General features: G+C 40.3%; 3 protein-coding genes across 3 annotated transcripts; all 3 read right to left on the bottom strand.

Moving 5' to 3' along the window:
• Window positions 1-81,996: 81,996 nt before the first annotated feature.
• Window positions 81,997-97,896, bottom strand: LOC149287360 (histone deacetylase 3). The gene is made up of 15 exons (XM_089492958.1): window positions 97,842-97,896; window positions 96,625-96,707; window positions 95,801-95,943; window positions 94,224-94,305; window positions 91,269-91,325; window positions 91,101-91,156; window positions 90,469-90,602; window positions 89,319-89,399; window positions 87,892-87,965; window positions 87,716-87,780; window positions 87,048-87,137; window positions 84,370-84,428; window positions 83,929-84,008; window positions 82,818-82,975; window positions 81,997-82,066 (listed from the first exon to the last, which is right to left on the bottom strand). The coding sequence occupies exons 1-15, from the start codon at window positions 97,894-97,896 to the stop codon at window positions 81,997-81,999; spliced, it is 1,287 nt and encodes a 428-aa protein (XP_089349084.1).
• Window positions 97,897-105,363: 7,467 nt separating this feature from the next.
• Window positions 105,364-113,918, bottom strand: LOC149287359 (protocadherin gamma-A10-like). The gene is made up of 4 exons (XM_089493042.1): window positions 113,874-113,918; window positions 110,421-110,476; window positions 109,874-109,962; window positions 105,364-105,584 (listed from the first exon to the last, which is right to left on the bottom strand). Exons 1-4 carry the CDS (start codon window positions 113,916-113,918, stop codon window positions 105,364-105,366), a joined length of 411 nt encoding a protein of 136 aa, XP_089349168.1.
• An 8,292-nt stretch (window positions 113,919-122,210) lies between these two features.
• On the bottom strand, window positions 122,211-124,715 carry LOC149287358 (protocadherin gamma-C5-like). Its single transcript, XM_089493041.1, has one exon. The coding sequence runs from the start codon at window positions 124,713-124,715 to the stop codon at window positions 122,211-122,213; it is 2,505 nt and encodes an 834-aa protein (XP_089349167.1).
• Window positions 124,716-144,179: the final 19,464 nt, after the last annotated feature.

The raw sequence follows: 144,179 nt of genomic DNA, 5'->3' as shown, positions 1-144,179 counted from the left end.
TAGGATAGCCCAATACAATGATAGGACTCCTGTCTGGACTACTGAGACATGTGCTATGTTGGAAAGACTGATATGTGTCTTGGTTGGATTCAAGGTCAATATGTGGCCAGGTATGAAGAACATATGGTGCAGAGTTGACTCTTGCTCGAGTAAGTTGTGATTCTTGTGATAAATACTTTTCATGAAAGGCATACTTTTAAAGATTCTAGCTATTAACACACAGTCCACTGAATAATTGAATCAAATATCGGTCTATAACAACCACTAGGTTGGCTATATAGCCTGTTTTAGCTCAATTTCATTGTTTATGCCAAGTGTTCCAGTGGGAGCAATTAAAGACCAGGCCAATTGACTTTTACTATTTAATCACTATTTTTCAGTAGATAAATGGTTATATGTTTATAAGAGGCAGTATTTTAAATAATGACTTAGTCTTATTCAACCTTTCTAGTGTTTAGTGCATCAGACCTATACTTAATTCTAATTTTATTAAAAAGAATACAATAATTTTAGTAGTCTAAGTGAAAAGTGCGCTTTTGGATATGTAATATAAAGTTTTCATTCAGTTAGAATAATTTCACTCAAACAATGCAACTCCAGCTTCCCGTTCTTCTACAGAGCACAAAGAATAAATAGAATTCTGGGGATTTTCTGAAAAGAATTTTAGTTTGATAAACCATCTCTGGTGCCTACCCGTGGGAAGATTCAATAACAAAAGTTCCTTAACTATGCCATTTCTGAGAATTGAGTAGTTTGCTGCATATATGAGCAGACCCTTGGCGTGTTCTGTCATTTACCATATATCTAAGAACACTTTCTCCTTTGGGAGCAATGTCACTATCTCTGCAATATGCCAATAGACTTTAAATTCAGAACCACCCAACACTGGAAGCTGGAGACGTGACAGGAAATATTTATACAATGTCCCACAGTAAAAGAAAAATAGGAGGAAAAAAAATCAAGTTAAAATTCATGAACAACCTTCATTCGATCATAGTAATGTTACTGAGATGGTATTGTAATGAAACCACACAGTAAACCTAGCCGTTTATACTACCACCTGGAGATCCAATGCATTGTTAAAGAAAGATTTTATGTACAAGGGATGAAATACAGGAAAATAATATTTTACATTGTATATAAACATTCAAAATACTCGAGTTATGTAGGTATTTGTCCCTTACATTCCCTAGCCTGAGTTATTGGTTTTTGCCAAAATTAATCTTACACTGATGCAATTGGATTTAGTATGCAGAATTCGTAAGAGGTATTTAGAGGGCACAGTGGATGTTCGTTACAGTAATTACTAAAAGCTTTTCCCTTTTTGTCTTTAAAATCTTTCAGACACTGTAGAGGGCAGAAAATATTAAATTCACTTAAAAATGTAGCAAAGGGAAATTAAAGATGACAGAGTCCATTAATCAGTGGCTTCAGGCAGACATATTAGGCTCCTTGATATTTGAAAAAGAACTATAGATAGCTCCAGTAAATATGAAATGGTCTTACAACCTTCAGTGTTGTCCTTCAGTGTTCTCATCTGTTGGGAAAATGAAGAAGAGGTCCAAATCATTTTATTGTCACAAAAAAGAAGGCTACCCCAGAACATGCCCACCTTGGCTCAATAGTCCACTTAAAGTAATTAAATAGGTTGAGTAACAAGGAGTAACAATCCATTTGATAATTTTACGACTGACACAACTTACATTATACACTTTAACACCTGATTTTTCAAAATTGTACCATTGCTACTCCAAACTGTTTTTATACCAATTGTTTCAATACAATGGACTAAATTCTCAAACTTACACAGCTTTCTCTGTTAAACAGAACATTTCTCTTTGTTTAGGATAGGAAAGCATGGGCCTTTCTTATTATTCGCACCCAGCTGGTGACCTACGTTATCTTGGAAAGATTTATGCCTGATTTTATACAAGGTCAATGTATGGCAAGGTATACAAGTTATTTAGTATAGAATGAATTTAGTACCCTGCTTGAATGTAATTATCCCAGCTAAGAATATCTAGCGATAATAAGATGATGAGCTAAACTTGGCTTAAAGTTGGATCTTGGAAGAAAATCCCAGCATCCTTCTGAAACGCGCCTCTTATCCTGTAAGTGTGCAGATATCATGGCAATTACAGTTACAGTGTTAATGATTTTGTCTCAGAGCCTGTGTGGAAGACATCTTCTTTTATAGCTCCATATTGGCATTCCGTCATTCAGATCATTCATTCCTTTTTCCGTACTACTATCTAACCATCCTTAAAGGTGGCCATATAAGACATGATTACGAAAGGCTATAGCCCCGCCACCAGGAGGCCGATTTTACAATTTTTCTTATGGTAGTGAAATGTCTCATTGCCAGGAACTGGAAATCGTTTATCCCAACAACCATGCTTCTACTAAAGGATGAGTTGATCTATGGAATGCATGACTTGCGTGGAAGACAAAACTGAACTTCATGGCATGGTATGGGAGCCTTGGACGATATACACCCTTCTATGTTTGACTTCCTTACTACAGGATTAGTTGGCACTACAAACTACCACTCCTGTGCCTTCCAGTTTCTCATCCACAAATTGAGATTATCATGTTTCATAACCAAATGTACCCTGCTTCTCTTGAGAAATTGTTGGCAGAAAATATCTCCATTGAGCCGGGTATATGATGCCGCCAACAGGGACATAGTGTCTCTTTCCGATAAGTTTTAATTGAACACTAAAGATTTACCCCTGCTAGAATTGCAACTACTTCATCATATGTTTCGAATGCTAGTTTTACCAGTGCCAATTGGATTCTCAGCATTACATGTTCACTTACCTGTGATACTTATGTTAGTCCTCTGTTTTTCTTTGTGCGTCATGAGTTACATTTGAGTTGTTACTCTATTGTATGCAGTGTTGCTGTAATGCTGATTTCTTTTTACATATGTCAAGTAAATGTTCAGTCGATGGGATTGGGTGGTAGTTAAGTGTTAGCATAAAGTAAAAATCACAAAAAAATCTAGTTCCTTAAATCTTGTTTTTTTTTGGAGAGGAATAGTATCTATTTTAGTTGGGGGAATAGGGAGATGGTTTTGTGGGTTTATTGTTAGGTTTGTTGCCCAAAATAGTTGGAAATCATCTGGAAATGCAGGTTGAAGGTTTTATTCTGCTGTTACGTACAAGTGAAACAATATATACCATATATTCACGATTGTACACATCTGGATATAGTACACATGCTAAGTGCTGGGTGTCCTACAAGAAGGGAGGAAAGGTTTTTTTATGTGTGTGATGTGGGTCTGTCACTTGCAGGGTATATGAACAAAGGTACATGCAGAGTATATAAAACTTTAGTGTTAAGCCAATGCACACTTAGCTAATCTAATGCAAGGCTGAACTTGATGAGAAAAAAATACATTATCCTTCAAACGTGGTCTGTGAAGAGAAACCTAGGGTTATTTTCGCAAACAGCTCAGGCTTTTTTAATCTGTCTTTTACCTTGGTCCGAAAAGTTTTCTCAGAGACCAATGCAGGAGCAATCTCCAAAAAAAAAGCAATTATATATAACATTGATGGAACAAGTACAGACTACCAAATCTAATTCTCTTTTCAGAACTTTGCCACGCGAATCACTCGTAAAGAACTGTTCTTTGGATGAAAGCACAATGAAGCACATTACGGATTAGGAGTGTGTGAACGTGTGGATTTCAGTTCTAAGGAATGAACGCTTTTTTGGGTTTAAGGAAGCTGTGAGGGAAAAAAAAAGAAAACATATTAACTATGAATGTATAAAGTGGAAGTAGAAATGACCGGATATTTATGTGTGTCAACAAAGCACTTCCCATACTGAGACGTAGCAGGGTTCTTGGGGGTTGACTGTTAGATAAGGATTCTAATGATATGCACTGTCGGGGATTCGAGGTGAGGAACCCGGAATGCAGGATACCTCAAGCGGTGAGGATAGATGGCAATTCAGAAAGTCCAGGAATAAATAGCCAAAGGTCAGGAACGGAGAAATCAGCATAAACGGTATTTAGTAGCCAAGGGTCAGGAACATAGAAGTCAGCATAAACGGTGTACAAATAGCCAAGGGTCAGGAACGTAGAAGTTAGCATAAACGGTGTACAAATAGCCAAGGGTCAGCAACAGGAATCAATAGAAATAATCAGCAATTCTATAGAGCTCCGTTAGGCACAATAACTGAGCACTGAGTGATACTCAGTGCTGGTTTTTAAAGCTACCACTAGGGGTCGCACCGCCTCCGTGCGTAATGCCGTTGACGCGCGTTCCCCGCCTTCTCCATTCAGGAATCCACAAAGAGAGGCGGGGGCGCGCACGCGCGCTTCTATACTCAGACAGAGAAGCAGCCGACGGAGTAGCAGTGAGGACGGCAGCGGCATGGGAACTGGTGCCCGCCATTGGCGGGTACTCGGGTGAGTCGCTTCGTTGGGGTCCTTGCTGAGTACCCTGACAGTACCCCCTCCTTAGGGGAGGCCTTCCTACTCTAGCAGGTCTAGGGCGGTCAGGATGGTGATGGTGAAAAGCAGAAACTAGATCAGGAGCGTGAACCTCTTTAGCTGGTTGCCAAGAAGTCCATGGTTTAAGGAGGGAGATATGAAATACAGGATGGATGGACATGGTACTGGGTAGCTCGAGCTCTACGGCCAAAGGGGATATGAGGCGAGAGATGCGAAAAGGTCCTATGTATCTTGGACCCAGCTTCTTTGTAGGACAATCAAGACGGAGGTGTCTGGTTGACAACCAAAACTTACCACCCGGGTGGTATGCTGGAGCATCGGAACGACGTTGGTCGGCAAAGAATTTGTGTTGTAGCTGGGTCTTTCTTAGCGTCTCCCTCAGCATATCGTACGTCTTGGTAAGCTTGATGATGTGTTCCAAAACTGAAAGGACAACATATGGTATGGGGGAGCCTGGGAGCATGGAAGGGTGATATCCGTAGTTAGCATAAAAAGGAGACATGTTGATGGAGCGATGGATGTGGTTATTGTAGCCGAATTCAGCCAAAGGTAGGTATTAATCCCAGTCATCCTGTAAATAAGTGGTGAAGCAGCGTAAGTATTGCTCTAATGTTTGGTTGGTACGCTCGGTCTGACCATTGCTCTGAGGGTGGAATGCCGTGGAAAGAGACCGTTGTATATGCAGCTGTTCACAGAATGCCTTCCAGAACCGAGAGGTGAATTGGGAGCCACGATCAGATACAATATCAGTGGGCAGACCATGTAAGCGAAAGACCTCTCGAATGAACAGAGAGGCTGTCTCTGTGATTGATAGGGGTAAAATGTGCCATCTTGGTGAAGCGATCTACTACCACCATTATTGTAGACTGGTTGTGTGAAGGAGGCAAGTCTGTGATGAAATCTACAGTGATGTTGGTCCATGGTTTTGAGGGAATCGGTAGCGGTTGTAGAAGACCGGCGGGTCTCTTGTGCATCTCCTTGGAGCGGGCACAGGGAACACAGGAGGATACGAATGATGCTACATCTTCCTTTACTTCAGGCCACCAGAAGGACCGTTGTATCAAATCGAGGGTCTGTTTGGTACCTCCATGACCTGCTGCAGGGGTGTCGTGGAACGACTGTAGGATCCGCACACGGTCCTCGGGTGGAACGTAGACAAGGCTGTTATGATAGTAATAACCGTGTTGGTATCGCAACCCGGGAATCTCAGAAGGGTTAATGTCTCTTGAATGTTGACGCACAGAATCCCATACTGAATGGGTAACAGCTAGGAAATGATTAGGGGAGAGGATTGTGTCCTGATCTGAGGATGACGAGGGTTAGTCATACATTCGGGATAGGGCATCCGCCTTGACGTTGCGAGACCCTGGACGATAGGTGATATGCAGTGGAAACTGGGTAAAAAATAGTGACCATCTTGCTAGTCGAGGTTGTAGACGTCTAGCCGAACGTAGATACTCCAAATTTCTATGATCCGTCAAGACGGTGATGGGGTGAAGGGTACCTTCGAGAAGATGTCGCCACTCCTCCAGTGCTAGTTTTATGGCCAACAGTTCACGTTCGCCTATACAGTAATTTCTCTCGGCAGGTGACAGCGTTTTGGAGAAGAAGGCTACAGGATGAAGTTGCCCATCGGAGTCTTGTCTTTGGGAGAGGACAACACCTACAGCGGTGTCAGAAGCATCGACCTCGAGTGTGTAAGTTCTCTGTGGAACAGGTAGTTGAAGGATAGGAGCCGAGGCAAATTTCTCCTTCAAGTAGTCAAAGGCCTTTTGGGCCGCCTCGGTCCATATAAATCTTTGTTTTTTAGAAGAAAGGATCGTGATAGGTTGTATAGTTCGTGAAAAATTACGAATGAATTTGCGATAAAAAACGAACCGTTGTATTCCTTTACGGTCTGTAGGAGCTGGCCAGTTGAGAATTGCCGTAACCTTTTTGGGATCCATCTCTATACTGGTCGGAGACAAGATATATCCCAGGAACTCTATTCTCTGTACCTCGAACATGCATTTCTCCAATTTGACATATAGTCCGTGTGTCCTCAGGCGGGCCAGAACTTGGCACACATGTACACGATGCTTTTCCAAGGACGGTGAGAATACTAATATGTCATCCAGATATACAATAACAAAATGGTCTAGAATATCATGGAATACATAATTTATGAAATGCTGGAAGGTGGCTGGAGCATTGCACAGGCCGAATGGCATAACGAGATACTCAAAATGTCCATAACGACACAGAAAAGCTGTTTTCCACTCGTCATCTTTGTGTATCCTCACCAGATTATAAGCCCCGCGTAGATCAAGTTTGGTAAAATATTTAGCAGATCTTACGTGTTCAAGTAGTTCTGGGATGAGTGGCAAAGGATAGCGGTTCTTTATTGTGACGTTGTTTAGCTGCCGGTAGTCTATACATGGACGCAAGCCCCCATCTTTTTTATGTACAAAGAAGATCCCGGCTCCAGCAGGGGAAGTAGAGGGTCTTATGAAGCCTTTCGCAAGATTTTCTTCAATATAGTCTTTCAGTGTAGCGAGTTCTGGTTCTGAGAGCGGATAAATACGGCCGAAGGGTATAGTAGCACCAGGTAGGAGGTCAATGGGACAATCATATGGTCTTGAAGGAGGTAATTTGTCAGCACTTTTCTTCTCAAATACGTCTTTAAATTGTTGATAGGGAAGGGGAATCTCTTGGAGAGAAACGGTCTGTGTGAGACAAATGGATGAAGTCTTTAGACAGCGACTGGTACAGTACAAGGAGGAGAACTGAAGTACACCAGTCTCCCAGTTTATGAGGGGGTTATGTCTCCTGAGCCAAGGGAGACCTAAAATGAGAGGAGACACTGGAGAGGGTACGACATCGAACTGGATGGTTTCGGTATGACCATTCCCTATATGAAGGGTCAAAGGTACAGTCTCTCTGACGATGGGACCGGTTTTGAGGGGACTACCGTCCACAAGCTGGATAGCCACCGGGTTCCTCTTGAGACGTGTAGGGATAGTCAAAGTCTGGAGTGTCTCGACGTCGATAAAATTTCCGCTGGCTCCTGAGTCCACCATGGCTGTGAGCCGGGCTGTACCTTTAGTCCACTGCAAAGACACGGAGATAGACAGATGAGGCGATAGGTAAGGACGTCTATTGGAACTGGTATGAAGCAAAACGATCGGCTCCTTACCCTTGGTATGGCGGGCACGGAGTCTGCAATCTTTGAATAGATGGCCTGGTTTGCCAAAATACATGCAGAGGTTCAAGGCTCTACGATGCTCCCTCTCCTCGGTCGAAAGGGGGCCTCGAACAATACCTATTTGCATAGGCTCTTCCGTAGGACAAGAAGGGACCCCGGGATGATCCCGTGCCGGTGTCCAACTGGAACTGGTGGCCTGGCGTTCAGCTCGTCTCTCTCGTAGTCTCCTGTCAATCTGGGTAGCCAGGCGTACGAATTCTTCTAAGGATGGGGGGATAGAGGCGCGTGCAAGTTCATCTTTGATAGCCTCCGACAAACCCCAGCGAATCTGGTCATGTAGTGCAGGTTCGTTTCAGTTAGATTCTAGAGCTATGGGGTCTGAACTCCGAGATGTATTCCTCCACCGGCCGACGACCCTGCTTAATGCTCGCAATGTAGTTGTAGCAGAGGAGGCCCTGTAGGGATCATCATAGAGGGAATCCAAAGCCTCCCGAAAGGAACGCCAAGAGTCCAATATTGAACTATTGCTGTGCAATAGGTGATGCGCCCAAAGTTGAGGTTCACCGGATAACAGGGATATGACCGTGTGTACCTTGATGTAGTCTGTAGGATAGGTCCGGGGTTTCAGGCGAAAGAGGATCTCACACGAAGTCACAAAAGCACGATATATACTCCGATCTCCCGAAAATCGTTCTGGTAGAGGAATCTGTGGAATCTCAAGAGCAGTGGCACCTTCAACAACTGGAGGTGCTGTAGCCGGTGGATTAGCAGGAGCTTGTTCGGGAGGTGCATTTTGTTGTACCTGAAGGTGTACCTGAAGGTGAAGGTATCTTAGGTGGCGCTGGTCGGCTTGAATCTCCTGGAGCGTCTGTTGGAAGTTGGCTAATTGTTGTGTGAGGGGCGGTAAGCGTGTCCGGAAATCCTGGGGGTTCCATGTTGGCTCAGTTATTATGTCGGGGATTCGAGGTGAGGAACCCGGAATGCAGGATACCTCACAGCGGTGAGGATAGATGGCAATTCAGCAAGTCCAGGAATAAATAGCCAAAGGTCAGGAACGGAGAAATCAGCATAAACGGTGTACAAATAGCCAAGGGTCAGGAACGTAGAAGTCAGCATAAACGGTGTACAAATAGCCAAGGGTCAGCAACAGGAATCAATAGAAATAATCAGCAATTCTACAGAGCTCCGTTAGGCACAATAACTGAGCACTGAGTGATACTCAGTGCTGGTTTTTAAAGCTACCACCAGGGGTCGCCCCGCCTCCGTGCGTAATGCCGTTGACGCGCGTTCCCCGCCTTCTCCATTCAGGAATCCACAAAGAGAGGTGGGGCGCGCGCGCGTCTATACTCAGACGGAGAAGCAGCCGGCGGAGTAGCAGTGAGGACGGCAGCGGCGTGGGAACTGGTGCCCGCCATTGGTCCTTGCTGAGGACCCTGACATGCACATTAATTATATTTGTCCCACTATAAATTATTTTAAAAAAAAACATAAAGAACAGAAAGGAAATACAATTTAAATGACAAAAGAAACCAGTCCTTTTAGAGCAAGGTAATTATCCACTGCTTGCATATTTTAAATGAAGTTTGATTATTAAATTGTGCGTTACCATGGTGCTGGCTTCAATATGTTCCTACCAGGCAGAGGGCAGAAAACATTAAATAAATAATAAAAAATGAAATGAAGTGAAATTAAACAGGATAGAGTCCATTAATCAGAAGCTTCAGGCAAAAAAAAAAAAAGCATAAGAGCTTCTCTGATGTTCTATCCATTCTAGATCTTTAGAATTTGACTACAAAACCAGACTGCTTTTCCAGAATTATACAAACCCAGAGGCGTATCTACTGAAAATAGCACCTATGGCAAGCACTGAAATTGCGCCCCTGTCCAAATAAAAACCCATTTACTAGCCCCTGCTGCATATATATATATATTAGTCCCTGCTGCCGATAGCGGGTATAGATCAACACGCAAACCCAGATCAATTGAAATTCACTTGTGATCTCAGCACTGACGGTATATATCAAATAAACAGAATCAGACATACAAGTCCTGTATTTGCAGGTATACAATAATAATATATGAAACGTAGCATCGCAGGTATAGATCAACTGAATAAGACATATTAACCCTGTATTTGCAGGTACACATAAATAATGTATGGAAACATAGCATAGCAGATATGGATCTACAGCATAACACAAAAACCCAGCTTTGCAGGTAAAGATCAATTGGAATTCACATAAAAACACGGCATTAAAGGTATATTTAAAACCCCCTAAATTACAGGCATAGATCACAGGTTGCACCGCAAAGCCAGCCCTGGCGTCCACACTGCCGACATAGAACCTGACCAGCACCCAGATTACACACGTATGATTTGCCATCTTTGTCCCCAAATAGCCCACCACAAGTCAACTTTGTCCCCAAACAGTCCGGCCAGTGCCATCTTTGTCCCATATACACCCTGCCTGTGCCATCTCGGTCCCCAAGGCTCAAACCTCCTGCTAGTGCCATCTTTGCCCTTCCACAATTATACATCTATGATACACACAAACACTTTTACAGTCACTCACTAATTCGCACTTTAATTCAGAGAACTCATCCACACATTAACTCATGCTCTCCCTCATTCACTCAATGCATCCACACATTAACTCATGCTCTCTCTCATTCACTCAATGCATCCACACATTAATGCACACTCTTTACTTATATCTACCCCCCTCCCTCCCTCCCTCATCACTTTTTAACCCCCTCCCTTCCTTCCCACTTTTTAACCCCCTCCCTCCCTTACCACTTTTTAACCCCCTCCCTCCCTTCCTCACCACTTTTTAACCCCCTCACCACTTTTTAACCCCCTCCCTCCCTCCCCACTTTTTAACCCCCTCCCTCCCCACTTTTTAACCCCCTCCCTCCCTCCCTCCCCACTTTTTAACCCCCTCCCTTACCACTTTTTAACTCCCTCCCTCACCACTTTTTAACCCCCTCCCTCCCTCCCTCCCCACTTTTTAACCCCCCCTCACCACTTTTTAACCCCCCCTCACCACTTTTTAACCCCCTCCCTCACCACTTTTTAACCCCCTCCCTCACCACTTTTTAACCCCCCCCTCACCTTGAAGTCCAGCGACAGGAGCACGATGTTGCCGTCTTCCTGCACCGCTCGCTGGTGCCCGCTGCTTCACTGCTGAGCGCCGTAATATGACGTCATATTTCGGCGCCCAGCAGTGAAGCAGCGGGCACCAGTGAGCGGCTTTTAAACACTGATGCGGAGGAGATAGAGGGGCGCCTAGCAACCGCTCGGCGCCCCTCTATCTCCTCCGCATCAGTGTTTAAAAGCCGCTCGCTGGTGCCGGCATTTCATGCAGAGCGCCGCAATATGCCGGCATATTGCGGCGCTCTGCATGAAATGCCGGCACCGGGATGGGGGTAGAGGGCTCGTGGAGGAGAATGAGGGGCGCTGAGCGGTTGCTAGACGCCCCTCTCTCTCCTCCGCATCAAAAAAAAATTAAAAAAACTCCGGTGAGCGGCATTTAAAAGCCGCTCACCGGTGCCCCCCTTGAGATGGCGCCCATGGCACGTGCCATGGCTGCCATACCCTATATACGCCTCTGTACAAATCTTAACGTTATCTGGTGCTGTCTCATTTCTGGGTGATGCAAAACTTACTGCACTGAGTTTGAAACAATTGCCCATTGGGAAATTAAAAATTATTGTATCCAAAGTAGAGAAGGAATACATTTTGTGTTAAGTAATCATAACTATTAGCAGTTGTTACATTTGCAATTTTACCTCCCCCCCATGCCTCTGAGCAGGTGATGGGGTTGAGGGTGGATTTCTTGGGGCTATACATCCAGATCCAGCACGCAAAGGATGGGGAAAATCACTGTTCCCCAGTTTGGTTAATTATTTTTATAATGTTTGTGGCAAATGGTGGGCACACAAGTCGCTTGCAACCCCATGGGAATGTAAGGTAAAGTGTGCAAGTTGGAACTTTTAATTTGACTTTCTTTCACCTGAGTGTGTGCTACATATAAGTGATTTTTTTTAGTCAGCTGGCTTTAGTGAGTTTACGAGCTGGGATAAACTTGGATTTTTATCCAACGCACATGCACTCACTACTTAGTGAATAAGCTTCAGCAAGGTTAGGAAGAAAAATACTGCTGCAAGAGGCACAACGATATTGGTTGCAAGTATGGTTGCCACTTTTTACAGGGTGAAATGAGACTAAAAAGAAGAGATAAAAGGAGAAATGACAGAATAAAGAAAAGGAATGCAGGAGAGAAGAACAAAATAAAAGAAGAGAGAACCGGGAGTTCTCGGTTCCGGCAACCCGGAGCCTTCCCTTGCAGGACACGGCCAGGACTTCGCACTGACGTCAGCGGGCGGTCCCGCTGATGTGGGTGGGCGTTCCCGCTGACGTCGGTGGGCGCCCCCCCATTTCTAGGAAAAAATTAGCGGGGCGTGTCAAGACCCCGCTCCTGCGACACAGAGGATTCGGGTCTTGACCCGGAGGAGCAGCGCTCACCCGGCAATCTCTGCGTCAAACCCGGAGAGTTCCCAGGTATGCACATTATCTAAGAGGACTGTGGGTCATCTCCACAGTTCTCATATCTTCAGCACGTGCCTTGACACAAAAGCAAGCGCAGCACATGAGCTCACCCCCCACATGCTTACCTGTACAGGTGTTACAAGATACCGCTAAATGTGGCGATCCATCACTTTCACTTGTCCAAAGGCTGCCTTGTCCCTTGAAACCTAAAACCTGAATAGTTGGCAACATCATAGAATTCTGTGTGCAGTAAAAGTTTATCGCTTTAGGGTACTTGCAATAACAGTTACTTTATTTCAATGAAGAACTCAATAGTGGATAATTCTTGTGGAGCATAGGCATTTTCCTGTAGGTAATGTGTTTTAAAAGGGGATGTTAAGTCTTAGACTGAAATTGTGGTTTTTTTTCCCTTCTTTTTATAATTATCATTTTTCTATCCACTGTATTATGCCTTTCATGGCTTTGATTAGTAGGCCGAGGTGAACGCTTTGTCGGATTTGCAATCCCAGCTTCTTTTTCTTAGTCAGTGAGAGAACAAAGAAAGCAATAAAAGCTTCAACAATACAGAAGCAAAATCCACAAGTTCTGACTGTGAATTAAATGTATGCACACGTTTTAACCCACTGCTCCCCGTGGCTGAAACAAATTGTTGGACCTGTCCAGCAGTACAAGCTGTGCTTATTAGCAATTTTAAATGCTTTACGGGCCAAGTGATGCCTTTTTTTAAAGGAACACTACAGCCATCATAAGCTCTTTAATGCATACAACAGCTAAATAGTCCCTTTAGGTTTTCATGTGGTCTCCATTGCAAATACATGAGGAATTGGCTGAACACATTGCCCAACATGTGGTATACTTAGCATTAGTCAGATCAAGCTCTGGCTTGGCAAAGTGTTTTAAGGTGGTCTAAAGAGACATCGGCGGAAAACTGTCCTATTGATTCCAATCAATGTTGCTAAACATCAGGCCACTGAGAAGGTGAGGCACTGCAGCTTCTCCATAAGGTAAATTATTTTTAGTAAATTAAAGTACTTAAAATTAAGCCACTGTGGACATGAAACATGTCAAGTGTTTCTCCCCCATCTGCGCAATTTGTGATGTCTAAAACTAAATGGTTCAAATTATTTATGTCTATACCATGAATTTACTTCTACTGACAATGGACTTCCTGGTTAGGGAGAGGAGGCTCATGTTTGTGCTCCGGACTTTTTCCTCTGTAGAACCTGCAGATCCTGCAACGTCTGTGATCTGACATTTTTTACCTCCAATTGGCTCCTTGAAGCAACCAATCAATGGCAGAAAAGTGATATATTCAATCTTTTTAGTATTGGGCTGTACATCACATTGAAGGCACTGGCCATTGGATGGTGGGTAATTTTTCATAGTACATTATGTTTTATTCAAACGTTTCAGTTATTATTAAAAAAGAAGCAATCTTCCAACCGAAGAATGTGCAGAAAACATTTTCTTTGTAGATTTGTTCTTTTTCTATTTGCAATGACTAACCCAACTATTTAAAGGGTTAAGGTAAGTTTGATATACCATTTGTTTTACAGAAGAGAAAGTCCTTGAACATCCTTTTGACTCAATAGGGTTAAGGTGCTTAATAGATTACTTAAATTGCAATATAATATATAAAGAAATGCATTATTGAAATAAATTACAATGAAATTGTTGTGGTATTCTTTATCTAATGTGCATGCCTCCTATTTTGGATGGAAATATTTAATACACTGACCTCAATTTTTAATAATTATTATAATTTGGTTTTCCAGAGTAGACATAAATTCGGAAATGTACATTTGGTAGAAAACCAATTTAGAGAATTTAGAGAAGCCGACTGCAAACAGAGAGAAATAATTTGGCCTGAGCTTTGAGTGCAGGGGAGACACCAGAAAGCTTTCTGACATATAGCTAGTCTTCTAATTACATCCCAGTCACAACTTCAATTATCCCCTATCAGCCTGGAGCCTGGAGGTCACTCTATCAGCCCCATCGTGCTTGGGAATGAAATTTCCAGGGTGAGGCCACCCGACAGCTCGACCACAGCACTATCTCTTCTCACGCTGACAGCTAAATTATTTTTTTAAATTGAAAAAGTAAACATTTGGGCTCCATTCTGCTGATAAGGGTCAAAAATGCTGAGCTGTCAAACTAATAAACATTGCTGCTTACTCTCAAAGCAAAGAAAATATAAATACGGGTTGGTAGTAGTGGGCAGGTAGGAGGAGGAGGCGAACGATGGTTGGGAGGAGAAGGTGTCCTAGACAGGACAACATTTTAATACTGTTTAGCCTGCACTAGATGCTAGAGCACTTTGCAGTATATGGGCAAAAGTTCTGGGCTAAAGTTCTAGGCAGATGTGAAAAACAGGTACTAACGATCATCAATTTAATATCTAGGTTAAAATAGATGCATTTACTGAAACAGAAAAGGTGTAGGAAGTGGAGGAATAAATGAGTGAGGAACACCCAAACACACTAACAATGAGAGGTTGCTGAAGACAGCTTAATGTCAAAAGTCATACACCATGGTAGAACTGAGTACAGCAACGAGACACAAGGTAGTTATGCTGCATCACAAGGTCTTTCCCAGGCAGGAATTTTAAAGCAGACAGGGGTTTCAAGATCTTCTGTTCAAGAAGAAGCACAAAGAAATGGGTAATGTTGAGGACCATGGAGGCAGGGGTTCGGCCAAGAAAATATAATTCAGCAGATCGCATCATGCTTACTTCTCTTTGCAAACAGAAGATGTCCAGCAGTACCATCAGCTCAGCATTGACAGAAAGCAGACGTCCGCCATACCTCTGACGTGAAAAGAAAGGCAAGAGACTCAATTATTAATGAAAACAAAGGAACTAAAGTGCAGAAAAGTGGCAGAAGGTACTATTGGCTGATGAGTCAAAATTTTAAACAGTTGGCTGTAGCAGACGCCATTTTGTTTGCCAAAGGGCCGGAGAGTGGTACAAGAATGAGGCTGCCTAAATCAACAAAAAACTGTGGTAAGTCCCCCAAGATGTTTGGAACAACCTAGCTGCCTAGTTCCTTAAAAAAACTTTGTGCAAGTACACCTAGAAGAATTGCTGTTTTGAAGGCAAAGGGTGGTCACGCCAAATACTGATTTGATTTAGATTTTTCTTCTGTTCACTCACTTTGCATTTTGCTAAATGATAAAAATAAACTATTAGCATGTCTATTTTTGAAAGTATTCTTACTTTCCAGCATTTTTTCACACATGCATAATGTGTGCCTTTGTTCAAATCTCCAAAAACGAGGAGGGACCCCAACAAAAAAAATAAAAAAAGAAACGTCTGGTCAAAAATTGACAGGTGGGAGTGAATTGTAGAAGCTGTACGACTACTAATAGTTCATTTTATTGTCCTGCTGCAGCATAAGGCTTTTTTCAATTTATTTTATTTAAGGTTTGTTTATTTTAGGACCCTTTTAATTATAATTTTGTAGAGCATAAAATAACTAAATATTGTGCACAAATCCACAGTCCCAGGTCAAGGCAGGGGAATATGTACATGCCGTGTATTATTTCTTGAAATACTGTTTCTGGATTGTGTTTCAGTAATAGAATTATACTACCAGTAAAGCCTCATAACTTTGTAGAGCACAAAATATATAACATGTTTAGAAATTAGAGAGGCAGGCCAAGGTAGGGGACTGCACACACACACACACACACACACACGTGTCATTTCTTGTAATACGATCCCTGGATTGTGTTTCAGTAATACACTAAAGTCTCATTTTGTAGAGCACAAAATAAATGTGTGCCCTTAATGGTTTGGCAGACCAAAGCAGGTGGTTATGCATGTGCGGTGTGTCTAAGTAGTTCTTTCATTGTACGTTGATCTCCACCAAAGAAGCCAGTTTTGTATTGTTTCTCAGATGTGTTGACGATCAAAGCCAATTATCTTTGGATCCTCGACCAGCACCGTGTTCTTCACAGTGTTCAAGACGTGACCAAGAATTTAAGCCAAAACACTGCCACCTATGATAGTGGTCCTTCAATCCAGAATCTAGTCTGGATCTCTTACAAAGCCCTACAATGATGCTGCAGTAAATGAAATATGAGTCTGGAAAGTTGCAGGGTTCTCCCTCCTTGAAAATATTGCTCCAGTGTTTGTTTTGAAATTGAATACTTGTTACAATTTTGTCCAAACCAAAAGGTCAGGAAACAAAATCTGCTGTCCAGAAATGAATACAGAACAGAGTAAACTAGATATTTATCTGAATCGATTTTGCTTGTCATACACATATGTACCAGGAAGAGTGCTGTCTAACAAAGCCTACCAGTTACAGTTGAAGTTCATGTAGCAACTATTTGGAATTTTCAAATTCTTAGGAATATATTAAACCATTTTTGTTTCCATGTATATAGATATATATTACTTTATGTACTGTGAAATTTATGTTTTGTCAAAGTGCGACGCTGGTGCCTTAATCTGCACTTTTTGCTTGTTATTTTGTGTTCATTAACATAAATGAGAACTAAACTACAGCTACCAATCTTACACCAATATTGAACCACTTTGTGAATTTGACATATGATGTGCAGCAATCTTGTGTATGGTTTTCGAGGGCAATTATTTCTCATTCAACCTACATAATGAAGTACATTGCAGGCATGCATTCATGAGGTTACATTATATCACATTACACTGTATTACTAGCGCAGCAGAACTGGCTGCCAGAGGAACTAGAAATAGGCACTCAAGAGAGGTAAGCTAATTACAAATGTACAAATGTATATGCCACAGAGTGTTACGGTATGTGAGGTATATGTTTGAGTGCACGCGATTGGGTTTACAAAGTTTGCTGTTGTTAAAAGGACACTCCAGCCATCATATAGATGTTAATGCATATGATCAATAAGTTATGTCATAGCTGAGAGGCCCTTTTAACTTTACATGGTGCATGGATTCTGCAAAATTTGATTTAAGGCAGATTTAAGGCATATCATGAAACACACAGGGGGACCTTACATCTAAAACCAAGTTATTATCCAAATTATTGTATTGTTAATTAATGATTTAAAAAAAAAATTATACTAAAATGAGATTTTGGTATACTGTTTCATATACATTTAATGACTCAAAACAAAGGAAGGAATACACAGGGAACTCCAGCTACTGAAACTCAAAGTACGGAGATGCGATGTAGTATTACTCTGCAAATTGGAATTTCAAAATGTCAGCTTTACTTTGTTGACTTCTAAAGCCATTGGATCAGAACATTCATTAATAAGATTAATGCAATTCGTTGGGGACCATTAGCTAGCCTACAATCTGCCTGTCTAGGTAAAAGCTTCATATCCCCGTGGGTCTCACCTGAAAAGGAATGACTCCCAGAGAGAGATGTTCTATATGAGGCATAGAAACAGCTGCTAGGATTCTGTTGGAATAAGGGTGACATCTTCTGGCCACTGAACATTCCTTGTTCATGTTATTTTGGTAAATTCAGAATTTCTCTCGGGTCGATCTTCTTTGCTAGTGTAATCCATCTGACCATCACATAGGATAAGTAATCAATTAGGATGAGTAAAATATGTTACAGAATGGAAAGAAAGAAGGCATTTAGATTTTTATAATAAAAAAGGAACTAGAAGATGCCATCAAATGTAACGTTATTGGTAAAGCAAGAAAAACAAAACTTAAAACATTTCTGTATATACTATATCTAGTACTAATAAGCTTTATTTTTCTTGTTAATTCTTGTTAATTAATTGATGATAAAACTAGTGTGGGGTCTAAAGGCAGGGCATAAGTGCACTTAAATATGTGATTTATTTTCCAAAACGCATTTAAAGGTGTGGATAATAACCTGAGTAGCATATATATATATATATATATATATATATATATATATATATATATAGGATAATATATATAGCAGCCCATTTCTATTAAGATTCTGTACAAGCAATACAAAATCCACAGAGTACTGTACTGCCTAATATGCGTACACAGGTAAACATACACAGATGCCTTATATACAAAGACTGTGCAAAAAAACATATACAGTATAGTATAGTTAAATTGGTAGTGGGAGACGATAACCTGTCTGTATGGAAATCCCAAATACTCATCATAACCTCAACCTGTTGTTGATTTTAAGCCCAGCTAATGCTTTAACTTAGAGGACGGTCTCCACCTGTTTTAGGCATAACATTAATTCTACTCCCAGTGAGGGAAACGTTTGCTCTTTGTTGATAATCAAACCCCATCAACTACCTGAACCTGGAAGCTCCTCTTAAGCATGGGGAACATTTAAATAATGAGTATTTGGGCTCAGCTTGGTAACATTTCTCAAGTCAAAGTAGTATGAAAATAACTATAATTAAAGAAAACATTGAACTGGGGAAAAAACTGTGAATTTAAATTTATAGTTACATCTTAGGTAACAAAATGTATAAGCTTCACTAATTCTCATCCATCAAATCTACATTCTGTAATCGTAGGCTAACATTGTAGCCTCTCCTTAGAAAATATTCTAGAGCATGGCTGTTCTACCATCTAGTGGTAATATTACAAACCATTTTTACATCGGAATTTCCTGTCCTTGCCCATTTCCTGATGGTGCAAAGGTGAGATTTTGCTCTCCCAAACAAGGTACGTAAGGAATCACCAAAAAGGTAAATTGCAACACCCTGTCAGACACTAATCAGTGTAATGACCAAGAATAAATGGACACAAGCAAATATGTAGTGGGTGGAAAGACTGTATGCCACTGAGAAATGGGCAAGGACAAAATCCAGGTAAGAGTTTTAGTTCTTCATTGCTGTTCCCAGTAGGTGAAAAAAAGGGGGTTGGATTATAATATTCTGGACTGAAGAGCTATTCAAACATAGCATCATCCTCAGCTAAATGTCCCATCTATAGTGCCTGGCAAAGGTGCGCAGGTTTCTCTACAACACATTTCACAAATCTGATCTAATGCCTGCTGACTTGGTACAAGATGGAGTTGTAGATCTCATAGAATGAGCATCCTTCAAGAGGGAAGTTCCAAATCAGCTTTTTGATAAGCGTCCCTAACGGCAATAATAATTTATTTAGTGACAGACCTTCTGGAGAACCCAGCACAGGAAACAGATGGATTAGATGACTTCATGTGTTCTGCTGGCCTGTGAAAATACTACTGATATTAAAGTTAGTTTTTTAATAGTTTGGTTCTTTGTATTCTATTTTTGCAGTATACACTAAGCCTTAAATTGGACTTGCTGCCCCCAATTTTGTTTATGACAAGAGCCACTTCACCTAATGGATGTATGTTAAAGTACAAGGAGATGTACAAATAAAAAGAAATTATTTCCTGACATGTACTGCTACTAATGTTGACATTGAGCCGGCTGGCCACATTTGCAAGCATCGCATGCTCTGCATTCTCATATCTCGAGCAAAAGCCCTGTAGTTTGTGGCCATATAAGCAGTTTAGATTTGTCAACTAATCAAGAGGGAGGACATGCAAAGCAAAACAGTGGAGAACCTGCCCTTGGGCATCTCACCTTTCATGCGCTCTTATTGGTTTCAGGTACATGTCCAGTGATTTTTATCCTATGTACACGTGATCTGTATAAATACTAAACAGTTTTTCTTTGCCAATACCTGTTGATGTGCTGTAATATTGTTGTTACTCCAGTACTTGACCTTGGCTGACCACTGTCCACATCTTGTCCATTTACCGGGTGTGTTCCAAGCCTACCTTCACCGTCCCTTAGTCCTAATTATTGACTTTGACCTTAAAATTCCCCTTAGCCTCTTGGTTTTCAGAATGTAGCAGCTATGTCCCAGCAGCACTGGGAAGCTCAAGAAAAGGGATATGTGACTGCTATGGGCAGAACTTATTATATCATACATTCATAGTTTCTTTAGTTATCTCAAATTGAAGGGCCCACCTTTGATGCTGAACAGATTTTACAGATCCTGACATAAATACATGGCTGACTTCACTCTATCACCACCTTTCAACATCTGTTCAGGTGGTCCCGACTTTCACTCTGACTTTAGCTCTATTTTGCTATTCTTCTTGAGTAAAACAGTTTTGCTTTAAGAACCTTGTATTCACTGTGATTGTTTGTTGACTTTCCAAAACCTGTCCCCCCACATTTGTCACCCTCAATCCAAGTTGTATATGATGATTTGTATTCTTTTGTAGCTCACCTTCCTGTCCATTTGAGTTCATTGTCTCCCAATACCAACAGCATAGGTGGTAATCAATACTCTTTGTATAACCCATCTCTTATTATTTAAAACAAGTATCAGATTTAAAGCATGGAAGAGATCAGGACCTTGTCTTTCATGATAAATGTTCTGAAGTAAAAGGCAGTGGCGTTCTATCAAAGGACATTTTTGTCAACAAAAAAAACAAAATAAGTAGTAGATGAACAACATAATAAAAACAGAAATAAAAATGCAAAGAAAATAATATAGTGGAATAGTTTTATTAACATTTAAGCCAAAAAAAAATGTGATTACATTTCCCAGAAAAAAAAGGACATAGGATATGACAAATTACATTTTAGTTGGTGTCAAATGTGTTTCAACAATGCAATATAAAAATGAACATATTATAAGGAGATTCTAGACAACTTTGGTTTCTAAGGCTTGCAAAAATAAAAACTTTTTTAATAAAAAGGTGATCAATGAGAGATATGAATAGATATGTCAGTCAGCCAGATTGACATATTAAAAAAATGAGCTAGGCATACTATATTCATGTACTATGTCATAAGTACAGATCTAAACATTTTGGTTAGGGGAATAACCAACTCAGTTAAAATTAACAGGTAGGCAAATCGAGTATCTATTGTTTTAGAATAATTTGATATAAACAATTAATCTGCTGGTCGTTGAACATATTAAACTGCTCTAAAATCTCCTCTTACAAGAACACAAACATGTGATAATCTATTAAGAAAGTGGTCTGTAATATGTTATCAGAAAGGCACAACGGAAATTATGTTTCCCTAAACCTTAATGTGTATTTTTTGGATGAAAATTAATTACTTGCTATTAAGGTCTCACTAAAACTATTTTAAGTGAGATACTTTGTTGGCTCGGCTAGTCACCAGACACCCAAAAAATGTGTATAGAAGAGGACATAAAAAAATGAAAACAAAAAAGACATTTCTAAGTAAAACAGGATCTTAACTCATAACCATAGTAAAAAGCTGGTAAAACAATGCTGATGCAGCCTGCGCACTGTAAATCTTCAATCTACCTTAAACAAAATATACACAACTTTTTGTTTAGCTAAATGTTTACAAGACAAAGCAAGAAAATAAAAATGCAGGTTACTTTTGGCAGATAAACCATAATGTTAAAATGTATTGAATGTATATAAACAGTTCAGTAAGCTAACAGTTTATACTAGCAGCCAGAACTTTAATAAGGAGCTCAAGTTATTCACTATCAGGCCTCTTGTTTATGTAGGACATGTGCAGAGGGATGAATGGGCCAGAAAGCGTCTCGTTTTGTCCACTGGCTGGTGGGGAGAGACATATAGCCTTTAGCTTCCCCTAAAGACACATGCACTACTCTTAGGGTAGATCCGAGAAACCAAAATTCAGCTGGAAAGCTGCTTTAGATCCACAAAGCTCCAATAACGAACATATAGTCCGGCAAACCTCATATCCGTACGCCTTAGTCCACACCTAAGCTCCATAACCTTAATGGTACCGTAGGACTTCTTCCATACTTCACTGAAGTGATCAGTAGATATGTGCTAAATACGTAGCAGTGCTACCTGCCTAAAGTAAATGTCCAGTTATTGTCAGCCTCTGTTTATATTGTATTCCAAAGTCATTATGAAGCAAGCCAGATAACAATTGGGTTTGTGTTGTGATATATAAATGAACAAACTAAGCTTATCATGAATTTCAAATGGGGAGCTTCTTCATAACTGAAGTAAAACTGGTGTATTATTGAGGTTTCACTTGAAAAGCAAATCATAAGAGACTGAACTCTATTATGGCGCTGCAATGGGACACATTCAAAAGTGCTACACTTACACAGCACATATTACATTACGCTAAAACTGCGCAGTTGAAGTTTTACATAAAGTTAACAACTAAGATGGCAGAACCTTAAAACCTATTTTTACCGAGTACTGCTAAAATCAAATGCTATTTTTCTATAGTAGCTGACTGCAAGATTGCCCTTGAGTTAAAGAATATACCACGTGAAGAAGTTGGGCATTCATACATTTCAATACCTTTGTGAATAAGAAAATATATATATATATTTTATTACTCATGTTCAAAACACTGCTCGAAGAAAACATGGGCATTCAAACTAAATGTTAGCACAATATTATGTACAAAAAGAATATTACAAGAAACAAAGAACCAGCATCCCGTCCCAGAGCTTATTAATATATTAGATCTGATCCATTTTTATTTTTCAGCTATTAGGATTTTTAAGTATTGTATTTTTTATTTCTCCAACACATACAACGCTTAGACTTAATGGACTCGAGTCAGATGCCTGGTTCAGTGGTAGGGGAGAGGTACGAGCTCCAGCTCACCGAGGACCAACTATAGTGCGCTCTCCCCATGTTTCAGCCTGTACTTGTAGTATCCCTTTGGGCCATAAGGTTGGGCCGGTAAGGGTTTGCCTGCCTTGACTACCCTACTGGCACATAATGCAGGGGTTAGGCACGGCTCAAACATCACATCCGCCATTTCACTCACGTCTATACAGTGCTCTTTCCTTTATGTTAAGCGAGCTCATTAAGTACTGATACAGTACAATTGGTGCAACCGGTACGAGACACCATGACCCAAATGTTTCTCCAGCCACAACATTATTCCTGAATATTCCTATTTCAATTCACGTAGACAGAGATTCCTAAATATATTCTTATTTATATAACACATAAAACAAAATACACTAGTTTTAACACTCCAGCATTTGAGAAAATTTCACATAAAAGAAAAAAGTCCATTGCAGTGTTTGACTAAACATTTCTAATTCTTCCAATTCTTAGATGGGAAATGTCTCGTGTTGACGAATAAGCTTACATATGGTCTAAACTGATATGATGATCTATGTTGTACTAAATGCGTTTACATTCAAACTATTTGCTTAAAAAATTACAAAAATAGATACATTTCGAAAGAGATTGCTTAGCAACGGTAAATTAACAAGTCAAATAAAAACCCTGATTTGAAACACAATAGGTAAGCAGGGAACATGTGATTTATGCATTACACTGCAAAAGGACAACACAAAAGTACACCACTATGTATTAGAGGTAATAGACTGAACTTTAACCTTTGTGTTTCTGAGGTCAGTGAGGCATGCTAGCACTTTGGCACTCAAAGGGTTAAATCACGGGTCTTCTGCCGGTCTCATCCTATAGCATACAAGAGTCAGGGTTCCTTCCTATGATTCACAAGTGCCAGAGGTGCGTAAATTGGTAAAATAAGTAACTCGTGAATAGAAAGAGTAGGAGGGCTTTTTACATTTAGATATTGGGGCTTCCAATTCAATGATCTGGTAAGACAAGTCAAAGTGCACGTGGAGGTATAACGGCTGATCTAAAGTGTTTGATCCAAGGACCTGCAGAATTCTATGAGGCAGAGGACCTGCTGTCAAGATAATAACTGAATGGGAAATGGGCATTAAAGTGATATCACCATATTCTGTTGGGAAGAAATCACAAAAAGAATAACATATTTGAATGAAGGCGGTGAACATTATTTCAGACTTTGGTTGCCGAAACAAAATTCCCTCTGCACTGCAATTCCAAGGTCTCCTTGATCTGCACAACAAGGTACAAGTTTGAACCTTAGGAACATATGTAAATAATGCAACATTTGTTTTATAATTTTTTTTTTTTAATAAATAAGTACAGGTTCACTGAAAGGCCTCGATGCTATGGAAGATAAATTCAGGAGGGACATAGGTTCCATCCCCATTCCTCTCAGTAACCGTTTGGAAGTGACTTTGTGCAGGACATAATATCCTGGATTCCACAGTATTATTAACAACCTCCCACACTCTTCTCTTAAAAACGTGTCTTGCGAGCTACTCGGCTAACTCGAGCGTGTAAGCATGTCTTGGTTGTCTTCATGGACTCCAACGTCCATATCAACTAATTCAGGCTCAGAGTTCTTTTTCTTCTTAGTAGCCACAGTGGTCAAGGCGTCATCTTTAGTAAGCTCAGACGCTAGCAAAGAAGTAACGGCACATCCAGCTTTTCGATTGGCTGCAAAGCAATGCAAAAATCAATTGAGATATAAAGAAAAAAAAGGAGAGAAATATAGTCCTGTGGACTCAATTACCAGATATGGGCACAATTGATTTAAAAATATGGGATCGTGTTTATAAAAATGTTTATTAATATCTTTATTGCGGAATTAGAGCACAAGCGGTTTTAAGACAATGGCAGTCTCTTCTTCAGACATGTCTAATTTTACATATAAACAAACATCCATATTTCGCGGGTGAAGGCAGCAATTAAGATGGAGGGCAAAAGGTAATGGTTTTGTTAGCTTTGTAGTTTATCAGGTAACAGCTCAACCACAAATCCCCTGCAAGCCTTCTTCCAACTAACATTTACAGCATTATGTGATGTTACGTCTATGAAAGTTAAACACTAAGACTTTCATAAAGATCAATCCAAACTACACGCGCCTCCTGGGACCACATAAACCAAGCTTTAGGAGGAAGACAGCATGAAGAGCAAATGGAAGCTATTAACATAACTGCATTTACTAATCACAACTGCCTAAAACATGTACTTTTTTTAACTTATTTTGGAGGTATTTGAAAAGTTTGAGCCCATACAGCCTACGGTCCTACATATTATATGTAATGTAATGTAATGAAGGAACATACAGTATAACTAGCGGAACGCTGTCTGGTAATGAGCCTGACACCGTGTAGTTGTATGACATCATATTATATAATGGTTTTATTAAAGTACTGCATACTTTTAAACTGATTTTAGGTTAATTGTCTTAGCGACCCTGCGATGAGAAAAGTCATAAAAATGCATACTGGAAACAATGTCATGCAAGGCTCATGCACATGCTTTATCACACCACAGAAACGCAACCGGACTGTTTATTCACAGAGCTCTGGCTATCGTGGATGAAGGTTGGCTAATGGCAACACATGCCCAGTCCCAGGGCGTTCCAGGGGACGCGCTGCCATGTTTTCAACCACACCACTGCTTTGCTCTTCCAACTTGCCAGTAAGTCTTTAACTATTCTGCTAAAGTTAACACTTTTGCAACTAAACCTGGAATACGAAACTTAATTCCAAGCATTGTTGAATGTCCAAACTTTTCCTACAAATTATTATTTAATATTGTAGAATATTATACAAAGTTTTTGTCAGGGACATGAAATTGTCATGCGACACAAAAGCAGTCCCTGGTATGTTGTTTAAAAGCTTCTTAAACATTTTTGTGTCGTTTTTATGTGAATAAACCTTCAGGAAAGAATAAAATGACACTTCTAACACTTCTCAGCATACTAGAATTTTGTTGAACAGCACCCTTAAGAAAAGTTAAAATATGTAACCTACATGTCCATCTTATTGTTGCAGAAACCGCCATTCCGACATTCCCTACAGAAGAGTTCTAAAATAAGTGGTATGAGAGATATAATCATACCTGGGAACTCCCCGGGTTTGACCGGGAGATTGCCAGGTGAGCGCTGCTTCTCCGGGTCAAGACCCGAATCCTCCGGGTCGCGGGAGCGGGGTCTTGACACGCTCCCAACCCATTTTTTCCTTTACATGGGGGAATTGCCCACCGACACCAGCGGGACCGCCCACCGACGCCAGTGTGCAGTCCTGGCCGCGTCCCGCAAGGGAAGGCTCCGGGTAGCCGGAGCCGAGAAGTTCCCAGGTATGGATATAATATGTGAAAAGTAATGAAGTAGGCTATTATTAAATACATATATTATTGGTTTTTAGGATTCAATAATTTCAAACTATAAGAAATCCAAGGTGTTGTAAAAATAAATCCCTCTTGAGGATCAAAACGGTCTCTCAATCCATTCTGGTCAACATGGCTCTGATCATTTATATACTCTGCTCTTTTACTACGTGACAAAAGTTGATAAAACTGGAGAGAAAAAAAAATGAAAATTTACCAAACTGACAAAATGCCACAAGTGCAGTGCTAATAGTTAAAAGAATAAAACACACAACAAATTGTAATAAGTGCAAACACATCACACTCAATGCAACCAGGAGTTACCAGGTCTGGTGCCTCCTCCTCACTGAGGGATAGGAGAGAGTCTATCGAGAAGAAACATTGAATTAGTAGAAACGTAGAAACAAACGGAATTGTTTTTTTTTTATCTGTTACCTCAGCTTCTGGTACATGGACGTTTCAAACCTTAACTTTGTTTTCACTCTGGGAACAATCCAGGTTCACTCATTTGCCCACTGCGGAGATGCTTTTTGTGTAACAGTCCAAGAATTATAATCTAAGCAGTTCCCTGACCAACTGGCAGAGATTATGAGATTGATTTGCGTATTACCACAGTTGGGCAGAGGCCTGGTTTGAATCTACAGACACCTATATCACAGGCAGCACATACGTAAATGCACTTGGTACTCGATAAAATAATCCAATTCATAGCATTCAGAAAGCATTAATACATCAATGTATTTTTGGCCTGACAGGCGCTCATAAGTCTCATAGGTTTCACAAACTCACAGCCAGACACCCAAACTACACACACAGTTCACAAACATGCACTCAAACACACACACACACGCATATCTACACAACTTACACAGACATGGACACTCAGACACGCACTCACAGTGCTCACAACATGGGCAGCATGTTTTAGCCCCCCAATGCAGAGCCACTTGGTTATTACAAGATACTACAAGCGGGTGCACAATCTATTTGCTGTATTTTATGAAGAGTCTGCACATGCCAAGATACAATATAATAAAAAATAGGATTTAAACACATTTTTAAAAAAAATCTACATTACAGGGTAGTTAAACTCTAGGTATTAAGTGTATGGTATTTGAAGCCCATCTACTGACGTTAGTTCAACCAAAATAAAATATTTATATTCTCACCTACTTGCAAGGGTTTAACTTGTTTTGATTTTCAATATGCCATACCCAGGTATGTAAAGGTTGGCAAGTCACCAAAGAGTTATATTACTATCCGCAGACCTCATGTACTATAACAGCCGTATGCATTAGTTTACTTGTTTAATGTGCATTGACAAATGAACCCTTATGTCATACAAAGCAAGCGTTCTGGAACTTATCTTTGCTGTCAGAGATCGGTTGTCATCTGCAAACACTCACCCATAAAACAAACAAAACCACAAGCATCAGAATTAAAAAATGGCAAGTAAATCTGTTATTGATGATCACTTCTGTATTTGACCAGGAGCTGTAGATACCCTTTACTTACCCTGCCTTGGAGCTCTTTTCCTCCGGAAGGCTGCTCCTGATTGCAGAGCTTCCAGCAAACTGTCCATCACTCCAGTTTCATCACCTTCTGTAATATTATTAAATATAAAAACAACATCAAACACGAATGTCAGCAAATTCGAATAATGTATTATCGCTAAGGTTTTTAAAATTTTCCTGGCGTCGAATAATTACAGATCATTCTCAGCAAACCGAGAAAAAAGGACGTCCCCCGGCTGGATGTCCTTAATGTAATGTAAGTCTATGGAGAGTGTAGTTTACATACTGATCTGTCTTGTTTTATTCCTTACGTCTCTATGCCAAATAATGGAGAGGAGGCAAAGGACAGAAATAGCCAGGGGGGAAAAATTTTAAACTTTAAGCGCCATTGAAATATTACAGCCATGCTACTGAAGACAAAGCAATTTACGGTCTAACATAGCAAGAAAATCACCATCAATTTCTTTAGCATAGCCTGCATCTTCTAAATGGCAGTTTGTCCTCAAATTATACTTATAGCTTGCTTTGTATTTTTTATTAAAATTTTAATTGAAGCAATTCTTTAAATAATGTTATTATACATTAAATAATTGCTGAATTTCTTGTAATTTTCTTTTTCTCTCACCATGCCCATAATTACATTACAGCGATTATATACACCCACAATAACAGATTTTCTATCAGTGGCCATGTGCAAATCTTCAGCTGTCTCAATCCAACAGGCACTTCTGTATTATCGGCACCTTCACCGATTCCATTACCTGCATTGATGTTAAACGGCTGCTCTTTCTTCTCTTTTAGTTTCTCCTGGCGCTCTCTCTCAGCCTTTTCCTTGGCCAGTTTGGCTTGTTTCATCTTTTCTTCGGTTTCCCGTTTCTTTTGGTTTTCTTTGACAGCTTGCTGCAGAGAACAAGAAAGTAACAGCACGGAAGTTACATGCATCCCAAACCTCTATAACAAGTCACTGGAAATAAAATAAATAAATAAAAGCAACACCGGTATAGCGTTGAACAGAGGTAAGGAATTCAAAGAGACCATTAAAAAAACTGAACACGGTTGATTATCTAGAAGCCATTTTTCTCCCTTTTTTTATTCCAAAAAATCATCAACAAAACATGTCCAGGCAGCCATGTACCTCTTTAGTCTTCTCGTCAAACTACTCAAACAATTCTTAGGCAGGTTACAAGACCTGTTTATTCCCAGAAACATGCATTTGTTATTACAAGTATCTGAGCTCATTCTATAGCTGAGAGGTTCTTTTAAATGTATGTGTGGTGCCCATTTCATCTCTGCAGAATGGTCCATGTGCCTCTTCCCCGCTCTGCAACCATTTTTCATGCAGGGGATGTGTTCAGTAGAACATCTTGTAAAATGTCTTATACTTATTGTCACCTCGAGCGCTAGCTCTTCAAACATTGTGAGGGGGTCTAACGTACGCTCACTGATTGCCCACTGGTTTCAGATGGAGGACTTTCCTGGAACCGGTTGGGCTACTAAAGAGGCGAGGGTCTCCAGCTTATTCCTAAGATAAGTGCTTTATTTAATGATTAATTACAGAGTGCATATTAAAGGAACCTTTTAAGTTCATTGTGCAGTATGAAGGGTGCTTGCTTGGTTATGTACAATACATAATAAAAAAAGTTTTTTTTTCTTCCTCACCTGCATGTCAATGAAGAGAAGGGTAAGTGTCAAACAGTGGCTGTCATAAGGATTCCCTATTTATCATGAGTGGGTGATCATCACTAGCCCACTTCCCATTGGCTGTGCTTAGAGTTAATGCCGATCCTCTTACACTAGCGTTGTTTTTTAACCAAAGATGTCCTCTGTTGTGTGAGGGAAGATCTTCCTTCTAGGCAGAAGCTGAAAGCCGCTAACTGGGCCCGGGAGAGGAAAATTGCCACTACTTCGGACGTACGGAATTGACCGCGGAGGACCAGCTACGTAGGACATGTGTATGTAGACGCACTCTGGGAGTTAAACCAGACTAGGTCGGAGAAACGAGTACAGAACTTTACAATACATGAATAATAATAATGAAGCTAGTGAGTTCACACTTTAGTCAATGGACCACAAAACATCCAAATTTAACACTGAAAAACGTACTTCGGATTTGCTATTTGCATTCACAATCAATTTAATATCTTTCCAGTGTTAGGTGTAAACCTCCTGGCCTACACTGTATAAACTTACCACAAACATGTTACGGAAGTTATGTAAATCAAAGAAGAACTCTTCAATTGTGACTTTTTGGGGATCAAAAACAAAGTAATCCCCCAGTTCTTTGAAAAGCGACTCCATATTGGCATGCATCATACGTAGTTTGGTATATTGTTCTTGAGCATCTTTCACAAATACGTATATTTTAACTGTCAAGGATCATGTCAAACGAGGATGAAAGCAATACATCTCTTAATCAAATGCCAAGTGTAATGTAAACTTTTAGCTCGGTGACACTGGCTTTTATATTTCTCATGGCATCTCCTCAAAACAATAGCGACAAAAAGTCTTAAGTGATACTAAATATTCAAAGGAACAGGACCAATTGCAATGTTACAAAATCCAATACTACAGCCTGGAAGGCCCTTGAAGTTTGACAGCAAAAAAATATATAATAAATAAAAATAATATAAAATAAAAGAATGTGTAAATTAATTCAGGGCCAAACCATACTACACTGCAAAAATAATCTACTGTTGGTTGGTATTTGAATCTATGTGCCGGCATACCCCACATTAACACACAACGGGTCCAGAGCACGTATGTAAAAGGAAGGCATTACCTTTATTCACTTACCAATGCATGTACTGTCAGTCCATTTCCACCACAAAATGCTTAAACGATATGCCAAGGACGAACAGGCTTGCTGGGGTCATGCTTTTATATGTTTATCCCCATAAACAGGGGAATGCTTGTGCCGTAACTATGTCCTAACATTACACTGCTCTAGCTTGGCTATATTATACAAACCGAACAAGGAATGATGACGATGTCATTTCTATTTAAGATTCTAAAGATTTAAAGGATATGCTCATTTTTTCCACAAATTTATCCTTTTCGTCATTTGAGGGCGGAAAGTTCTCAATGTCCTGTTGAAGGTCTGAAATCTGCTTTTTCATTTGATCCAAGTTCTTCTGTAAGGTTTCAGCAGATACTTTCAGAGAAAAATAAATAATGCGATTATTATTGTTATTTATCGTTTTATATAGCGCCATCAAATTCCGTAGCGCTGTACAACGGGGAGTATAGGTTAAGAGTATTTTTAGTTTAAGAATTATTTCAACGATCAAGAGTGCTCCAGAAAAACAAGTTTACCCACTCTAGCAAGTACAAAATACAACTATTCTACTCTCAATGAATAATAAATGGCCTACCTTATAGCAGTAGCTACCTGAAAAATGGGAATATCTATTCATTACTTAAAAAAAAAAAAAAGAAAACTCTGAAAAATAAACTTTACATTGGTTACTGCTTCACTAAGCTAATATTAATTTAACCCGACGCTTTGAAATCACCAAGACGATTACTTTCTAGACAGCGAGACCACAAAACATTTAAAGAAAATGCATCTTCTGATTACTGTGTTCTGTAAACTTTCCCACCACAACACCCTTAACGAAAGAATGAAATACCTTTACTGGCTTGATCCACATGGACCAACTCATCTGGAAACTTAAGTACATCTGGGTAGTCTTGTTCACAGCACTCTGCTAGGAAATGTAACAGTGTGGTCTTCTGGTCTGCAGACTTCGTGTCTTTGAGCTTGTTGGAAGGAAAAGTGAAAATTTATATGTATTTGGAATTTCTGCAAACAAACAATGCATATGTGTTGTGAATGAACTCAAGTGACCCGCACAGAGACCTGGCCCAATGAACACCTTTGAGATGGAACGCCAACCGCGAGCCAGGACTTCTTGTCTAACATCACAAATTCTATTTTTGCTGAATGGGTTAAAATTCCCACAGACTTTAAAATCTTGTGGAAAGCCTTCCCACAAGGGTGAATGCTTTTATAGCTTCAATGGGGCAACACATATTAATGCCCATGGTTTTGGAATGGCATGTCCAACAAGCTCATATCGGGGAAATGGTCAGATATTGTATGGATGGTGGAGCCCTACATAGAAATAACCTACAAATAAAGGTCATCTAAGCCTGTGTATTATACATTTTGAGCGATTGCAAATGCTTTGGACCTACATATATTTACCTAGATATTACTGTATAATCCCACAATTTCTAGGCTATGTACGTTTCAGGACTGCAAACGCAAAAGAAAAACAAAACACAAAAAAGATCGGTCTGTAACAACCCTACCTTGCAGAGGAAGCCAATTTCAAAACCAAACGCCCCGGCATTCCTGGATCCGGCATTCATGAAATTACCGACGAGCAGTGTAATTTCTAATAGGGTCGCAAAGTTCTGACTCTTGCGCACTTCTTCACAAGCTGCTGTTATCGACACAATTTTCGGCTTGATGTTTTCAATTTGCTCGTTAAAAAGAAGTTTGAACTGGATAGCGTTCAGACGCGGTAGCAGCTTAGGGATGCTGCTCATCTGAAAATGTATGAAAAGCACTAAGTACAATCCTTCTGTACAAACACGACACATTTCAACTTATTCTTTTATTCTGAACTCCTCTATTACTTTTTTTCCACCGAAGGGGCTGTCTATCTCCTTCATATTCTCATTGAGAAAAGATAACCCTACAGGAGGAAGCGGGAATTGTAGATATAGGAAAAGGAGGCCTGCCAGTACAGCTGGACAAGTGGACATTGTGCATTCATATGTCATTGTGAGATCCGTAAATAATTAGATTTACAAGCACATAAGTTAAACAACAATTCTAATAAATTAAAAAACAGATGCAGCAGCAGAAAACAAATACTCTGCTTACCACCACTCCAAACTGTTCGGATTCTGGCAAATCATCATATTCATCCTTTAACGCTGCTAAGTTTTCTAGCTGCTTTGATTCCGGCAACTGCGTAATCAGGTTCTATGGGTGATAAGGTTTGTTAATGCAAAATAAATCAGATATAATCGTTTCTCACTTATGTGAACATTTGTGTTATACGTCTCTTTGATGCATTCAAAAACTCACCGAAACCACAGATTCCGTCAATACTTTCTCGTTGACTTCTAGAATCACATTTTTTATTTCTTGATATGGCATGCGGAACGAACCAAGGAAGATTGCTGTGAGCAGAGGGAAACGAGTTACAATTCATGAAACAGGTCAGGAGAAACACATCGGGTCCTTCTAATCCTAGGTTTTATTTCTAATCAAGACTTTTTTTTTATTTTAATTTTCAGGATACCACCAGTGTTCGTTACAATTATTTGTAATCCCCTAAACCATCACCAAGAAAAGATCCTTAGAGGACCAAAGACCTCTTTATGACTGAAATTGTCAGTCTACAGCAAATTTCCTGCACTTTCCGTGCATGTGATCACTTCTACAGATAAAAGAGAAAGGCAGTACTTGTAGATAGGGCTGCAACTAACGATTATTTTAATAATCGATTAGTTGGCCGATTATTTTTTCGATTAATCGGATAAAAAAAAAAAACAATATGCAAATTTTTCGTTTATTTAAAATAATTTAATGAACTGGATGTTAAAAAACAACTTAAAATTTACATTAACATTCTTATTTTGTTATGATGTAATAAAAAACAATATTTTCAAAGTACAAGAACCCAAACACAATATCTATGAAACAAAATAACCCCAAACATTCTGAAAAGAGGTGGACTATTACTGTTCAAGAAACTTTGCCCCAGCCCTGGCACTTTGCACCCAGCACTTTGCACCCAGCACCCTGCACCCAGCACTGGCACATTGCACCCAGCACTTTGCACCCAGCCCTGGCACTTTGCACCCAGCACTTTGCCCTGGCACTTTGCACCCAGCACTTTGCACCAGCCCTGGCACTTTGCACCCAGCCCTGGCACTTTGCACCCAGCACTTTGCACCCAGCCCTGGCACTTTGCACCCAGCACTTTGCCCCAGCCCTGGCACTTTGCACCCAGCACTTTGCCCCAGCCCTGGCACTTTGCACCCAGCACTTTGCCCCAGCCCTGGCACTTTGCACCCAGCACTTTGCCCCAGCACTTTGCACCCAGCCCTGGCACTTTGCCCCTGCACCCAGTCTCCAACTCTGCCCTGCACCCAGCCCTGCCCCCACACTCACACCCTGCCCCCACACTCACACCCTGCCCTGCATCCCCACCCCCACTCTGCCCTGCACCCAGTCTCCCACTCTGCCCTGCACCCACACTCACACCCTGCATCCCCACCCCCACTCTGCCCTGCACCCAGTCTCCTGCCCTGCCCCCACACTCACACCCTGCCCTGCATCCCCACCCCCACTCTGCCCTGCACTCAATCTCCTACCCTGGCCTGCCCCCCCACCCCCACTCTGCCCTGCATCCCCTGAAACCCCACCCCTACCCCCGCGAACCGCTCTGTGCGAATGGAGCCACTCGCACAGAGCGATTCGCACAGACATGAAGAATACTTACCTCCAGAACTCACATCCGTCACGCAACTAAAAGAAGGCGGAGACTGCAGAGCGTGTAGCAGAAGCGGGGAACGCTCGCGGAGGTAAGTAAAAGGAGCCGAGTGCCCCAACAACGAATCGATCACTCGATTAATCGATAACGGAAATCGTTGACAACGATTTCCGTTATCGATTTTATCGATTCGTTGTTTCAGCCCTACTTGTAGAGATTCAGAGAGATACAGGGGGTTATCTTTTAATTTACACTTTTAATATTCAATATTAATATAGTTAATATTGTGTAGTTTTTGTGGCGTGGTTAGTTAGCAACCTAGGGATAGGATGGGTTGAAAAAGTAAAAAAAAAAATGTAGTAAAATTTGTATTTTATACACAGCTAGAATTTATACAGTAACACCGAATAAATGTGTGAGGGTTTCTGTATCCTATTCTTTAAAAAATATATAGATATATATATTGTTTGGGTACACTAAATAAGAAAGAGGAAGATAAAGATTGAATAAAGACGTAGTAAAAGTACCAACGAGCTCTGGTCCTATAGTGTAAAATATCCCTGGTCCTTAAGGGGTTTACATGAACTATTAAATACTTACCAAGATTTTTGGCTGTCTTCGGATCTAGTACTTTGAGTTCTTTTGTTTTTTTCTTAACTGCAGACTTTTGGTCACTGTCCTGGTCTTTTTTTGCTGAAAATGAAGGATACTGCTAAGATGTAAAAAGAACTAAATATAGCCAAGAAAGCATTTTTTACTGTTCGTTAATTCTCATCTTAGAGCAGCATCAATATTCATTATATAGGATGTGCAAATACACCTGTCATTACTACAATAACTGTAGTAAGTCTGAATGGGAAAAAGTGTGCTTTGGTATATGGAATATAATGTTTACAAATTGATTTTTGTAGTTGTATAAAATCAAAATAAATTATAAATCAAAAAAATTATAATAATGTTTACAAATTATTGTATTGCCAAATTTGCTGAGACTTTAAAATCAAGGCACTTACTATTGGAAGCTGCGGGATGAACAGGAAATATCCATACAATGTCCCACGGGGAAATGAGGGGAAAAAAAGCAGAAAAAATAAAGTTATGATTCGGGTTTAGTTATTACATTAATACTGGGCTAATATTGTAATGCAACAAAATAGAAATCAAATTTGATGATCCAAAGCAATGATAAAGAATGATTTAATGTTTTTCTTCCCACGAAAATCTCCCTATACAAGAAAATATTATATAGTAAAATGCACAGAAGCATTGGACGCCAGTTATGTTTTATTCATCAAGGGTATTCTTTAGACTGAAATATTGATGATTACAAAGTGAATCTCCCAATGATGGAATCCAGACATGGCAGAAGTGCCGACATTGCTGTTGTATTCTTGTCCTACAGGGCTAACTAGCGAATAAAGCCCAGATGATACAAATGTAAGCTGATACCGGTGGTTTGGGCTTCTAGGGAGCACGTATCGGTACAATCTGTACACGGACACAATAAATGCATAATATGCAATGTAACTGCCAGAACTGTCAATCACTACGTCTAATGCAATCTTCAGTTTAACAAGTGTGAGAAAACTAATGCTATCACTCACCCTTGGTCTGGGAAGTAAAGGTGAGAGTTATTTTTGCAAACAGCTCGTCTTTCTCAAATCGGTCTTCTTTTGCCTTGATCCAAAATGAATTTTCAGAGAGCGCTGTTGGAGCAATCTGAAAAAGAGCCATTGCTTGTAAAACTTTTGACATAACAAGTATACAACCAAATCTGAACTAATTTCAGAACTTTGTCATGTGAAGGAATGGAAAGAAAAATGCATGCAATGTGATGGGTTAAAGAGGCTGAGAGAAGCAAGATAATTACTATGGACATAAAGTAAAGGGAAAATGTTGGATACACGTGGAAACATCATTTTCTGTACTAGCTGGTCTATTAGAAACTCACGGTGGGACAAGGATTTAGTTATTTTCCCTATTCTTTGAATTATTAATGAGCATAAAATATTGATTAAGAAATGAAACATAGTTAACAGCATTAATTTAATTAATTACCCACTGCTTGCACAGCTCATGTGAAATGTGATGAATTGTCCGTTACCATGATGCTGTCATACCTTTGACCAGTTTGGGCGTTTCAGTTGCACCTCTGGCTTGTATGTCTTCTTTGGAGCTAATCCAAAAGGTAGAACAGGCACTGCAGGTGGAGGAGGAGGTCCACTTCTCATTCCAGGGGGTGGTGGAGGGATACCTGGACCCCCAGGTAAAGGGGGAGGAGGTGGAGGTAATCCAGGACCTCCAGGCAATGGTGGTGGTGGAGGGACCCTGGGTGCTCCTGGAAGAGGTGGTGGAGGTGGAACACCAGGTATGCCTGGGAGTGGCGGAGGTGGTGGAATACGAGGGGCACCTGGCAGTGGAGGAGGTGGTGGAACACCAGCACCTGGAAGCGGGGGTGGTAGCGGAGGTGCTGGTGGAGCAGTTCCTCCACGCATGGAAGGTGGAAGCGGAGGTGGTGGTGGTGGAGCAGGGGCAGATGTTCCTGTTCCTGGTAATGGAGGTGGAATTGGAACGACAGCTACGGAGGATGACATGTTAGCCATTTCTTTTTTCATGTCTTCTACCTCTTTTGACAGTTTGGCAACCTGCAAAGAAAAAAAAAATGTAAAACAATATACCAAAAGATTCTACAAATCCCAAACAGCTAAATTGTATTTGCACTATACCCAATCCATCCTGAAAAATGATTTAATAACCTACCACAGGGGTGTCCGACCTGCGGCCCTCCAGCTGCTGCAGGATTCCCATACTCATCAGCCAGCCCCTTAGCTGAAAGAGCATTATGGGAGATGTAGTCCTGCAGCAGCTGGAGGGCCACAGGTTGGACACCCCTGACCTACCAGAAAATGATTTCCAAGGTTTACACTTTTTCCCCCCCCTAAAGATTAAGTACAAGGGAATAAAATGTGAGACTACAGTCATGAAAGCGATAAAGATGCCACTGGCTCCTAAAAACAAACTTATAACCAGCAGTTGGACCTTTCTACAGCACCTATTTAAAAGATTCAGTTGTCAGCCACCTTTGGGTATTTTATAAAAAAAAAAAAAAAAAAGGATACTGACAGACGTTTAGATTTTAGAACATTTTTTTATGAGACTTAACTGATGTTCATTCTTGAAGAAGGCCTGCATTTCAGAGGTAGAATTTGATGTAATAAAAGAGAGAAAGAAAAGCTGAATTCTGGTGCTTTTCAAAGGCTGAAAGAGTTCAAAACAAGGCCACTGACCATAAGAGAAGAAACTATTGGGAGCCCACATTATTCTACACAATGCTGCAATAAAACGGATAAGTGGATGGGATTTCTATCTCTCCAATTTGAAATTACAAGATTGTTGCAATGCCATCTATGCAACCTTTTCGCGAGGATAGTACAAATTTGACCTTGTCTGTAAGCTGAGCATTGTCCGTTTCCAGTTTCTTCTTCTCTGTTGCAATTTGATTCTTTTCGCAATCTAAAGTTTGTTTGTCTGTCCGAAGTTCTGCCAGTTTCTGCTCAAAGTCACTCTCTTTGGCCTTAATCTCCACTTGGAGTTCATGCCGCGCAGTTAGCTCTGCATCAAGCTGCCGGAAGCAAACGTAAAAAGAAAAAAAAAAATTACTTTATATATCCTCTCAATTCACAACCTAAAGATACAAACTTATTGTATGAGGGCAAATATTACAATAAAGCTACCGCCACCCGACACACCAAGAATGAAAGTGTTGAGAAACAAGGAAAATATGTCGCAAGATGCATTTGTTCATTAAATAATCCCTTTATCAAAAACGGTCATCCCATTTGGAAGAACATAATGGAATACAGATTTTGATGAACTTTCAATGATGGTAATTGGTATTTCTTTGTGAAAAACCAAAAAGTTGCTAATAATGACCACATCAGAGCTGGGTCGTGATGAAGGCGCTGCTGGGTTCAAAGCTACACAGATGCAAAGAGTTAAGAGATGCGTTGGTAGCAAAACTCCACTCAAATGATTGAAATAAACCAGTATGTTGGGGCGCACACTTTATAGAAAGTCTTGATCACAGCTCTCTCTGATTAAAGGCAGTAGAGTCCCTGATCACTATATTCGTTATAAAGTATATGTACTGTCGTTATTGTGTTTTGTATATAATTCAGTTGCAGCCGGTTTCTTACCTTTTTAACCAGATCTCTAGCTTTCAACTCACTCTCTTCCACTTTCTTTTTATCAATTAAATGATCTGTGTTAAAATAAAACAAAAAAAAACAATATAATAATCTATAAAATGATTGCAAACACAATATTATTTTTTAGTTGTGAAAATGCACAGTCGGAGTCTGCCATTGGTAAAGCTATATATGCGTACATCGGCTGCTGAAAAGCTTTCCAAGGCAGTTTGGTAGAAGATTATGGAGCAGGATACATAAGTCGGGACCAAACTTAAGATGCACAGCTAAACGCGGTCACGAGGCTCTGAACCCATGCCCACCCGACGTTAGATTCTGTCATATTCCATTTCACTGCTCTGGGGTGATACCCAAAGTGTTCAGTTTAACATTTAACGCACCTGAATGCAGCACTCAACGCAAATACAAGCAAATGAGCCCATGTAATAAGCAGAAAGTATAATAAATGCTGTTAAGGCACTTACCAATTAAATATTCAATGTCTATGCTCAAAGGTTTGCATTTAAAGTCAGGATCAGCTCCATTTTTGTGAAGAATTATCTGAGACACAACCTCATCTATCAACTTGTAGTACTGAGGTCTGGAAGAATAAAAAACAAACAAAAAAAGTTAAAATAAGAAAGACTTGCAGAAAGCGTTTTCATTCATGAAAATTCTTCTTTTTCTCCTGGGAGAGCATAATGCTAGATTTTGTTCAACTCTTTCATAACAAAAGGTTTATTCATAAAGCCCTAAGCAATACTGAAAATAACCAAGATGTGAACATAAGGAAACCTTGGTGTGGAAGGTTTCTAAGAGCCACAACTCTAAGAGGAGTAATAGGCGAAGTCCATGTACTCGAACCCATTTACCAACGTATTGATAAGATGGCTCATTCACATCAATTTTAGGTACCATGACCTGGTGCTTAGAAAATATAAAGCCTTGATAAAGCTTATTTCATAAGCCATATGTGGGAATTGATATTTTGTAGTAATGAAGGATAGTATATCGGTGCACAAACATCTTCCACAGTGTGCCAGATGCATCAAACAGCAAATCATGGTCAGTGATATTATGGTGCAGAAACTTTTTTGCAGTCTGGAGTTCTGGACCTCACTTGCAACCTGGTCAGGGCTATGAATGCACATAACCTACATCAGTGCACTATAGTATTAAGGTGTGATTTTTCAGGGATGGGTGCAGATTGAGCCATCACTGGTGGGATGCGGGCCGTCCATTGGTGACAATGCCACATAACCGCCATAAGAGAACCACGGAGAAAGCACAAGATTTTCTCTCAGTGGCTTTCTACCGACAGCATGCCAAGCTCACCGACAGCAACACAGTGGGCACGCATGCAAGACAAGCAGGAATGAGGGGTCTGCCATGACCAAAGCATCTTGCCCTGTATACAGGATGGTCACGTTCCAGCGGTTAGTAAGTGCAGAAGTGTAGATATACTTAATAACGGCAACATGCCTGTCTAAGGCTTATGCTCGAAAAAAGTTAAAGAAGAAAGTTTTACAGCAACATACCTGGCATCGTAATCATTTCGGATCAGTAAAAGATGTTGCAAAATGGAAAGGAAGAACGGCTCTGCTGTGGAGTCCTTCACCGTGTTCAAGAGAACTCGGAAAACGTCATTGAAGTCAGTAAATTAAACGTTAAGGATAAAACGCGAAAAATAAGTGTTTCCAAACAAAAATATAATTCAAAAGGTTTCCTAGTTAGTAGCCTTGAAATATTTCTCGCCGTTTAGTAAATACAACTAAAATGTAAAAGCGCTATGGAATTTGATGGTGCGCTATAAAACAAATAATAATAACATATTTGTAGACAATAAAGCGACAATTATGCCTTTTGGGTTTTTTTGGAGCTTTATTTAACTTAATTTTAACTAAAATATTCAATATATAATATTTCAATACCGATGCCATTTTAAGCAAACAGAACAGAAGTCCTTTAAGACACTTTTGTAATAAAAGGATATTCCATCTCGACACGGATGTCGTCTAAGCGGGTCCTCAAGTCATCGGAGTCAAATTCACTGTGCTCCAGGAACACGCTAAGTTGTACCTTTAGCTCATCATTCTCCAGTTCTTGGAGGTCCTAAAAGTAAAAAGGTACGTTATTTAATAAGTTATACGCTTATTTAATTGTGAGAGGCAAGTAACAACCTCTTGTAACTAAGATAAAAATGATATTTGGAACCCTGTCTATGAAACACATTACAAGCATCATTAAATGTTGCTTCAATTATCTTATTTTGTCTTTTTCCGTTATAAATTCAGTAAATAAAAACAAATCAACCGCCCAAGGACCTGAAATTCAGTTACCTTAAGAATGTGATTCAATCCATAGCGCATCAATTCACTTCGTATATGAACGCGAAAGTCCAGTTCTTCTCCTTGGCTGATTAAAGCGTTGATCAATAGCATACAGCTCACCTGGATATACAAAAACAAATGTGTTGGACTAAAAAACATAACACGTGAGGTCACAGCACAAAGCACAGTTTAGCCAAAGTTGGAATTCTATGATGTAATCCTTGGAGAGATTTTTTTGTCTGCATTAAAACTTCAGATCTCTCATTCTGTCGTCAACGAGGGTTATTTAGTGTTAACAAACCTGTTTTTTTATTTGCACAAAATCTGGGCTTTCTATTGTAGTAGCATGCCAGAGCTACTGGGTACTATTGGTCTGTAGATACATAGGGCTGCTCAATAACGGAGATTGAGGACAGAAGAGTGATTTAGATGGCAGAATCTCGCCGAGAATTAGGAGTAAACATGGCATGCATGAGAATTTATTAAAATCACAAAAAGCTGTGGTATTGTGATGTTTAATGGCAGTTGAGAAGTCATTTCGAATTCCGTAACCAGCAGCAAAGATTAACACAATAACCAAATAAGTTGTGTCGTCACCTTGAGCGCCACAGAAGTGTCAGGTTTTAATCCATCCAACAGAGGCTTGAAGCGCTCCATTTCATCCATTTCTGCTCTCTCTGTAAGAGCTTCAAGAACACGTTCATGCCTAAACGAATTAAAACAACCATCATGATATGCCCAAAACTCCAGGTCTGACTGTTAAACAATCTGTGTTTGACGGTTTAATGTTTCTATGCAGAACTGTGGATCTAGCTGAGCTCAGCTTGGCTCGTTGGACGCCTTGCCGCGTCCTTCTGCCCCCAGAGCTGTCCTGTGGATAGTTTATAACATCTCAGCCGTGGATCTCTATAACAAACTCCAGGGTCTTTCATATACCGGTGTATGTAACTGCCAACAGGCAGACTCGACTTATTTAAATGTGTCAAAGCAAAGCAGGGGAAAAGGTACATGATCATAATAGATTGCTGACAAAGTCTTAATTAAAAAATACACAATATAAAGTGCATTTTTATTTTATTTTTTTTAAACGATTTACTTCCTTAAATACTGATGAGTTTTAATTCCTATAAATATTGAAGTGGTATATCTAAAAGCTGCACAGCAACAAACGTTTTAGACATTTAGGTTGAGCATCCATCTCCAACCACCTCTTTAAATAGCGTGGAAAGTTGCTTCTGCAAGAAGAGCTGAGCTCTAGTTATCGAGTTATCATATATAGTTACCAGTACAGCGCTACGGAATTTGATGGCGCTATATAAAGCAATAAACGATAAAATATTAATATATAGTTTTCGTATATTGTTAGCAACGTCTGGGTGTCTGAGATCAGTTATAATCCAGTGATGTTCACAGATTAAACTATGCAGTCAACAGGACTGGTCAAAATTTTAATTGATAGTATCCTGCAAATTTCCTCGTAATATATTCCATCGACTGAAGGTCATAAGTAAATGACAAGGGATTTGAAATGAACCTACATGTCCGTTGGCTGGGGAAGGATGCACAGGGCTGAGAGCAGCTTCAAAGCATCAATCATCATAGCAGGCAAAGAGGGATCAACGGCTCTTGCCAATAGCAGAACGCCATCTTCTGCCTCCAGCATTGTTGTTATTCCATACTACAAGAAAAACAAAATCACACAATTTCATAAAACATTAAACAAAACTAGAGGGTTTTTTCTTCTTCTCATTTTTAACCTCAATAAATGTTTATTTAATTGCAAGTCTTTCCCATCTCTAAAATATGACATAATCAGATTAGGGAACGTTTTCTCAATCTCACCCACTACGACTTCATTAAGTATATGCTTTCTCTGTAATTTTCTTAATTTTTTTTTTTTTTTTTTTAACTTACATTGTTGTTCATAAAAGCTTTCAAACACCTAATGATCTCATGTTGGCTTTTTCCATCTCTGGAGCTAGGAGGAAATAAGCAAGCATGTTGAATAACAAAACTTTTAGAAAAACAGCATCAAACCTAGACAACTATATATTCGTCTTAACACAGTCTACAAAAGCTGAAATACTGTACTCTGTTACTTTGTCAAACAAACGGTAAAACGTATCCACAATGTTGAGTTATCCATTAATGGCAATTACTTGATTTGCATATGGCCATTATAATGCCAGTGTCCATTATGCAAATTTGTTTACCAGCAATAGAATGTGTCGATTAAGCTTGTATGTATCTGTGGATGCTGTTATTTGGCACAAACAAACTAATAAAACACAATGTTTATTATATGTCATACAATTATTTGATATGCATCAATATCTACCACTTGTACTGAAACAATATATATCCACCAGCCACTCTGAATTAATACTTCATATATATATATATATATATATATATATATATATATATATATATATATATATATATATATATATATATTTATTTATTTATTTATTTTCTCTCTATGTTGTAACCCTGGATGTGTGTCGGGTATTCGGCTAATCTTCTCCATTCATGGCCAATGCGGAGTTCATTGAAAGTGGCTACATAACAGCAAAACAATCCCCTCCGCATGCAACTAGATGCAAAGAATTATTGACACAGAACATCACTTAATGATGGACAATTTTAGCAAAAACATGGTGCTGAATAAATATTTCCCTTTGTTCATATCTTAAAACCCCACATTCATTTCCCAATTTACATTGGTGGTTCATTCTGCAGTCTTCGGAGGATGTCTAAAAGACACGAAAGGCCTTCTGTGCCGAAATTCTGCACCCAGCTGCAATAAAACACAAAATTTTAATCCAGCAAAGCAATGATACACATGGACAGGATTACCAGTATATTTCCAATTATTGATCAAATAATAAATCCCCGTATTTCAAGGTATTTCCTTTTGTTATGGCTCCAAACGACATCATCTATCGTTCCCCACAGAAAAGTAAAATTACTGCCTAAAAACAAAATCTTTGTTCTTGTATTCTTTGCAACGGTTCAAACAGGGTGTAAATAAACTCAAAAAAAATGGGAGAAAATAAAATAATAAAAACTTAATTCGGCACTGGCTTCATTCTTAAAGAAAGCTTGTGGTATTTTAACATTTCTGCTAAGTAGGATGTTTAGCAATGCTATATGTGTGCTAGTAGCATTAAGGGTCGTGTTTCACTGTCACTCTAAAAGACATTAGGTTTCTATGTTCTATAGATTTATATTACGAGCAGCTCACCTGACAGGGTTGTTATTGAGAGAGACTCTCAAGGATTCTAAGCAGGAAAGAAGATTTGCTTCTGCAACTCCATATTTCAATTCCTGGATGTATACCTGTGGAGATCTGGTGCTCTCCTTTTTGCTCATGCCCTGGAGAAAAAGTTGTATTTAATTTACATGGCAAAAGTTTGATCTCTCTCTGTGCTTCTCTGTGTTTATAAACATGCTTGTCTGCAGTACACACAAGGAATTGTGCTGAACATAAATATATGTTTTACAGGAAATATAATATGTTTAAAGCTGTAGATCTGTACATTGAAAACCACTGTCAACCCCATCCTCAGTTTAGTAATAAATTTATATATACATACATACATATACATACATACATACACATACATACATACATACAGGCCCGGACTGGGACAAAAAAATTGGCCCGGGCATTTAAGACTGAGCAGCCCATTTTTATTTATTTATTTATTGTTAAAGGCCACACTTCATGTACCATCTTTGCATTTCCCCAAATCACTTAAACATTCATGACAGACACAAACACTTACTCACTCATTCACACAAATCATTAACACACATTCATTAATGCAGTCTCACAAATCATTCAAGCAATTCATCCACACATGAATTCATTCATTCTCATACTACCCCCTCTCCCCATCTACCCCTCCCCTTCTTATCTGCCCCTTCTAACTATGTTCCCCCTTATCACTATGTACCCCCTTCCCCATTTCTCAATATGTACCCCCTCCCCCATTTCTCAATATGTACCCCCTCTACCCCTTTCTTTCTAACCCCTCTCCCCCTTCTCACTGTACCCCCCGCCCTTACCCTACTTACCTTGTTGCCGGAGTAAGCAGCAACTTCGAGTGGGTCCCCCACTCTAGGGGGCCGGGCAGCCCCAACCAGGGCCGGCCTTAGGGGTGCACGGCCGCACAGGGCTTAAATTAAAACATCGGGGGGTTTTTTTTGGGTTTTTTTTTTTACTTTATTTAACAACCTCCATGTTAAATAAAGTTAAACAAACTGTATTTAACATGAAGGATGTTAAATAAAGTAAACAAAAATAAAAACCCCGATGTTTTAATTTAAGCCCTGTGCGGCGGCGCACCCCTAAGGCCGTCCCCGGCCCCCTAGAGTGGCGGATACGGTCGCAGTTGCTGCAGGCTTAAGGGGCAGGTGATTAATGTGTGAAGTATGTGTGATTAATGGAATGAATGAGTATTTAATTGTTTGTGAATGATTAGTGTGTGTTAGTATGGATGTGTAAGGGGGGTGGTGGTGGTAGCATGGCATAGGGAGGCTGTACTCACACTCCTATCATCCCCAGGTTCCAGCATGTACTGGCTGCCTGGGCTTGATAGGAGTGTGATTGCCGTTAGCAGTTTATATATCTATCTATCTATCATATATATATATATATATATATATACACATACATACACCTCCAGAAATGCCTTTTAACCCCCTATATGCCACTCTGCCTCATGATATGACTTTTAACCCCCTATATGCCACTCTGGTATATAGGGGATTAAAAGGCATATCATGGGGCAGAGTGGCATATAGGAGGGTATAAGACATTTCTGGAGGCAGAGTGGCATATAGAGGGTTAAAAGGCACATCATGGGGCAGAGTGGCAAATAGGGGGTATAAGGCATTTCTGGGGGCAGAGTGGCAACCCTGGGGGCAGATGTGCATAACTGGGGGGGCAGGTTGGCAAATAAAAGGAAATAAAAAAAAAAATATATATATATATATATATATATACCGTATTTGCTCGATTATAAGACGACCCCCAAAATCTAAATATTAATTTAGGAAAAAAACAAAAAGCCTGAATATAAGACTACCCTATTGGAAAAAATACGGTATATATATATATATATATATATATATATATATATATATATATATATATATACACACATATACACACACACACACACACGTCCTACGAATGGAAGGCACACTCTAATCCATAAATTTACTTGCTTTGGTGCTGATCCTCGACCACAATTAGACATCCATGGAGAAAAGAGGAGCACTCGTAGGACTTCACATTAAAGTGCAAAAATATTTATTACTTTAGGTTATATTACATGACCTAAACGAATAAATATAATATACTCCATGGAGATATATATATATATATATATATAATATATATATATGGAAAAACAAAAGTAAAAAGTAACAACTCACATGTTTGGATGCATGTAGATAATGGGACACCATTTCTCTTTTGGTCATCATATCTTTTGCCCGCAATGGTTGCTGTTTCTCATCACTGAGGTTCATGTCATCCTAAAATAAATGGCATCAATAAATGGATAAATTCCAACTCTCAATGTACAAAACAGTGTTAAAGTCTGTCATTTATTTCAGAAGCCTATATATACACATTGTAAGGAAGGGTTTTGTAATTAAACCATGGGTTTCTTGCCGAGATAAACATGGCAGATCACGGGACGTGTTAACCAAGCCACTGAGCTTCTCCACCAGGAATAAAAGGGCTCACCCTGCTTTATGCGTAATTCATTTAGTGGGATATCCTGAAAGTCACCGAGATAAAATCCAAGATTATACAAAAATAAGCTTTTGTCTCTTTTTTTTTTTTTTTTTTTTTTAAGTTTACCAGCATTTTCTCAAAAAGTGCTAAAACCGTTTCATCTGGAAGTTCTTGTAGGGTTTGTAGAGGACCGGTGGAATCACTGTAGTTTGCAGAGTTTCTATGAGACACATATGGTCTCTCCTTTTCTTTTTTCATCCTCATACTTGTGAAACGCTCGAGCTAAAAGAGAGTGCACAGACCAATCAGATTATTAGACTGAGAGGTTGGAATTATCACCGACATAATGTAACAAAACTTATGACCCTAACAGTAACAGAACAATTTTCACTGCAACTTTGCTTACTTCCTTCTCCTGGCCCATCACTTTTTAAGACACTTATGTGTGTGAGATTCAAATTCTTTTGGCATTACTTACTAATAAATCCTTCTTCCAGTCTATTTTGTTCACAGTCAATCATTCATACTTACAGAAGCATAATTAAAGTTAATATGCAAGCGATATATTATACAGAATTATTCAACACAACTGGAAGCTCAAATTTGAAAAACAAAATATAAAAGAATGATAGCAGAATTTATTATATTCCGACATATATTATTTAACAGTTAATATGGTTAGTTGACAAAATAGCTTTCTTATGGTCAGTATCTGTATTAATAAAAACACACCAGTTTGCACATGCACAACTTGGTCAACATTTCCATGCAGGACTATCACAGAGATTGCGGTTCGGGCAAATGAAACAGGTTACTCTCGTTTGGATTGTTTTAAATGTTTAGGTATACAATGTTAAGAACGCACAAATGGATTGCAAGCATGGCATGGAAAAATGTGAACTTTGTTTAATATTTTAAGATGCATCCTATGCATAACCGGTGCGTTTTCAACGCATTTAGTGTTCTACAAGTAAAGATATCCGCTGTATTACAATGTATTAGAGCAAATGGTGTATAATATCATATGCAAATACAGTGGTTGAAGTATACACTTTACGCTTTAGAAATAAATGCATTATAAGACCGTACGTTGTTCTTCTTAACTTGTAAGTATTGTCGGACACATAAAATAAAGTGCCTATATCCAAAAAGCATACCTTCCAAATATAACCTATTTCTGCGTATACATCATAATGGCAGAATACGTTAGTCCTTTTCATGATAGTATCACTATTAGATTAAAGGAGCATTCTATCATTGGCAACTGTTTTATTGATACTAGGCGCTCCCAGATATTAAATAGAAATATTTTTCTTCTTTTTTTTTATAAAAATGTAAAATTCAACCACTGAGCGAGTATTGCAGGCAACAGCCCAGAGCGAGTAAAGGAGCTTCTGCAGGGGGGGAAAGCAAGCAAGCAGGAAAATGATATTTGCTTACCTCATCTACCATGAGCCGCTTAAAAGTCTTTGTAATTGAAAAGAAAAAAAAGGAGAAAAACAGGAGAGAGATATAAGGAAATTTGTTGGATAGCAGAAATCACCCAGTTTACACCATTTAATAGTAAGAGGAAGTCGTATTTTTAATGTGAAAAAAAAAAAGAAATCTTGGAGACAAGCCATATTGTTTTGAAGTCCAGAACAAAGAGGGATCTCAGATACGTGGCAAATAAATGAATCCACAGATCTGGGTAGGGATTTCAGTATCTATTCTATACATGCTGCAAATAAACACTAATGATCATTACAAGATATTGGGGAGGGTGTCTTTATTTTGTCCCCGAGGCGATCCAACGGCTTTCTTTTTCTGTTACTTTGGCATATTGTCCCCGCGTAAATGCAGTATATCCCCAATCCAATCTACACCCTGACATATGAAGTGTGCTTTCGAAAGCCTGTAGTAATCCATTGTGACCACCAGAGGTCACTCAGCAACCACTAAACAAGTTTAAATCCTTTAACCCCTTCGAGACAAAGGCTGATTTTACTTTTTGTACCCTTTGTGACAATGGCCTTTTTAACATTTCTGCGCTGCTTGTGTTTAGCTGTAATTTTCTTCTTTCCCGTTTACTGAACCCACACACATTAGATATTGTTTTTTTCAGGACAAGAAGGGCTTTCTTTAGATGACATTGTTTTGATTGTATCATATTATTTACTATTAAAAAAATTATAAAATATGGTGAAAAATTTAGAAAAAAATGACTGTTTCTAACTTTTAGTTGAAAAATCTTTTACTCATCTATAAAAGGTAATGAAAAAACCTGCTAAATAGATTCTACTATTTGTCCTGAGTTTAGAAATACCCAATGTTTTTATGTTTTTTTTGCTTTTTTCTACCCATTATGGGGCAATAAGTACAGGTAGCGTTTTGCTATTTCAAAGCCATTTTTTCCAAATCTGGTAATTCTTCCCCTCATGTGCCATTTCGGGTATCTTTGAACCCGGCCAATGCAATTTACCCCATCAAGTCATATATTTTTGAAAACTAGACAGCCCAGGGTATTCCAAATGCTAGTATTTTAACTCTTTCCATGCACCATATCTACCACCAGTCTTTGTCAAACTTTATGGTAGTCATTTTTTTGCATTTGTTTTGTCATACACATTTTACTTCAGGTATGAATTAAAATGTTCTAGTTTATGTCACTATCACAAAACACCCCAATATGTGTTCAGCAACATCTCCTGAGCGCAGCGATACCCCACATGAATGATTTTGCCTGGCTGTTTGGGGGCAAAAGGGCCACATTTGGGGCATGTGCATTTTTCAATGTTGAACTTTGGCATTTGGGGATCCACTGCCCATGCCCTATTTGGTACATCTTTGAGCCGGGCCATTTCAGTGTGCCCAATAAACCCATATATTTTTGAAAACTAGACACCCCAGGGTATTTCAAATGCTAGTATTTTAACTCTTTCCATGCACCATATCTACCACCAGTCTTTGTCAAACTTTGTGGTAGTCATTTTTTTGCATTTGGTTTTCCACACACATTTTAATTCAGGTATGAATTAAAATGTTCTCGTATATGTCATTATCACAAAACACCCCAATATGTGTTCAGCAACATCTCCTGAGTACAGCGATACCTCACATGAATGATTTTGCCTGGCTGTTTTGGGGCAAAAGGGCCACATTTGGGGCATGCGCTTTTTTCAATGTTGAACTTTGGCATTTGGGATCCACTGCCCATGCCCTATTTGGTACATCTTTGAGCCAGACACCACAGGGTATTTTAAATGCTGGTATTTTAACTCTTTGCATGCACATATTTTACCACCAGCATTTTTTCAAAGTTTGCAGTAATATTTTTGTGTGTGTATTTTTCCCACACACACCTACTTTATGTATGAATTTACAGCTCCTGGTATATGCCGCTGTCACACGACACCCCATAATGTGTTCAGCAACATCTCCTGAGTGCAGTGATACCCCACATGCATGGGTGTGTCATTTTTGGGGGGAACTAAAAGGCCACATTTGGTACGTGTGCATTTTTCTAATTGGAAATTAGATGTGTGGTCATCCTCCCCCCCGTGTTAATTGGGACGTTGTTGAACCTGGCCCATTCAATTTACCCCATCAAATCATACATTTTTTAAAAGTAGACACCCCACGGGCATTTAATATGCCAGTATTTTAACTCTTTCCATGCGAGAATTGTTTTAAGCTAATATGCTAATTTTAGGACTTGCTCACAAAAATATATTTTTTTATATATATATATATATTTTTTTTATTTTTAAAAAAAAAAAATTTAACATTTTTTTTCAACTTGGAGGTTCCCCTGATAGTGACATCAGTGGGAAATGATTTTTACATTTTACTGTTTTTTTACTATTTTTTTCTAATTATTATTAATTTTATTTTATTTTTTAATTTATTTTTACTAATCACACTGTGATTAGAAAGCTGGGCTCCATTGACTTGCATGGTGAATGCAGTACCTGTATTCAACCTGCAAGTGGAGCCAAAGTTCTCTAGATGGTCTGGACTATCTAGCGAACTTTTAAAATTTGTGGTTCCTGTTACAGGACGGCGGCCATCTTCCTTGATGGCGAAGATTGCCGGCAGCTGCGGCTGTGACCGCTCTCCGGAGCGGTCACAGCCCATCAAAAGGTTAGTGTTTGGTGTCGCTGGATGCCTCCTGATCGAGGCATTCCAGCGACACCATTTAAGTTTAGGAGGCGATCGTCGATCGCCTCCTAAACGCTTTTAAAACGGGCGTCCGCCGCCATACAAAGTATGGCGGATGTTGACGCCCCGTGGAGGGGCCAGAGATGGCCCCTTCGTGCCGATCGCGGCGTTGCTGAATGCCTCGAGGTCGAGGCATTCAGCAACGCTTTTTGGGTGCAGAAAGCGATAGTAGATCGCTTTCTGCACCCGTTTAAAGACGTGCCGGTCCTGGCACGTCAATTGTCGTAAAGCACATGCTTTTCCGTGCCGTGCCAGGACCGGCAATTGTCATTAAGGGGTTAACACGTTACATGCACATACAGGATATTGTTATTGGCTTTACATGCTTATTACTTTCACACACCAGTAAATATATGAAATACATATCTTTTTGTATACTGCTAGTCTGCTTTACGGTTATTAGTAAATTAGTATTTAAAATCCAATGGCTAGAGAAAGACTAACAGTGGTTAGTTTGTGGGCGTTTAGGCTGGACTGCCTGAACCAGCAAAGTATAACCAGAGATGGTTCCAATTGGGAGCTGGGATTTTCTTTTATGATTTTGGTGTTCCTTGCCCTAGATGGCCATGCTTAGGAGACCATGCATTCCAAATAAGTTATAAATTGATTTGCATTTTACTCAGTGAAATAAGTATCAAAACCCTTGTTGGCAATCACAGAGGTCAGACGTTTCTTGTAGTTGGCCACCAGGTTTGCACACAACTCCGGAGGGATTTTGTCGCACTCCTCTTTGCAGATCCTCTCCAAGTCATTAAGGTTTCGAGGCTGACGTTTGGCACCTCGAACCTTCAGCTCCTTCCACAGATTCTCTATGGATTAAAGTCTGGAGACTGGCTAGGCCACTCAGGACCTTAATGTGCTTCTTCTTGAGCCACTCCTTTGTCCCCTTGGCCGTGTGTTTTGGGTCATTTTCATGCAGGAATACCCATCCACGACCCATTTCAATGCCCTGGCTGAGGGAAGGAGGTTCTCACCCACGATTTGACGGTACATGGCCCCATCCATCGTCCCTATGATGAGGCGAAGTTCTTTCCCCCCAACCCCCAAAGCATAATTTTTCCCTTCACTGTGTATATATAATCTCCTAAGCATGGTCATTTGGGCAAGGAACACCAGTACCAGGAACACAAGTACCATTAGACAAGATAATTAACTAAATGACTGTTGAAATGAAGGGAAATCGTATTACCACAGTGTGAAACACGGCAGAAAGCTCCAGTATAATTGGCATAGAGTAGTGGCACTACTAGCAGAGTCTTTTAAGGTAGTTAGCAGCTATTACATAGTTGTACATGTCTCACAAAGGCAAGGGAAGTACTAGTTGCGCGAGTACACAAATACTGTATTCGCCCGATTATAGGCCGCACTTTTTTCCCCATAATTTAAATCTTTAAAGTGGGGGTGCGGCCTGCCAGATCATCCTCTGTGGAGGATGGAACACCAGAGCCTGCCTTACCACAAAGCACTCACTTTCACGCAGATTTCAGAACTAAAGCAAGTGGTCCGGGATGAATTCTCCGCTTTACGCTCCGATATACCTCACTGGAACACAGGGTTGCCATTCTTGAGGAAAATGTGACTCTACAACAACAAAAGACATCCCAGGCCTTGTAGGCTACCAAACAGCAAAGTCGCTGCCTTGGAGACTGGTTTCGGTTCAAGAACCTCGATAATAGGAGTCGGAGGGAAAACATCAGGCACATAAGATTTGGCCCACATATGCTTACTTGGATCCACCTCTTTTTGACCACCACTCGCCCCAAGGTTACCTTACCCATAATGCTTTGTGAGTTTCAGACATGCAGGGATCTCTCTAATCTAAAACTACTCAAAGTCAGAGATACTTAACAAAAATCTGCCCCAGCTGAAAGCCAACTCCTAGCTGAATCTTTCCCTTTTACTTGGTGTTACCTGGGTATCTGGTTACCAGATGACCCTTCGTGATGACATCAACTAAATTTTACCACATTCCTGTCCAAACTACAGGCAGACTTGAAATCCTGGACTAACCTTATGATTTTGTGGTCTGGAAGGATTAACACTTCAAAATGAACATAATGCCGCGCCTCCTGTACCACCCAGTGCATATCCCCCTATCCTTCTTTTCTTCACTCCAAACAATGTTCCTGCATTTTATTTGTGGAAGAAGGGCCCCCCCAAATTAAATACCAGACACCAATCCTCCCAAATCAAAAGGAGGCCTTGTTTTCCCATGTCTGCACACTTACTACAGAGCTTGACAACGGCTTTGGATCCTGGAGTGGTCCCATGGTCAGTTACAGAAACAGTGGATCGGAGTGGAGAGAAAATGTGTTGGAGTCCCCATTCAGATCCTGACTCGGCTCACACTGATGCCAACCGACAGGCGGTTCACAACCCATATGTCTTTGCCACTCTTCAATTCTGGCACTCCCTCTCCCATTAAGCCCTGCTCTCTTCTTTCCCATGTCTGCTCGCTTCAATCAGAGACAACCAGACCTTTCCCCAGGTCTTGACTCAAAGCCCTTTCTCTTTGCCTGTACAACAGAAAGCTCTGAGATCTGGAGCTTTATTTCCAGTGCATTCAGGAAACCGTTGGAGCAGCTAGTCCCAGATGGACCCCCTTCTCCCCTCGATTGATTCAAATATTTTTCAATTGAGCAATTTATTTCACTCTATTATGCAACAATACTGTCTCACCAGAGAAATCACAACCTTCGAGGCAGCTACCTCACCATCGCTTCATGGCATATTGCTGCTTTACCGTCATCTTCTCGTCTTTCTACACCACATCCCCAAGCTTTATAGGAAAATGGGAGGTGGCACTGCAGATCTCCTCACTCTGAAGCAGTGGGAAAAAAATATCCATTCTCATCCGTCAGTAGTAAGGACCTGGTGATGTCATACAAATTGTTGGCGAATTGCTATAGACCCCCCCTTTTTTTTTTTTTTTTTTTTTTTTTTTTTTTTTTTAATTCATCCATAATGTGCGAGTGAAGTGATTTCTAGGGAACACCTACATCTTCATAGTATGTGTTCCAATAGCATCTTTACCACTCTATTAAAATACTCCACAGCTTATAAAGTAATTGAAATAAAATCCAAACTACTTTACTTCCTTTTCCCAGTGTTAATCTACATTTCCATCACATCTCTCAGATAACGCAAGTCCTCTGCCGGATTCTTAAATGGAGCATGAGTTTTCGCTGACTAATAGAAAGAGGGGAAACTGCACTGGAATAAAATACAAAGTTGGCCGAACACTTTAGGTTTTGGATATTTGTGCGATGACATAAAGAGGGTGTAGAGCCAAAAAAGTTAAAACAGGAAGCTTATTAGTGTAAAACTTGTATTGCAAAAGATGTCTTGCATGTCAGGAACCCACCAGACATCTACAGGAAAACGCCATATCAAGGAGGAATAAGGCAGCATGGCTTCACGTGCAGAGCCGAATGCATCTCTTGCGGTCCATTTAGCTGGGGGGGGGGGCTAATGTAATTTTGGTTACTGCTGAATAATAAATTATTTAACAGTTCTTCAAAGCAAAGTATATCTAAAAGGCATTCTCTGCCCTTTCACTCTGGTACAGTCTCTACTTGTAAATATACTGTATTTCATAGGCGGCGACGGGGTTTTTTTTTTACCCTCCACCCAAAGCTAAAGAAGCCATGGGCATTGAACTTTTCCTCTGATTCAGCAGGGTGGAACTTTGCACATAAAACCTCTGATATCACTTTTTGGCAGGACATCTGGGTGTGTGTGCAAACTAGCTCAGATTTTTCTTTATTTCCCACACACTGCAGAGAAAAGACTGAATGGCTGCTGAATTTCACGAGCCCTCACTGCTTCCATAGTCATTTTTACTTTAACAATGCAAAATTATAAAAAAAAAAAATTCTGTTAAAATAACCACTAACAGGTGGGTATACAGTTTCAAAAAGAGCTGTCCCACGAGCAAATATTTTTATATATACCGTATTTGCTCGATTATAATCGGGGTCGTCTTATAGTCAGACCTCAAATAGGTCTGACTATGAGACGACTAAGATCCAGATCCCCCGCAGCTGCAGGGGACCTGGATCCTCCTGTCGTCCCCCCCCCCCCCACACCCCACTTACCGGTACTTCTGAGTCCCCGGTGTGTAGCTGGTGCTGCACCGGTGCAGGGAACTCTGATCTCTGACCGTCGGGGAAGGTCTGCACGATGGACGCAGACAACCCCCGCTGCTAGCCACGCCTCCTTCCGGCAGCAGCGTAAGTGCGTTGGATCTACAGGCTGCCCCGGCTACATGACAGGAAAGTCAGAAGCACCGGTAAGTTGGGGGGGGGGTGTTAAATGGGGGGCATAAGGCATTCCTGGAGGCAAAGTGCTCTGTGAAATGCCTTTTTAACCCTCTATATGCCTCCTGAATGCCTTAAACCTCCCTATATGCCAATCTTCCCCATAATATGCCTTTTAACCCTCTAAATGCCAGAGTGGCATATAGGGGTAGAAGGCATTTCTGGAGGCAGAGTGGCACATAGGTGGTCAAAAGGCATATCATGGGGCACAGTGACATATAGGGTTAAAAGGCATATCATGGGGCACAGTGGCATTTAGAGGGTATAAGGCATTTCTGGGGCAGATGTGCATAACTGGGGGGCAGGTTGGAAAATAGAAGGAAATAAAACCAAAATATTTTTCTCAATCATTGCTTTTATTAAAAAAAAAAATAGTTTAGCTGCATTAACATTTACTGGTAAAACTTTTTTCCTATAGGGTAGTCTTATATTCAGGCTTTTTCTTTTTTTCTTAAATTAATATTCAGATTTGGGGGGGTCGTCTTATAATCGAGCAAATACGGTAATAGAAATATTAATTACGATAAATTTACTATTACTATATAGACATGCGTTTTTTCAGGTACAAAAAAGCAGGAAGTCTAGCCTACGGTTCAACTAAATTGAAATAAGATCATGGACTTGGACTTTTACAGCCAATAAACCTAAGTATTCAATAATAAATGGCTTTAAGTAGCACTGCATCTCGAAAAGCAAGCATCAAACATAATAAGTCTTTATAATACACAGGTTGCATTGATTAGTAAACATTACTTGGTGGGAAATAATCAAAATGTTAGCTACCTGACCAAATGTTTACTTTAGATTTGGACAAAAATGCGGACAAGCCAAGTTTAATTAAAATGTTGCTACAACCAAACACAAAACAGGGCCTCGGCGCAATCATGTATACACCAAGCTTCCAGTGTCAAGTTGGTATGAAGCCATCTCCTGCAGCCACAAGACTGAGGGTATGGAAATGAACACAACCGACGCTGTGCTCTCGCATCCTGGCCAGCTCTTATTCCTAAGAAGAGCCATCCAATTAGAGAACAATGTTCCATTCAGGCATGGACTGCCACTTAACCAATGAAAAGAGTCAGCTGGTAGGAAAAAAACCTTGTCCTACTTATGTGGGAAAAAAAGGAAAGGAAAGACTTGTAACATCTTCAAAGTTTAACATCTGTGAGCCAACCGACAACAGAGACATCTTCACAGAAAAACCACCCAGTGTGACCCCAAGAGGCAGAAGAGGTGATCAGGTCACAGTATGCATTCTCTATCCCATAAGGGAGGACGGAGAAGCTTTTATAACAGGCCAATGTAGGTCTTATTTGTGTTTTAAAAACAAATATAGCCAAAAACTGAAGGGCTCAGTAAAGAACCAGGCCTGAAATGAGCCAGCCCTGCCCGATATAAACCCGAGTACAGTTATCGCACGCAAGGTTTAAAAGCCACATCATACCATGGTCAAAATGCGTTACTGAACAACTCCAGAGCAGCTGGTAAAGCCCATCAGTGTTGTAAGGGTCACACATTCATTTTAATTGAAACCACTATCATGGACATAGTATACTTCCATGGAGAAAGAGGGGTAGCTACCCCAGACACTGCAGCGAGCGCACATGAGCTACACAGCAGCGATGCCCTTGTGCTCCTCATTGCGCTCCTGGATGCAGATGTCCCATCAGCCTTGAGTTCTACCTCTGACATTGTCCCCTGCGTCAACATCCCAAGATACGGTTCTGCATTATAACCAAATGGAGTAAGTTTGGGGCAGTCATGGACCTTTCCAGTAGGAAGCTGAAAGCACTTTTGTGGTTGCATCTGTAGAAATGTGGCAGCTCTCTTAAATTAAGTGTTAAAAATGGACTAATTTAGGGAAATACATTTGGATACTTATTCGACTGTTACTTGGTAAAATTTTTAAACTAAAACAACAAAACTGCATCTGGCCGCTGTTTTTATGAAGCCATTTTTCACTAACGAGCAGCATCTCTCTACAAATAAATGTGTTAAAAAGTTACAAAAAAATACACTACAGAATCAAAGGAAGAACTGGACTTCAGTGTACTAATTAGATTTAGTGCCCTGCTAATTTAATTGAATCAGTCATTAAACACAGAATACTGGAACACACAGTAAAGTTGGTCAAAGACACCAATTACATAGAAAGATTTTAACAGAGCCAGAAGGCAGTGGAACTTTCAGAGATGGTAATGTTAAAGGTGGTTATGTGTATATTATAAGTATATCTTCTCTTACACCCATATATATGGTTATATAGACGTGTATATATATACTGGGGAGCACACATAGGTGGTTTCTTCGTACAGAATGCAAAACACTTGGATAGTAGAGCTAAGAACCAGAGAAGCACCACGTTCACACGGCGAGTGCCATCAAGGAACGGAAAATGCTGCTTCTGTTATATTAAGAAGAAAAGCAGAAACTTCTATCCTTGGAGTCATAAGACTGCCTACACTGCAATATGTCATACAATTTACATGTATGTAAAATCACATATCTGATAACTTTAGTAGTACTGTGTGTGTGGGGGCAACCTTCCTGACTCAAAGGCCATAGAGAGAAGAGCCAATCTTGGAGAGGCTGTTTGTGATGTGTGTTACGTGTTGTTTTAAATCCATGTATTTAGCTAAGAAAACAGCATGCATCACTGTCAATGTGAGTGGGGCAGATAGTACGTTGTGTTTAAGATTGCTTCAGTAGGGCTGCGCATGCATCAGCCTCAGAAAACGGCCCTCTGTAAAACAGTTTTCAGACTTTAGGCCAAGTGCAAAGTCAATATTACAGGTAGAAACATAATGAAACTATCTTCCATTCCAAAACTAAACGTCATCAGGACTTGACAGGACCTTCCTATTTTTTTTCCCATTGTTTACAGATCTGCACAGTTAACAGAAACCCGTCTCCGTCCTCAGGAATGTGAGAACACCTTGCGCAGGCGGCGCAGGCGGCCCAGTCGGCTGGAAGGTACGCGCTGGAGTATGCTCTGACCTGTGCTTGGAATGTGGGCAGATCGGTTGCTAGGCTGTATCACACTGTTCTAGGCACTGAGAATAGAAAACAAGGTCACCCATAAGGCTGCAAAGAGGGAAGAAACATTTTACTGAGAAGCCGGTTTAAAAAAAATAAAAAAAAAACGCTGCGCTTCAATGACCCCCCACCCCCGCCCCAAATCAAAGGAAGGTGAAAAATTATCCTAAAAAAGAAAAAAACATATAAAAACAAATTTAAAAAAAAAGCTGAAGCTTGAAACAACTGCTTTGGTGTAGAGAAGTGTTTCCTTCTCTGCAGGGTGTTCCCCAAAGCTTGTTTCAGAGACAGGGAGAACCCGCTGGATTCATTGCTAAAGCGAGCCACATGGGGAAAAATCACCGGGAGCGTGGGAACACGGTCTAACTGTGCATAGTAACATAGTTCATAACATAGTTCATAAGGTTGAAAAAAGACCAAAGTCCATCAAGTTCAACCTATATACATATTGTGTCCCTACTGTGTTGATCCAGAGGAAGGCAAAAAACCCTTATGAAGCAGATGCCAATTGCCCCATACCAGGGGGAAAATTCCTTCCCGACTCCAAATATGGCAATCAGAATAAATCCCTGGATCAACGTTCTGTCCCTATTAATCTAATATCCATAACTTGTAATATTATTGCTTTCAAGAAACACGTCCAGGCTCCTTTTGAACTCTTTTATTGAGTTTACCATCACCACTTCCTCTGGCAGAGAGTTCCATAATCTCACCGCTCTTACTGTAAAGAACCCCCGTCTGTGCTGGTGTAGAAACCTTCTTTCCTCCAGCCGTAGAGGATGTCCCCTTGTTATAGATACAGTCCTGGGTATAAATAGGTCCTGGGAGTGATCTCTGTACTGTCCCCTTATATATTTATACATAGTTATTAAGTCCCCCCTAAGCCGTCTTTTTTCCAAACTAAATAACCCCAATTCTGATAATCTTTCTGGGTACTGTAGTCCTCCCATTCCCCTTATTACTCTGGTTGCCCGTCTTTGAACCCTCTCCAGCTCCACTATATCTTTCTTGTACACTGGTGCCCAGTACTGTACACAGTATTCCATGTGTGGTCTGACTAGTGACTTGTACAGGGGTAGAATTATTTCCTTGTCGTGGGCATCTATGCCCCTTTTGATGCACCCCATGATTTTATTTGCCTTAGCAGCAGCTGCCTGACACTGGTCGCTACAGGTAAATTTACTGTTAACTAAAACTCCTAAGTCCTTTTCCATGTCAGTCGTCCCCAGTGTTTTCCCATTTAATACATATTCCCAGCCTGGATTTTTCTTCCCCATGTGCATAACCTTACATTTATCTGTGTTGAACCTCATCTGCCACATCCCAGCCCAAGCCTCCAACCTATGCAGATCCATTTGTAATCGTGCGCTGTCCTCTATTGTGTTAACCACGTTACAGAGCTTAGTATCGTCTGCAAAGATTGATACTTTACTATGCAATCCCTCTACAAGGTCATTAATAAATATACTAAAAAGAATAGGACCCAAAACTGACCCCTGTGGTACCCCACTAGCAACAGTCACCCACTCAGAGTATGTACCATTAATAACCACCCTCTGTTTCCTATCACTGAGCCAGTTACTTACCCACATACACACATTCTCCCCCAGCCCAAGCATTCTCATTTTATGTACGAGCCTTTTATGTGGCACCGTATCAAATGCTTTGGAAAAATCAAGATATACGACATCCAGCGATTCACCCCGATCCAGTCTTGAGCTCACCTCCTCATAAAAGCTGATCAGGTTAGTTTGACAGGACCGATCCCTTGTAAACCCATGCTGATATGGAGTCATACACTTATTTTCATTGAGATACTCCAAAATAGCATCTCTTAGGAAACCCTCAAACAGTTTACACACAACAGAAGTTAAACGACATGAATGCACAGATAACACATGTCGCTGTCTGACTGACGCAGCTTTATGAACATACCATGCATAAACCAGCTCCCCCACCCAAAAAAAAGAGGGTTATACAGCATACTACTATATAGAGCATAACTGTTTTTAAAAGACTTTTGTTTATATTTCTGACGGCCAAGCTAAGCAGATACCCTCCTGCATCAGAACTGCGATGCTACAACACCAGAAATACATTTCTGCTTTCCCAATTCCAATCCTCTGAAGAGAAAACTCATTCTTCCCATCATCTTAATGACGATAGATACATAATCTGCAATTCCATACGATTACCCATGAGATGTGCCCTTCCTCTTAAAGAGCTATTTTAAGCGGTGTCTCAGAGAGGATTTTCCCAACATATATTCTAATGCCTCTTGGAATTACTCCAGCAGCGGGAAGGCAACAAGGCAACAATCCAGGCAACAATGTCACAGTTAGGTGAGGGAGGATATCACCGTCTAAAGCGGATAAGGCGGCAAAGAATGGCGATGCAGACTCCTGGAGCTACTTAGGATAAGGCCTGTCAAGAAGAAAGAGCAAATTAAAAGGCCTCCTACGTCAACATCCATATAAAAAAATAAAACAGATAAAAAGGCTAGACTATAGGTGTTATGTGACAAAATGTGGAGCAGTCACCATGGAAGCAAAATTAATGTTTCTGCTGATTGCTCCACATACCACTCTGTGACAAAATTGTTCTAGTGGGGGCAGCCAGTGGACATCATAGAAGCCCCAGCAGAAGTGTGGGGTAGCCCCGGAGGTTGTCTGAGCGCATCGTGCAGATGCCCACCAGCTGCCAAAGAGGAGGATCCAGGTCCCCTGGAGCGCTGTAGGGTATCCTCCTCTCCGGCAGCCGGTGAACGACCGCGTGATGCGCGCAGACAAACTCCGCTGCTGCTGGCCGGTACTTCCGTCGGGGCTTCTATGGTGGAGGTGAAGGTCATGTCACACCGGCACTCTGTCATAGAAGCCCTGGCAGCAGCGGAGGTTGTCTGTACGCGTCGCATAGACGTCCACTGGCTGCCAGAGAGGAAGATCCAGGTCCCTGCAGTGCTGCGGGGGATCAGGATCTTAGTCTTGTAGTCAGTCTTGCGGGAATGGGTAGGATTACCGGGACCCACAGGTATATTGTGTGATCGCATGCTCCCGCCGACAACACACAGAATACCGCCTGCACCTACAAGTGTTTTTACCCCAATCCCGATGCAGTCCTCTACTGTGTTGCATCCTTTTGAGAGATGATTATTAAAATATACTGTTCAGTTGGATTCACAATTACTTCTTAAAGAGTAACTAACCATTGGGGTATTACATTTCATGGCTGGTCAATATATTCAAAATTTTTAAATGCAACTAAATGCTGTTCTGGAACTGAAACACTTATGATGCTGGGTATAGATATCCACCATTCCTTTTAAGATGATGAGCGAGCATCTTGGGAGCTGTAGATAGCTATGCTTGGTAAGAAATAAATAGTTAATCCCAAGAGTACATCCTGAGTTTGAAATCGGTGTTTTAAGGCTTGCCTGCCTCACCTGGTGTCTTATGCTCCTATACTGATATCCACTTACATATAACAAGTAAACAGAAACTGAAGAAGGCCGGGTGGGTATCTAAAAGCTGTTCAAATTAATTTTCTTTATGGAAGACAGGTGGACGGGCCGGAAAAAAGACTATGGCATGCTTTGGGGAGATAAAGTGGTTCTAAGGAATCATGAATTATTGAGAAATAGGTTTGAAAACAAAGCCATCTGCACCTGATCATTTCCTTCATCCAGGAAAAGAAGTCTACTACAAAAAAGAAGTGGTATTCGGCATGCCATTTCCCTCATCCAGGCAATATGTGAGTGTTTTAATAGATGCCATTGCCTTAAAAGTGCTAGCTGAATTCTCAAAATTTAGCAATATACATGCTGGAGAGAGCATTAATAGTTATTGTTGAAAAGTTCTCAATGGTTTGTTCCTTCAAACACTTCTCCGTACCATGTTCTTCCTTGTACTACATACAGCAGAGTCCAAAACGACCACATAAGTTGTAGAACTGCAGCAGGAGAAACATCACGAACACATTTCACATGGTGGTGTGCAAACATATCCAAGCAATTACTTCTTTTTAGCTAGAGACGTTTTTGTGGGACAACATTTATCAATTGAATAATAAAATAATTTAGAGATTTAAGGGACAGTTTACGGTCCACAACAACCCCACTGAAGAGGAATGCATATCAAAAGGGACACTTTGGCCATCACATGCACTTTAGTATTTAAAGAGACCATGCAGTTATCATATATGCATTATTGTGGTCAGCTTGTCGACTGTGGTCAATTGCCCTTTTCCCTACGCCTATCGCGAAACACATTCAGGGCTGCCGATGCGCACATTTTTTTGCCATATTTGGAAAAGTCTTTTAGACCATGATTCGTTATCAATATTAATGTCTGAATATGTTGTCTTAAGATCTAGAGCTATAGTTATATCTATTCAAGATAAGTTGCGGCAAGGCGACTTTACGAATACCTTGATATTCTTTACAATTTTTATATAAGCCTTTGCACTTTGACATAAAATTACACTTTCTAGTATGTTAAACTTTTTACCAGATCTTTTTAATTCCATACAATATCACTAGAACTCTTAAGAAGCTTTTTTTACTGTAAGGGTCTGGAGGATTACGATCCATTAGGGCAGGATAAACTAGAGTATGAGTAAGAGACTGCAGCAAAGCAGGAAGCCAAGGGCGAAAATGTAGGAGAACCACCGTGGTCTTACTTATTTGGGTCAGAACCAAGAGGAAACTTTCAACAAGCCCAAAATAAAGATGGATAGCAGGGCAGTGAGAAAAAGTCAAGTCAAAAACATTATTTCTCACCAAAATCAAGCAGGAACAATGCAGCAGTTACATCAACCAAGGGCCAGGAGATACTGAAGGTTCTGAGCTAATACCGGCCGTGTACAGCACAAACTAGGGGATTCCAGGCCACGCAGGGTCATGTGAGACCACATGATTGCGCACTGCCAGGCAGGCTGGAGCGCGGCAGCAGGTATGTTGAGGGGGTCCGCTACCCACGAAGACCCCACAGAGGTGGAACGGTGAGGGATCCCCTCTAGCGATGCCTCTGTCGCCAGCGGAGTAGACCAATGACAGAAACAGCGAGGAGAGGTGCTCACGTTTAGTTAATATAACAACAACCTAGCAGTGCTTGCTTTTGTGATATGCGACAATAAGGTGTTACCGGCAAAAAAATTAATAAAAACACGGATAAGGCAAAGGTTTTACACGCTTTATGAATTGTTCCTGAGAAGTGTTTGGAAATTCAGCAGTATTAGGAATTACGAGTCTAGTGTTGCACAAAGAGCAGGTGGAACTGTACATTTAATACAGAACTCCTGTTTATCCGTATCCTTAGAAACTACACAAAGCAAACCACTCATGCTCTGCTACAAAACTTCACACACTTTATCTTCCTGACACACCCGAAAAGGTTGTGTGCATTTCCTGCAGCTCACAGGAAACTGTTGCAGTTGTGGTTTATAAACAGAAGTAACTGGGGAGAAAAAAAAGGGGGGGGGTTAACACTAGTTACAGGCAAATCTAGCTAGTTAAACATTGTACGATTGCTGGTGTTTTAATAAAAAGTCGATGGAGAATGATTGTGTATTGAATGAAATGGAAGGATGATGCAAATCCTTGAATAATTGAGTTTATTCAATGAACAGGCGCTTGCAGGTAACCTGCATTACTTCTCGCTGCGTTAAATATCAATTATAAGGAGCAGCTTCTGTTAGTGTCTCCTTCAAGACAGGTCAAGCTGTCCCTTTATTATACATTCAAGGTTTATTCAATTTCATTTCTAGCATAAAATTACAATCTAAACACTCGCGCTTTGAGGCTGGCATTCCAATTGCTTTAAATTATCGACTGCGTAATTAGGAAAAAATGTTTACCTACAAATAAATACAGGTAATAAAGAGGACTTGTGCTTTTAAATAAGGTTCCAGTAGGTGGGTCAACCACAAAACATGTACACCATACCGTGGGTGTCTAGGGGCGAACTATTAATAAATTGAAAAAAACATACAGTTGTGATAAATTGTTTGAATACCCTTGGAGAATTGGTAATATATGTACCAAGAAAACATGAGTATTAAGGTCAGTAGACTGTGATGGCCACTCCAGAACCTTCACCTCTTTCTGCTGCAACCACTGGAGGGTCAACTTGGCCTTGTGCTTAGGGTCATGGGGAAGAATGCAAATTGTCTGCCAGTATTTTCTGATAACACGTTGCATTCATCTTGCCATTCATTTTCACAAGATTCCCTGTGCCTTTATTGCTCACCCCCCCCCAAAACATTAGAGAGCCACCACCATTGTCGTGCTGCTTCAGTGGGGATGGTATTCTTTTCGCTATAGGCTTTGTTGACCCCTCTCCAAACGTAGCACTTGTGATTGTGACCATAAAGCTCTATTTTGGTCTCGTCACTCAAAATTACAGTGTGCCAGAAGCTGTGAGACGTGTCAAGGTGTTGTCAGGCATATTGTAACCGGGCTTCTTTGTGGCATTGGCACAGTAAAGGCTTCTTTCTGGCAACTCAACTACGTAGCTCATTTTTGTTCAAGTATAATCGTATTCTGCTCCTTGAAACAACCACACTGTCTTTATCTAGAGCAGCCTGTTTTTTCCTGAGGTTACCTGTGGGTTTTTCTTTGTGTCCCGAACAATTCTTCTGCCAATTGTGGCTGAAATCTTTCTTGGTCAAGAGATCCCTGAATTGTACACATTTTGATAAGTGATTGAAGGTTTTGGATAACTTTCTATATCCTTTTCCATCTTTATAAAGTTCCATTACCGTGTTACACAGGTTCTTTTCTGCTCCCCATGGCTCAGTATCTAACCTGCTCAGTGCATCCACGTGAGAGCGAACAAACCCATTGACTATTTATACAGAGACACTAATTACAATATAAAAAGCCACAGGAGTGGAAAATTAACCTTTAATTGCTATTTTTAACCTGTGTGTGTCAGTAAAAAGGCCAAACATTCATGGGTGTGTACACTTTTGATCAGGGCCATTTGGGTGATATCTTATGGTTTAAAAAGGAGCCAAACTAGGTGATAAGAATTGGCTTCATATGATCGTTAGCCTTAAATAAAATAATTTTTTTTGCATGATCAGTCATATTTTTAAAATCAATGCTAACATTTGAAAATTTCTGCCAGGGTATGCAAAAAAAAGCATTGGGCTATGCCAAAGAATCTCACTTCACTGAACAGAAGAAATGTATGCGTTTTGCTTAGATTGGATATGCGCTCATGCGCATTTATTCCTTAAGCTGGGGCTCATATATACTCTGCGTCTAACTTCCCTTTAAGGACTAGAGATTAGCTAAGTGAGGAAGAACGAATAACCACAGTAAAAGATACGGCAGACGACAAAGTACATATGATGACTGGAGTGTCCCTTTAATACAGAACTCTTATATTAGTGATGGTAATGTTGAGGTCTTGTGGGATAGGGATAAACTGCCTGCATACAAAGTGATTGGGAGGGTAATGAAAATACATTTCATAGATGCAATAAATGAGAACAAGATTGTAGAAAGTCACTGACCAGAGATGTGACTCTTTCATAAGACTAGGCCTGTAATAGCCCAAAACTCTATTAGATTATTTAAGGAGAAAGGAGTTCACCTTTCAAAAGCCACCACCATACCCATTAGCCTACGACGTTACCAAGGAACCATAAACGCAGATTGATTTAACCGAGGACAGGCTTCGTTAACCCCTTCGTGACAAAGGCTGATTTTACTTTTTGTACCCTTCGTGACAATGGCCGTTTTAACATTTCTGCGCTGCTCGTGTTTAGCTGTAATTTTCTTCTTTCCCGTTTACTGAACCCACACACATTAGATATTGTTTTTTTCAAGACAAGAAGGGCTTTCTTTAGATGACATTGTTTTGATTGTATCATATTATTTACTATTAAAAAAAAGTATAAAATATGGTGAAAAATTTAGAAAAAAATGACTGTTTCTAACTTTTAGTTGAAAAATCTTTTACTCATCTATAAAAGGTAATGAAAAAACCTGCTAAATAGATTCTACTATTTGTCCTGAGTTTAGAAATACCCAATGTTTTTATGTTTTTTTGCTTTTTTCTACACATTATGGGGCAAAAAGTACAGGTAGCGTTTTGCTATTTCAAAGCCTTTTTTTCCAAATCTGGTAATTCTTCCCCCCATGTGCCATTTCGGGTATCTTTGAAGCCGGCTAATGCAATTTACCCCATCAAGTCATATATTTTTGAAAACTAGACAGCCCAGGGTATTCCAAGTGCTGGTATTTTAACCCTTTCCAAGCACTAATTCTACCATCAGCCTTTGTCAAACTTTATGGTAGTCATTTTTTTTGCATTTGTTTTTTCACACACATTTTACTTTAGGTATGAATAAACAGGTTCTGGTATATGTCACTATCATAAAACACCCCAATATGTGTTTAGCAACATCTCCTGAGTACAGTGATACCTCACATGAATGATTTTGGCTGTTTGGGGGCAAAAGGGCCACATTTGGGGCATGCGCATTTTCAATGTTGAACTTTGGCATTTGGGGATCCACTGCCCATGCCCTATTTGGTACATCTTTGAGCCGGGCCATTTCAGTATGTGAAATATAAAGCCATATATTTTTGAAAACTAGACACCCCAGGGTATTTTAAATGCTGGTATTTTAACTCTTTGCATGCACACATTTTACCACCAGCATTTTTTCAAAGTTTGCAGTAGTATTTTTGTGTGTGTATTTTTCCCACACACACCTACTTTATGTATGAATTTACAGCTCCTGGTATATGCCGCTGTCACACGACACCCCAATAGGTGTTCAGCAACATCTCCCGAGTACAGTGATACCCCACATGCATGGGTTTGTCATTTTTGGGGGGAACTAAAAAGCCACATTTGGTACGTGTGCATTTTTCTAATTGGAAATTAGATGTGTGGCCATCCTTCCCCCCGTGTTAATTGGGACATTGTTGAATCCGGCCAATTCAATTTACATCAAATCATACATTTTTTAAAAGTAGACACCCCATGGGCATTTAATATGCCAGTATTTTAACTCTTTCCATGCGAAAATTGTTTTAAGCTAATGTGCTAATTTTTTTTCAACTTGAAGGTTCCCCTGATAGTGACATCAGAGGGAAATTATTTTTACATTTTACTGGTTTTTTACTATTTTTTTTCTAATGATTATTAATTTTATTTTATTTTTAATTTATTTTTTTCTAATCACACTGATTAGAAAGCTGGGCTCCATTGACTTGCATGGTTGAATGCATGAATGCAGTACCTGTATTCAACCTCCAAGTGGAGCCAGAATTCTCTAGAGGGTCAGGAGACCGTCTAGCGAACTTTTTCGTCTTTATTATTTTTTTTCCCGGGCCGCCGCCATCTTGCTGATGGCGAAGATCACCAGCAGCTGCGGCTGTGACCGCTCTCCGGAGCGGTCACAGTCCATCAAGAGGTGAGTGTTTGGTGTCGCTGGATGCCTCCTGATCGAGGCATTCCAGCGACACCATTTAAGTTTAGGAGGTGAACGTTGATCGCCTCCTAAACGCTTTTAAAACGGGCGTCCGCCGCCATACATTGTATGGCGGATGTTGACGCCCCGGGGAGGGGCCAGACTTGGCCCCTGATTCCGATCATGGCGTTGCTGAATGCCTCGAGGTCGCCGATTTTTTTTACCCGTTTTAACAAATGACGGTCCTGGCACGTCATTTGTCGTTAACGACATGTTTTTCCGTGACGTGCCCGGACCGGCAATTGTCATCAAGGGGTTAAATTCAGTAAAAAGCAATATAAATCATATCATAGGATGTAATAACAGTTTCAATATTAAATGTCGTTCTTGTGTGTGTGTGTGTGGGGGGGGGGGGTATACCAAAAGATGACAGATTGCATGAAGCTGTGACTCAGTGCTTTTAAGGCATTCGGGGTAAACTTCATTCCTGCTGAGAAATAAATAACTCGGTTGCTTTGGAGACTTCAGGGAAAAAGTTAAGACATTTCCTAGAAATTTAACCATTACCATAAATAGAAAATAATAATTTCTCAAATCAGGTCTTCAACAAAACTGTAGTCGGGGAACGGCATATATTTCACACACGGCTCTGAGAAAAACCCGTATCGAAGGGACCCATGTGTCCAAGTAGCTGGGTTATTTAAATGAAGGGAACAGTCAATTGTGATTTGGGTTTTTGAATTTCCATTTTATTTCATGCAATAGAGAGCTCCCTCCTTCCCGTTCTTATAGCACGATGTGCATAACGTGGGAAGTGGTGTAAGTCATCTCAGTCATTAAACCTTTCTTTATGTTGATCCCGCAGAGGGATGGCAGCAGTCCACGCTTTATAACGCAGTGATATTAAGGAGTTGAATCTTTGAAAGCTTGGGGAATACACCCTATGTTTTGTGCCGAAGCAACTCCCTTTCCAAAAGGCTAGTGTGCCGAAGACGACAGGGATCGTGAAGAAGGAGGGTAGCGCTTTCCTAATTACAGCTTAAGAGAAAATGCTGTATGTAATTTAAGACTTAACACCATTCCCAGCATTTGGTTATTAAATGAAAAATTAATATGGTTGCTTAATTTGCAGCAATCTGGTGTATTTTATTCTCGGTGGATTTGGGTTTGTAGGGCTAGAGTTGTGTTTTTTGTCCACAGAGAAAACGATGCTGTTTTAAAGCAGGAGGAAAAGGGCAGCTAACCAAGACTTAAACATTCCAGAGGGGCAATGGCTGGTAATTAAGTCCTCCAGTCCTTTCGTGTTAAATGCATCCCCTTGTACAGTGCTGCGCTCTATAAATCACTAATAATCATAGTAATCATAAGACTAATGGGGACTATTTTGCACAATTTAGCTTGTTGCAGGGACCACACGGTACATTTCCAGCACATGCTCAGAACTCATTCCCGTCAACGGGAACTAAGCTGCCTCTAATAACATGTATGCAATCTAAGCATTGATGTGTGGCTACCATAGCATTAATGGGGGTGCTACTGAGCAGGTGCGAGCAGTTTACATAACTTTTACTTATTACCCTACGATTGCTTCCTGGTTTGTGCAGAGGCAGCCAGGGGAGGAGGGAAATGAGTCAGAAGTCTCCTTTTGTAACTGCAATAGCGAAAGAATGAATACTCTGCATACACTGCATTAGCCTCCATGCAAAAAGGGATTGCCATCATCTACACAGTTATCTATAAAGCCAAATTCAAACAATGGTATTCGGTTTTTAAGTACGCCTAGACACATCATAATCACCAATCCGAATTCTAGCGTACGCAAACATATTTAATAAACATTTTTTCTCACATTCTCATAATGAACTAACGTTTCTATAAACTTTTTCATAAATGTTTAGTGTAGAAAAGGTAAACACCTACAGCTAAAAACTGGCAGCGTTACGTTTATACAAGAAACAGGACCAGATACTTTGTCCGCTTTATGTCACGCAAGTTATCCCAATACGCACAAAAGGTTTGGAGTCACAGCTGTTTTCATGGAAAACAAGGACATTTCTAGTGAAAAGGGACATTTCTCGCTGTGCTAACATATTTGCAAAACAGTTTTCAAACGATTAGTCAACCTTTTAAAGTTGGATTAGCTAACACAGGAGTGATGTACGCCTATGAAGATATACAATAGTCATTTACAGCATTAACAACCTCTACACTGTATTTCTAGTACATTTAATGTTATTTTAATAGACAAAATGTGCTTTTATTTCAAGAACGTTTCTAAGTGACCCCAAACCTTTGAACCATAGTGTACTGTGATGTCAGAAAACTATTTCCTGTGTATTTTTCTAAGCAGTCTTCTGAAAATCAATCAGGTGTATTGTTAAGAACCCGAGCTGATTGTTTAGCTGCCCCTTGGAACTCAATAGACAGGCTAATGAGTGTCTGTCCGGGATCTAATCCAGATAAACTTCTACATGATTTATGGCACGAAAAATTCCAACCTCAAGTCAACAAAACACAATGTCTTCAGACATCTCTTAACAAGCTGACCTTTAGCACTTTGAAAAGCATCCCAGCATGTAAAAATAAGGGATGTCAATATTCGCACATGGGGCATTTCATGACTGGAATGGACAATGTATTTGAGAAATCCTCCAAAGTAATCACACCCTTCTAAAATGTCAGCTCATCAAAACAATTATTATACTCGGGCATTCAAAAGATTTTAAAACTTAAAGTTAACACGGATTTAAAAAATATTCTGTTAAACTGAACGGTTTGTGCTATTGGTCTGTATTTAAGACCAAGGCAATCAATAGCATCCATCCTATAGACTGCAACGGCAATCCTATTAGATTCCGCTACAATAGCTTTTTTTTTTTTTTATAATACAGCTATAATAATATAATAGTAAAACAGCTTATTACAAAATTTACTTTCACAGCTGTTTATTTTTTTAGAAACTGATGAAGTTGATGAATTGTCACACGGAGTTTTATGTCTGCAGCATGATCAGCTGTAAGGCGGTCTGAGAATTTGCCATTACATCATCATGCATTTTTTTTAAAATGTAGTGATATCAAAAAGCATTACCACCGGACTGCACAGGACTATGCTATAAAAGGCCAAAAAACATACGAAGGGCATATTGTGGTACAAAGGGTTTCTTTAGTGCCATAAGTGTATTTAAGTTTGCTCGCTTATAAATTTAGGAAGCTATCAAAATACTTTCCAGTGTTGGTGAACCTGAACATAAAACTTGACAGCAGATAAGAATCATTTGGCCCATCTAGTCTGCCCATTTATCCTGATGTAAAGAGTCAGACATTACTCAGTCCTTGGTCTTATCTCAGATTCAGGATAGCTTTATGCCTCGTCTCACTGCATTAGTCTCTACCACATCTACTGGGGGGGGGGGGTATTAAATGACTCTGTTACATTAACTGACAGCAACTTTCAAAATAGCCTAAAACACCTCTACTAGAAGAAATCCCAAAACGCTACTGTTAGAGATTTTTGTTGGGCTACGTTATATTGATCTTTTCATATAGCACCAGCATTTTAGTGGATATATGGGTACCTGTACCATGTTAATTCTAGTTATTTATCCGATGATATTTGGTATAGAACATCACATCCCCATGAATTAAATGTGTATCCTGCTTTATTCATCAGACGCGATCCTGCTCTACTCCTACACAGCAGTCTGGGGTGAGCTCGCAGTGTTTGTGGATCGTCTCCAAAGAGACAATACAGACTCCGCCATCACCTAATTATACATATTTCCCAGATCACCCAGCTATTAGTCATAATTAAAACAAGCAACACATGTATTTATCACGAGACAATCACAAGTTAAATAAGACAGACATGTCTTCAGAATTACTAACAAATAATTCAGTAACTTCACAGCAGCAGCTTTCAAATAAATAAACAAAAACGGTTTTTAAAATCACTTTTTTTCATACGGAATTCAAAGGCGACGCAAAAACTGGACTGTAATACCGAAGAGAACAATAAGTTCCTGCCCCGGCTCCTCCATCAATACATTCATCTTTATTTGCGGTCAGGCACGGCCCTAGTAGATAAGCAGCTCTGTGGTCAACAGACCAGAACCGGACTTGTAAAGTCAGTGAGAGATCAAACACGTTGAAGCATTATCTCAGCCAAACGCTTTGAAGCGGTAAAAGCAGCAAATGTTTATTTTTAGCTTAAAAGATGAGAGTTGGTACCGTGTTAGCAAACTCCACTTGTCTCCTGTATTTTTAGCTTAAGAGACCCGAGTGGCATTATCAAGTTGAACATTTGGGTTGTTATTAGTACTAGATATTCGCAGCTGTAGTAAACAAAGAATGGGTGAGATTTGAAAGGTCTATGACGTAACAGGGTTCAGTGGCACTGCCATAAAGAATCAGCCCAGCGTGGCGCACCCAAAACATCACACAAAGCAAGATGAAAGCAGGTTTTGGTCACTGCCAACCCATATTACTGTATATTGGACTGCATTTTAGGGTCCAAGGAGATTTTTCTTCTTCTGCAAAGTTTCACTCTGATCTCCTATCATTTCTGTGGCCAGAGGGCGTTACAGTCCAGGTCTTGTATGCTTCATAGCAGTTGAGCTACAGTTGGGCCCGAGTACATAAACGTTGCTTGTCTGGGCCTGTTCAAACTGAGCGGCAGTCACTGATCCGATAATTATTAAATCCAAGTTTATATTGGAGGATAGACATACACATAACCATTCATGTGCCAGCTATTGTAGCATTGCAATTTAACCTACAACATCTAAAACAATCATATATACCGTGTTTGCTCGATTATAAGACAACCTGAAAAAAAGGCCTGAATATAAGACAACCCTACTGGGAAAAAAAAACAAAAAACACTTTTTTTTCTTCTTATTGCTCTCACAATCTCATTCTCTCTCACACTCATTCATTGTCAATGTCTCCTTTCCTTCTCCATCAACTGCTTCCAATTGCCCGTCTCTTTTTCCTTAATTCCGCTTCTTCTCTAGCCTCCTCGCCATCTCATCTGTTTGCATTATTGTGGTCTCTCTGAGTACTTCCGCAAAAGGCCGGAGCCGTGGGGACAGCCTCTCCCCGTTCCTTTAGGAGGAAAGAGAATAAGCGGAGCTGCAGGAGACAGGGACACAACAGCAGTTTGTGGGGACGGAAGGGAGACATTGAGACGGAGATCTGAGATCTGAATAAAAGGAAAAAAAACTTGTCTTATAATCGAGATATATATATATATCATGCATACACAATTACTCATTCTCATGTCTCCTATACTTCATTTGTTCTTCTCACATTAATGTAGATCTATAAAAATATTATTGCCAATGTTATTCCCAAACGATAGACAAATTGGATATTTACTGCATAATTCTCCGTTATCTTTCAAAATAGCACAGTTTATGCATCTTATTGTAACCTAAAAGTGCGTGACAGGCTAAGGCTTCTTACACAACACCTCCCAAACCGACCAATTAGTTAAGCAATTACAGTAATCTTAATAGAGAACAGATACTCAGACAATATTATAAGAGTTTCCCGTATATAAGTGCGAATGATAGGGAGCTCGGTTTTCGATAAATACATATTAAACCTTTTAAGTATTACAAGACCTCAGAAAGTGATGCAGGTAAGAAGCGACATTAAAGCCATTTAACCTTCATAAAAGCTAAATTTCCAAAACGACAAATAAGGGAAAAAAAAGACTATTTAAACAATCAGTGAAACCTGGAGCAAAGAGTGAACATTTCCAACCCACTATATGTTTTTATGTCACTTGGTGACTCACCGTATGGATTTTTTTACTGTCAGAAACCTAGCCCAGCTTTAGGTTGTACTTTGAAATATACTGACATCATGTGACTTCATTAACATCTTCTATACTATACAGAACTTCATTCATTATTCGCCACATTGTTAAACTACACGTGTATGAATGACGCAGCAATGCCTGGACTGACAGCAGAATACTTACATTTTACATAAAAATACCTTCCATTGTTCTACAAAACAGCCCCAGTTTTGGCTGCAGATTATGCAAACAGATTAGATATTGAAGATTACATACATTAAATAACGATTCTCACACTGGGTTCTGAAGGAAATTATATTTTGGAATTCTTAAAGGGGGATGCCCATCATTTTTTTTATTACTAGCATGAGATTAAAAATGTGCTTTTTTTTTAGCAATAGTTCCAGTTTCATAAAAAAAATAAATATGCAGTTGCATATGAGCCATTTGTGTGTGTTCTAGCTCGGTTGTCTTAGTCAAATCTACTAGACAAATATGCCAACTAAACAAACGAATGGCCCAGTCTTTTGACAGAGCCTGAAGCTCAGACTGATGAGTTTATGGAGAAAGAGACTTCATCAGCATTGCCATAAAGAATCAGCTCAGTGTGGTGTTGGAGCAGAGAAGGTCACTCAAAATATCACATGACCGACAACAATAGAAGCTCCCAGGTCTGCATACAAAAGTAAATTTATTGGAAGAAAATGAGATAAAACCAGGTTGTTTTAATGCTAATTTATATTACTGCATACAGTAATGAATATTATGGTTCATTGAAAAATAACTGCAATTCTAGGATGGCTGCTGTTCCACTTAGATAAAATACTGAGCTCTATACTATATATAGGGGGGGTTCCCACCATACTTTTATATTATCATATTGTTATTGTAATATGGCCACAACCCTATAGTTATATGGCTTCAAGGGTTTGGGGTTAGCGAATGGCGGTGTATGTAGTGCTAGGGCAATGGGATGTTTTTGGAATACGGACTGAGCTTACTTTAGGGATCTCTCGTACATGTTATCAAAATGATATTACTACATTGCTTCTCATTTATATTTTGAAGAAATACATTTGTGGGATCCCCCAGGACTGATCACATGCGCTCGGTCAGCGGGAGGGGGGTTAAACGGATATACCAGCAAGGACTAGACAGACCCTGCAGTGGATATCCCGTCCTCCAGTAACCATCCAGTTGGTCATTCCTAATGCAATAAAGAACTGGGTTAACCCCAAGTGCCGTTACAACCGATCAGTCGGCAGGAAGCCAGCAATGCTTAATTCTGCTGACAGAGGGGAGTCCAGGCTGTCAAAAGACATCCTCATCTCCCATGTAAAATTCAAGACGTACTGGTACGTCCTAATGGGCTTTTAATCATAGGTAATATGATGTGAATGCAAGTCTATCATGATCAGATGAGGTCTGAAGTAGAGGTATGGTGGTTTAAATGTTGCAAGTTATATCGCTGTAAAATGAGGGCTTCCTGTATTTTGAGCGAATGTAACTCTTGCAAAACTTATTTCTGTTGTTTGAAGGTAAAGATAACATTTCTGCAGTAAATTCAGTTCATCATTTCGTAAGGAAACTAGAACAGTATTAAACACCGGGCTGTAAGCCAGTCATTTCTTGCATATCTTATTTCACACTGTCCAAGTTAAACAGTGTCAAGTTTTATTAGGAATTCCTTAAACCTGATCCCACGGGGAGACATTTGGTAAAAGTCACAGGTGGCAAGCTGGCTACCTGCAGTCCAGTCTTTTCAGGTGGGCGCTCTGAATATCAACCAAACTAAAAAGCAAAGCCCAACAGAATCGCCCCCCTAGAGGAGAAGACACGGAGCCATTACTAGTGACTAAACATATAAAAGGCTAATTTGCAGCTGCATGAAAACATTATATTACCCAAAAAAACATGAATAAAAATAATTTTACGATTATAATATTTAATGCTAGTTCTTGAATTTCATACCAGTAATAAAAATGGTGGGAAACTCCATTTAATGCAACCATTGGTAACATGTACTGTGAAGCAGACATAAAAGGACGGCAAAGATATGCTTTATAAAGTGTTTTAAGATTAGCATGGCATGCATGGACGACGCCATAATCTGAAGCGAAGCTCAGTGGCGCGAGGCAAGATTGAGCAAAGTAGGTCTAAAATGTATTATATTGCAGGTTCGGTATTATGTCCAAAACCCAGAGGAAAGGCCATCAGACACTTCGAGTAGTCTACATACAGTCCTGCATTCTGGAAGATTTTTGGTTTTTCTTGCACATTCCGGCCCTGACAGCAGTTTAATCTCACTCTTTAATCTTTTGTCACAATTTTACAGAATTCGGCCTCAGGCAAACCAGCCGCTGATGACTTGCTGGAATATTTACACACAATAACTCAAAAAGTAGCATTTAGGGTGTAGGTTGACATACATGTGCCTAAATATCTCTTACCAGATGCACTCAAGCACAAAGAAATAGGATATTAAAACAGTGTACCAAAACGAAACATTAAAAAACATGTTTGTTTTAACTTGTTTTGGGACACTTTAATTTGTATAATAAAGACGTACAAAAGAACCCGAGGCAGCACTTACGTTTTCCTAACGTTAGTGATCATATGACACATGAGCGCATACAGTCCCCATGACTATGAGGTAAGCAGGAACATTGGATGAATGATTGTATTGGATAGAAATTTACAATTTAGCCTCCAACAAACCTCCTCCAATGTTCCCTGAAGGGATTCCCGACACACATCCCTACCGCTTCCCTAATGTTTACTTTAGGTTTCCAACAGGACCTCATGTGCGGCTTCTTAAACTTCTCTGTGCTCCCTAATGTATAGGCCACATGCTTTCCTACTATCCTCAAGGTACCCCTACTAACATCCGTGCTGCCTTCTAAAAGCCCCCAACATGATTCCTGGTCATTCTGTAGAGCTTTCTCAGGAAGGACCTATCAAGGATCCTTACAGCATTCAGAGACGACCTACAAGATGAACCCACGCTGGTTTCCAAATGAGGTCTCTTCAAAATTGGAGCGGGCACCTTGTCCTACCCCAATAAACCTGAAGTCAATGCTGTGAGGAACAGAGCTGTCACACATTTGTATTCCATTTTTAATATCTATACGACCATTTTCATCTACACACCGGCGTACAAAAACATTTTACGCGATTTACGCAGGTAATCCGGCAACTTTTTAGCAGGGTGCAGCGCTACGCTAAAGATTGACCGACACAATTCTGCACAAGGAATCCAATAAACAGGCCGGGCAGCTTTGTCAACACTCAAAAGCACAAGGAGAATCTTCGACTACAGGACCTGCAAGAAACTGGAACAACAAGTTCCTTGCGTAAACTCTTTACTAACCTTCTACACCACAAGATCTTACAAGCAGGGCCTTCTTCTTCTCTTTCTTCAGAAGGTTGAGTCACCATACAATGTTTTAATAACCATAAGCATCTGCTATACTCTTATAACAGATTTACATAACACGTTGGCTTACTATAAATGTAGAATAATCGAAATATAGCATTGGAACAGAGGAAGAAACATTAGTGAGAACCAGAAATGCCCTAGCCATTCACTGCTGCGGGATCTAACACTACCGCTGCAGCTTGCTTCTGGCCTACGGCCTAGTCTACGAGAAGAAAACACAAATGATCAAAATGACCAAAGTACATTCGGCATACTTCATCGCTTCACACAGTTTACGCAAAAAGTGTCCTAGAAACTTTTCAGCCAGAGTTTAAGATGCAACTCGAAGGCTAGATGGGGCCAAACAGCCTGCATCTGATTATTATTATTATTCGCTTATTATTATATAGCGCCGACAATTTCCGCAGCGCTTCTTACAATCCATATTATTCAAAGGGTCTGACAGCCTAAGACAGACCGACACATTAAGTAGAGAGGACCCGGCTCACAAGCTTACAATCCGATGGCAGATTCTGTGTTGAAATACAGTATTCGCCGGCATAAATCCTTTTTATCAAGAGAAAAAAAAGACGACACTTATTTACCAATAATTATTTATTTTCCCCCATATCTTTCAGGGTTCAGCATCGCCAAAACCATCATATTCCTTAAGGGGGTACGCTATTCATCCAAACTAATATTTGAGGTGCACCTGTCAACTACTACCAAACTTCTGAAGAAGACATATAAAATATATAAATATATAACATAAATATCATACATTGTATCAGCTTTCTTCTTGCAATTCACAAACAGTAACAACTCTTTTGTGAGTATTAAAACCAGTGACATGATAGCATTACCACAATACATAGTATAATGTATAGTTAAAGATATATTTCTTCTACGCCTGCTTACACATTAATAATTATTCATTATAAAGGGTCGGCCTTCATGCTGGCCGTGTTGGCCCTTCTTAATGATGTAAGAGAGCTCTCCTTTTAGTGAATAGACCCCGCTGCCCTGTCTTAAACGAGGGACCACAAACAACGATGTCATTTATGTTTAAACCCCCCCCCATTTTTTTGATCCTGTAAGAATCTATGACCAGTTGGCTGGGAAAACAGTTCAGATTTTGAAACCTACTGGAAAAAAATAGTGTCTTTAAAGTGAGTAACCCCTCTGGCACAGAGAATAAGTCATGCCGGTGCAGGGGCTTCCTGGTTAAACCTGAATCAGGGCCAGTCTGACTATAAATCCCATCATCCCCGACTGTCCCGCCCTGCACGGTGGCCTGAGGAGGCAGTGGCCTTTCCCCGCACCCCTGCTCCCAGGGCCATGGGGCTCCCACACTTACAAATTTTTTGGACTTTCCATCTCCTCCTTCTTCCTGGTTCTTCAGTTTTTTCTTCTCTTTCGTACTCTTGTAGTGTACTTGAGGGTCCCCTCCATATCCACCTCCTCCTCCCCCGGCTGGCGGATCCATGCCGCCGTCTCACACACACACCACACCGGCTTCTCCTCCCAGGGCCTGGCTGCCAAGACACAGAAGTACAGTATGGCACCCGCCGCCCTGGCTCGCGAAGCGGGTGAATTCTCCGGTTTCTCCTGTCTCTTTGCACCTACTGACAGTGCTCTAGTTGCCCTCCGAGAGGTGGAAGACACTGGCCCCGCCGGGTGTCGCTTTACTCCGGGCCCTAAAGGTCTCTGTGACACGGCTGTGTCCCCTTCACAAACCTTCCACACTCCCTTACACACACGGCTTCGCTCGTCTCATTAGCATAATATCTGCATATTCATGAGAACGCGCGCAACAGGCGATCCCATTCAAATCTACGGGCGGAAGAAAGGGCAAAACCTGCACTTTGAAATAACTTCTTCCTCGCCACTTCCGGGTTCGGGAGAAACTATTCTATCATAGGGGTGCCTGAAAGAGGTGCCTTTCTTTTGTAATAGGCATTCCTTTTGCTTGTGACATTATTTAATGTTTTATTTGGGGGTTTTTTTTTATTGGCTTTGGAATGCTTGCGCGTGTTTGGGATGCAAACTAAGAACACCCATTGGAATGTAATAAAGGGAATCATAGGTTTGGTCTTGTGGGTGTGCTCATCAGTCCTGTGAGCTGCAATGTCGCCCTCTGCCGGAGGAGATTAGTAATACATATCGAAATCTTATACCTGTCTAACTTTTTGGGGCTGAGCATCATATCAGATATGTAGCTAGGGTGGCCACCCCATGACAAAAACAAACGTCACATGCTGCTGATCAGCACACAAGTCTTGAGTGTTTGTCTTTAGTCTAAGTTGATACCTTTTATTGGGACAACAGAAAAAAGATGTAAATTTGCATAAGCTTTGGGACCTCAGATGAAACATCAAGATAAACAACTTTTTTTCCCAATAGCTCCCTTCATCTTATATTTTCATATTTGGCTCTTAGTATCAATATTCTCAAAATAGCAACCATTTAGGTTGAAAAGACATAAATCCATAAATTTCAACTGCACCGTTGATCCATTGAAGCGATCCTTCTTGCCTCCAAAATGGCAATCTGGTTTCTCACTGGATCCAAAAGCATAATGTATTACTTTATTACTAGCAATAATTTAATGGAATCTTCATCCTTTGGAGTTTTATTTAATATGTAAATTCCACCCCATAATTTCACATGTATTTTTCTGAGAAAATCGCACAAATGGTTCACCTCTCCTAGGTTAAATTTCTTCTTCATAATACTAAAGCTATCAGGACATCATTATTAAAGGGATTTAAAAGTACCTACTAAAAGAAAGTATTTGGATATGACAGATGCGTGTTCATATTAATATAGTAAACACCCCTGGGGGCCATGTCAAGGAGTCACTAGTATATAAGATCTGGAGGACAAGGACCTCCTTAGCTAATGTATATATTAAAAAAAAGAAACACACCTCTTTCTCCAGGGATCCGTCTGCATTATTCTGGCATGGAGTAGTCGATCCGCAACTGGGCGGAGCCTCAGCGCACAACAAGGGGACTGCCTCTCCCACATTCCTTCAATCAGGAGACAGGGTGTGTGCCGAGGCTCCGCCCTGTTGCAGAAGTATATAGGGGAGAGCGAGGAGCAGCGGAGAGACAAAGAAGAACAACAAGAGGAGGAGCTGCAAATAAGGAGACGGAGAAGGGGAGACATGGAAGCGATTGTTGGGGAAGGTAGAGAGAGAGAGAGAGAGAGAGAGAGTTTATGAGTGAATGAACGACAATGAATTTGATTTCCAAATCAGAAATTGCTCGGAAATTCGTCCTAAACCAAAAGGGCAGGAAATTCATTGCCTTAAACCAAATGGACCAAAATCGAAACAAAAAAAGTGTCCAAAATGTTTTTGGTTCAAGTCTATGGCATTCCAGTGTATGTCTACTCCTCTTCTACTCAGTTCACCTTTTTTCACGTTTATGGAGTATAAAAGCAGCTGGTAACTCCATCCTGCTCTTGGTACCAAAGTCGCGCTCGTGCAAAACACCAAGTATACGATATACATCTGTGTTCACACATGTAGTTGCCAGTGGTCCCAAAGTTGCCCGAACAGTCCCAACAACTGTTACTGCTCACAGCTGTCCAGACCAACGTCTTGTTTCTATTATCCTTCTATGAATATGTTACGGTGGCCTAAAAGGATCAGTAACTCTGTGTCCAGTCTACTAAGATCCTCCTTTTGTTGGGAGGAAAAAGAAAAGAAGAACCAACTAAGTAAGCTTATGCTATAATACAGCACTTATATACTTTACACACAAAGCAATTTTAAAAAAGGAATGCAAATAGTACCGGTTAATTTTTTTTTATTTAAAAATATAACAAAAACAATTTTACATTAAAAAGACATTTGTTTTGCTATTTCACAGAAAGAAAACTAATTCTAGGTGAAATCAGGTTAAACAGTATTACATTGTAACCATAATACCAAGTATTTTTTTTTCCCCCCATAAAACCTCACAAAAGTAGGTAGTAAACTCAGCAAGGCTGCTGTTGATGTGACTATATATATATATATATATATATATATATATAATTCAAGCTTCAACTTGGGAAATATTCGAGACACAAACGCTTGGACACTAAATATCAAGGGACAATAAACCAAAAGGATAACTAGTTAAAAAGAATGGTAATAATTAGATCTGTTTCAGCCTCAATTATATCCACTGCCTTTTAATCGGTGGATAGTTCATAGCTCCAACGATCCACCGAGCCATTACGCTACCCGTTATTATACCGATTAACGTCCTTTGTGATTCCCATGCACAATCACCACATTGAGGGGTTTCTTTATGGCAATGCTAATAAGGTCCGTTACTCCACAGACTTCCATTAGCTTATTGTTTACCAGACAACATAAGGAGTCAGGGTGTTTGTCTTGTACACTGGGTTAGGATAACACATACGAATGGCTAATATGCAGCTGAAAACAATGAAAGCAGCACAGTATTTAATTTTATTTTTTTTAAATGCATTATTAATCTGGTACTAGTGATAAAAAAGTGGCTGCAGTTCCCCCTTTAAGTAAAAACCTTCAATTTTAGTGAATTTGTAATGTTATTTTGCTTTCCCTGTAAGAGTAGCATCCGTCTTCTTGGGCAGCAAGTTGATCGATTTGGTGTTAAATCCAGACCGATTACTGCAAGCAGAGGTACGATTAATAAAGCGGAAGTAATTGTTTATGTTCTCTATTATTTTTGCAACGTGAGGAGTGTTGACGTATGTTTTTGGAGGTGTTCCGAGGTAATACATACAAGGGTGGCAATGTCGGTGCTAATGGTTTGTGTCCATGTAGAAGAGCTTAGAAAGGATCATGCTATTAAAAATCCCTATTCCTCAAAATGGAGTAAAGGAAGGAAATAAAAACTTGAGGGGGAAAAAAAAAGGCATATTGTACTTTAGGAATGGCTGTAACCTTTTCTACTGAAATAACTACAAGAACATGTTCTCCAAATGGCAATAATGGAAAACACAATTATCATCCATGTCATCATCATCATCGGAAAATGCTAGTGCTTTAACGACTCGGTGATTGCTCAAGCAGCAATGCTCGGGTTCTTACAAAGCCAACATCTTCAAAGCAAAACAATACAACTTGTTTTGTCCAGAAAGAGACTACCATGCTTGAATGTAAAGATTCGAACTGTCTATGTATACATTTTCATCCACTGTGAACGTTGCAGAATGGGAAATTCTTGTGTCCAACGTACAGAAACAAAGGCAAAAGACAAGGAGAGGTAATCTTGTATGAAATTATTAAGGTCTTCATTGGAAGCAGGACATGAAGAAGAAAATAAAAGAATAAAAATCGAGGTTGTCACAATCTCCGCGAACATATGACTCCGAAACACAGGGATGTAGACAATGCGGAGATAGGATTTCCCATTCATATTTCAACATCACTTTCTTTGTCATTGTCATGGTCACCGTCATAAAATTCATTTGAGGCTTCTGGCCTAAAAATAGTTCAAAATAAAAAGCACGTTAAGAGGAGACAATTCTGTTAACAAAAGGAGCATATTCAGGGATAATTGAATCTTTCTATGCGGTACTTGGAGTATGAACTTGCCGAGACAAAGTAACAGAAAACGTACAAGAAGTTTGTAACACAAAGACACCGCGGGCAAGTAAACCCAAGGAAACAGGGACAATCTGATTGCCTTGCAGCGGAGAGCGAGATTTCATTTTTGAGGCAAAACTTTGCCTGCCGATATAGGAGCATGTAAGGTTACTCCTTAAAAACAGAGAAAATAAAAAAGTAAAAAGGAAGAGGTGAGAATATTGTTTGGACGCATTATGCGGGGTCAAAACACCCCACCAGGAGAAGCTCAGAAGGGTTGGTTTTTCAGGCTGGACAGTGAAGCCAGGGAGTTAAAATAATCAGCTACTCTCCATTCGACTACAAAGGTAAGTGAATCAATCTACCCAATAAAAAAAATATTCCCACACGAAAATGTGAATATTTTAAACAAAAAATGAACACTAAATTATTTTAATGACCTACAATTGAAAATGCACCTGATCACGGATGTTTCACTTATGCACCGTACAAGCCATTTTGCTATTAAATGTAATGGTGAAATTAAGGACACTTATACCCTCATATGCCCCTGATTAAACATTATACCATTTTTACCTGCCCCTGCAAACGCATGGAAGGAAAACCATCTGGAAACGTCAACAAGTAATGGTAGCCAATGCACTTGCCTGCTATAGTTGTCCTCTGCACCCCTGTCTTCAGGATCTGGCTCATCTGTGCGGTCATAGCTCAACAAGTCGGATGGGACGTCGTGGATCTGTACGCTTGGCGCGTGATTCAACATCTTCAGGTTTTCAAAAATAGTCTGTCTGATTTGGTCTAAATACTGCAAGAGGGAAAAAAAAAAAAACGCAGAACATTGTTACAACTCTAACTGAAAAAATGACCAAGATCGAGTATTAAGTTATTACTAAGTAAAAGGAACAGTTTCATCAAACAAAAACAAACAATATAAAAGAATTGCTCATCAAGGATCAAAAGTGAAAACCTACGGAGCTGCTACAGTGTCAATCGTCACACAATCGTCATAAATAAACCTGTTCTGTTAAGAAGAACAAGCTGGCTGCTCCTCACAATCTAGCAAGGCATTCCGAAGGGTTACGAAGTCCTGACTACTTGTGCTTGTCTTTGGGAACTTGGTTAGATAGTTACATAGTTCTATAGGCCTTTCTTATATCTGTTAATTTGTTGCTGTTGATCCAATTTTGCACTAACCAGGGAAAAAATTTCTTCTTGACCCCAAAACGGCAGTCAGATTTCTCCTTGGATCAATAAGCTGTTTCCCCATAACTAAAGATTATATCCCCGAATATTATGTTTTTCCAAGTATCCATCCAGTTGCAGTTTAAACGTCTGTACAGACTCCGATAAAACTACCTCTGCCGGCAGAGAATTCCACATCCTTATTGTCCTTTCCTCTGCTTTAGACTAAATCTCCTTTCTTCCAGTCTAAACGCATGACCACGTGTCCTATGCATAGTCCTGTTTATGAACAGATTTCCACACAATGGTTTGTATTGGCCCCGAATATATTTATATAATGCTATCATATCCCCTCTGAGGCGCTGTTTTCCTAAACTAAACAGATTTACATTTGTTAACCTTTCTTCATCACTAGAGTGCTCCATTCCTTTTATTAAACTGTATAAGTTCCCATCACATTTTTAGTGAACAGTTGCTTTTACACACCAGTGACATCGTAAGCTTTAATGTCGATAAGTTCCACAATAAGAAACAATAACAGGATTGGGTATTTTGTCACAGTTCCGGATTTCGTACCTGCCTGGAGTTTTGATTTTCAATTCGCGTACTGACATCAGGGTGCAGGGTGAAATCCGGCGCAAAGTATTCAAAGTATTCTAGAAAGTGAGAACATTACACAATTCCCGATTATTTCAAGTTGCGAGAGTAGAGATTTGAGTTGGCGTATGGGCGACTCTTTAGAAGGACCAAGCCACATGCCGTTTCCTTGTGCATCATCTGAACAGCTAGTATAAGGTCCCAATTTGACTTCTTTGGTGCAGCATTGCGTTGTTAAGATTCATTTTCTGTGTTAAAGCCTTGGCATCAGTTTACGCTAGAGAAGAGAAATAACTAGGGCACGACCGCTTATTCCACCATGTCACCTGTTGTGTTGGGCTCAAAATCTAGAGGAGGCATTGCAATGAGGAATGGGTTCTTTACCAAGGCAGTTATCTGCCTATACAAATCTTAACATACCACTATATGGAAGTTCTTCACTGATCGTCTCATCAACCAGCAGCGATGTTTCATACGTCCTGAAATGCAAACGAACAGATTTTTATTCATAGAAACACAGAATTTGACGCCATTCACCCCAATCCAGTCTGCCCGTTTTTCCCCCGATGTAAATGCGTGGTCCCGTCCTGGATGCAGTGCAGCGTTATGCCCATCCCAAGCATCTTTAAATTCCCTCACCTTATTGGCCTGTACCACTTTAGTAGGCAAAACCCGCAATATGACAAATATCCGTCAACCTATAAAACAATTTGTGTGTATATACGATGTTACAACACTGTCTTCTTACTGCTGTATTCCTCAGTTACGGATGGGGCAATGTAAATTTCAGAACAGTAGCCAGGAGATCGTTAGATTCAGTGATTGGCTGTGCTCACCAGGCTCAGGAGCCATTCATTCATAACCAATACCAGTACTCTGATTGGTTCATTGCTTTAGGATCTATACCTCAAAGAAACACAATGGACTAAATTTATCTCACTGCAAATAAGTCATGTTCTATAAATTAAATGGGAATTTACTGAGTAACTTTAGAGTCGGAATTAGGGTGACCACATGGTCTGGATTGCCCAGGACAGTCCCGCAATGAGGAGTCTGAGTGAAGGAGGTCTCATCCAATCAGGAGAGACTTGTCAACTCTATTGATTGCCTGAGAGTTCAGAAGCCTCTCCTGATAGGCTGAGTCCCGCCTTCACACCAACTCAGAGTAAGCTGCAGGCAGCACCAGGTATCTGTGTTTGACTCTGTGTGTGCGACTGCGTGTGTAATGTCTGGTAACAGGGGAGTTAATTCTCTGAATCTACTCATGCCCGATATTAGAGGGGTTAACAATCTATATCTACTCATATCTGTAATGAGTATGTATATTAATAAATTAAATCAACATGGTTTCCAAGGCTTCTTAATAATTAATATAGAGTATATATACTATGTATAGTATGTGAATCACGGTGTATGTGAGATATATATACGTATACAATATAAAATGTATTTTATGTGTATGTGACAGTGTGCATATGTGATTCAGTATATACATCATATGTATGTGTATATATTATATATATATATACACACACACACACACACCTATGTGTGTAATCTAATCTGCTTCATAGTGTGTCCCTGAATGGCAGAAAAAAAAAATGTGGTCACCCTAGTGGAATGATGTCATAGGGAGCATACATGCACCGCCGTAGTATTTATTCACTAGAACTTTCCATACATATTAGTCCTTGTAAATCCGCACGCTGTAATGTTGTAGGCTAATCCATCCACATAGGCTAGACTTGCCCACAAGTTAAAGAGCTATATTATCGGTATGTCATTTCTCACTGACCTTACACAGGGTTGGAACTAAAGAATTTAAACCGTCCGCTAAATCGTTTAAGTCTTCTGCTGGAATGGTTTCCAAAGCATTAGGATAAGCTTCATTAGTCTGTTTACATAAATCCTTAACAATGGACTACCTATGTAGCCAGCAGCCTAATACCCATAAAGAGTCTGAAATGACACCGGCTAAATACAGCAGACATGCAAAACCATGCATATTTTAGAGTTAAGCGGAAATTTTATATTTAAAACAATTTATACAAGTTATCCAATAGATTTATTATAACAGCTACAAAATAGTATGAATGTTCCAGGTACTTTTAAAATATTGTCTACCAATTCACAGGCCTTATATGTTATTTAAATGTTAGGTGGTTCCTTTTGATTCACATCTTGTTTAACAGCTGTAAAGTAAAGCTTCTTCAATGACCCTTCCGTATGTAGATCTAGCGCTACAGCTCACGAAATCTTCTATTTGCAAATATCGCTCCAGACAGTAGATATACATATTTGGGGACAGTTTCACCGTACTTTGAGTATAAATTATATATATATATATATATATATATATATATATATATATCTTCTTATGTTTGGTGTGTCAGTAGACAAACGTAGTAAGAACAGGTAGCATCAGCCCAGTATAGCACCTACAGAAATAAAGATAACCAGTACGCTATTATTAAAAATTTACCAAGAAGCCAAGAGGTCTGTCTTTGAAAATTCCAAATTTGTTGTTTTTAAGTGATTAGTGTGCAACAACCTGTCTGTATTTTATAAAGAGTTTATGGCTCCCATAGGGAAGCTGTTTTTGTCCGTTTCATGCACACCAACGGGACTCATTTCATGAATATTTACAGTCAAGACGAGGGCAGTGAATAACTCAGTTACCAAATTAAACATCAAAACGTAACATTTACTACACTTTCAAGGCAGTTATGTCTTAATGATAAATGATTTACCCAGCCCTTAGTCTATGTGAATATGACATCATACATAACGTCCAGTTCTTTAGGAATTCATACACAGCCCAACACTGCCCATGTTCAGGCATTTCTATAAACCACTACCCTATTCTCTGCTTTCTACACTAATTACAAAGGGATAGAAAGCTTTGAAAATGTTTATAGAGAAGCAAATTAGGGAAGTGGGGAATATCCGCATTACAAATCTTTTATTTATGTTATATGGTGTTAGAGAACACAACATAAAATCAGTTAAAATCTGATTAATTTTATATTAATTAAAGGTGTTTTTTTTTAAGTTATATAAAAAGTGATTACATCTTCTAGATCAGGTCATTTACTCACCAGCACCTTGCCACATTGCGCACAGTGTAGCCACCGCCTCCAAGCACCAGTAAAGGTATGTTAAAGCTCTTCACATATTGAACACAATCCCTAGGGTAGGATTGAGACGATAAGTGAACGTATAAACATTATAAGAAAGATTTATCCTAATCTCCTGTAAATAAGATATCTACATAAATGCCCGAACATCCTTTGGTTAGTTAAAACAAGTGATGGGGACCAACTAACAGTAGAAAACCACTCTAGTCTATTTCATCACAAGGCACATTAAGAACATCACAATGTTTCTTTCTACACAATCAGTACAAAGTGATTTATTATAGGAAAAATGTCAAGAAAAGGATTTTTCTTAAATACACACATTATATGTGTAGATATATCCAGAATGTACATAATTTGGATTTTTTTCACATTGTGCCAAAAAGGAACCAGTGACTCCTGGCAATTTAAACACCACCTAGAGCAGAGGCAGAAAAATACAATTCATGATATTACAGAGAAACATATAATTTGACGGCAGACAAGAACTATTCGGCCCATCTAGCGTGGCCATTTTTCGTGATTATACATGTTTCTAAGGAACGGTTATACAACCACTTACTATACTCAAAAGCTTGTTTGATACTTTTAATAATCTATCTAGTGTAAGAATTAGGATTGTATCTTACCCATGACCCCTAATACTCAAGTTGAAGCAACCTAAACGATCACAGCCAAGGGAGTCAGCTCCACACTGGGGGGGAAAAAAATACAGGAAGATCTAAATATTATGGTATTTCTATTCTTTAGTACACTTAGTAGTAAATATGTATGCCAAAGAAATAGTGTAATACACATGTTTTACCTGTAAAACGATGCAGGTGGGTTGATAGAAATCTACCACTTGTTTAATAACGGGCTGAAAGAGATGTCTATAACCTATATGGGGGAAAAAATAACCACAAGCTCTGCATAAGGACTTTTTCTTTACTATTGGGGAAAACAGAAAAGTGTATTATGATTAGATCTAATAAAATCTGTCCCAATTAGGCTAGGTTTCCACTTGGGTTTTTGTCCTGCGTTATTTTCTTGATGAAAAACGCCAAGAAAACTGCCACTGCATTTACCTGCGTTTTGGCGTTTTTTTCGGGAGTTTTTTCTGGCGTTTTAGCCTTTCTGTGGAAATTGCTTTTTTGACCTTAGGCAGTTTTTCCAGCCTTTACACGTTGGAATTTTCACCCAGCTAAAAGGGATTAGGATAAATGGCAAGTATCTGCCCCCTCCCGGTGTCATTTCCTTGGTAGAGTTCTACTTAAACGCCCCGGCGGACCCTTTTGTCTCTTTTCTGTGGTTTGTAAGGCATGCTTTATTCCGAATGTCTGCTCCTCTAGGAAGATTGGCCCCAAATGATGGTGCAAATTGTTTGCTGTTGCTTTTGGCAGGCAGGATCCCGTTGGTTTGTTTGTAATGGCATGTTTGTTCCAAATGGTGTAAAATTCAATATGAACTTTGTTTTGTGTGAAACTGTTTGTTTCCAGCCTATTTCTCGTAGGACACACAGATACTGGGTCCATCCCCTGCATTGTAACTGTGGGAAAAAACGCCATAAAAAAACGCCAAGGCAAAACCCACATGGCTTTTTCATGGTGTTTTTTCTCTTCCATAGACTTCTATTGGAGACAAAACGCCAAGATTTCCTTGCAAAAAAACGCCAGAGTGCCAACATGCTGCGATTTTGAAAAACTGCCAAAGAGCCCAAAAAAGCAGAAAAACGCCAAAGAGGACTGAAAAAACGCCAAACAGAAAAACGCCAAGTGGAGATGGCATTGTGGGATTTCCTATTGAAGAACAGCTAACATCTGGCTGAATTGGCGTTATTATGGGCATTTTTGCAAAAAAAAAACCCAAGTGGAAACCTAGCCTTAGTTAAACATTTTGTCATGTCACCCAATCTTGCATGCTGAAGTCACCTTGTAGGTAGCAACATTATTGCCTATAGAAAATTACTTTAACACTTCTCTATAACTTGTTCTTATTGTCTAGGTGGAAGGTCAGTTTTCTCCAGCTTTTTCGTATGTTGGGTTATCGTATAAATAAATTATATATCAGTTCCATAACCCATCATAACCTTATTCAAGGTAGTTATGCATGATGCACCAAAAGAGATGGCTTCATGGCCCTCCAACTATCAAATTAAGGTTTATTACATTTACAGACAAAGTGTTAATTAGGATCAACGTTTATCAAACAAGAGTAAAATCACTCATACTCATGAGCGAACCAATAGCTCACTCTGATCATCTATGCCATCCCGCAACGGAACATTGAGGCAATAATATCTTCCACTTTCAGCTCCAACCTCGTACATGTCACCTGGGGAAAACATAAAAAGAAATCCACGACCACAATCAACTAAAAGCAATATTCGAAATAGAACTTCAGTAGGTGAACACAACTAATATTTATATCAAGGACAAGAACATGGATAAATAAAAAACGTAACAAGAGCTGATGTGACTTTGTATCCAACAAAGGGTATAATGAAAGGCTCCATTTCTTGGATCAATTCGGCTATAAGAACAACTAAGACTTTATCATAGTCTTAGTCAGAAAAAAGTTCACGAAAAGAGGAGCTAATTCCCTTATAAAATATACGTTGCATAATACTGATTCCAAGTCAGAAGTCAACAATTTGGTTTGGATTTAGGAGCCAGACAACTTTTTTGTTTCTTTTTTTATTTTATTTTAATTTATGACTTCATGTTCTGCAGTTGAAGGATGCCTAATAGGGTAATATGACATAAAACACACCTTTCGCAGTACTGCAGTTAACCCCTCCATGACAAGGGGTATTTTACACCGTAAAGACTCAAGCTTGTACCATTATTATAAACACACACACACACCATACAGTAACACACACGCTAACATCTTATGCTCAGAAACATCTTACGGTAACACTCACGCTAACATTCTACACTCCATACATTAATACACAAACTATGGCTTTAGCATGAGGGTATGTCAGCAAATAATGTAACATACAAAACACATGCCAACACCACACAAACATGCACACACTGGCATATATACATACACTATACGTATATAAAAATACACACTCTTAACATGATGCACAGGAAGTGGCTTCTAGTCTCCATGGCAACCTGGCGCCAGTAGTGTGTCGAGCCCTATTATAATATATCGTATCAATTATCAATCAACACAACACTACCTGTATCTTAGCTGAAATAACAGACAACTTAATACGGGGTATTTTGGGTTCCTGAAACCTAATTTTCTTTTGAACCGTAAAGTACACCACACATTCACTTCAATACAAACGTGTTCATAGCAGCAAGTCTTGCTAATGCCCCTAAGCCTAAGTCAAGTAAAAAAATAAATAAAAAGTTACTCCAATTCAGAGAAAACTCAAACTTACCAGTGCCAGGAAAAAAATAGTTTCCGTATTTGTGAAATGATACCGTCATTACTCTGTCTGTGAGGTAGAAGGCTTCTTGAACCCCATCTCCATGATGTATATCTATGTCTATATAGAGAACACGCGGGTGATATCTGAAAGGAGAAAGCAAGACTATTTGCTTATTTACTTATTAGTTTATAGCCCAACTTGCTGCATTAGTCGATGGGAGAACAGGAAGTAAACACCACGGTACTGTTAATTTGTTTTCTTGTCAAGGATCAGTAAAGCAAGCATAATTTGCCTTACTGATCCGTGTCTTTCAGCGACACGCGTGTTCCTTCTGGTAGCCAGAATGCCAAGACTTTAAAAGATATACCGCTTTACGAGAGATTCTCACTCAAAAAATAAAATACATGAGCAAAATGTAAAGGAAATAAAGACTCTGATTTCAGCCAACGCGAACAACTGAAATAAACTCTAAAGTGTATTATTTCCTATCACCTGCGTGCGTGTAACAAATATGGGAGAATAATAAAAATCAAGATGGAATTCTCCAGCAGGGAGTGCTTTTGAGCAGAGCGACCATTTTTTTTTTTTCTACATAGTAAATATACTGTAGCTATCAGCTATTCAATAAGTAACGTTCTTACTTTAGAAGCTCCAAGATGCCAATAACAATATCATTAACGTAGCAGAATCCGGATGCCTATAGGAAAAAGAAAAAGAACCAATGCGGTAATACCGGTAATACTACAAAATAGACAAATGTGTTTACTTATATTATATATATATATATATTATTTGCGGCTTATGCGTACCTCAAATTTTTTTGCATGGTGTAGCCCTCCAGCCCAATTAATTGCAATATCACATATCTGTGTGAAAAATAAAGAATATTTAGGTCATTGTGTAATGCTAGAATACATACAGGCCATTTAGCCGTTCAATAGGAAAACGATTACAGTTATCTGACATTTCCGTCTACAGGCCGGCTCTGAAATCAGCACAAACTAACAGCAAAGACACCAAAACCTCTAATATTTGTAACAGAACTATTACTGGCAGTGTCACTGTTAATAAGTACAGTCTGGACACTAAGTCACTGAATCTGAAGCATTCAATATTCTACAAAAATGCACATATCAGTTAATGTGAATACGAATGTAGAAAATAATGAAGAAGAAATAATGAAATAATATTGCGTATAACATTGCTAGCACAATTAACCCCTTAAGGACCAGGCTGTGTTTTACCTTTTGTACCATTGGGACCGAGGCTGTTTTAACACTTTTGCGGTGTTCGTGTTTAGATGTAATTTTCTCTTCACTCATTTAGTGAACCCACACAAATTATATGTTGTTTTTTTCAGGACAAGAAGGGCTTTCTTCAGATACCATTGTTTTAATCATATTATCTAATTTCCCATAAAAAAAATAATAAAATATGATGAAAAATGTAAAAAAAACCCACATTTTCTGACTTTTACCCCAAAAGTCTTTTACTCATCCAAAAAAGCTAATGAAAAAACCTACTAAATATATTCTACTATTTGTCCTGAGTTTAGAAATACCCAATGTTTTTATGTTTTTTTGCTTTTTTCTGCACGTTATGGAGCATTAAGTACAGGTAGCGTTTTGCTATTTCAAAACCATTTTTTCCAAATCTGGTAATTCTTTCCCCCATGTGCCATTTCGGGTATCTTTGAAGCCGGCCAATGCAATTTACCCCATCAAATCATATATTTTTGAAAACTAGACACCCCAAGGTATTTCAAATGCTAGTATTTTAACCCTTTCCATGCATGAGATTCTACCACCAGCCTTTGCCACACTTTGTGTTAGTATTTTTTTGGTATTTTTTTTTACACAAATTGTACTTTGGGTATACATTTATAGCTCCAGGTATAAGTCACTATCAAACAACACCCTAATATGTGTTCAATAACATCTCTCGAGTACAGTGATACCACCCATGCATGGGTTTGACTGCTGTTTGGGGTTAAAAGGCCACATTTGGGAAGTGCGCTTTTTTTTCCCCTATTTTGGGCAGTCTGTGCTTATGCCCTATCTTTGAGCCTGGCCACTACAATTTACCTCATAAAACCATATATTTTTGAAAACTAGACACCCCAAGGTACTTAAAATGGTAGTATTTAACCCTTTCCATGCATCAGATTCTACCACCAGCCTTTGCCACACTTTGTGGTAGTATTTTTTTTTAATTTTTTTCACACAAATTGTACTTTGGGTATAAATGTATAGCTCCAGGTATACGTCACTATCAAACAACACCCTAATATGTGTTCAGGAACATCTCCCGAGTTCAGTGATACCCCACATGTATGGGCTTGTCTGGTGTTTGAGGTTAAAATGCCACATTTTGGAAGTGCGCTTTTTTTCCCCCATTTCGGTCAGTCTGTGCCTATGCCCTATCTTTGAGCCCGGCCACTCCAATTTACCCCATCAAACCATTAATTTTTTTAAATTAGACACCCCTTGGGTATTTGAAATGCTTTTATTTAAATTTTTCCACGTCAGGATTTTTGGGAAGATACAGCGCTAATTTTAGCACTTGCTCATAATAATAAACGTTATTTTTTTATTTTATTTATTTTACTCTTTTTGGACTTTTTTTTTTTACATTTTGCTGGAACTGGATAGTTCCTCTAAAGCATAATAATTTTTAAATGTTACCATGTTTTTTTTAAGCTTTTTCTTTTTTTCCTTTTTTTTTTAAAATATTTTACTAATCACATAGTGATTAGAAAGCTGGGCTCCATTGACTTGTATGGTTGAATGCAGTACCTGTATTCAACCTGCAAGTGGAGCCAGAGTTCTCTAGAGGGTCTGGAGACTGTCTAGCGAACTTTTTCGACTTTATTATTATTTTTCCCGGGCCGCCGCCATCTTGCGGATGGTGAAGACTGCGTGCAGCTGCGGCTGTGACCGCTCTCCGGAGCGGTCACAGTCCATCAAGAGGTAAGTGTTTGGTGTCGCTGGATGCCTCCCGATCGAGGCATTCCAGCGACACCATTGAAGTTTAGGAGGTGATCGTTGATCGCCTCCTAAACGCTTTTAAAACGGGCGTCCGCCGCCATACAATGTATGGCGGCTGTTGACGCCCCGGGGAGGGGCCAGACATGGCCCATCATGCCGATCTCGGTGTTGCTAAATGCCTCGACATCGAGGCATTACAGCAACACCGTTTAAGCTTAGAAAGGGATCATTGATCACTTTCTAAGCTTGTTTAAGTCTGATGACGTGTCAGGCACGTCATAGGTCGTTAAGTGACCGTTTTGCATGACGTGCCTGACCCGGCAATGGACGTTAAGGGGTTAATTAAACCACCCATACCTTATGATTCGTTATTGTGTAGTTGTGGTGAAAATATTTAAATTTATCAGCAACTTAATAAACGCAGAAAAGTTTATGAAAAGGAACAAAAAAGAGAAGGTTGTTGCTGTCCCCGTTTCCAATAACTACATATTGTTTATTTTAATATTTGAACATCATTACACGGGTTTATTTAGTGTCTGAAAGCGTAAAATGTAGGATTTGGGTTCTGCTTAAGAATTACATTTTTTTTTTATAATAAAATGAAATTCTGCAAAACACACTATACAGGAGACCCAATATAATATGATAGTAAGGTTAGCCTAGGCTGAAAATAATGTTTATGATAAATAAAAAAAAAAAAAAAAAAAAAAAAAAAAGAAATCACAAAATTACTGTAACCTCATTCTCAGTCACCAGTAATAAGAAGAGCGTCTGTACCTTATTGTTTAGCTGCGTTGCTCCTTGTAGGGAGGCGCCGGTATAACGTGAGCAGAACTCAAAAAGGCCGGGAAAAACAGGACTGAAAAGAGAGAAGAAAAAGAGAGAGAGAAAACTCAAGACACTTGGACACCAATGTGATGGTTTGTCCACATAAATACCAAAAAAGTGCTATTTTTAAAAGGCCCTGTTATCTTACAGCTCTTAACAAAATATATATAATATATAATATAATATACTGCCTATATTATCACTAACTTCTACTAAAAGGTATCAGTATCGTAACAAAGAGGGAAAAATAAGTACATAAGTACCCCCCAGAAGTAAGAGCTTGCTGCTCCCATGATATACGTAAAAGGTTGGTCTCTAATACACGTTTTTTAGCAAAATATTTATTTACAGTGCACGGGACTGTAGAATCCCCTTACGAAAAATTACTGCAGTTTTTCTGAAGTAACACTGCTGTTTTTTGGACATGAAAAAACTGCAATACTGCACATTTACTGCAGTTGTACTGCATTTGTACTTCACTGTACTGCACATTTACTGCACTTTTTTTTTTATATTGCAAACCTACAGTTGTAATTCAATGTACTGCAGCTTTATTGCATTTGTACTTCCGTACAAAAATAACTGCAGTAAAACTGCAGTACAGTGAAGTACAAATGCAGTAAAAGTGCAGTAAATGTGCAGTAATACTGCAGTAAAAGTGCAGTATTGCAGTTTTTTCATGTCCAAAAAACAGCAGTATTACTTCAGAAAAACTGCAGTAATTTTTTCGTAAGGGTCCAGTCTTTGAATTTCTATTTTAAACTATATAGCAGCATTTATTACGCTGGTGATGCCCAACATTATTTTCACACCGTTTCATCCTGTCCTAAAATCCAATACCACATTTTCTCCCACTTAAATAGCGAAGAATAAAGTAGAGGGATTAAATAAAGTCTGTAATCAACATAACTGCTCTGAACAAAAAAGTGATTATAGTACACCTGCGGAGAAGGGAATATACAATTGCATATGGTAGGAATTTGCTGATCTTCTCTACTCTACTCTTTTGCAAGAAGGAAAACATGTTATAGAGAACTCTATCCATCACATGCACTTTAATCCATATGATAGCTTTGTGGGCTTTTGAAATTTTTGTGTTGTCCCTATTGGAAATGCAAGGGGAAGGGGGGGTGCAGCATCTCCCCATATGTAGTTGCCATTTTTCTCCAGCCCCTAGCTAAACGTCGCATAGGAGATGTGTGCGGCTGAACACGTTTCCTTGCCGCCATATACTCATCTCCAGCATGGGCTCAGCAAACCCGCTGGCAGGGGTCTTTGTGTTTGCATGTTCGGAAAGCAGCCAACTGGAGGCAAGAATAGTTGTATCAGGGCAACTGTGCTGCAAGGCTGCAGCTTCTATGTCAGGTAAGAGACACTAAGCTTACCAGGAAGACCAGAATGGCTCTTACCAAATACTTTTGGCCACATTAAATGCATGCAGAACATATACGGGACAAAAAGTGGTACCATACCTGATTAATACAAAATGTTGAATCTGCTATTGCAGCAACAAAGCGAGTACTTACCAGTCGTCACCAACATTAAAAGCATTCAGACTCTTGGTAAAACCCTGCATGTTATTGGGGCTCACTCGCTGCAGGAAGTCGATATAATCCTCGGAGTGGAAGCGGCACATATCATGTTGAGAAGCCTGATAAGGCTTGAAAACCTCAAATAAAAAAAAATTAAAAAACGTATTGACTTTGAATGGCAACAACTAGCAGGACGCAGATCTTTGTACCATGTTGGCTTTTGATGTCTTTTGTTTGGATGACGAACAACCATTATGTTTTAGAATGGATAAAAAGTTGCAATCCGCAACACACAAAGTAACAAAATACAGCAAATGCAAGACACCATAATTTGGCTCATTACATTGTAAGCATACAAACATTACAAACCGGATGGAAAAGATCAGTCAATGGATCAGCGTGTTACAAAAACCCAACAATATATTATTTAATATAAAAATATACCTATTTTTAATTCAACTACCCCTAACAAAAAGTATTCTAGGATGTTTTAACAGCAAATTTTACATTTATATTCCTAAACTTGCCATATCCAAATGGCAAAAAAATGAAATAAATCAAAACACTTTGATTAGGTAAAGTCAAACAATACATCTTTGAAGGAATGTTCCTGGACACTATCATAATCCATGCATGAACGGTTTGTCTAGAGAACGTATCTAACGCAGCTAGCATAACCAACCGGTTTCGACCACCCAAAAGCTGATGGAGGACATGGTCCTTATCAACAGCTGGAGGATGCAACTAGTGCAATTTGTGAACATTGGGTGGTACGTACCAAAGAAAGTATCATTCTAATAAAAACTAAAAAAACTTACAATCATCTTCTTATAAAGCCCATAGTGAAGAACAAGGCTGTGAGTAAGAGCTAGTCGGTGAGGCTTCATAGGGTGACCGGTGCCTGAAAGAGAGAGAAACATATATTATTTCCCTGACTGCTATTAGACATCAACAAAGAGGTTTACTCCCTAGACATTACATTGGAGGGAAGAAGATATATTTCAACTCATCACATTAGCTATACATGATTCAGGGTCTCCAAAATGCGTTTCATGCATCCAGGGTTGGACCTCCACAATCCATAGGTAACACAGTAAGCCAACATGTTGAGCGACCTCAGCGTGATAAAATTACGTCTGATCATACCTTCAACAACAGGAGTGACAGGTAAAATATCTTAAGTATTTCTTAGCATCAAGAGGCCAAAGTAAATCCTCTATAACATGTTCTCCGTGGTTAAAGTGACAGTTATTTGGGGGGATGAATTAGTGGCGTAAGCAGTGCTTGCCTCGCTGATAAATGTCTTTGTACTAATGGACTATATTGTGATTAACTGGTACTGGTTTATAGTTTTTCGGTACTGATTATAAATTAGGTGTTTAAATCTGCCTTCATAAAATAAAGCGTTGACAAATTATGCTAGAAACTAAACTTACACAAATCTTATCTCTCCCAATTCTGTCACATATAGGAAAACCTAATATACAACACAAAATAGAACAATTAAAGACCCAATCCAGCACCAGTTACTTTCCTGCTGGTACCAGTTACCATACATTGAGCAAGCGACACATCAGATTAATTTTCAAATCAATCAAGCGCTTGTATCATATTTCGTAGCCGTCACTAACGTACGACGGGCATTATGCATATTAAAGCTGTGTACTAGTATACATGCCATGACCACACAGATCATCTAGGGTTGGGCACATCTGAGCCCCAATTCAGCCCTAAACCAGGTTTACATCTACACACTCTGGCTCAAACGTCATCCTATCAAGCTGAAGCCTTGCAGATCTGTACATCATTCATTCAAGCCCTAAACAATCCTTGCACATTAGGACACCCATTGTGCCCCAAATCTACCACATCTATACCATAAACATATATACCTCCATCAGCCTCTGCATATCGGTAGAGCTATAACCTTTGCACACTTGGACGCCCACCTAGATCTAAATTATGGCTCAAAGCCTTAGATATTTTCAAAATCAACGAACCCCAAAGCCCATACATTCTATAGAACAATTCTTACCATAGTGAAAATTCCCCACGTCCGGATCATAAAAATAAGCAACTGTCTTAGCCATAGCGAAAGCTTCCGAAATCCAGTTCCTAACACTGAAAATTCAGCGGCTCAGATCTAAAAACTACTTCCGGCGGCGCTCCAGAAGTGCGTCCCCCAGTCTCCGTGCCAGAAGTGTATATAGAAGAGACACGAAGCTAGCGTATCGTATTGCATCAAATACGGGCGCCATTATATTGGAGCCCAGCTTTGTTGCCGATCGCAGCCCTAGTGATACTTCTAATGTTATTCATATGCTGTTCTCTAATGTTTCGAACTCTAAACCTCACCTAGTTTCCGATTAAGTCCTCGCGTTACTTATTCCTAGAGGAAGCTTAATTTTATTAGCCTGTTACTATTCCAGTGCTGCGCACCTAGAAATGTAATGTCAGCCCACATAAAGCTAGATGTCCCTGTGTCCCTACCCGGTCTTACCGCCTTGGTAGGAGCTGAGAATGGGCAGGAGGGTATAATAGGGCTCTGCAGCCCTAAAAGCTACAATGACGTGTATGGAAACTAGGAAATATGTCTATAAAGAATACGTTATATAAATCATTATTTTTCCAAGTGCTCTGTTCTTGTACATCATAGCTATCAATCAGTAATTGACAAGGGGTAACGTGATCGTCTGGCCTTAAGACTGAGGACAGCAAAGAAGGTCCAGTCTGGGTGTGCATTATGGGGGTGTAATAATAAGCATACCTTGGAACTTTTGGGCCTCTGGATATCCGGAGCCTACCCAGGCATGGTAATAGGGGACCAAGAAAATGTGGGCTTTCAGCAGGCCTTTTGGCCAATGAGTAAAGGAAGGGGTTTGTCTATTCTTTTAGGGAGTGTGGCCCCAGAAGTAGGCGATTTGGGGATCTCTTGAGCCTCTGTGGCTCCTATGGACAGTTTTTGGTTCGCTCTCTTCTTAACGAAGCACCTTTGGATTCCATTTAAAAAAAAAAAGTCATGGAGTTTTAAGTTGATACCGGAAATTGTAACCTTTTCTTAGGCCAGATCCTACCATAAATGTAATCTGGAAACCAGGCCAGACCCCATCATAAAATCAGAAGGGCAGAAAAAGCATCTGAGGAGGGCATCTTTAAGGTGTGCCGTAAAATCTTACAGGGGACCCAGAACCTAGTATCTTCGGAGTTATGATTTCCAAAATATGGTTACCTTTTCAAAGTAGAATAATAACATGAAGATGTTCTGTGTGCGCACAAATGTGACCTCCACAATGATAGGATAGTGGGTGATTGGTACCTTTGTTTATATTTTCATGCACAATCATCTCTAGGGTTTCTTCAGAGAATGGTCCAAAAAAGAGAAAATATCCAGTGAGCGGCAGTTGTGTGGACGAAAATGCCTTGTTGATGTCAGAGGTCAGACTAGAATGGGCAGACTGGTTTGAGATGACAGAAAGGCAACTGTAACTCAAACACTCTTTACAACCAAGGTATGCAGAATACCATCTCTGTACACACAACACGTCGAACCTTGAATCAGATGGGCTACAGCACCAGAAGACCACATCGGGTGCCACTCCTGTCCGCTAAGAACAGGAAACTGAGGCTACAATTCACACGGGCTCACCAAAATTGGACAATGGAAGACTGGAAGAGCGTTGCCTGGTCTGACCAGACAGCCTAGCTGAGTATTGTTGCTGACCATGTTCATCCCTTTATGACCACAGTGTACCCATCTTCTGATGGTTACTTACAGCAGGATAAAGCACCATGTCAAAAAACTCACATCATCTCAAACTGGTTTCTTGAACATGACAATGAGTTCACTGTACTCCAATGGCCTCCGCAGTCACCAGATCTTAATCCAAAAAGCAAGGATGCTCTTGTGGATTATGGTACTCATTGACAGGAGCAGGATCCTGGTGCTGAAATTATTGGGCAGAGATCTGAGAAACAAGGACTGCTACTTCTGGGGCATCCCATAGCCATAATCCCCATATTTGAATGGACTCTTAAGAGAGAAATGCACAGAGATAGCCAAGCTAAGAGAGAAGCATCAGAGATTAACACACAAAGGAGACATGGAGGTCCTATACCTGGAGGCTAGCATGGCTTTCCCGCGTCACATTGATTCCAGTGACGACGGGGCGCAAAGGGCCCACCCAGAACACTTTCCTATGCTTGAGAAAGATAGTTGTGACGGAAGCCTCCATCACTGGGACCATGGGCCCTGGGTTTGTAAAGGCTTCTTTGGCTACCCCCAGCAGTATCATCTCATCACTGTCTGAGGGGATTATCTCCAGCAGACAGCCAGGATCTGCAACCAGGGAGAGACCACCATTGTTTCAGTTTAATGTTGTATAAATCAGTCTCCCCCCCCTATTGTATTGTTAATCCCGTTACTGCCCCTGTTGTCTCTGGGAGGCAGATTAAGGGGGCGGTTTGTGTCCCAATATCTTGTATTTATGTAAATGTGTGTTTTGCTGGATATATCCAGCTCTGTGTGTGAGAAATGAATCAGTCTTCGTTTGGTTTATACCCTACACTGAGTCTCGGCGAGTGACTGGGGAACCCGGGAAAGTGTGTGTCCCAGGCTAAGGGAGCACAAGACAGCGGAGGTAGTCGGTCGGACTAGCCAGCTCCGTGACAATAGTGTTCCTAAGGGAGTTTGAAAAGGTTTGCAGACAATACCAGCTGCCTAAGGGCATGTGGAAGGGAGTGGGCCTAGACCTAGTGAGATCTAGATGAAGGGTGGAGTACCCTTGGAGGATCATGAACAGGCAGCCTGCAGTGGCTCTTCTGTGTTCATGTCCTCTGAGACTGTAAAACAGAATAAGGGTAATGGGAAGAAGGATGCTTTCTCTGGTACTCCTGTCTTAATTGCCCCACTGGATGAGGAGGGTATTGAGCAGAGCCTTGTGCCTACAATATCTGGTGACCTGGCAACAAACCGCCAGGACAAAGAAGAAGCAGTGCTCACCCGGCTATAGGTGACTAGCTGACAGATAGGGTTGTTTGGTACCTGTACACTTGCAATAACATGGGGGACATGATCATCCCAATGCTATTAGCGTACAAGTTTCCATAACAACAGACTAGGATCTATTACAAAATCAGGCAGGAGTTTAATGCAACTTAATTAGGAATGTCGTGAAGTGGTTAGCGTACACGCTCCCCTGCCATGTGACATCATATGGGTGGACTCCTAGAGACAAAGAGAGAGGTTCCTATAAATTGATTAAGACAGGTTCCCATTTATGCTACTAGCCAAACCTCTAATTTGTGGGCAAGTCAATTTTTTATTATCTTTCTATCATATCATATATTATTCTGCATTGAAATAAATATTGGTGACAACACAAGGCACTATAATATATAATATCGGGGAAATTCAGTCCTTCTCTACGGGGCTGCATGTGCCTATGATGTGCCAGTGTCTGCCTGCCCAGGCCCAGTACTCTACTGATAAAAAAGAAAAAAGGAGGTTCCATTGTGTTAACAAAAAAAAATTATATATACACTATATATAGATTTTTGAAGAAAACATTTTATTTTCTCCCAGAGGAGGGAACGCAATATAAATATTGGAGTATAAAACTTGCATGTAGTACAACAACAATAAATTGTATGAATGGCATCATTATATAATGCATTACTAGGGTCTATTACATGATACATAGAATGTTGAGACGTATTGTATCATGGGCATACTCATCACTAAACACACACTATAACTTTAGGGGAATCCGAATATTGTCATGTACAGGTTAATAATTAGTGTAAAGGAATGAACCACTAAAACACAATAGATTAAAATACAATACACGTTTGACAAAATTAAAGAAACACGCTTGCAGCTAGTCTATCCACATGGTTATTACAGTTTGTCCTCCAATCACGTCACATAATTCTTGTTTACCTATCAAGGTGGAGGTTTTGTATATTTTCCATTGTCACAAAGCAGAACATATATAAGTGCATTTAGCTTCAGAGAATATGAAGTCTTGGCTGCTTTACTGTAAAGAAGTCCAGTCATTCACAAATGAATCAAGGCTAAAAGTCATTATTCACAGTAAAGTGACTCATAAGATAAGACTTGTGTTGTTATTGTATTCTCTTTTGCTAGGAAAGTAACATTCCTCCCATGCCTCTTTTTGTCAATCTGGGCACACTTAAGATAGGCACTTTAAATGACTGTACATGTTATTCAATATATGCTCCAGAATGTCCACTACCTAAAATATGCTATATGAAGAATGTAAGAATCTGGAGAATAATGAATAAACTGTTAACAAAATAATGAATTTGCATAAAAAAAAACACAAATATATAAAACCGAAAGAGATAACACAAATGCAGCTTTCAAAAAAGTAATAAAATTGTATTCACCCCGTTTGTGGAATACTAATGCTAATTTATAATAACAATCATAGGTAAGTCATATCTCTTGTACCTGTTCTGAACTGATTCGACACCATATTCCTCTCTTCCCTGTTACATATTTTTTAAAAGATATATAAATATTTTAATATACAAAAACTTTTAGTAGTTGCGTAACTTTAGGTTCGAAGTTGTTGTTCGAAGCTGAAAGAGGAGTTGCCAACATAATTCTTCATTACTCAAAATGTCCTTTAATTTCATGAATCTTATAATCAAACACGGGTATGATTAATTTCATTCATGAAGTTTACAATTCAAAGTATTGATTTTTTGTTTTAGAATATAATTGTAATTTATTTTAAAGAGGATATTTAATGTTTTGAACAGGTGATGGACATAGATTACCTGATAATTCTCATGAGTTTAGTTTGCCCTACATTTTAATGATCATATGCAGAAAATTAAAATGAAATCATGCTTGGTTGGGCATGCACATATTATGTACTACTTTCACCTGTGGGCACTGGTTGAACTTGGTAGCATGCATTTTATTCTGTACACTTATGTAAAAACACAACATTAGTGTTTTTTTTTTTATAATATTACTAGGTTAATGACGTAAGAACTTTCATATCATATTCATGACCACAGGCTCATACTAGCATGATTTTTGCCATAATACAACTACCTACTGAACAAAATGACGATTCCCATGACAAAATGATAATTCTTGTATTACCGCCTAGGGTCCTGTATAGAAATAAATACAGCCTTGAAAATCATCCCAATCCTCATTATCTTTTTTTTTTTTACTAGCAATATTTTCCTAATTCAATGTGAAGACAATTCCCATCATGTTAAGCTCGGTGTTAATACTAGCAATGATACCTCAACGGTGGGAACCAAACACGCAACTTTTTTTCACATGATTACTTGTACATCATTGCCTTTGGGTTCAAACTACCAATGTCTAAGAATACATAAAAATCTAAATAATTGCAATCATAATGCGCCTAGATAGTTTGACATAGTTATTACATTCTTTATATACAGCTTTTACATGTTTTTATTACATTCAGGCCTCAAAAAACATGGATCAGGTAAAGGACACCTGCTTTTACATAGGGCATTAGGTTTCAGAAAGGTGTAATATACAAGAGTCCAATATACAGGTATATTACTGTATTGAAGTAATAGATGATCCTTGTTTAAGTCTGGTATCAACTCTTGTTATTTTCCTTTACCTTACTGAAACTTATAATGCCTACATTTGAGCTACAGTCATCTTAACCTGACTTTCTTAAACCACTCCATCTGGAAGTTCTAAGAAAAGGAACATATTGGGCATACAATATTTGTATGCTAAAGATGGACTTACATATATAAAGGAAAAGTATCTAGAATAGGGCTCTGCATCAAGTAGCTTGCCAGCGACTGGTAGCTCTCTCTATTGCTGAATAGCTCTTCAGGTACGTAAAACAATAACTGAATTTATCGTGTATAATATCTCTGAAATGCAGATCAGTAGATTCTTACTGGCCCAAGAAAAATCTCAAAACATTAGTGAATGACCTGCATTAGAGATACCTTCTAGAATGGGAGCTTAAGCTGAGCAAATAATTATTGGTACATATATATCATTCATAATTAAATCTTTTCCCCAAACTTTTTATATGTTTCTAATAAATACGCCAAGCTCTTATTTGTGACTAATAATTGTAATTAAATCCTGGAGCAATATGTATAAACACAAGATGTGCTGGATCACACTCTGCAACTTCATTATATGTATGTATTGCTTGTACAAAATGCCTTCCTAGTGACAACATGTTGCACTAACATGACATATGACAAAATGATAGTGGAAGTGTTGGATGGAATAGGTTTTATAGGGAAACCTACAGAAGAGAAGCATTGAAAGCCAATCAGGTCATTCATATTTTATCAGAGACTGCTCTGTATGAAAGTACTAAAAGTTAACAGCTTTGTTTTTGCTTGTTTGAGTAAAATTAAGACCAGATTTTAAGGCTGTTACTTCACAAAAAAATCCATGCTACTATGAGTAATCCATATATTTAAAGTGATGTTCCCATTATTTGTTCATAGGTTTACATGCACTCAACAAAAATAATTTGTCTTAAATTAACATTTATCAAATATATTTAAGTTATTCCCAGCAACAAAACAATAGCTGTAGTAGATTAATTTCTGTGCTTTCTTCCGTAAATCAATTATTATTTTAGTTTTGAGAAAACTCTTGTATTGTTAAAAGTCATGCTTTTTTTGGGGACAGAATTTGTTATTAATCATCTTCACTTTACTACCTCTTTAATTTTATAATACGACCTGCAAATACATCAGACTTTTTATCTTCTCTTTCCACAAAAAGCATCAACAGAACAAAAGTTATCCATATAGATAGATATCTATATCTGAATAATCAAAATAAGCCAAGGGATCATCCATTTTATTCAAAAACAAACAATTTTTGAATACCTGGTTATTTAACATACAACAAATCTGCCTGTGGTCAGCTGCAAAAAGCACAAGGTCTGATCCTATCAACCTAATTTAGATGACCATGTACGCTTTTACTCTTTTGGATTAGTCTAAGGTAGTAGTATAAATGGGCCTTGTCTTACACTTATACCGTTTTTGTTTACGAGCAATTTTCTAATTCGGACACTAAATTCATCTTCAGAGAACTCTATTCTTAACCCTTTAAAACATATCACAAACTACGGAACCACAAACTCACACAAGAGTAAATAGAATACTCGCTTTCAATCCCGATGGGAATACACTCATTGTTTTTCTATTAATGGTTTGAAATATATGCATTTTTCAAAAGGAAAATCCACTTTTCGGCAGCAACCACACTTACATTTGCAGTACCGTTTTTAGTTATAAAAGTATTCCTCCTCAAAAAGTCTTGTATTAAGTAAAAAATGGCAAATATGTTGTCAGCTCATAATGTGCTATGTTGAGTTCAAATAGCATAAATTCTAATCAGATTTTATGTTTTAGAAACATTCACTGTCATTGTAATTCATCATTCTTTGATCTTCTCAACAATAACATCCAGTAGAGGATTTTGGCAGGGGTTAAATGTTCATAGCATTGTCTTCGTAGCTTTTGTTGTCCATTTCAGACAATCATTATTTCTTCTCTTTTTTTGTTGCCTTTTTTTTGTTCCCGCCTGAAGGCAGAGCAGCCTTACCATCATGTTTCACAGCAGCATTAGTCAGTGTGGCAGTTCCCGGGATGTATATATTTTGTCTGTAATCTGGAACATGTTGCAATGTGAACTGTGGACCATAGCAGGCACCAAGACCCATTGTCCCAGTCCCTCCTCCAAGATTTGAACCTTCAGCGGCCTCTGCAGTGTTAGAAAAGGGCAAAACACAAACACATATATTTTAACTTGCCAAACATTCATATGACTACCATTTTATCCTGCAGCCTAAAGGTGCGATTCCACTAATTTAGAATTTAACACTTTTTAAACCCTTTACAGAGTCACTTGGGCCCGCCCCTTTTATTGTCAATCACACGATTATGGCAGTAGACAGGAAGCAGACACCATGATTGCTTCTTTAATTTGTCTGCTTAAGTAATATTTCCTTCCCGAATGCCATAATCACTCCGATGTTCTGTTACCTGAAATCATTAAGAGCATCAAAACCGTGTATTTACAGTTGTGTGGAAAAGAAAGTACACCCTCTTTGAATTCTGTGGTTTTACATATCATCTGTTCCTTAGCAGGTCTAAAAATTAGGTAAAAACAACTTCAGATGAACAACAAAACATGGCATATTACATACGCTGTATCATGATTTATTTAAGAAAAATAAAGCCTAAATAGAGAAGCCAGGTGCTGCTAATCAAATGCCCTTGATTAATTGATTATCAGCAAGTGTAACCACCTCTATCAAAGCTGAAGTTTTAGCAATTTGCTGGTCTGGAGGATTCAGGTGTGTGTTAACACAATGTCAAGGAGAAACAATATGAGCGATGATCTTAAGAGTTGACGCTCATCAGTCTGGAAAGGGTTGTAGGGCCATTTTCACATAATTTAAAGTCCAAAATTCTGCAGTGAGAAAGATTATTCAAAAGTGGAAAACATTTAAGACTAGGGCTGCAACTAACGATTATTTTCATAATCGATTAGTTGGCCGATTATTTTTTCGATTAATCGATTAATCGGATAAAAAAATGAATGTAAATTTTTCATTTATTTAAAATAATGTAATAAACAAATTATATTAAATACAAACAGCATAATAAAAAAACTTTGATAAAATGCATTTCTTGCCTTTATTTCGCAACCAGCCCCCCCAATTTATGCACGTTTGAGCCCAGGCTTGCCACGCTGCCTCCCACATATGCCACGCCACGCTGCCCCCCACATATACCACTCCATGCTGCCTCCCACATATGCCACTCCACACTGCCCCCCACATATGCCACTCCGTCTCCCACATATGCCACTCCACGCTGCCTCCCACATATACCGCTCCACGCTGCCTCCCACATATGCCACGCCACGCTGCCTCCCACATATGCCACTCCACGCTGCCCCCACATATACCACTCCACTCTGCCTCCCACATATGCCACTCCACTCTGCCTCCCACATATACCACTCCACGCTGCCTCCCACACATACCACCCCACGCTGCCTCCCACATATGCCACCCTGCCTCCCACATATTCCACTCCACGCTTCCTCCCACATATGCCACTCCACGCTGCCTCCCACATATACCGCTCCACGCTGCCTCCCACATATGCCACGCCACGCTGCCTCCCACATATGCCACTCCACGCTGCCTCCCACATATGCCACTCTGCCTCCCACATATGCCACTCCACGCTGCCTCCCACACATACCACTCCACGCTGCCTCCCACATATGCCACTCTGCCTCCCACATATGCCACTCCACTCTGCCTCTCACATATGCCACTCCACGCTGCCTCCCACACATACCACTCCACGCTGCCTCCCACATATGCCACCCTGCCTCCCACATATTCCACTCCACGCTGCCTCCCACATATGCCACTCCACGCTGCCTCCCACACATACCACTCCACGCTGCCTCCCACATATGCCACTCCACGCTGCCTCCCACATATGCCACTCCATGCTGCCTCCCACATATGCCACTCCACGCTGCCTCCCACATATGCCACTCCACGCTGCCTCCCACATATGCCACTCCACGCTGCCTCCCACATATGCCACTCCACGCTGCCTCCCACATATGCCACTCCACGCTGCCTCCCACATATGCCACTCCACGCTGCCTCCCACATATTCCACTCCACCCTGCCTCCCACATATTCCACTCCACCCTGCCTCCCACATATGCCACTCCACGCTGCCTCCCACATATGCCACTCTGCGTCCCACATATACCACTCCACTCTGCCCCCCACATATGCCTTATATACCCTATATGCCTTATACCCCCAGATATGTCACTCCGTCCTCCCCAGATATGCCTTATACCCCCCAGATATCTCATAGTCCCCTCATAGAGTCACAGACCATACTTTTATAAATAAGTACTGGGTTAATCTTCACTGTCCCCAGGATTTAGATTCCCCTTATTTTGCCCCCCTTTATCTCTAACTGCACCTTAAGTTAACTTTAATAAAATTAACCCTCAGTCCTCATCATTAAATTAACCCTAAACACCCCATTAACCATAACTGCCCCTAAATTAACCCTAAAGACCCCATCAACCACAGCATCCCCTAAATTAACCCTAAAGACCTCATGAACCACAACAGCCCCTAAATTAACCCTAAACATACCATTAACCAAAACTGCCTCAAATTAACCCCAAACACCCCATTAACCACAGCTGCTCCTAAATTAACCCTAAACACACCATTAACCATAGCTGCCCCTAAATTAACCCTAAACACCCTATTAACCATAGCTGCCCCTAAATTAACCCTAAACACCCTATTAACCATAACTGTCCCTAAATTAACCCTAAACACCCCATTAACCATAACTGCCCCTAAATTAACTCCCACCTCCCCTAACTTTCAGCAGCCCAAATATTAATTTTATACTTACAGTTAGATGAGTGTCACAGCCATGTGGTTCTGGCCTTCTGGGAGAAGGAAGGGGCGGGGCCAGTTGTCACAGTGATTACAGGGAGGGACTGGTAAGTAGGAGCTGCTGCTGTGAGTCAGACTAAACGGATTATATAATGAGGGGGATTTTTCAGAGCTTTTGCTCTGAAAAAACCCTCATTTAATAATCGATAAAAATCGATTCAACTAATCGATAATGAAATTCGTTGGCAATAGTTGTTGCAGCCCTATTTAAGACAGTTGCCAATCTTCCTAGGAGTGGACATCCCAGCAAATTCCCCAAAGTCAGACCATGCAATGCTCAGAGATATTGCATAAAACCGAATAGTTACATCTCAGACTCTACAGGCCTCAGTTAGCATATGACAGTATAATAAGAAAAAGACTATGGTATGGTTTGTTTGGAAGAATTGCCAGGAGAAAGCCTCTTCTCTCTAAAAGGAACATGGCAGCACGGCTTAGGTTTGCAAAGTTGCATCTGAACAAACCACAAGACTTCTGGAACAATGTCCTTTGGACAGATGAGACCAAAGTGAAGATGTTTGGCCATAATGCACAGCGCCATATTAGGCGAAAATGAAACACAGCATATCAGCACAAACACCTCTTACCAACGGTCAAGCACGGTCATGATTTGGTCTTGTTTTGCAGCCGCAGGACCTGGGAACCTTGCAGTCGACCATGAACTCCTCTGTATTCCAAACTATTCTAGAGTCAAATGTGAGGCCACCTGTCCAACAGCTAAAGCTTGGCCAAAATCGCTTCATGCAACAGGACAATGATAACCAAACACACCAGAAAATCTACTACAGAATGGCTGAAAAAGGAAAAAGTCAAGGTGTTGCGATGGCCCATTTTATTTACCTAGTTTTTAGACCTGCTAAGTAAGCAATCATTATTATGTCCTCATATGTAAAACCATAGAATTCAAAGATTGTGTACTTTTTCACACAACTGTAAGTAACTATAATCTAGCTTCCCTTGATTTATTCTCCTGCCCCACCTTATCCATCGGAACTAAAATTATAAATGATCTAACATGGGTTTAGCTCTTCTTTTTCATATTTATACAATCTCACTGTTTATGCTGGTACATATAAAACACATTTAAACCCTGCATTAGACTTGTTTATTGTATATCTCACTTAAGGCTGATGTGTACTTCTATCACCACTACAGTTTTAGGTTACTATGATTGGAAAAAAAAATGCTGGGTTTAATGTACGTTTCATAATTCTGCATTTTATTGTTGTTCTTTCACCTTTTCTCTTTTATCTTCTGTCTTCATCCGCATCTCCGTGGACGTAACCTGCCACAAGCTTCCACCAAAATAGTGGCGCTTCCAGTGATGTCCTCTTCCCCAATCCTCCAATCGGGGAGAGGACGTCGCCGAAACGCCACAATTTTGGCAGAATTTTGTCTGCTTCGTCAGATCGCCAAATTTTCCCAAACTTCTGTAAATTTGCAATTCGTATAAATCCAAATGCACAAGTCTAGTTGAGACTATTTTAATAATAATTATGTTCTGTAGTTTAGAATTTTGTAAACATACCTGTTGCAGAGGCCAAGATCATTGCTTGAAGCCTTTCTGTTTCAACAGGATTGTTTGGCCATACTCCAGCATCTTCAGAAGGCTGTGCTCTAGATAACCAAAAAATGCCTGTTATTTTTTCAGACTATTCTGTGTTCAGCAGCATAACTACAGGCGAGTCATAGTTCTCTGTATTCATAGGATGTCAAGTGTGATGGAGTTGCATTTTACTGTATTAAAATAAATGCAGGCATTTGTTAGAAGATGACACTTATGTCTCCTCCCCAGGCTAACTCTACTGAAACCAGGAAGCATTCATATGTACACTTCTTGCACATGCTCAGCTGCACTCCTTTTTTTGTCAGTGGTAGTTGAACTTCAACAAAGGCAGTTGGAGAGGTGTTAAGTGACCCAAATGTCTCATTTTCTAACTCCTATAACTTAAAAATATACAAATTTGTAATTTGCATGCAACACTGGAGCCCATACACAATGGATTCCAATAGACACTAAAAATAAAAATACAATTGTAATGGTATGATTAGTAAACTCACAAAATTGTACTCACCCACTAGTGCTAGGCTTTTGAGCTTGCGAAAAATGCCAATCAATGTTAGCTTGTGCCTGCTGAAGAAAGCACAATGTGGATTTGTCATTTAGTCATTTGTCACACAAACTTAGAGGGATCATCTCCATATAATGTTGTAGGTTCCTTTAAATGTAAAGATATTTATTTCTACAGCTTTTATCCCTACCTTTATCACACTAGCACTGGGTAGACCAGTGCAGGCTGAAGGTAGATGCCTGGTTTGGCTCTGAGTTTTGTGATGAGCATGAACCAGAGCCAAGAAGCAGAAAAATAGAAGATTCCCTTTCCTGCAAACAGTCTTGTTATTAGACTGCCCACTGATGTCGGTGGGCGGTCCCGATGACGTTGGTGGGAGTTTCGGCTGATGTCGGTGGGAGGTCCCACTGACATTGGCGGGAAACACCCCCATTTAAAGGGCAGATGGGAGCGGGGCGTGTCAAGACCCAGAGGATTCGGGTGTTGACCTGGAGAAGCGGAGCTTCACCCGTTGATCTGCAGGTCAAACCCGGAGAGTTCCCAGTTATGGTTATTAGTTTACTCTATGGATATATTATTTGTTTAGTCTGTGGATATGCACCCACTTTGTGTGTCAGAGGGGATGCTGTCCCCTGGACCTGCTGCTCTAGGCCTAAGCCAGAATGTGCCACAGCATCACAGTTGCTGCACTGGAGATTATGGATCTTCCTCTAACGGGCCCTCAATAAAAGGAGTGAGGGTTTTTTCAGAGCTCAGTCGTACTGCTCCTTTGCGATTCTGCTGGCATATAACGTCATATTTCAGGGCTCAGCACACTAGCAGATCCAGGGGTGGGGTAACGGGGAAATTGAAGTAGAGAAAAAGTGGTAAGTTCTGATACCTGGACAACCTCTTTACCTCCCTAACCTCTAGGAGATAGTGGGGTCACCCCCTGCAAGGTACATCAAAGACAAACTGAAACGTCCTAGCATAAATGAGCTGCGTGTATGTTAGTGTCTAGGTATTCAAGTGTGTGTGAGTATACAAGTTTGTGTCTGGGTATGCAAGTATGTGTCTGGGTATGTATGTGTATCTGGGTATGTTAGTGTCTGTCTGGGTATGTTAGTGTGTCTCTGCCTGGCTATATATGTGTATCTGGCTTTGTATGGGTATGTTAGTGTGTGTGTATGTTAATGTCTGTCTGGGTATATATGTTAGTGTCTGCCAGGGTATGTATGTGTGTCTGGGTATGTAGTAGGGTAGGGTGTGTCTTTCTGTGTATTTTAATATGTTTTTGTATGTTAGTGTCTGCCTGGGTATATTAGTGTGTGTGTCTGGGTTTGTTAGCATGTGACCATGTGTCTTTGTTTAAGTATGTTAGTATGTGTGTGTCTGGTTGTGTTAGTTTGAGTATCAGGGCATGTTTGTGTGGGTGTCAGGATGTGTATGTGTGTTAGTGTCAAGTATCTAGTTGTGTTGGTGTGAGTGTCTCGGCATGTGTTAGTATGAGTGCACCTCCCAAGGTCAGGCTCTGGATCCTCGCCTGGCTCAGCAGTGAACCTGTGAGCACCACAACATAACAGTGAGACACCTCAGCAAGGAAAGTGATTGGGAGAAAGTTCAGAGAGATATATAGTAAGAAACTGAAGAGATATAGAGAAATATATAGGGTGGAAATAATGAGGAGAAAGAAAGGAAAGACATAGAAAGAAGAGAGATGGAAAGAAAGGAGAGAATAAGAATTAGAGATTGGGAAAAGTTGCAGAGAAAACAAGAAAGGGAAGACATAATGAGAAGGAGGAGCGGTGGAAAGAAATGGGAGCGATAAAGAGAAGAAAGAAAGAGAAGGAGCAATAATGAGAGGTTAGAAATAAAAAAGAAAGATGAGAAAGTGAGACAAAGGAGAGATAAAGAAAGATGGAAGGAGACCTGAGTGCTGGGGCCATTCCTTTGTGCGCAGTCAGGGTGCTGGGCCAGTCCTAAGGGTGTTATGCTGTTCTGTGGATGCAATCTTGGTGCTGGGGCAAATCCTATGTGTACAATATGGGTGCCAAGGCTGGCCTTAGGGGTGTGTGACCTGTGATGCCTGCAATGTAGGTGCCGTCAATGCAGGGGGTTGAATAATGTGTATGATATGCTGACATGACTCTGTCCCCAAGTAAGTGGTATACAAGGGACAGAAAAATTAGTTTTTGCGTAGAGTGACAAAACGTCTTGCATCAGCCCTGGTAATGTGTATTGTCATGCTGTGAAACCATAAAATCACTATGAAGCAGTATAGTATGAACCTGAGTTACCAAAATCCTTCTTTTATGTACACCTGAGCAAGTTAGCTACCATCATGTAAATGACATCTTAGTAGAAAACCACTGAGATATCATTAAATAAAGTTTATCTTATTTGGCTAGAAAACTGAGCTACACTGAAATGTTAGATCTGTAATGAATGGCGTCTACTATCTGGGCATCAAATGCAGTCCTTTGATTTTCAGGTGGGCTACAGGCTTCAGATCTGGCTCCAACAACTCTTAACTTCGATACAGAAACGAAATGGTAGAAGTCTATGCCATCATGCCCAACAGGTCAATTACTAGGATGGCTTTAACCTAGGTTGCTTATATTTGAATGCTCATAAAGACCGATTTTAGACTACTATTTTGGCCTTTTTAATAAGCCAAGGGTTTAACTTGAAATAAATGGTAGAGGAAGGCAACAACAGACTATGTGACAGCCTTTTGACTATATGTTTTATGCAATAGGGTCTTTAATATGCCTTGGACACCTCATGGACACACACTGGCCACCTCAGATGAAGTCAGTGCCCTGCCCAACTCTCAATATTTAAACCCCTGACTAACTCCTCTATTAGACACCTATGACGTATACCCTATTTTCCAGGTGTATAACTAGAATGTACAACATTTCCTTTTATATAGACAAATACAACATAAATAAAAGCCTATACAACTATGAAAATATATTGGTAGCCTACAGTGTTATCTCTTTTTAAGGTTTCACTAGCAATAGTAAGTGGCCAGAGGTCTGAATAGTGAGAAAGAATTGATCGAGAACTACACGTCAAATCAGCTCATAGCTTCCAGCTCCTTAACAATACCCAGTTACTATAGCAACTGTTTCCCATTTGTTTACCTAGGAATCCATGTGCTACTTCCCAAATGCAGAATACATTGAGTGTAAGCGACTAAGGCAATATCAGAACACAGAACAAAAAGCATCGCTAGACATAGCAGATAAATTAGAACAGGAGGAAACAAATAAGATAGATTGAGGTTCACATAAATAGACTGAAGCTAATGGTAGGTCATCCTACATTTTTTGGGTCCTGTCAAAATCAAGTCTGTTTTGGCATACAAATACTGTCTATGCACAATTTATTACACTGTGTACAGGCAGCATTGCGTTTAACCTGTGTACATACCTAGGAACTTGTGGGATGGGGCAAGGACTGCCCACTGACCTCTGGGGTGTTCTCGTTGACGTCAACGGACATACCCGCTGACATCGCGGAAACACCACCATTTAAGGGAGAAATGGGGCACAGAGTGGGGAGTTTCAGGACATTGCTCCCGTGACCCAGAGGATTCTGGTATTGACATGGAGAACCGGAGAAGCAACACTTCTCCCGGGGTTCTCCAGGCAAAACCGAGAGTTCCCAAGCAGGTCTGTGTATGTCTGTTAGATATACAAAGCCTAAATGCTAGTAAGTGAGTTTTAGACACCCCAGGTCAGAAGAGGGGGGAATCTAAAGTAGATGGAGTCATGCAGCACTGCCCCACCCTTTATGTCCCAGGACACCTGGAGCAAAAGTTGGCAAGTAAGGTAGGTATCAGACTTCTAGTATAACTATGAAAAGCTGAGATATACAGTTTAAATAGAAAGAGTAATGAGTGATAAAGGGTAAGTAATGAACAAGATATAAAAACTCTTGAGCAGCCCAAAACATTTTGGAAAACAAACTACTCAATGCGCAATTCTGTCCAGAACAAGTTCTCCAAAAGGGACTGTATAGAAGGCCCATAAATCAACACAGAAAAGACTGCCTAGAGTCCTTAGCTAGTCCTGGCCCAATAAAAAGCACCAACTTTAACTAAAAACTAAACATGGAATCGCAAGTAAAACAACAAGAAAACAAAAGTCTATCGCTTGCTTAAAATCTTTAAACCAAAGCACTCCAGATGGTCATTGTTCCTCTGCAGCTAGTCATCTGGCAGATATTTAGAATTGAGGTAGAAGAGGCACATAGCTTGACCCGACCCTGGCTAGGTGCCAAGTTGTAGTCCAGCAAAGAAAACCATGCAGAGCTACCATGGCTGCTACTGCCATTTACACATCATGGACAATGTACACATCCCAATGAACCTCTCTATACATTGCTAGTCCACAGTCCCAAATTTGCTGATACTAAGAATGTTTAGTCATTTTTTAAGTAAAAAAAATGGAAAAAGTCTGAATATAAGATGACCCTATAGGAAAAAAGTTTTACCAGTAAATGTTAATTCATCTAAACTATCTTTTTTTAATAAAAGCTATGATTGAGAAAAATATTTTGGTTTTATTTCCTTCTATTTTCAAACCTGCCCCCCAGTTATGCACATCTGCCCCAGAAATGCCTTATACCCCCTATATGCCACCAGGGCCGGACTGGCCCACCGGGATACCGGGAAATTTCCCGGTGGGCCGGAAGGTCCGTGGGCTGGGCGGCCGGCAGACTTACCATGAAGACAGCCGCTGAGCGGCTGCAAATGGCAATGAACGCCTCCCTCGGTGCCAGGGGCGGGCTGGGCAGGGGGGCAATTGCCCCCCAGGCTTCCCGAAATCTAATCAAAGCGGCCGCTGGGTGCTGATGCGGCCGGCCGGCGATCAGCACCCAGCAGCCGTGTGCGATGGCCGTCTAGTGATGGGAGCAGTGTGAGGGGTGAAAGCTCCGCCCCCCCTCGCACTGACCTTTCACCCCTCACGCTGCTCCCATCACTATGCGGCCATCAGACTGCTGGGAATGTAATCTGAACGGCCGGTGCGTGCTGATGCCGCCGGCCGCCTCTGCTTTAATACTTTTTTTTACTTTATATGGCAAGCCGATCCAGCTTACCATATAAATAAAAGAAAAGTGTTAAAGTAGCTCCGGCCGGCGGCATCAGCACGCACCGGCCGTTTAGATTACATTCCCAGCAGTCTGATGGCTGCATAGTGATGGGAGCAGCGTGAGGTGGAAGCTCCGCCCCCTCGCACTCTGACTGCTGCAGCACCGGATGTCAGGTCAGTGGCGTCCTGTCAGCATAGAGGAGAACAGTGTGCAGCTACCAGGAAGTCAAGAGAAGTAGAAGGTGAGTAAAATAATGTATTTTTTGTACTGTATAATGTTTTTTGTATTTGTTAAAAACAAAAAAAATCGGCATGTGTGTGTATGTAAGTGTGCCCCCTATATGCCACTCTGCCTCCAGAAATGCCTTATACCCCCCTATATGCCACTCTGTCCCATGATATGCCTTTTAACCCCCCTATATGCCAGAGTTGCATATAGGGGTATAAGGCATTTCTGGATGCAGAGTGACATATAGGGGGTCAAAAGGCATATCTGGAGGCAGAGTGGCATAAAGGGGGGTTAAAAGGTATATCATGGGGCAGAGGAGCATATAGGAGGGTATGAAGCATATCGGGGAGGCAGAGTGGCATATAGGGGGGTATAAGGCTTTTCTGGAGGCAGAGTGCCCCATGATATGCCTTTTAACCCCCTTTATGCCACTCTGCCTCCAGAAATGCCTTATACCCCCCTATATGCCACTCTGTCCCATGATATGCCTTTTAACCCCCTATATGCCAGAGTGGCATATAGGGGTATAAGGCATTTTTGGATGCAGAGTGACATATAGGGGGTCAACGGCATATCTGGAGGCAGAGTGGCATAAAGGGAGTTAAAAGGGATGTCATGGGGCAGAGGGGCATATAGGAGGGTATAAAGCATATTGGGGAGGCAGAGTGGCATATAGGGGGCATATCATGGGACAGAGTGGCATATAGGGGTATAAGGCATTTCTGGATGCAGAGTGAGGGTATAAAGAGAGGGAGGCAGAGTGGCATATAGTGGGGCATAAGGCTTTTCTGGAGTGCCCCATGATATGCCCCATGATATGCCTTTTTAACCCCCTTTATGCCACTCTGCCTCCAGAAATGCCTTATACCCCCCTATATGCCACTCTGTCCCATGATATGCCTTTTAGAGTTTGCAGAGTGGCATATAGGGGGTTAGAAGGCATATCATGGGACAGAGTGGCATATAGGGGTATAAGGCATTTCTGGATGCAGAGTGAGGGTATAAAGAGAGGGTATAAAGCATATCAGGGAGGCAGAGTGGCATATAGTGGGGCATAAGGCTTTTCTGGAGGCAGAGTGCCCCATGATATGCCTTTTAACCCCCTATATGGCAGAGTGGCATATAGGGGGTTAGAAGGCATATCATGGGGCAGAGTGGCATATAGGGGGTATAAGGCATTTCTGGAGGCAGAGTGGCATATAGGGGGTTAGAAGGGCATATCAGGGGGGCAGAGTGGCAAGCCTGGGGGCAGAGGTGCATAACTCGGGGGTAGGTTGTCAAATGAAAGGAAATAAAAACCAAACATGTCTCAATCATAGCTTTTATTAAATATGGAAAAAATAGTCTACATGAATTAATAAAGAAATAAAAGTTTCTTACCAGAATATCATGAAGAATAATGTGATCAGTGTTTTGTTCCACTAAATAAAATGGAACTCTTTCATCTAACAATGTTCGCAGTAGTAAATGTTTTGATCCTATTATGTGTAATGTATTTCATTTATTAGGGCCTTTTAACACTTTTGCTTTCTGGCATTTTAATACAAATAATGAGATAAAAAGAATGGCACATAGTGTGACTCGGGTGTGTATAAGGGGTGCGTGTGGGTATAAGAGCTTCACCGTGAGATAAACTATATGGGGCTGGTCTCCAAATTTTTCCAGGGCTGCTTTTCAGTCCCAGTCCGGCCCTGTATGCCACTGTGCCCCATGATATGCCTTTTAACCCTCTAAATGCCACTGTGCCCCATGATATGCCTTTTAACCCTATATGCCACTGTGCCCCATGATATGCCTTTTGACCCCCTATGTGCCACTATGCCTCCAGAAATGCCGTATACCCCTATATGCCACTCTGGCATTTAGAGGGTTAAAATGCATATTATGGGGAAGAGTGACATATAGGGAGGTTTAAGGCATTCAGGAGGCAGAGTGGCATATAGAGGGTTAAAAAAGCATTTCTGGAGGCAGAGTGGCATTAAGGGGGTTAAAAGGCATTTCACAGAGCACTCTGCCTCCAGAAATGCCTTATGCCCCCCATTTAACACTCCCCCGCCCATTAATGTTTAATCAATATTTTTTTTTATTTATTTGGGGTTGTATATGGAATAATATCGACTAATATGCTGCCCAACTTATCATATAAAATATGAAATACAGCCCATATTTACTTTTCATATCTCATCTGATCGTGACAAACCTCTGAGCCAGACCAAGCAGAACCTTTTATAAAGACTCAGCGGAATCCCTAATACAACGTCTTTTTTCAGATATAAACGTGATTTATTTTCAAGGAGATAAAGACCTAGCGAAGCAAGAAGTTGAAAAAATATGCTCCGAACATGCGTCCCATGTCATCAAACAGATGACTTTGTGAAGCTATAGTTGTATATAAAATTGCCAGTCGTAATACATTTTGAAACGGGGCATGGGAAGGATATTGAGAAAAATCTAGTTTAGCATTTTTTTCTGGCTGACTTTCTTTGATTTGATTCATTAATAGTAACAGTTTTCCAATACTATCTAAATTATCTGTATTTACCTTCCTGGGGTGTCACAGCTGACACCATCAGCACACTATCCCTTAACAGAAACCTGTGCCGAGCGTCTTTATACCTAATCCGTCAGCATGGAGCCAGCGTTCCTGGGAAGACTCCAGGCTACCTTATGGTGGCCTTGTTTCCGGTGTATTGATGGTAAAATGTCCCTCTTGAAGAAGCCATTTGCTGATGAAATGTGTTGAGGGGAGGCTAATTGTGCAAATCACGTGCCCACACAATTGCATTTGATGTGGTGAGTGGCAGACAAACGTCCGGGTGCATAAGAGACATAATCTTTGTTCAACATGTATATGGATTTTATAATGTGTAAGGCATAGTGGAGATTGCACACAATATTTGAATGCAGGTAAGCATATAAAACACGTATAACACAGTGTGTTTTTAAAAAGACGCTACACATGCTGCTTTTCATTTTTTGGGATTTATGGCTATACGGCTAATCACTGGTGTCTGGATTTTATGGACCTGTGGACTTTATACCTATTGGACTTCTTTCTGGACATTTTATTTGTTTATTACTGTTCAAAGCTTTGAGCATACTATTGTTTTTCTTTTTAATATTTTTTTTATTAGTCTAATAATTCTGTATCCTCATTTATACCTGGTATTAATAAAGATAACTAACAGCTACCAATCAATTTTTTTAATCAACCACTACAATACTATGTAACATCCCATGAACCAGAAGCGGAACAATAGGGGAGAAGCTGGTGCAAGGCACCTCCCAAGGGGTCCGGCAAGGGAGATTATAGGATCAAGGGCCCACTTGAATGTACAAAAGAAGTGGAGGTGTGTGCAGAAGTAGCACAGACCTGTCATCTTCCTTATTTTTAATATAACCGCGTAGGACCTGCTGCGGCTTTACCAATACACCACCAGGGAACACTCGCCGCCCGGAATAAAGGTAAGAACTATACAGGGGCTGGATGAGACATGACAGGGGCTGTTGAGGACAATACAGGGATTTGGGGTACACTACAGGAACTGGGGGGTACATTAGAGGGGCTGGGGTGCATGACGGGATCATAGTGATATAACAGGATCGAGATGACATGATATGGGTTAGAGGGGGCATGACAGGGGCTGGTTGGGACATTTCAGGGGCTGCAGGGACAGACAAGCTGTTTGGGCACAAAGATAGAGCAGAGAAGCTGTTTGAGTGCACAGACAAGCCAATTGGGAGTGCAAAGATGGAATAGACAAGCAGTTTGGGGGCACTGACAAGCGGTTTGGACACAAAGATGGTGTGGAAAGGCTTTTAGGGTACAAAGACGTCATCAAAGGGCCTGTGCCTTTATGGGGCCCGGTGTGACCCCTTGTTCCTGTCTCTAGAAAGGGCCCTTTCTAAACTATTTTGAACTGGCACGGGGAGACAGGAACATATCAGGGTCACATAAACCCACAGTAAAAACGAGGCTGGTCAGACAGTATGCGAGCAGATGGAGATAAAACTACTAGAGAGGTGAGAGGTAAGCGGAGGAGGGCAGGAGGCAGGATGTATGTATGTGAGCAAGGATGTGTAATTGTGTGTGTGAGCATGGATGTGTACTTGTAATTGTGTGTGACATTAATATCTGAACCTTATTACATGTGCAAAATAAGTAGACTTTTTTATTCCAATGTATCTCCAATATTTTTTCACCATTTACATTAAACCCAACTTCACATGATAATGATAACACCTGATAACAATCTGCCCTGGCAGTATCTGGAGTTTTGCCATACAATTTACATTTTTGTACCAATTTCTTGGTTAGCTCAAATTGCCAGACAGGTGGCATATTTCTATATGCATAATTCCCACGGCCAAATCTAAGCCTTCATATTGATATGGAATCTTGTGGTTATAAGGCACCATAAGAATTATTACTTACCGTATTCTAGAGTTTAGCAAATCGTGCTGTTGTGTCAGTAGGGGAATCTTCACTGCTGAGCAGTCTTCAGTAAAGTTTATGGAAATACTGCCCTAAGTGAAATCATGCTACCCAACTTAACTTAATGGTTTAGCTTGTCAGAACTTGACAGACCTTCATTTAACCAGGTAAATATTATCTAAGAATATTTTTTTTTCCTAAGCTCACTTGAAATTTGTCATCTCTGTTTAATTTACCTATTTCGTTCGCTAGTTCATTTTGACTTTCACAACTGCACATTCCAAGCCCATGTTAACCAAGCAGTGGTTATAAACAGTAATTAGACACTAAATCCATCATAGTATTGAAGAACTTTTTGACCAAGCACCAGTAATGCAAGGCATCAGGCACGTTCACTTAAATCCCAAATTTGTTCTAGCGTCCTTCAAAGAATTACATACATACATACACCAAATATTTAACTTTAGACATTGTTACAAAAATTAAGGTGGACATATCATGAACAAATATATCAAAGTTAAACAACAGAATTAGTGTAAATATGTTGAGAATTGTTTCAAATGTGATGAAAGGAATAATGTTGTCACACACACTCTTGACACAAAATAAAACTGTGAAAATGTTTTATTATGAATGCATCGTACAATAATGGAATGCTGTTTGAATGACATAATTGTTGAAACAAGAACTTCATAAATCAAAATTGTTCTTACCCGTCATATGGTTCACATGATGCCTCAGTATTAATCTGAACTCGAAGACTCAATTAAAAAGCTTTACAAACCAGTTTATGCTGTTGACCAGGTTTAAGGTGTATAAAGATTTCTAAAATAAAAATCTATAAAGACACTATTTCAGTGTATTTTACAATGCCTCTTTTGTTACGTTGTGATTTTCTTGGTTTGCTGGTGTCGATTTGCAAAATCATCCTTAGATCCCGAAGTGGATAAAACTTACAATATATAAGGCACTTAATAACAAGTGCAGCAAACATAGGAGTAGATGTAAAAAAAAAATATCAAATGATTGCTCATGAAGGTTCCATAAATTGACAATGTCCTTATTTTTGTCCTTTTAAAAAAAGCATAGTTCCATATTTAGCAAAGTTGACCATACCTGTTTCTAAGAAAAAAAAGTCTCTTGAATGTTAAGTATTTTTTTTTTTGTGTGTGATAGATAATCCAAGCCTCTGGGCTATTTAGTAATTTTTTTATCTAGCTATTCCACTGTGAAAAAAAACCTCATTACCTCTGACTAAATTAGGACATCATATCATTCAGACTTACATATCGGTGAGCTAGTATTCAGTGGATGAATTGTGGACTTCAAGCAGACTGATACAAAAGATTTTCTGGGCCACATGTTGATATGTAATACTCCAGCTAGACGACCCCATTATAATCCTGGCAAATATGGCTGGACTAACTTTTGATCTAGTTCTTTCTATTATTTAAAGGGCACTGAATTAGCTTTCTGCATAAAAAAAAACGTTAAAATATATTTTTATTAGATTTGTTATTTTCAGTAATTGCAGTTGGTTTTGAGTTATATGGTTCAAAAATAAGGGGCCATGTTGCCTCCATTTTCAAAATTGTATATAGAGAAAGACTTACTATATTTAATAGCAGTTTTCAATAAAAAAAATCGTCATTTTACTGCGTTTTTGTTTGGTTGTGAAAGAAAAACAATTCCAGTACCAATAAGTAACCAAGTTGTTAAATTATGTTATTTTCTATGACTAACTAAGATGATTCTCATTCCCTAAAGTATTGGGATGAAATAAAAATAGAAATTAATATCACTTTCTGTTTAGTGACGCATAAAATAAATGCTAAATGTTCTAGTCTGGTTCTTAATTATACTTTGTACAAAACACCTAGTTTTAATATTCAGCAGATGAGTACAAATTAGAACACAACAGCTTAAATGCTTCCATAATGTGGACATTGTGATTTAAATAGTATGGTGCAATGGTCTGTGATGATATGGGCTGTGTATGTGTTCACCACGCTGCTCACAGATGCCATGAAAGATGAAATTCTAAAAGATTAATTACATTCATCTGGCTTGACTTTGGTTTCAAGTAATGGCAAATTTTGGGAGCTCACCTCATTTGAAGGAATGGAGAAGTTAGGATCTGGAACCAATATCCCTGGGGAAGAGGCGTTAGTAGTAACATGAGGTGGCCTCATAAACATAAACTCACTAATATCTGAAACTGGGGAGAAACAATGTCTGACCCTTCGATTAGATGGGATATTTCCAGCACAATCCACTCGAACCCCTATTATAGTGTTACAAAGGCTTGGATGAAGCTGAAATGTTCCATGTAACTTTGTTCCAGTTACCACTGTTTTTTTTTGGCTTTGTCGACAACAGAGAGGAAAATTCTTGTTCTCACATTTGTGAATTTTAATTCCGAGAGCTGCCAGACCAATTAATGATATAACCGAGATAACAATTAAGCAAACTATTAGATAAAGAGTTAGACTAGATATATTCTTTTTTTTAGAATGGTCTTTGACACCCTGTGAGATTTCTAGATCTTTGTCTTCTAAGGTCATCATTACTGTAACCGAGGTTGATAAACATGGTTCACCAGAGTCCTTAACAATAAGAAGGAGCTCATGAATGTTTGGATCAATATCCTGAATAGCCCGTTTGGTCTTTATTTCTCCAGTCCTCAAGACAATACTGAAGAGTGTTGGATCTGTTGCTTCAATTATGTTGTATGAAAGCCATGCATTACGACCAGAGTCATGATCCACTGCTGATATCTTGCTTACCATAACATTTGGGCCAGTTGAACGTGGGAACTTACACTGTGCAACTGAATTAGCTCCAACTAAAGGGAATACAACTGTCGGAGCATTGTCATTTTGATCTAGAACAAAAACATGCACAACAGTCTTATTTTTTAGGGGCGGAGAACCAGCATCTGTAACTTCTATTTGAAACTGGAAATAATTTATTCTTTCGTAATCAAGTGGAAACTTTAGGTACACTTGTCCATTTTCGGAGTTGATGTAAATATGAGACGAAGAGGCATAATCATCTTTAGGATTGTGCAAAATGGAATAAGAGAGGCGGGAATTCTGGTCCAAGTCTGGATCCAAAGCAGAGACCGTACAAAGCAACTCTCCAGCATTGTTATTCTCTTCTACAAAAACTTCGTAAACAGGTTCAACAAACTGAGGAGCATTATCGTTTACATCAGATACTCCAACAGAAATAACTTTCACTGTGGAAAGAGGGGGATTACCCATGTCTCTTGCAGTTATTGTTATTTGATACTCAGAAACACTTTCTCGATCCAGCTGATCACTTGTGATTAGGGAAAACTGATGCTCAAAATCTTCCCTGACTGTGAATGGAAGATTTTTGTCTACTTGGCACTGTACCCTTCCGTTATCCCCATGATCTTTGTCTTTTATTGTAATAACTGCGACTACTGTTCCAGGTGGTGAGTCTTCCGGAACAGAACTTGAAAATGCACTTATAATCATTTCTGGAGTATTGTCATTTACATCAATGATATGGACAATTACACTGCAATGTTCTTCCATAATAGGGCTTCCTTTATCTCTAGCTTCAATATCAAGTTCATAAACTGAAAGCTCTTCAAAATCCAAATCACCAAGTACCCGTATTTCTCCAGTTTCTGAATTAAGTTGAAAAATATCACTCAAAGCTTCTGAATTGTGGCTGCTGAAAAAGTATTCAATTTCTCCATTTGGCCCTTCATCTAAATCTGTTGCATTGAGTTTTATGACTAGGGAATTTTTAGGGGCATTCTCTTTAAGATGCACATTATACGAGGGTTGATCAAATGCAGGGTGGTTATCATTGGCATCTAAAACTATTATGGTAATTTGCATGGTGCTAGATCTACATGGCACTCCACCATCTTCTGCTTTCAGTACCAAGTGGTGGACAGCTGTCTGCTCCCTATCTAGAGCCTTTTCTAGGACTAATTCTGGAAATTTACTTCCATCTGTGCGCTTTTTGACTATTAAGGCAAAATTTTCACTTGGGCTAAGATGGTACTCCTGCAAAGCATTAGATCCTATATCAGGGTCTTGTGCATTTGGAATGAGGAATCTAGCACCAGGGGATGCCAGCTCATTTATTTTTAAAGTCAGCTCATCACTCTGAAATCGGGGAGCATTATCATTAATGTCTAGTATTTCAACCTCAATTCTGTACACTTCAACTGGATTCTCTATAGCAAATTTAAGATTTAAGATACAGGTAACACTCTGTCCACAAAGAATCTCCCTATCTATTCTGTCGTTCACCAATATGGCTCCATTGTTTACATTTACAGAAAAATATTGGGAGTCAGAATCAGAAAGTACCTGAAGATTGGCAGCCACTAGTTTTGCTACATCAGTTCCAAGGTCCTTGGCGATATTTCCAACAATTTCCCCCCTGTTTAGTTCTTCAGGGATAGAGTAACGGAACTGTGCATATGTAAGATTTACGAGCAGCCACAAAAGGAAGAGATGCAGCACTCCTACTTGCAAAACACGGTAACCTGCTGGATGAATCATTGCAGAAATGCCTTGTTTGATGATACCTCTTTTTTCAACGCATCCTGGAAACTGAGCTGGTAATCCTTAGGAAAAAAGGATGGAATCGAGGCTGATTTGTAATATCGTTTTCCATCAGACAGAGAAGGTAAAATCTAGCTGGCAACAGAAAGGAAGGAGGAGCGTGCACATATCAGCCATTGAATTTTACGCAGCACAGCATTGGCTATAGATGAGTTTTAGTGTATCCAATCACAGTCCGTTTTTCCTTAAAAATATTTCCTGTGTACTAGAATAAGTCTGATATTTTTAATGAAATCATATGCAAAAAAAATCTAAGTATCTCAGCAAAAGCTGCTATCTGACATTCCTGTTAAAATTCACTTTACAAACAATTTTAACACTCTCATTACCTTATGTTCAATACTTGGCATATTTAACTCCTTGCATTCCAAACAGAAATAAGTTACTCAAGGCATGTTCAGGCTACACAAGATTAAACACTATGCAAAGATACTACTATATAAAGCAAGCTGTTTATATTCGTAATTGTTTGCTAGTTGCATATATTTTACAATGTGAATTTTTAAAAGCGTCCAACAATTGACAAAATAATCTATCTAATGATTAATAGGTTATGAATGAAATGAAGAATGAGTGGGATTTGAGAATGAGTCATTTAGAATATGTTTTATAAACAGAAGGAAATATTACTCCTACAACACAATCTGCTGTTGTGTGTCTGAGAGCTAATTTAAATTATCAAATCACAAGTGCCAGCCTTTTGGCAGATTTTTGAATATACCCAACAGGCCTCTTTCTGTTTTTTAATCGTTGGTAAGATTCACAAAATTGAAAGAAATACAAAGAGAACTTCCGAAATGAATGCACAAAACCTGAGGCTGAACCTCAGAATCAGAATTAGTTACATATTTTGTTTGATGCAAAATGTAAGAAAGCCTAAAGTACATGAAAATATACTATATCCTGTCTTCATGTAGTTAAAAAAACAAAACAGTACTATTTACAAAATAATGAATTTTTAAGTATAATTTTGTAATAATTTGTAATAAACTGAAACAGAGACAGATGATCCCTACCTATTCACTTTTGTTTTAATAATTCAGTGGTATTATTTTTAATCTTTCATAGATCTGTTAGAATTATAACACCTTATAATCAGAATCAATGCTCTTTAACTCTTTTAGATCAAAAGTGGCCACGCAGCAGATCCAACATCCAAGAAAATGCAGTTAATACTTGCCATTTAAAATCTTGCCTGCAGTTTACAAAACCTATTTCCTTCATAATGCAGCCCAGACGTCTTACGTAGAACAAATCCTTAATAATATTCCAGTGTATAGATGGTGGCTGGAGGTTTCTGCACTGCTTTCTTGTGTGTTTCCACGGTCTAGGGTAGCTTTTCTTTGACAGCGTGAAAGCAAATGAGAAAGAAGAGGGGAGGGAACCAGTCGTTCATAGGAAAAGGGGGAAGGAAACAAAGAGAATTTAACACAATACCAGTGCCTTAAACTGGCTGGTTTTGCCGTCTTCATATAAAACTCAAAATTCTTAACATGTTGTGTTGTAGTAAAGATACATTGTTAAAAATTAGCTATTATATACAGAAATAAATGACGTTTACGAGAATGTTGTCATAATTTGCTCTTAACGCTTTCAATTTGTGGACCGCCTAGGAGCGAGTCTAGAAGGAATTTGTGGCAAACTTGCTTGATGGCTAAATAATAAATTCTACAAATAATATAGAATGTAAATAATTTATCGGTGAAATAGATGTATATTCCACAGCAAATTTGATTTTGTATAAAGGTGGAATCTCCATTATCTAAACATTCAGAAAATACAGTACTGTGCAAATGTTTTAAGCAGGTGTAAAAAAAATGCAATAAGAATGCTTTAAATATAGTTAATGTTAATAATTTCTTTTTTTTTCAAATTGCAAAGTGAATTAACCACTCCTTGCCTTCAAAACAGCATAAATTCTTCTGGGTACACTTGCACTTTTTAAGCATATAGTTAAACGTGCGACTAAACAATTATACAAAACATGGTAGTAGGGAAGACTTGGCCAACTATAGACCAGTAAGCCTTACATAGTAGTTGGCAAATTAATGGAAACCATGCTAAAGGATAGGATTGTTAAATATCTGCAAATAATCTTTAGCATGATCAGAAATAGCACAGGTTTACTAAAGAAAAATCTTGTCAAATTAACTTCATCTATTTTTTTGACTGGGTAACTAAGATAATAGACCAGAGAGGAGCTGTAGATATAGCCTATCTAGATTTTAGTAAGGTAGGCTCCGGACACACAAAAATAAGAGGCGGGACTGCATGATCTGGCCTTGATTATTGTAGGGGTCATGCTTGACCTATGGAGTGGGGGTTTTAGTCAGTTAGGGTTAAAGGCAGTGCGTAATGGATGGGCTTTATAAGGAAGGTGAGGCGTCGTGGCCTTCCTTTTTAATTTGATAAGAGCAGAGAAGAGTTTCCAGAAACCCACAATCTCCTGAGTGTTCCTACCTGCATCTTCACTATGGCTGAATTGGAGGGGCTGTTGTCAAGGGTGCGAGATTCAGCTCGGGACCTCTTGGCTGGAGGAGCGACTGGAGCAGCTGACCGGCGGTTCGACTCACCAGACAGACGACGTGTTGCAGGGACCTGTGGTGCCGCAGCTGAGGGCTCCCAGGACGTGGAGGACTCGACCACCAGTGAGGCTTAGTCCTGAGATTTCGGTGATGGAGGCGAGCAGTGAGCAGGTTCCCAGTGAGACGCGTGGTCCCGGTGCGGCGCAGGTGTCACGTGGCTTGCGCGGTGCCAGCGAGTCGGAGGGATGGCGGGAAGATGACAGAAGGCAGCGGTGAGCAGGAGGGGGAGTGTCTAACTGTCTGGAGGTGCACAATGGCTGTCTCTCCGTCATGGGGCCGCTTTCTTCATGTGTAACAACGTTTGTGCTCAGCTTGATCTCTTGGTCGGTGAGGCTCAGGTTAGATGGTTTGGTTTCAGGGGTAAGTCTTGGGCGAGATTCTGTCTGAGTTTTATTACAGGGTCGTTGAGGCAGCACCCCCCCCCATATCTTGGTGTTGCCATAATCTTTGTGCGGTTCCTTTCTGGGTGTTGATTAGGAATATTAAATGCAATGTGCTACGATTGTGGACTCATTTTTCTGGTCTTGTGGTGATCTGGTCCCATATCAAACCTCTGATTGATATGTCGAGGTTTGGTGGTGTTATTGTGACACTGCGGCATTATTTTGTAAAGATGGGGTACATTTAACCGATATTGGCTTTGATGTTTGGTTGCTGGACATTAGAATTGGTTTAGAGAAGGCAGTTGCTCTGTGGAGGAGCCAACAAGTGGGGTTGAATGCTTTGACCGTGGCGGGGAACTTAGGTTCCAGTTGTGGTTTTATGGATGGTTATTTGTGGTTTCTCATCCGAGGTATGGAAACCGAGGTTATTGTGAAGTGTCATGGGCTTTTTCCCACAGGCAGGGTCCCAAGGGAAAGAGGGGGGCGATGTGCTTACTCCACGTGCTAGTGCAGATTACGGCTCATAGTAGGGGAACGCAGCTAAAGTTTGTGACAGTTCCCGGAGTGTTGTGGAGGGACCCTAAGTAATGAAGGTTACAGAGTTACAATATAATGTATGTTTTACGTTTTAAATAAAGATTTTATGTGTCACAGTGCTTTGATCATAAATAAAGCTGCGGCCTTTTCAAAATCCACTCTGTTGTCTGTGTTTTATTTTGCAAAGTCAAATAATTTGTTTGTTAAAATAGTAGCAGGACCCTAATCCCATAGAAAATCTGTGGAGGGAGCTGAAAGTCCGAGTTGCCAAACGTCAGTCTCAAAACCTTAATGACTTGGAGAGGATCTGCAAAGAGGAGTGCGACAAAATCCCTCCTGAGATGTCTGCAAACCTGGTGGCCAGCTACAAGAAATGTCTGACCTCTGTGATTGCCAACAAGGGTTTTGCGTCCAAGTACTAAGTCATGTTTTGCAAAGGGGTCAAATACTCAATTTATAATTTATTTGAAATGCGGTATTCTGGATTTTTTTGTTCTGTCTCTCACTCTTCAAATAAACCTACCATTAAAAAATCATCAGGGGATCAAATTATTTTTTTCTTCACTGTAAGTAACTCAACTATTCTTAAAAACATAGGAACTGGTATGCAGAAAAATAGCAGCAGGTTCTCTGGACTGATGAGTCAAAATGGGTGGATGGGTGTTTTCAGGCAATGAGGAATTATGGTGGAGGTTCCTTGCAAGTTTGAGGCTGCATTTCTGTAAATGGAGTTGTGAATTTGGTCAGAATTAATGGTCTCCTCAATGCTGAGAAGTATAGGCAGATACTTATCCTTCATGAAATACCATCTGGGAGGCATCTTATTGCCCCAAAGGTATTTTTGCAGCATGACAGCAACCCCAAACATACAGCAGAAATAATTAAGAACAAATTGTCTGTGATTATATGAAAAGAGAGAAGCATTCATTAATGATAAAAAGATACTATTAACATGTTATGAAGCTATTAAAAAAATATTCTTACTGTCAGGGCCGGCCCGACAATGGAGCCGAGAGGGGCAACCGCTCCAGGCGGCACTTTTGAAGGGGCGGAACTTTGCCGCCCCAAGCCCTTTTTGTATTATTTTTTAAGCGAAAGAGAGAGAAAGGGGCGCCGAGTGGTTTTCGCTTACCAAGCTGTCAGTACCTGCTCGGCGCCCCTCTCTCTCTCCTCTGCGGCGAGTCTTCCTGTTCGGTCTCGGTGCCGGCTTGTAATGCTGAGTGCCGGAAGATTTCCGGCGCTCAGCATTACAAGACGGCACCGAGACCGAACAGGGAGACTCGCCGCAGGACTGCTTAAAGGTAAGTACAAGGGGGGGGGGGCGGCAGGGACGGAGGGAGAGGAAGGATAGATAAGGGGGGGGCATTTTAAAATTCGCCCCAGGCGGCATTTTGCCTTGGGCCGGCCCTGCTTACTGTACAGCATTTTTTAACACCTACTGAAAAGTTTTGGACAGTTCTGTCACAATTAATGTATGAAATTCTGTTATTTCTCATCACAGACTGCAATGATCAATGATGCTTAGCACTTCCAGCCAATGCCAGGACTAGCCCAATTATCACTATGAAACAGAATCGACATAAGCCTGAGCGTTCCATCCACACATAGCTGTTTCAGTTTTGTTAAAGCTCATTATTGTAGGACACAAATAACTTTGACCCATGCAAGTGAATCTGAGAACTTTTTACTGCTGCAGTAAAGTCTCAAGTATTTTTTGCACCAAACGGTAACAGCAAACAGTGAAAACACTTAAACTCCAAGAATAACAGATTGTAATCTGAGCTGAATATTAAAGCTTAACAAAGTTCTTATTCTGTTTGTATAAAATGTCTAGCTCTCAACAAACAAGGTGATGACATTTGTTGAGCTAGAAATAAGAAAAGTGACATTGTTATCGATGATACGATTGACCCAAAAATATTTGATATTCATGGTAACTGTAACACCCTCAACATAACCTTGTCATGTCTCTGTTATCTTAGCCCCACAAAATGCCCCACAAAGAATCACACAAAACAGCACTTTTAACCCTGTCGTGACAATTACTGATTTTATTTCTTGTACCCTTTGTGACAATGGCTGTTTTGACACAATTGTTGATTGCTTTCTACGCTCATTTTACCCCATGACGTGCCTGGGACATCAATTGTCATTTAGGGGATGCATTTTCATGACGTTAAATGTGTTAACAAGGCTCTACTTGTGCATAAGGTCAGAAAGGCTGACAACACTGGCGCATAGTACAAGGGAGGCTAAATCCACCTGGGCCTATAATCCATTTAGAGCAAACCTGGTGCTCTGGCATTGCTACATAGGTGATGTTATTATTTGGCAACGGTCAAAAGGATCTTAGACACATTTTTAGTTTTTGTTAATCATAACCAATATAATTTAAGTTTCTCTTCTTGTATTAATGAGATTGATTTTTTAGACCTCACTTTATCAATTTCTGGTGAAAAAATCCAATCCAAGACCTTCTTCAAGCCCACAGATGGCAACCGATTTTTCTAGTTGTCACCATCGTAATTGGTTTTATAATATACCGAAGGGGCAGGTGGCATGTATAAGAAGTAATTATATGGATTATAATGATTTTTTAACTCAAAGTTATCAATTATTGGGGAAGTTTGAAGAAAGACATTTTCCTAAGGAATTACTTTAAGACAGTCTAGAACATATTAAAAAACTAGAGACGACTTTCTGAGAAATTAAAGCCCAAAATTAAAACAAAACTTAGATTTTTCTTTTTTAACTAAATATAATGATAAAACGTTTGATATCAAGAGAGCCATTAATAAATGTTGGCCAATTTTAAAATAAGATAATGTATTAAGAGAATGTCTTACACTGTATATATATATATATATATATATATATATATATTATATATATATATACAGTGTGTGTGTATATTAGACTCGAGCATTCGTCTTCGGGCGAACATGAAAACGAGCACGAAGAGGCCGTTTTTTTGTTCGTTCCGAAGACACGCCGAAGAGAATACAGTGCCGGCAAAACGTAGGAGAAGACGAAGACTCACAACCACTTGATCGTCTTCGTTTTTGCCGCGCAGCCGCCAAAATTTCAAACAGGAGTGAGCTGATCTCGTCTGTCCAATCAGCTCACTCTTGTGACGTCATGCTAAGGGTCTCGTCCAATGCCTGTGCTGCTGTTTTTTGAATTCTGAAGGCGCCTTTATAAGACCAGAGCTTGCCTGAGAGATCCATTCATTTTTCGCTGTGACTCCTTTGGCAACACTGCTGTGCTGCATTCGAGCGTTACAGAGAGATTGTTCTGTTCTGTGTGAGACTGGTAAGCCTTAGCCTGCCATTTCTCACAGTGTACTTCATCCTCACTTCAGTGCTACTTAATATAATTAATAATAATAATAATTTGATTAATTTAATTTTTTTTTAATTTAATTTGTCATCAACTGTAGTGTAAGCGCTGTTGAGTTGACAGTGCACCCAGTGTCTCAGTGGCACTGGGGTGCCCTTGCCCTGGGCTGGCACTAGTGCCTACTGCCTGTCCTGCTTAAATAAATTAAATAGAATTTATAAATAATAATTTAATAGAGTAAATTATTTCTAATCTATTAATATTATAACGTAATATTAATTAATAAATCATATACTGAATCTGATTTAACCTCACTTTAGCTTAGTGGGTTTGAGAGCGTCTGCCTAGAGGTAGAGTAAGGAAATATAGCTTTAGGCTAGCATAGTAGTAGGCTAAGCTCTTAGGCCCGTGTAAATTCAAATTAAAATAAAATACTGCTAGTTATTAAATAGTTAATCTTGAGTTAATAATTTAAATAACTTTAGCACTTTGGCAGATTGCACACAACAGCACAGTGCAGTAGTGCATAGTTTTACTTTTTAAGCAGTAGCACTGAAGAGAACTTCCTCTAATTTTTTTGTCTTTAATTCGTTTTTCCTTTTTTTTATTTTTTTTTATTTTTTTTTTTTTTATAGTTTTTTAAACACTACACTACACTACACAAAATTTGAAATGGATCCTCCTTTTGGGACTAAGGACGGACAAGCTCCATCTACCACCACCACCACCACCACCACCAGCACCACCACCAGTTCTAAGATGCAGCCTTTGCGTCAGTCTAGTAGGCCAAGCTCTCGCTTATCATTTGCGGAAGCATTGCTTGAAGGATCATCAAGTAAAGGAAAGGCACCAAAAGCAGGCAGTAGTAGTGCGGCTAGGCCCACAAGCTCTATGGTTTTTTACGGAAAGCCTAAAGCACCAGAAGCACGTTCAAAGTTAAAGGGTAGCACAAGTAGTACCAGCCCAGTGACTAAAAAGAAGTGCCTTTTGCCCCAAGCAGCATCTTCCCCATCCACAAGCAGCATGCAAGGTACCAAGCAGAGCCAAATTAGCAGCAAGACTCAGAGGGGTCCCAAACAAAAGCGATCTCATTCCTTTGTAGGGAAAACTCAGCACTCAACACAACGCTGTGCTATTGGGGAAAGATGCAGAAGTAAAACTTAGTGCAGGCAGCATAGCTGGTGGCCGTGGAAAAACCCCAACAGCTTCTTCTTCTGAGCCAATAGCAGCAGCAGCAGCAGCTAGTGCTGGCAGCCAGAGACCAAGGCAGGTTGGAGCACTGCATGTCCAGCCCACCCTGGAACAATTTGTGGCATTCCAATCCAAAAGGTCAATGCCCAAACAGCAGGCCAATAAAGTAACGCGACTTATTGGTCAGTTCATTGCTGTTGGAGGGGCATCCTTCTCTATGATCGAAGGGGAGCCTTTCAAACAATTGATGGCGGCTGTGGCTCCACAATATACAGTTCCGTCACGTTCCACTTTCAGCAGGAACATTGTCCCCTCATTGTATCGGTCCTGTGTTGCAGCAGTGAAAGAGGAGCTTTCCAAGGCTGCTGGTCAGTCTGTTCATTTCACTACAGATTTGTGGAGTGCACCTAGCAGCCAGCATGCCTTTCTTTCTTTGACAGCACACTGGTGGCAGCCCGGTGTGTCTAAGGAAGCTGCTGCAGCAGGCTACCGATCTTTCCTTCTCCATGCAGAAGTGATGGATGAAAAGCACACTTCCCAAAATATTCTGCATGCAATGAGGAAAATGTTTAGCCTTTGGGTGGGAACAGAGGCGGGCACCAATGTTGAAGTTGGTTTTGTGGTAACTGACGGAGGTGCCAATATGGTGAAAGCGCTGCGAGATGGTCATATTGTTGGTGTGCGCTGTGCAGCCCACATCATCCATCTTGTAGTGAAGGCAGCAATGTCAGAAGGAACTAATGTGGCAGCAGTAGTTCTGTCCCGCTGCAGAAAGATCGCTGGGCACTTTCACCATAGTGTTAAGGCTAGCCAACTTTTGAGGGAAGAGCAAGAGAGGTCAGGTCTTCCCGTACACTGCCTACGTCAGGATGTCAGTACACGGTGGAACTCCACGTTAGACGTGCTGGAGAGGATTTTGGAGCAGCAGAGGGCAATCCATAATCTTGCCTCAGAGCAAAATATTGGGATTACCTCTCCATTGAATAGGGAGGATTGGACAGTGATCGCCCAGCTAGTGGCAGTCCTTAAACCATTCAGGGATGCCACAGAAAATTTAAACTCAAACACTGCCAGTCTGGCCCAGGTAATCCCAGTGTTCTCCCATCTAGGCAGCAAGATGGATGTGTTCCTTGGAAACCGTGAGGCTGTTCAAGGTGGCACTCTACATCCTGACGTAGCAGCCATAGTCAGGAAGCTGAAGGATCTGCTAAAAGTACACCTTCGCAAACGAATGGAAGAGAGTCCCGAAATGATGCTAGCGTGCCTTTGCGATCCAAGAATTAAGGGAAAGCTAGCTTTGAAATTTAATGTTCTCAGTAGCTACCAGGAGCAATTGGTCAACAAGGTGCGTGACTGGCAGCGTAAAATGGGAATGCTGTCCGAGGAGGGAGAGGTGCAGGAGGAGGAAGAGATGATGTGGTCTGCTACTCCTAGCAGCAGCATCAGCAGCAGTGCCACAAGCAGCACAACACAGCTGAGTGGAGCAGCTGCGTTTTGGGAAGAGGCACTTGGGAGTATAGTTGGACCATCTGACAGAGCTAGCAGCAGAAAGGAGAGTAGTGCTGCTGAAACGGTCAAAATTTACCTCTGTGAAGTTCCTTCTGCGCCTAATGTTGATCCTCTTAGCTACTGGGATGAAAAGAAGAGTGTGTGGCCTGCACTCTCATGGGTTGCGCAGCAGCTACTATCATGTCCGCCAACCACTGTTCAAAGTGAGCGCGTGTTTTCTATGACTGGAAACATACTGAGTCCACAGCGCTCACGCATGGCACCTCATCTGATGGAGCAGATTGCCTTTCTTAAATTCAATCTGCCCAAGTTGGGTTACCCAGCTCTTAGCTTGGAAAGTTAATTTTTTTTCTCTGTAACGTTTAAGGTAGTTTCTCCCCCTGGTTGCACGTGTTTGTGGTGTGGCAACGTCTGCTACCTCCACCGGTGTAGCCAATTTACGCTAGGGCCTAGTGTCTGAGTTCTGGAAGTCCGCTCCCAAACGCCATGGACTGACAGACTTTCATGCTTTGCCCTGGGGTGAAACAGGTGAGCGGGTCGTCAATTGCCCACTCATTCACCTTTTTCCTTTTCCAACGCTGCTGCTGGTGGTGGTGCCAGCATCTTTTGCCAGTTCGCTTCCTGGCTGAAATCATGCCTCAAATGTCCCTAATGGAGAGGGTAGTTTCTCCCCCTGGTTGCACTTGCTGCGGTGTGGCAATGCCTGCTACCTCCGCCGGTGTAGCCAATTTACGCTAGGGCCTAGTGTCTGAGTTCTGGAAGTCCGCTCCCAAACACCAAGGACTGACAGTCTTCGGATGCTTTGCCCTGTGGTGAAACAGGTGAGCGGGTCGTCAATTGCCCACTCATTCACCTTTTTCCGTTTCCAACGCTGCTGCTGGTGGTGGTGCCAGTATCTTTTGCCAGTTCGCTTCCTGGCTGAAATCATGCCTCAAATGTCCCTAATGGAGAGGGTAGTTTCTCCCCCTGGTTGCACTTGCTGCGGTGTGGCAATGCCTGCTACCTCCGCCGGTGTAGCCAATTTACGCTAGGGCCTAGTGTCTGAGTTCTGGAAGTCCGATCCCAAACGCCAAGGAATGACAGTCTTTGGATGCTTTGCCCTGGGGTGAAACAGATGAGCGGGTCGCCAATTGCCCACTCATTCGCCTTTTCCAATGCTGCTGCTGCTGCTGCTGGTGGTGGTGCCAGCGTCTCTTCTCTGCCAGTTCCCTTCCTGGCTAGTGTCATGCCTTAAATGTCCCTAATGGAGAGGGTAGTTTCTCCCCCCTGGCTGCGTCTGTTTGCGGTGTGGCAACGCCTGCTACCTCCGCCGGTGTAGCCAGCTTACGCTAGGGCCTTGTGTCTGAATTCTGGAAGTCCGCTCCCAAACGCCAAGGACTGACAGTGTTTGGATGCTTTGCTCTGGGGTGGAACAGGTGAGCGGGTCGTCAATTGCCCACTCATTCGCCTTTTCCAATTCTGCTGCTGCTGCTGCTGGTGGTGCCAGCGTCTCTTCAATGCCAGTTCGCTTCCTGGCTGGTGTCATGCCTCAAATGTCCCTAATGGTAAGGGCAGTTTCTCCCCCCTGGTTACACTTGCTGCGGTGTGGCAACGCCTGCTACCTCCGCCAGTGTAGCCAGCTTACGCTAGGGCCTTGTGTCTGAGTTCTGGAAGTCTGCTGCCAAACGTCTAAGACTGACAGTGTTTGGGTGCTTTGCCCTGGGGTGAAACAGGTGAGTGGGTCGTCAATTGCCCACTCATTCGCCTTTACCAATTCTGCTGCTGCTGCTGCTGGTGGTGCCAGCGTCTCTTCAATGCCAGTTCGCTTCCTGGCTGGTGTCATGCCTCAAATGTCCCTAATGGTAAGGGCAGTTTCCCCCCCCTGGTTGCACTTGCTGCGGTGTGGCAACGCCTGCTACCTCCGCCAGTGTAGCCAGCTTACGCTAGGGCCTTGTGTCTGAGTTCTGGAAGTCTGCTGCCAAACGTCTAAGACTGACAGTGTTTGGGTGCTTTGCCCTGGGGTGAAACAGGTGAGTGGGTCGCCAATTGCCCACTCATTCGCCTTTCCCATTTTTCAATGCTGCTGCTGGTGGTGGTGGTGGTTGTGGTGGTGGTGCCAGCATCTTTTCTGTGCCAGTTCGCTTCCTGGCTAGAGTCATGCCCAAAATGTCCCTAATGGTAAGGGCAGTTTCTCCCCCCTGGCTGCGTCTGTTTGCGGTGTGGCAACGCCTGCTACCTCCGCCGGAGGGGCCAGCTTACGCTAGGGCCTTGTGTCTGAGCTCTGGAAGTCCGCTGCCAAACGTCTAGGACTGACAGTGTTTGGATGCTTTGCTCTGGGGTGAAACAGGTGAGTGGGTCGCCAATTGCCCACTCATTCGCCTTTTCCATTTCCTTTTCCATTTCCATTTCATTATTTTCCTTCTGATACACAACCAACCAACCAAACATAACACACACAATAACACAAATAACACAGTGACATAACACACAACACACAACACATATAACACACAGTGACAACACACATAACACACATACACATACAATGCACAAATCACAAGGACCTTTCCTCTTGTTATTTGTCCTGGCCTTCACTTCTACACTCACTAGCATTAACGCTATAACTCACACTTCCTACTATAACATTTTTCCATCCACATACCTGCCAACAGACCCAACTTTTTCAGGGACAGTCCTGCTTTTTTCCAGTCCTGTCCCATCTAATTTAGCTATCTAGGTATGCAAATACACGTTGGTAACATAGTAACATAGTTCATAAGGTTGAAAAAAGAACAAAGTCCATCAAGTTCAACCTATATACATATTGTGTCCCTACTGTGTTGATCCAGAGGAAGGCAAAAAACCCTTATGAAGCAGATGCCAATTGCCCCATACCAGGGGGAAAATTCCTTCCCGACTCCAAATATGGCAATCAGAATAAATCCCTGGATCAACGTTCTGTCCCTATTAATCTAATATCCATAACTTGTAATATTATTGCTTTCAAGAAACACGTCCAGGCTCCTTTTGAACTCTTTTATTGAGTTTACCATCACCACTTCCTCTGGCAGAGAGTTCCATAATCTCACCGCTCTTACTGTAAAGAACCCCCGTCTGTGCTGGTGTAGAAACCTTCTTTCCTCCAGCCGTAGAGGATGTCCCCTTGTTATAGATACAGTCCTGGGTATAAATAGGTCCTGGGAGTGATCTCTGTACTGTCCCCTTATATATTTATACATAGTTATTAAGTCCCCCCTAAGCCGTCTTTTTTCCAAACTAAATAACCCCAATTCTGATAATCTTTCTGGGTACTGTAGTCCTCCCATTCCCCTTATTACTCTGGTTGCCCGTCTTTGAACCCTCTCCAGCTCCACTATATCTTTCTTGTACCCTGGTGCCCAGTACTGTACACAGTATTCCATGTGTGGTCTGACTAGTGACTTGTACAGGGGTAGAATTATTTCCTTGTCGTGGGCATCTATGCCCCTTTTGATGCACCCCATGATTTTATTTGCCTTAGCAGCAGCTGCCTGACACTGGTCGCTACAGGTAAATTTACTGTTAACTAAAACTCCTAAGTCCTTTTCCATGTCAGTCGTCCCCAGTGTTTTCCCATTTAATACATATTCCCAGCCTGGATTTTTCTTCCCCATGTGCATAACCTTACATTTATCTGTGTTGAACCTCATCTGCCACATCCCAGCCCAAGCCTCCAACCTATGCAGATCCATTTGTAATCGTGCGCTGTCCTCTATTGTGTTAACCACGTTACAGAGCTTAGTATCGTCTGCAAAGATTGATACTTTACTATGCAATCCCTCTACAAGGTCATTAATAAATATATTAAAAAGAATAGGACCCAAAACTGACCCCTGTGGTACCCCACTAGCAACAGTCACCCACTCAGAGTATGTACCATTAATAACCACCCTCTGTTTCCTATCACTGAGCCAGTTACTTACCCACATACACACATTCTCCCCCAGCCCAAGCATTCTCATTTTATGTACCAGCCTTTTATGTGGCACCGTATCAAATGCTTTGGAAAAATCAAGATATACGACATCCAGCGATTCACCCCGATCCAGTCTTGAGCTCACCTCCTCATAAAAGCTGATCAGGTTAGTTTGACAGGACCGATCCCTTGTAAACCCATGCTGATATGGAGTCATACACTTATTTTCATTGAGATACTCCAAAATAGCATCTCTTAGGAAACCCTCAAACAGTTTACACACAACAGAAGTTAAACTAACAGGCCTATAATTCCCCGGGTCACTTTTTGTCCCCTTTTTGAATATTGGCACAACATTTGCTATGCGCCAGTCCTGGGGAACAGACCCTGTCACTATAGAGTCCTTAAGTATTAGAAATAGGGGTCTGTCTATTACATTACTTAACTCCCTTAGAACGCGGGGGTGAATGCCATCTGGACCTGGTGATTTGTCTATTTTGATTTTTTTTAGGCGGCACTGCACTTCTTCCTGGGTTAGACAGGCGACATGTACTGGGGCATTTATCTCATCCTGCTGTATATTACCTGGCATTTCATTTTCCTCTGTGAATACAGCAGAGAAGAATATATTTAATAGATTAGCTTTTTCCTGATCCCCGTCTATAACTTCTCCCTCATTACTTTTTAAGGGGCCAACGCTTTCATTGTTAACCTTTTTACTATTTATATAGTTAAAGAACATTTTGGGGTTTGTTTTACTCTCTTTGGCAATGAGTCTGTCTCCAATTTTGCTGCTTTTATCTGATTTTTACATATTTTATTTTTTTCCCAATAGCTTTTTAGTGCTTCCTCACTGCCTTCCTGTTTTAGTAGCTTAAATGCCTTTTTTTTGCCATTTATTGCCCCCTTTACATTTTTATTTATCCACATTGGTTTTCTCTTGTTCCTGACTCTTTTATTCCCATACGGTATGTACCTTTCACAGTGAGAATTTAAGATATTCTTAAAAATCTCCCATTGAGTGTCTGTACTCTTGTTTTTGAGGACATTTTCCCAATTTACAGTGTTAAGGGCTTCTCTTAGTTGATCAAACTTTGCCCTCCTAAAGTGCATAGTTCTTGTGGCTCCTCTAAGAGTTCCCTTATTGAAGGACAAGTTATAATGCATCATATTGTGATCACTATTTCCTAGATGTCCCCTGACCTGCACATTAGTTACTCTGTCAGGTCTGTTGGTTAATATTAAGTCCAGTAGGGCGCCCCCTCTGGTCGGGTCCTGTACCATTTGGGACAGATAATTATCCTTGCTTATAGTCAGAAACCGGTTTCCTTTATGAGATTCACAGGTCTCGGTTTCCCAGTTTATGTCGGGATAGTTAAAGTCCCCCATAATAACCACCTCATTGTGATTAACTGCCTTGTTTATTTGCTTTAATAATTGATCTTCTGCTGCTTCCATTATATTTGGTGGCTTATAGCAAACCCCGATCAGTATTTTATTATTTTTCTTTCCATATATTTCTACCCATAATGACTCCACATTATCATTTCCCTCACATATATTCTCCCGCAGTGTGGCCTTTAGGCTGGACTTTACATAAAGGCAAACTCCTCCCCCTTTTCATTTTTTCCGATCCTTCCTGAATAGACTATACCCCTGTATGTTAACCGCCCAGTCATAGCTATCATCCAACCATGTCTCTGTTATACCCACTGTGTCATAATTTTCTTCAGACATTATTAACTCCAGTTCGTCAGTTTTATTGGTCAGACTTCTGGCATTAGTAAGCATACAATTTAGAGGTGTATGGTTTTTTTCCCTATGAAGCCTATCCCTATTAACTATTCTAACCCCTCCCTCTGCTCCACCCCCAGGTACATTTATAAGCCCCAGCTCTCTATCTACACTATCTTCCCCTTCTATATTGTAGTTTCCCTCCCCCCCTTTCCCTAGTTTAAACACTCCTCCACCCTTCTGACCATCTTCTCCCCAAGCACAGCTGCACCCTCCCCATTGAGGTGCAGCCCGTCCCTACCGTAGAGCCTGTATCCGACAGAGAAGTCGGCCCAGTTCTCCATGAACCCAAACCCCTCCTTCCTACACCAGCTTCTGAGCCACTTGTTTAGCTCCCTAATCTCCCGCTGCCTCTCTGGTGTGGCACATGGTACAGGTAATATTTCAGAAAATACTACCTTGGAGGTCCTTGCCTTAAGCTTGCTACCTAAGTCCCTGAAATCATTTTTAAGGACACTCCGCCTCCCTCTCACTTTGTCATTGGTGCCAATGTGCACCATGACTGCTGGGTCTTCTCCAGCCCCTCCCAGTAATCTGTCAACCCGATCCGCGATGTGCCGAACTCGAGCGCCAGGCAGACAACACACTGTTCGGCGATCCCGGTCTTTGTGACAGATCGCCCTGTCTGTCCCCCTAATAATTGAGTCCCCCACTACCAGCACCTGTCTGGCCTGCCCTGCGCTCCTCCTTCCCTCCTTACTGGAGCAGACACCCCTCTGGTGGTCAGAGGCAGTGACTTGCTGCAGTACTGCTAACGCTGAACTAACATCCCCCTCATCTGCCAACCGGGCAAACTTGTTGGGGTGTGCTAGATCAGGACTAGCCTCCCTGGCGCTTTTCCCCCTACCCCGCCTTCTAACTGTAACCCAGCTAGCTGCCTGACTGTCCTGTACCTCCATCCCACTATCCTCTCCCACCTCTACCTGTGAGAGAGCTTGCTCAGTGAGCAGCAGACTCCTCTCCAAGTTGTCAATAGATCTCAGTGTTGCCAGTTGCTCCTCTAGACTCAGGATTTGTGCTTCCAAATGAGCAACCCGCACACATCTCGCACAGCAATATGCACCCTCGAAGCGCTGCTCAAGGATTGCATACATTGAGCAAGATGTACACCTGACCGCATTGTCAAACATGGAGGACATCTTGGCAATGGGGATAGCTCCAATAACTGGCAAAAACAGACAGTAAGGCGCAAAATATATATAAATATATTATATGCAATCACAAGGATTTATACTTTACCCTCCTTCTTGCTTTTTAACTCCTTCTTTGCTTGTAACTCCTCACTTAGAGATGTCACTTAGGAGATTCGCCCCAGCTCAGGATTCCCTTGTGTGTCCAAGCTAAATGCAACTGCAAAAGCCAAGCAGAACTCACAGAGAAGGTTACTTAATTAGCAACACACCTGAAATAGCCCTTACCCTTTTTTTTTTTGCTTTTTTCAACAAAACTTTACATTGAACACAACACAAACAAACACAGTGCTCCCCCTTGCAATAGTAATGAATATACTCTCCTTCTTTGCTTGTAACTCCTCACTTAGAGATGTCACTTAGGAGATTCGCCCCAGCTCAGGATTCGCTTGTGTGTCCAAGCTAAATGCAACTGCAAAAGCCAAGCAGAACTCACAGAGAAGGTTACTTAATTAGCAACACACCTGAAATAGCCCTTACCCTTTTTTTTTTTGCTTTTTTCAACAAAACTTTACATTGAACACAACACAAACAAACACAGTGCTCCCCCTTGCAATAGTAATGAATATACTCTCCTTCTTTGCTTGTAACTCCTCACTTAGAGATGTCACTTAGGAGATTCGCCCCAGCTCAGGATTCTGCAAAAGCCAAGCAGAACTCACAGGCTCGGTAGGTAGCACCGAGTTACAGCTCGGTAGGTAGCACTAGTATAAACATTAAATAAATATAATAAAGTACTAAATAATAAATCTAACTTTAAAATACATTTAAATAAACCCCTAATTTTTTTTTAAAACCCATTAAAATTAAAATTAAATTATTATTTAGACATAATACATCTTTAACCAAACCAGTGCACTGCTACTAATCTTAAGCATAACCGTACATTAACCCTAAGCTATTTTTTTTAGTTCTTGTCCAACATTTTTCCATCCGCATACCTGCCAACACACCCAAGATTTTGGTGGACAGTCCTGCTTTTTTCCAGTCCTGTCCAGTAAAAGTTGGGTTGTTGCAAAGTATGCCATTGTGAATAGGTAGCAAATGTTAGGCATGTATTACAAGTGGTCCAAAATCAATTTAAAAATGTAAAATAATCCCTATTCTTTTATTAAACATCTATGGATGTGTGATTGTGTATGATAAACGGAGGCCAAGTTCCTTGGAGCATTTGTCTCTAGGTCATTTTGTGTACAGTACACCTCAGTACGTGTGTGCAACTCTATTGGTCGTTTCGGCAGGGGGCTGGCCTGCCATCAACGAATGAAGTGCGTTCTGCAATTCACTCGTTGATGCCAGACCAGTCCCCTGCCGAAACGACCAATAGAGTTGCACACACGTTCCTTCACGGCAGCTGCTGCTGCTCCGATGTGTTGTTAACCCCGTATTAACCCCTGCTAGGCAACCGGGAAGGAAACGAAGATTAAACGAGCACGAAGAATGTCCGCGAATATTCGCTCGAAGAGAAGACAGGAACGGGCGAATATTCGCGGAATACGAAGGTTTTTTTCCCCCCGAAGACGAACACGAAGAGCCCCCTGGTGCCCAAGTCTAGTGTATATATATATATAAAATATATTTCTATGAGCAAGTCCTAAAATTAGCGCTATATCTTCAAACAATTCTCGCATGGAAAAAGTTAAAATACTGGCATGTTAAATGCCCATGGTGTTTCTACTTTTAAAAAATGTATGCTATGATGGCGTAAATTGAATTGGCCGGGTTCAACAATGTCCCAATTAACACGGGGAAGGATGACCACACATCTAATTTCCCATTTGAAAAATGCACACGTCCCAAATGTGGCCTTTTAGCCCCCAAACAACTCGACAAACCCATGCATGGGGGTATCACTGTACTGAGGAGATGTTGCTAAACACACATATTGGGGTGTTGTGTGCCGAAATAGCACATGGGGCAGAATTACAAGATTTGGAAAAAATGGTTTTGAAATAGCAAAACGCTACTTTTTGCCCCATAACGTGCAGAAAAAAGCAAAAAAACTTAAAAAACATTGGGTATTTCGTAACTCAGGACAAATAGAATCCATTTAGTAGGTTTTTTTCATTAGTTTTTATAGATGAGTAAAAGTCAGAAAAAGTCCCTTTTTCTCAATTTTCACCATATTTTATACTTTGTATCATTTTTATTATTATTAAAAAATCTAAATAATGACTTCTAAAGAAAGCCCTTTCTGTGTGGGTTCAGTGAAAGGGAAAGAAGAAAATTACAGGCACCGCAGAAATGTTAAAATCAGCCATTGTCAAGAAGGGGTTAATGCCCGGGTTAAGCACTTAGAAGATGTTGATTATTTCCAGTTGTTTCTTTTTTAATCAGATGTCTCAAAAGAGAGACCTAATTTTAGAAATGGAAGGGCAGACCTCTATTACATGCATTTTAAGTCTCATAAGAAACTTTTTAATGAAAAAAACTTTAGAAATCGTTCCTTTTTCATAGAAACTCCGGGGGCGATAACTAATGATTTAGGATCCGATGATCAAGTGGCTTAAAGCAGAAAACTCACATTAACTGAATTTCATGATCGAATTAAAAGCTTTTATTTTACATGTGCTTCTGGTTTTAAGCTGAATCTTAATAAATGTGATTGTTTTGCTATTGGTGATTGGGATGGCAGTCAGACACCTGCTGTCCAGATCCAAGTTGAAAGTATTAACATTTTGGTTTTTTTCATCATGGAAACAATGACAAGAGATCTTGGGATATTGTAAACCTGAAAGCTGAAAATGTAAGTAAGAATTTTAATCAAGGCAATACTTTTACCAATTACGATATATTTAAGGGGGGTCTTTCCTCGCACTGAAGTCAGAAATCTTATGCAAGTTTCTTTTATCAGGGCTGGCCCAAGACATTGTGCTGCCTGGGGCGAACTGTCAAATGCTGCCCCCCTTCACTCCGAGTGAGTGCTGACGGGAGGCCTG

Source organism: Sceloporus occidentalis, unplaced genomic scaffold, assembly GCF_023333645.1.
Source record: "Sceloporus occidentalis isolate IW3139 unplaced genomic scaffold, rSceOcc1.0.p SCAF_62, whole genome shotgun sequence".
Lineage (NCBI taxonomy): Eukaryota > Metazoa > Chordata > Lepidosauria > Squamata > Phrynosomatidae > Sceloporus > Sceloporus occidentalis.
This window is presented reverse-complemented; position numbering and strand designations above follow the sequence as displayed.

Coding starts and splice junctions, on each gene's coding strand:
- LOC149287358 (XM_089493041.1), bottom strand. CDS start 124,715: ATGATTCATCCAGCAGGTTACCGTGTTTTGCAAGTAGGAGTGCTGCAT.
- LOC149287360 (XM_089492958.1), bottom strand. CDS start 97,896: ATGGCTAAGACAGTTGCTTATTTTTATGATCCGGACGTGGGGAATTTT. Junction 87,138..87,715: donor TTGAGTATTAGGGGTCATGG/GTAAGATACAAT, acceptor ATCCTACCCTAG/GGATTGTGTTCAATATGTGA. Junction 82,976..83,928: donor AAAATCAAAACTCCAGGCAG/GTACGAAATCCG, acceptor TCCCTCTTGCAG/TATTTAGACCAAATCAGACA.
- LOC149287359 (XM_089493042.1), bottom strand. CDS start 113,918: ATGTCAGCGGGTATGTCCGTTGACGTCAACGAGAACACCCCAGAG. Junction 110,477..113,873: donor TCAACGAGAACACCCCAGAG/GTCAGTGGGCAG, acceptor TTTCTTCAGCAG/GCACAAGCTAACATTGATTG. Junction 109,963..110,420: donor CAAAAGCCTAGCACTAGTGG/GTGAGTACAATT, acceptor TTGGTTATCTAG/AGCACAGCCTTCTGAAGATG.